The 140,819-nt window shown below is 49.7% G+C and overlaps 5 protein-coding genes across 18 annotated transcripts in view; 3 read left to right on the top strand and 2 right to left on the bottom strand.

Moving 5' to 3' along the window:
• Positions 1-31,171: 31,171 nt before the first annotated feature.
• On the top strand, positions 31,172-98,800 carry Rab37 (RAB37, member RAS oncogene family). Of its 5 annotated transcripts, none has more exons than XM_085696033.2 (10): positions 31,172-31,693; positions 83,003-83,113; positions 93,357-93,467; positions 94,489-94,530; positions 95,033-95,099; positions 95,181-95,233; positions 96,190-96,255; positions 96,825-96,881; positions 96,959-97,035; positions 97,183-98,800. In XM_085696033.2, the coding sequence occupies exons 1-10, from the start codon at positions 31,622-31,624 to the stop codon at positions 97,286-97,288; spliced, it is 762 nt and encodes a 253-aa protein (XP_085552159.1). In that variant the 5' UTR covers positions 31,172-31,621; the 3' UTR covers positions 97,289-98,800. The 5 variants fall into 5 exon arrangements, with proteins under 5 accessions (XP_085552159.1, XP_085552160.1, XP_087765924.1 ...); XM_087909798.1 differs by lacking the exons at positions 31,172-31,693; positions 83,003-83,113 and adding exons at positions 90,542-90,688; positions 95,477-95,593; XM_085696034.2 differs by lacking the exon at positions 93,357-93,467 and having other exon boundaries at positions 31,173-31,693.
• Positions 56,289-72,064, bottom strand: Cd300lf (CD300 molecule like family member f). Of its 2 annotated transcripts, none has more exons than XM_087909797.1 (7): positions 71,661-72,064; positions 65,643-65,981; positions 63,969-64,026; positions 60,379-60,542; positions 58,090-58,112; positions 57,620-57,757; positions 56,289-57,197 (listed from the first exon to the last, which is right to left on the bottom strand). In XM_087909797.1, the coding sequence occupies exons 1-7, from the start codon at positions 71,701-71,703 to the stop codon at positions 57,042-57,044; spliced, it is 921 nt and encodes a 306-aa protein (XP_087765923.1). In that variant the 5' UTR covers positions 71,704-72,064; the 3' UTR covers positions 56,289-57,041. The 2 variants fall into 2 exon arrangements, with proteins under 2 accessions (XP_087765923.1, XP_087765921.1); XM_087909795.1 differs by having other exon boundaries at positions 63,969-64,083; positions 71,661-72,063.
• A 1,108-nt stretch (positions 98,801-99,908) lies between the features above and the next one.
• On the top strand, positions 99,909-117,372 carry Nherf1 (NHERF family PDZ scaffold protein 1). 2 transcript variants are annotated; one of them, XM_087909794.1, is made up of 7 exons: positions 99,909-100,523; positions 112,458-112,619; positions 113,418-113,571; positions 115,186-115,226; positions 116,183-116,272; positions 116,504-116,713; positions 116,950-117,372. In XM_087909794.1, the coding sequence occupies exons 1-6, from the start codon at positions 100,101-100,103 to the stop codon at positions 116,693-116,695; spliced, it is 1,062 nt and encodes a 353-aa protein (XP_087765920.1). In that variant the 5' UTR covers positions 99,909-100,100; the 3' UTR covers positions 116,696-116,713; positions 116,950-117,372. The 2 variants fall into 2 exon arrangements, with proteins under 2 accessions (XP_087765920.1, XP_087765919.1); XM_087909793.1 differs by having other exon boundaries at positions 116,504-117,372.
• A 1,691-nt stretch (positions 117,373-119,063) lies between these two features.
• On the bottom strand, positions 119,064-123,254 carry Nat9 (N-acetyltransferase 9). Of its 8 annotated transcripts, none has more exons than XM_048452062.3 (7): positions 123,189-123,254; positions 122,550-122,635; positions 121,300-121,409; positions 120,672-120,815; positions 119,844-119,903; positions 119,584-119,678; positions 119,064-119,490 (listed from the first exon to the last, which is right to left on the bottom strand). In XM_048452062.3, exons 2-7 carry the CDS (start codon positions 122,624-122,626, stop codon positions 119,254-119,256), a joined length of 723 nt encoding a protein of 240 aa, XP_048308019.3. In that variant the 5' UTR covers positions 122,627-122,635; positions 123,189-123,254; the 3' UTR covers positions 119,064-119,253. The 8 variants fall into 8 exon arrangements, with proteins under 8 accessions (XP_048308019.3, XP_087765926.1, XP_048308020.3 ...); XM_087909800.1 differs by having other exon boundaries at positions 123,144-123,246; XM_048452063.3 differs by having other exon boundaries at positions 123,105-123,229.
• A 94-nt stretch (positions 123,255-123,348) lies between these two features.
• Positions 123,349-140,819, top strand: part of Slc38a12 (solute carrier family 38 member 12) — a 62,277-nt gene continuing 44,806 nt past the window's right edge. Inside the window, exons 1-8 of the mRNA XM_048452055.3 lie at positions 123,349-123,473; positions 124,053-124,164; positions 132,263-132,384; positions 135,832-135,913; positions 136,230-136,326; positions 136,945-137,025; positions 139,945-140,044; positions 140,392-140,500. Coding sequence (XP_048308012.1) covers positions 124,120-124,164; positions 132,263-132,384; positions 135,832-135,913; positions 136,230-136,326; positions 136,945-137,025; positions 139,945-140,044; positions 140,392-140,500 — 636 coding nt within the window. The 5' untranslated portion in view covers positions 123,349-123,473; positions 124,053-124,119. The remainder of the gene's footprint in view (positions 123,474-124,052; positions 124,165-132,262; positions 132,385-135,831; positions 135,914-136,229; positions 136,327-136,944; positions 137,026-139,944; positions 140,045-140,391; positions 140,501-140,819) is intronic.

The following is a 140,819-nucleotide window of genomic DNA, read 5'->3' as shown; positions in this document are numbered from 1 at the left end:
CTTTTCACAGGAGTTAATCCGACCACACTGCCTCCCTGTCTCCACTGAGATTCCCCAGCGTTCAGAGCAGCTGGGATCTATCCGTCCAGTCAGCAGCCCCACTATGTGCCAGTCTCTCTGTGTATGGAGCTGAAGGCGCAGTCTTGCTCTCAAGAGCTACACATACACACACACAACACACACACACACACAACACACACACATACACACACACAACACACACACACAACACACACAACACATACACACATACACACACAAAACACACACACACATACACACACACACAACACACACACACACATACACACACACAACACACACACAACACACACACAACACACACACACACATACACACACACAAAACACACACACCTGTCTTGCCCCTGGACCTCTCTGGGCAACCAGCCTGTCTGGTGGCTTTCCTTGGGTTTTTGATGAGCAGAGATCCCCTGCCCACCTAAGACTGGAGCTGAAACTCTAAACTCCCTTCTGTCTCGCCCTCTCACTCCCTAGCACAGCCCCACCCTCACACACTCGCTCCCCATCCCAGCTCAGGCCTCCCCCCACTAGCCCAGCACCAACCTCCCCACACTGGCCCAGAACCAGCAGCACCACCCTGCTTCTCTCCTCTGTGAACACTGGGGCTGGGCCTCCTGCCAACTGGATGGAATCACTCTTATTTTCTCCCCATTCTGTTACTTCCTCATCTCAGGAGTGGAAGCTACAGCTTCACAGAAACTTGAGGCAGGGAAACGGCAGAAACTTTGTGGTTTTGGGTCTCATAATAATTAACACAGGGCTCCCAGTTTCTAAAGGGTGGCCCGCAGCTTCCCCAAACAGACAAGCCACATTTACATGTATCACTGAGTCGTCAAATGCATGGGGCAAGCAGAATTACCTGCAGTCAGGACTGAAAATTTAACCCTCAGTTTAAAAAGTGCGTGTGTAGTTCTTGCATAGGCCGGAAGAGGGCGTTGATTCCCCCAGAGCTGGGGTTACAGGCGTTTGTGAGCCATTCAACATGGCTACTGGGAACTAAACTCAGGTCCTCTGCAACAGCGGTATGTACTGTTAACCACTGAGCCATCTCTCCACCTCCACACTAGCAAATCTTGGCAACACATTGCTGGCCCGGCCTGTGTAGCAAACACCATTGTTAACTGCACAACCTGTTAATGCGCGTTTTAGTTGGATTGCCACTGTGGGCACAAAGGCGAAGAGAAGGTAGGTGTCAGTGAGCATCCTGGAAGCAATCAGAGAGCCACTCAAATGCATAGTCGAGGAAAACTTAATAAGAGTTAAGGAAAATGAACATGAGACAGAGACACAAAACAGCAGGACTAATGAGAACAGAAAGCCCTTAGCTCTCTAAGAGGAGCTCCACAGGGGCTGAGCAGGGCTTCGTAGTCTCATGGGTCAGGGGTCACAACACAGAGCAGCAGACCAGAGCAGGGACACTCTCAGAAATATTCGGAACAGAGAGGGCAGACCCATGGTCAGCGGAGGGACATGAGGACAGGAGGGAAGCGACTTGCTCTTTGTTCCCCTTTTCCTTCAGGGACCCCTGGGACCCCATCTCCACCCCAGACAACTCCAGCTGGAATGGCTGGCCCGAGGGGAGCCATCAGGAGGATCTCCTGGGTGGGAAGGGTGCTGAGAGAGGACTTTCGAGCCAGAGACACCTCCACGTCAAAGACACCTATACCGAGGCAGGCCACAGAGTCACCTGGTCTATGCCTGGCCTCCAGAGGACACTGCAGACCACAGCATGTCAAATTTCCCCAAGCCCCTGTGCCTCTGACATCTGATCTTCTCTTTCAGGAACCCTGTGGACCGTTTGTTCAGTACAAATAACCCCCGGGGCAGGGTGACTTCAAAAACTACCACTTTCGGCCTCTTAGTCATTTCAGTTTTCGCTTTCCTGGAATTTTTTTTAAACTACTTTTCCATCTGAAATCTATTTTGGGGTTGTTTTCTGTAAATTTCTTCAATAAAGATCTCTTTGGGGTTCTTTACTTTAACCGAGAAAGCTTTCTTCTGGCGCCAGAGTTCATTGGATAACTCGCTGAAGGCCAACAGAGCAGAGCACGTCAAAAGCAGAGCCAATTTAGTGTCTCTTTTTATATCCCTTGCACTTGTCCGTGAAGTACCTTGAGGCCGGACTTTGAGCTCTATAGCTCTGACACAGAAATGTACACAGTCCAGAGGCCTGGAGAGTGTGCCCACTCGGCCATAGACTGTTTGTGGAGTGTGTACTAAGGGAGGCTCGGTACCACGTATGGGGTGCTAAAAAGATGAGCAAGGTAGCCCCCAGCCCCAATGAGACTTGCATGCAGCAAATAGAAACATGCACATCCAACCATAGCACCATGTGACAAGAGCAATGGGGACCAGAGGAGGGGCAGGACCAGCTGGGACTGGAGGATCAGGGAAGGCCTCAGAGAGGAGACCATGATGATTTCCATGTCTGGAAGAGTTTAAGAGCCAGAGTGGACACGTAGAAGAAACCCTCTAATCTCTGGGCCTTGTAGCTCAGTGGATGGAGCATGCCTGCAATCCCAGAACTAGGGAGGCAAAGGCAGGAGGGTTCAGGATTCAAGACCACTCAGGGCCGCAGAGAGAGTTCAATGCCAATCCTAGGCTACCTAGTGAGACCCATTCACAAAAAAACAAGGGAGATGGGCCAGCAGGATGGACCAGTGGGTAAAGGAAGCTGCCACTAAAGCTGACAATCTGAGTTAGATCCTCAGGGCACACATGACAGAAACAGAGAACCAGTTCCTCCATCAGGTTGTCCTCTGACTTCATATGTGTACTATAGTTTGCATTTGCCTGAAGATGAGCGTGTGCATGCACACACGTTCACGCACACACGCACGTGCACACGCTCACACACACACACACACACACACTCAAACTCAGGCACACATGTTTATTTTAAAAAGAAAAAAATTTAAGGGGGGTTAAAAAGCACTGTTTGTCAACACCTAGGAACCATAGCCCTTTCTCCTACAGCATGCCTGTTCCTAGTTAGGGACCTGACTGACCTGGTTTGACTCCAGACAAATACATCACCCAGTCTGATACCCACGATGCTCCAGTACGCTGAAGCGCTATGACCCTGCTCCCCCAGGGTCTGATGCTCTGGATGGTGCTGCCTCCAGGTCCTTCCCAGCCTTCGCGTCTCTAAGCCATCATTGTCGATAAGTCTGTCCCTGCCGTCACTGCCTGACTTGCCCCAGAGGAGCCCAGCCAAAAGTGGCACCGCTGAGATGGCAACGCTTCCTGGCCCTCTGGTTTCTGCATGAGCTGAGGCTGAGGGGTCCAGTCCTCAGACCACCCAAGGCTCCGGTGTCCAGCCCCCAGGCCCACCTTTCTGCAGCCCACCTTGCGCTACACCAGTGAACATCCGTCTGCACCCAAACGTGCTCATTCAATGTAGTGTGTAACATGTGCCCACAAAGCAGACAGGCACACAGACCCGACACACCAATGTACACAGAACTAAGACCAGAACATATTCACCCAACAGGAACACACACACACACATGCACACACACACACACACACACACACACACACACACACCTGATATCCTGATTCAAAACATGTCAGACATGGCATGAATGTATGTGATAGATATCCAAGACATGGTCACATTTGCACCCAATGTGATTGGCCATATTCATTGTCAATGGGATTTTTTAACCACCTAATAGACACCCTGTGGGTGTGTCTGTGAGGGTGTTCCAAGCAATTTAACTAAAGAGAGAAGACCTGCCTTTGAAAGTGGCCAGAACCACCCCAAGAGCTCAGGTTTCAGACCAAATCAAGGAGACAGTGAGCTGAGCACCAGCGTTTGTCTCATGCCGCTTCCTGATTGTGGATCCAATATGGCTGCTCATGCTCTGACCTCCGTTTCCTGCTGTCGTAAACTGAATCCTCTCAAACTAGGAGCCCAAAATAAACTCTTCCCCTCTATTCTTAAGCCTCTTCTGTCAGGTATTTTGCCACCACACTGAGAAAAAGTAACTAACACAGAGCACAGGACACACAGGAACCCAACACACACATATATATAGAAAAAGCACACAGGGCTGGTCAGTTGACTCAGTGGGTAAAGATGCCTGTCACAAAGATGGATGACCTGAGCTCAATCACCAGGATCCACACGGTGGAAGGAGAGAACTGAATCTCGAAAGCTGTGCTCTGACCTACACACACTGTGGCATGTATACTTCCCCCGCTACATAAGCAAATCAAAGTACTAAGATTTTTTTTTATCACAGATGCATAAACATATACACAGAGACTGAAAGCAAATGAGAATTCATCACACACAAACACAGCGGATACACATACATACAAATCTATACACAGACAGGTGTGATGGTGCTCACCTGGAATTCTAGGACTGGGGAGATTAAAGCAGGAAGATCTGGGATAAAGGCCAGTTCAGGCTACACAATAAGATCCTGCCTCAATAATAATAATAATAACACCTTTAATCCCATCACTTGGGAAGCAGAGGCAGGTGGATCTCTGAGTTGAGGCCAGACTAGTCTATGTATTACGTTCCAGGGCAGTCAGACAACATCGTGAGACCTTGTCTCAAACCTCAAATAACAGTAGCAACGATGGTTGTTATAATTATAACAAGGACCCCTGTTCTCTGAGAGACTGCTACTGCAGCTAACGTCTCATCCCGTGCTGACAATCACCGCGAAAGAAGGACCGATTATTATCCCCATTTTGCACAGAGGAAACTGTAGTGTAGCGAGAACAATCGGTCACACCGAAATGAGAGCCAGCATTCAACAGTCGGAGTCCAGTGCTGGTCCCTCCTCTTCCAAACCCCACAGCTTTAGTCGGTTTATTCACAACGTCTGTGACCGAGTGAGGACCGCGAAGCCTGGCGAGCAGACACTCCCACCCCTAACCTCTCTGCAAGGGCTCTGAATTCAGAGTTGTGTCATGGTCTGCCCGTCACGGGTCAGTAGAACAACAGAAAGCAGCCTGACATTTGGAAATCTCAATGAACCACACGGCAATCACTGTCAGGAACCAGCCCACACGTCATTGCACAAGTCCTTCCAGGCCCGGCCTGAAGTTTGGCGCCCACAGAAGTTTCGGTGTGACCTCCTGTGGTGAGGAAGAGGGCTGCGGGTGCAGGGGTTCAGTCAAGCAGAAAGGTACAACCAACAATAAGCCCTGGCCACAGAGCAACCTGGGACCTTCGAGAACCACTAGAGAGGACAGCACAGCATAGCAAAGATCTCACATTCCACCAAATCTATAGGCAAAGCTACACCATGATCAAAGGAACTGTAAAGAGCCCAGGATTCGATTCCAGCATGTTCAGTTGTCAACCAAGACAACAAGGCAGTGAGATGCGTGCGCAAGAGTTCCTGTGCCTAGAGACGGCACCGTTGGCAGAGTGTTTGCTGTGTGAACATGTGCGCCTGAAACTGATCCTCAACAGGCACATAGAAAGCCAGGCGTGGACAAAACTCAAGTCCAAATGGATCAAAGACCTCAACATAAAGCCAGCCACACTGAACCTCATAGAAGAGACAGTAGGAAGTACACTTGAACACATTGGTACAGGAGACCACTTCCTAAATAGAACACCAGCAGCATACACGCTGAGAGAAACAATTAATAAATGGGACCTCCTGAAACTGAAAAGCTTCTGTAAAGCAAAGGACATGGTCAACAAGACAAAACGACAGCCTACAGAATGGGAAAAGATCTTTACTAACCCCACATCAGACAGAGGTCTGATCTCCAAAATATACAAAGAACTCAAAAAAATTGACCATCAAAAGAACAAATAATCCAATTTAAAAAAAAAAGTGGTACAGACCTTAACAGAGAACTCTCAACAGAGGTATCTAAAATGGCTGAAGGGCACTTAAAGAAATGTTCATCATCTTAGTCATCAAAGAAATGCAAATCAAAACAACTGTGAGATTCCATCTTACACCTGTAAGAATGGCCAAGATCAAAAACACTGATGACAACTTATGCTGGAGAGGTTGTGGGCTAAAGGGAACACTTCTACATTGCTGGTGGGAATGCAAGTTGGTACAGCCCCTTTGGATGTCAGTGCGGTGATTTCTCAGAAAATTAGGAAACAACCTACCTTAAAGTCCAGCAATACCACTTTTGGGTATATATCCAAAGGATGCTCAATTGTACCACAAAGATATAAGCTCAACTACGTTCATAGCCCCATTGTGTCATAACCAGAACCTGGAAACAACCTAAATGTCCTTCGACGGAAGAATGGATAAGGAAAATATGGTACATTTGCATGGTGGAGTACTATACAGCAGAAAAAATAATGACAGCTTGAATTTTGCAGGAAAATGGATGGGAGCTAGAAAACATCATTTTGAGAAAACCAGCCTACAAATCACAATCCCAGAGAACCTAGACAACAATGAGGACCCTAAGAGAGAACACATAGATCTAATTTACATTAAGAAGTAGAAAAAGACAAGATCTCCTGAGTGAATTGGGAGCATGGGGACCTTGGGAGAGGGTTGAAAGGGAGGGGAGAGGCAGGGAGGAGAGCAGAGAAAAATGTAGAGCTCAATAAAAATCAATAAAATTTAAAAAAAGAAAGCCAGGCATGGTGGTACACATTTGGAATCCCAGTGTCAAGGAGGCAAAGACGGGATCCCTGGGGCTCCCTGGCCGGCAAGCCTAGCCTAATCGGGGAGCTCCAAGTCTCAAGTCCCAATGAAAGACTGTCTCAAAAACCAAGGTGGACAGTACCAAGAAATCACACCCATACCGTAACCATGGCTGTCCTCTGGTCTCTGCCCGCACATGCACACACACACACACACACACACACACACACACACACACACACACACAAACAAGTGGTTCCCTTAACAAACAAAGCTGAGATCTGGGCACGAAGGCTCACGAGTGAAATTCCAACCCTTGGAAGATGGAGGTGGGCAGGAGAAGCGCATCTCAAGCCATCTTGGGCTACAGTTGTGAAGCTTTGTCCCCAAGTAAACAAATAAGTTGACAAAATGTTGAACCGTAGTGCTGAGGGCTGGTGTGAGACAGCTCAGCACGTAAAGGCACGGGCTTCAAAAGCCTGCAGACCAAAGCTCAAGTCCTGGAACCCATATGAAGATTGAAGACAACCAACTCTGACCTCTACATGCACGCCACTGCCACACCCACCTCCATATCAGGCACATATATAATAACAATAGAGTTTAATGGGCAAAATAGGACATCTGTACTATGTAAATTTTTCATTAGAAGAACAGACAAGAACTACATAGATTACTTAAGAGGCTGCCTGAGCAAGGGGGTCATAATCCTTGGGAAAGACATGGCCGTTCATAAAAGAACTGCCCCACACACACACTTTTTTTTTTATTTTTTGAGAGTAAATTTTATTAAATTATAAAAGTCTCCATTTCCGCCCCTCCTCCCAACACCCCCCCACTCCCCCCACTCCCTCTCCTCCTCCCTCTCCGTCCCCCAGGGCAGTCAGGGTTTCCTGCCCTGTGGGAAGTCCAAGTTCCTCCCCCCTCCCTCCAGGTCCAGGCAGGTGAGTATCCAAACAGACTGGATCCCCAACCCCCACACACACTTAATCAGGGCCATGAAACAGGCCCAGGCTGCAGGAAACCTGCTAGTCTCTCAGACCAGCAGGCGTTTGCTCTCGCTGTTCTGTGGCTGAACTGAGTCTATTCCTTTCTTTTTCTCCTCTGACCTGTTTCTCACAGTACATCCACCCATGCCCACCACATTCATGTTTTTCTCTGGGTAAAACCTGTTAAGTCAGGCAACCCCTTCTTCTTCCTCCCCCCACCCCCGCTGCCTCCTCCTTCTTCTCTCTCTCTCTCTCTCTCTCTCTCTCTCTCTCTCTCTCTCGCTCTCTCTCTGTTTGAGTGAGTATGAATGTCTGTGGGTAGATGCACCCATGTGTGTGCATATGTGTGAAGACCAGAGGTTGATGAGGTTGATGCCCGGTGCCTTCCTCCGTAGTTCTCCACTCGATTTCCTGAGGCAGAGGCTCTCCCTGAACCTGGAGCTTGATGATTCAGCGAATCCAAATAGCCAGCTTTTCCTGGGATTCCTGTGTCTCACCTTCTGAGCACTGGAATTACAGGCTAACCAGGTGGCTCACCCTGTATGTATGTGGCTCCTAGAGATCCGAACTCCTCATGTTTGCACAGAGTCTCATTAGGTTTTTGTTTTGTGTTTTGTTTTTTTGTTTTGTTTTTGAGGCAGGATCTCACTATGTAGCCCTGGATAGCCTGAACCTCACTTTGTTGACCAGGCTAGCCTTTGCCTCCTGGTTAGTTTTTATTGCCAACTGGACACAACTAAGGGTCAGTGAGGAAGAAGAGTCTCAGTTGAGGGACCAGCCAAAGCAGATGGGCCTGCAGCCGTGTCTGTGGCGGGTTGTTATGGTTGTTGACTGGTGTGAGAGGGGCCTCTGATGGGAATATTATTTTCAGGTGTGTTGCTTTTGTTTATGCTGCATGTGTTTAACTCTGTGAAGCTGTGATTCTTTGCCTGTCTCAAACACCTGATGGCCCTAATAAAGAGCTGAACGGCCGATAACAAGGCAGGAGCAAGGATGGGCAGGGCGGACAGGCAGAGAGGATAAATAGAAGGAGAACCATGGAAGAGGAGGAGCAAGGGAACAAGGAGAGGAGGACATCAGGGGCCAGCCACCCAGCTACACAGCAAGCCACGGAGAAAGAAGTAAAGAAGGGTACACAGAAGTAGAGAGAGAAAAAAAGCCCAGAGACAAAGGGTAGTCAGGGTAATTTAAGTTAAGAAAAGCTGGCTAGAAACAAGCCAAGCTAAGGCCGGGCGTTCATAATTAAGAATAAGCTTCCGTGTGTGATTTATTTGGGAGCTGGGTGGTGGGCCCCTCAAAAAGCCAGAAGCGTAAAACAGCGCACAACACTCCACCCCTGGGCAGATGGTCCTGAACTACAGAAGAAGCCAGCAGAGCCAGTAAGCAGCATCCTTCCATGGTTTCTGCTTCAGGTCCTGCCCTGACTACCCTCAGTGATGCTCTGTGACCTGGAAGTGGAAACAAAAATAAAGCCTGTCTTCATCCAGTTGATTTGATCATGGCATTTGTCACAGCAAGGGGAAAGTAAGCTAGACACACTGTAGCTCTTTATCCACTGAGCATCCCCCACCAACCCTTCCTCACAGCAGGGAGAACCATGCCTTATCCTCTGGATAAAACGTTCAAATAGACACGGCAGAGACAGCAAAGCCACGGTGTGTGCTGGGAATCCACAGACCCTCCACGCTTGGCTGGGCTGCACACAAGCCGTCTAAAGCATTCTTGCTCACAAAACTGCTTGCTTTTCTCTTTCCCTCTTATCTCCAGAGATGCTTCCCGCTTTCAGCCCTGTGAGGTGACACCATCAATCACAGTTAATCACCGGATACTGCCCTGCCAGACACAACAGGGTGCATTTTATCAGACTCTTCATTTCGTGCGTTTTAGGTAGATGTAGCAATTCCTGCTTCTGCTCCTACTTGGGAAACAGACTCTCCATTTAGAAAGAGAAAGAGAGGAAAGAGAGAGAGAAGATGAAGGAACTGGGATTAAATGATGGTGAATAAGGGGGCGGGGTGACTGTGTGACAGCGTCTGGATTTCAGAAAGGAAGGAACGCTCCTATCGAAAGGTTCATGAGAAAGCCAGATGCCCGTTCTGAACATCGCTTCACAGAGACAAAATAAGTCACTAGGAGGATGCCTGACAAAGGTCACCTGGGTGGGGCCTGCTGTCTGTTTTGTATTCTCTTGCTGTCTGTGTGACCTAAGCAATAGACTGCCACTTCCTGCTGGATGGGTACTAACATAACGTCACTTTTATTTTTTTCCAGATTCTTTCCTGGTTGTACTTATGCTTAGCCTGTCTCAGAAACAGAAAACGGGTTGGGGAGAGGAGGCTAGAAGGACAGGAGAATAAACGAGAGGTGGAAGAGAAGGAAGAATGGGAGAGAAGGAAGGGAAGGAAGCGGAGGGGACGTATTCATAAGTGAGCATTAGGAGTCTGGCTTCTCAACCTTGGCTTCAGTCTGTGGCCTGCTGTGACCGCTATTCCCCAGGAGGTCCAGTCCCTCAAGTGGATATTCGGGCTATGGGTGGAGGTGTCTGCTACAAAGTTTTTTAAAAAAATCATACAGTTAAAAATCTCACAGGCAGTCAGGTGATGGTGATGCAAACCTTTAGTCCCAGTATTCGGAGGCAGAGGCAGGTGGATCTCTGTGAGTTCAAAGCCAGCCAGAACTACACAGAGAAACCATGTCTCGAACTCCCCCACACAACAAAAAAGAAAGAAAACATCTTCCCATGCGGAAGCTGGAGAGCTGGCTCAGCGGTTAAGAGTGTGTACAGTCCTACAAGGACTCCAGCTCAGTCCCTAGCACCCTTGTCGAGTGACCTATGACAGAAGTCTGGATTGAACATCTGTTCCTAGAACCCATCCTGGCCATGACTGTTTTGTTTGGAGATATCACAAACCCACTTAGGACACACATAAGGAAATGGGGACAAACACTTGAGAGGATGTTGGGTGTCACACATCCTTCATCTGAGACCATCCAAGGATACTACTGAAGCTTGGGGACAATGGGAACCAATCAAAAGACAGCTCCCATCCCTCCCCATCCCTAGGCCTCTCTTGCTTGTGTCCTGTGGCTGTGTTCTCCTCCCTCCACACAGCCTCCTCCAAGGGATAAAAATATAACCACCGACACGGCTCAGATTTCTGTATCTCTGAGAGAGTCCTCTGTTCCTGAGTCTCATTTCAAAGAAAAGTGAAATTCTGGGAAGAACTGAAGTTGGTTTGACAACCATCCCAGGAAAGCCTGGCAGCTAGAGGCTACCCAAGACTAAATGCTTTGCTCATCCTAAGCATTGGGGGCATGGGGGGGAGTTGAGAGGGTTGAAATCATGAAAGTGGCTAAAACCAGCCAGTGAGCATAAGGAAAGAAAAGGAGGGGGGAGAGAAGGCAAAACTCTGCGGGGAAATAAAACGTAAAGAATGGAAATGGGGCACCTTGTAAGGAAAGGGGAAGCGATCAGAACATGACCAAACCAGACTTCCAGAACCACAGGAGCCAAGAAGTCTAGAGCCTGAAGGAGTAGAGCCAGGGAGATATGCAAAGGAGGTCTTGGCATCCCAAGGTTGAAACCATCGAGGATCTATTCAAATGCCATCTTAGTGGAGGGGTGGGGTGGAGGCCAGGGAAATGCAACCGCAGGAAGGGTCAGTAGGCGGAGGTGAAGGAAGAGGGACAGGGGATGTTTCCCTCCGGCAGTACCATGACACTAAGGCCTCAGCATGCAGCCCACCCACGAGTCCATTAAACCACACCAAATGCTCATGTGTATGAATAAGCATAGGCAAGAAGCAGTTTCTACTGATAACGGCTAATTCTTACTGTCTTGATTCACACTGATCTGGCTCAAGGTCACGGTCTCTTCTACTACCAGGCAATCTTGGCATGAGTCCCGAAGCCCTGACTAGGAGGGAGAGAATGAAGAAAGGACAGACACGGGCACATGCAGGAACCCTGCGGTCAGGTGGGGGTGTGGTCACTCTGGTGGAATGGCACCTCTTACTGTGGAATCCAGAACCTCAGCATGTTTATTGTGTACAGAACAGGGGAAGGGGCTAATGGTTCTGCCAGGAGGTCTCTACAGGGGACCAGCATTTGCCGACTTTGAGCCTGGCCCATATAGGGAACAACTTTGCTAATTTCCCATGGGTCTGTGCATGCACATGTCAACAACACACAGGACTTCACTCACCACGGGTTCTTCCACTCGCCACAATCCAGTCTCTTTTTGGGGCACATGTATTTGTATGTGATATTTGCACATGTGTTACACATGTTATACATGTACACCTCTAGTACAGACATGCAGAGGCCAGGGGTCGACACTAGGTGTCTTCCTTGGTCACTCTCCACTTTATCTCCTGAGACACGTTGTGACCATTTTGACATAATCTCGAGTCCCCTGGGAAGAGTCTCAAGAGATTGTCTACATCAGGGTGGCCTGTGGACATGCCATTAGAGATTATCTTGGTCATGTCGAGGTGAGAGAACTTGCCCACTCTGTGTGGCTCCATTCCCTAGGCAGGTGATCCTCAACTACAGAACAGTGGGGAAATCTAGCCGAGCACAAGCAGGCATGCATTCGTCCATCTCCTGCTGCTGATGGATGTGACGTGTCCAGCTCCCTCAAGCAGCTGCTGCTGCCACTTCCCTGCTGTGACAGACCTGGGGCTGTGGGCTAAAATATTCCCTTTCTCCCTAAGTCATTTTGATCTCAAGGTGTTTTATCCCTACAATAGAAAAGGAGATTAATGGTCTCTCCATGGACTCGGAGCTTGTTGATTTGGCCATTCTCATTAGCTAGCTTGCCCTGGGGAGTCACCTGCCTCCACCGCTCCAGTGCTGGGGTTACAAGTGGGTTGTCATGCCCACCCTGGTTTACCTGGATGCTAGGGTTTCTAACTTCAACCTTCAGATTTGCAAGACAAGTGTTTTAGGCACTGGGCCGTCTCCCTGGGTCCCTTTCCTGTTCCTATGATCTTCCTGGGATCCACAGAGTTGAGGGACTGTAAGAGTATAAATAATCCATCAGGCAGTAAGAAAGCAACAAGGGAGCTCATGCCCACAGACCTAGGATCCCCTCCTGTACACAGTCACCCACCTTCTTTCTCCATGACCCCACCAGCTCCGAGGGAAGCTGTGCTTTCCCAACCCAGCACTCATGCGAAGAAAGCAGCAATTCCACACAACCACAAGGGGCAGTTTGCTACTCTCCATCCTGCCTCATGGAGTCTCAACCGCCCCTTCCCTGTGCCTCACACAACACGGAAACTGCAGGGTGGCAATGAGGTTCTGAAATGACGGGGTACCTTAGAGAAACAGTGCGAGACTCAGGAAGACTATTCTGGGCCGGCTTTATTTAGTGTGTCTCACAGTCAACCACTCATTACCTGGCAGCCTACAATGTCACGCTGATAGAGCAGCACTGTAATATAGCCGCGACCCAGCCCTGCGGCCCCAGGAAATGGGCAGTCCATGGGACCAAAGCCCTCTCCGCCAAGCTTGTCTTTAAACTAAACTGTCCTGTATTCAGCCACATCCCCTGCACGGTGGCCTCACCTCCGTTATGGCTGGATGTGACTATGTTACTGATAATCACCTGGCTGTCACAGGCTCTGGCCCTTATCACCTTCCCCCTGGAGAGGACACTAGTTTTTCCTCCCATGCCTACCTTTTAGGGAAGGTGAAATAAGACTTTCCATTTGCTTCTAAAATATCAGATGTAAAGAAACATTGCCTCTGAATTTAAAAACCTTCCACTGTGAAGCATTAACTTGAAGGTAACCATCACTTTCCCCTTCCTTCTTCCTTTCCTCTCCCTTCACCCTCTAGTCCACCCTATGTCCCCTGTTCTGTCAGATAACTAGTTAAATATTAGCAGGCTTGAAGGTCATTGAAGACGGACCTCTTCCCTTGGTACCAGCAGCATGTAAAGCCAGAAGGAAAACCTTCTGGTTACTGGCCTAAAGGTTGGGATCTGAGTTCTGTCTCTGGTCCTAGCTGGGGATGTGGAAGGCCATGAGATTGCTACACAGCTGAAGCTTTCTGGTAAAGACATACCACTGCCCACTCCCAAAAGAGTCCATCACAATGGTCCTCTCCAGCCCTGATCAGGAAAACACCCCTCGGGGAGTGGACTATGCAAGGGACCTTAAGATACTGTGTAAAACCTACCTAAAGATACAGGTTGGCACGCTGGTCCCTTTGTCCTTTGTCTTCCCACACCCTGGGGAGCACTATGCTTTATATTGTAACGCACACTGTGTATCTTTTTCTGAATTCTTCCAGAGATCACAGGATTGGGGAGCTCAGGGGAGGCCAAGATAAGATACCAGGAATAATCTCCCTCTGTAGTTCCTGTCCTTCTGGGACTCAGCTCCTCTTCCTTCTGTGTTCAAAATTGCATGAAGATAACAGAGCCACCTGGAACAAAAACGTAGGGAGTTCTTGGTCTAGAGGGATGGCTCAGTGGTTAAGAGCTCAGACTGCTCTTGCAGAGGTCCTGAGTTCAAGTCCCAGCACTGATGTCAGGCAGCCCACAACTGCCTGTCACTCCAGCTTCAGGGACTCTGACGTCCTCTTCTGACCCCTACAGGGCACTACATGAAGGTGCACAAGCACACACACACACACATACACACACACACACACACGTGTTCACATAATTAAAAATAAAAATATACATTATATATAATATAGTCCATATATGTGATGTGTGTTGTTTGATTGTGACCGGGTCTCTCTCGTATAGCCCAGCTTGGTCTCAGAATCACTATGTATCAAGATTGGCCTTGAACTCTTGATCCTCCTGCCTCTACGTCCCAAAGGCTGAGCTGAGATTGCACGCATGCATCACTCTGCCTGGCTCTTTCCTGTGTTTCTTCTCCTCTCATCCTCTACACAAGGTTTTCGCCCATCCTTCCTCATTTCTTTGCTTTTTTAGGCCACCCAGGAGAATGTCCACTCTTAATACACAGAACAATTACATTATTTAGGACTAAAAGATCATTTAACCATGCCATATATGAGATGGAAGAATTATCAGGTTAGCTGGGACACCGTGCAGCGACAGCCTTCTAACCTAGTGCATTTTAGGCCCCTGGGCCCATTCACTGGCACAGGAAAACAAGCTGTGGTGGGGGACATCCCCCAATGGTAGTGTGTGTAACAAGAGGAGCCAGGTGCAAGGCTGAGGATTCGATCCCAAGCACAATAAATAAATAAATAAATAAATAAATAAATAAATAAATAAATAAATAGATTTGTTTTCCTTTCCTCCAACATTCAATGCTGAAGGGCTCAGCATCTCCACGGACCTCAGGCTTCTTCTGGTCCATGAGCTGTACCCGTCAGCACTAGGTTTCCATCTCAAGGCAAGATGGCTGCTCTAGCTTCCATAGCCACCTGTATATTCCCTCCAGGTGGAGGTTAAAGAGAGGGCTGGCTCCTCTCTTTTTAAGGGCCGACACAACAACTCCCATTGGCCAGAACGTAGTTACGTGACCACACCTCATTGAAAGGGAGGCTGGGAAATGTGGTCTTTACATTCGGATCCGAACACCCAGCTCACACTTGTTACTGTGAAATTACAATGGACAAGTGGCAGCGGTTTCCCTGTTTTATTTTACTGAGATTTATGTTTTCCCTCAAAACAATTAGGGAGCAAAAGCCCCTTGCTACCATTCTTCTCTACTTTTATTTCAAGGTACTGATTGTATTTTAACTAATCATTCAAGGAATCCTGCAAGCAGAATTTATGATCTGATGATAATGGTGACGGTGATGATGTGGTGGTGACGGTGAGGACAATAACAATGGTGGTGATAACGGCGGTGATGGTGGTGGCGATGAAAACCAAAGAGATGGTTAGCATCTCCGCTTCACAGTCTCAGTGACTGTGAAACTATTCTGAGCCTTTTTATTAAGCCATTGTCCTAGTTCCGTTCCGTTGCTGTGACAAATGTTTCCATCAAAAGAAACTTAGGCCAGGGAGGAGTCCATTTGGCTCACAATTTCACCTCACAGTGCGTCATTGAGTGAGGTCAGAGCAAGAGCTCAAGGCAGAAGCCTGAGGCAGGGACCATGGAGGAATACTGGTCCTGGCTCACTCACAGGGGCATGCTTATTGTCTTAGTTGGGGTTTCTATTCTAACAAAAACACCAGGACCAAGAAGCAAGTTGGGGAGGAAAGGGTTTATTTGGCTTACATTTCCACATCACTGTTCATCATCAAAGGAAGTCAGGACAGGAACTCAGGATCCCTGAGACGGGAGCTGATGCAGAGGGAACAGAGGGTCCTGCTTACTGGTTTGCTCCTCATGACTTGTTCAACCTACTTTCTTATAGAACCCAGGGGATGGCACCACTCACAATGAGCTTGGTCCTCCCCCTTTGATCATCAATTGAGAAAATGCCTTACAGCTGGATCTCAAGGAGGTGTTTTCTCAACTGAGGCTCCTTCCTCTCTAATGACTCTAGTTTGTGTCAAGTTGACATACAAAACCAGCCAGTACGCTTCTCTACCTTTCTTATGTGGCCAAGTACTACCTGAGCCCGAAATGCTCGTCTGCAACAATTAACAATCAGGGAAGTCCCAAAGGCCAGCGCAAGCTAGGCGATTCCTCAGTTGAGACTCCACTATTGTGTGACTCGAGGCTGTGTCTAGTTGACAATGACTGCCAAGTAGGTCAGACATGATATTACCACTCATTGCCCTTGCGACAACCCTGGCAGATGGGCGCTATCAATGTGATTATTCTATAGATGAGGTCACAAGGACACAGAAGTCAGTGACACCTCCAAAGGCTCAACTAGAAAAGGCTGGACTCAAACCCAAGCTTAGTGTGTCAGTTATTTTTCTTCTGGCGTGGTAAAACACCCTGACCAAGGCAACCTGCAGAAGGAAGGGCTTGTTTGGGGATAACAGTCCAGCATGGTGGGCAACATGGCAGTAATCAGCAAGCCTATGGCCTGGAGCAGCAGCTGAGCAGCTGCCTCACACTCCTGTGGCCATGGACTCCCCTCCACACGCTCCTGTGGCCATGGCTTCCTCTCCACACGCTCCTGTGGCCATGGTTTCCTCTCCAGCTGCCTCACACTCCTGTAGCTATGGCTTCCTCTCCACATGCTCCTGTGGCTATGGCTTCCTCTCCACATGCTCCTGTGGCCATGGACTCCCCTCCACACACTCCTGTGGCCATGGGTTCCTCTCCACGAGGGACTGTGTGCCCTCAAACTGTAAGCTGTGATAAACTCCTCCTCCTTGGTGCTGCTTCTTCTTAGGCATTTTGTTAGACCCCTGAGTAGAGTAGCTGATGTACCATGTAAACAGATGTTCTTCCTGTGAGGTCATCTAGGCCTCATAGTACATGTATGTATGACAACATGTAAGCTATGGCCATGAAGTAATGCATTTCCACCTCTCCTAAGAAGTCTAGATTCTGTCCTAAATTCCGCTAACCTCACCCCCTCCTGCTTCAGGGAAATCCTCTCTCATTTGTCTTAGGAACATAAAAAGGCCCTTGGGCTGGAGAGATGGCTCAGTGGTTAAGAGCATTGTCTGCTCTTCCAAAGGTCCTGAGTTCAATTCCCAGCAACCACATGGTGGCTCACAACCATCTGTAATGAGATCAGGTGCCCTCTTCTGGCCTTCAGGCATACACTCAGACAGAATTATGTATACATAATAAATAAATAAATATTTTTTAAAGGCCCTTTCAGATCAGCTCTCCAGGACACACTCACTGAAAGGGACAGTGACAGACACCTAAATTTTTCCTCATGCCTGAAGTCCCCCACCCCCACCCCAGAGGTTCATGGCAAGGCAAATTCCCAAGAGATTCTGAGCCAGGAAACCTAAGGAGTCTGTGTTTCCAGAAAGATCCATGTAAGGTCTCTATGGGGAAGTCTAAACCCTCTCTTAGTTAGGATTTCTATTGCTGCGATAAACATCATATCCAAAAGCAACTTGGGGAAGAAAGGATTTATTTCATCTTACAGCTTGTAGCCCATCATCCAGGGCAGCCAGGGCAGGAACTCAAGGCAGGAACCTGGAGGCAGGAACTGATGCAGAGGCCATGGGGGAGTGCTGCTTACCGTCTTGCTCCTCATGGCTTGCTCAGCCAGTTTCCTTATACCATCCGGGATCACTGGCCCAGAAGTGGCCTCAGTGGGTTAGCCCACCCAGGTGCCCCCGACATCAATCATTAATCAAGAAAATGCTCTATAGGTTCAACCTGGTGAGGGTGATTTTTTTTTCAGTTAAGGTTCCCTCCTCCTAAATGACTCTAGCCTGTGTCAGGCTGACACGAAACTAGCCAGCACAGACGCCTGCCTAACCAGACAAATTTGCCATGTGAACTAACTCCTCTCTTTGTCCCCACCCAGTGGTCACTCAGCCTGTAGAAGGAACTCCCACGGTGCCTGACTGTGTCTAATCACATAGTCTATGTCTTGGGCATCTACTTTGAGATGGGCTCCAGGAAAAATTTGTGGCTATCTCACTTTTTAAAAAAGCAATATTACACTTAATTTATATATTTATTTTCTTGTGTGTGTGTGTGTGTGTGTGTGTGTGTGTGTGTGTGTGTACACATGGGAGCATGCATGTCAAGGTATGCATGTGTATATCAGAGGACAACTTGTAGGACTCAGTTTTTCCCCTTCCACCTTGGCAGTCTCAAGGATCAAATTCAATTTACCAATCAGTCTTAGAAACAAGTGCCTTTACCCACTGAGCAATTCCACCAGTCCCTGGTTAATCTCAGTTAATTCACATGTAAGTCTTAACTGCTCAGTACAATTTCTACCCAGCACTGGCCCAGCCCAGAGAGACTTCCAGCAGCAAGCGTAGGCAGCAGTGAGGCTTTGATCTGTGACTCTCACATGCTATCCTTGGTCCCCAAATTCATGCCAGTTGCGAGTTTTAGTAAGAGCACCAATGTAGCATTATAGTGTAGCAGGAGCATCAATGTAGCATTATAGTGTAGCAGGAGCATCAATGTAGTGTTATAGTGTAGCAGGAGCATCAATGTAGCGTTATAGTGTAGCAGGAGCATCAATGTAGCGTTATAGTGTAGGAGGAGCACCAATGTAGCATTATAGTGTAGGAGGAGCACCAATGTAGCATTATACTGTAGCAGGAGCACCAATGTAGCATTATAGTGTAGCAGGAGCATCAATGTAGCATTATAGTGTAGCAGGTTCAATGTATGGCCTTGCATGGTAGTAAGAGCACCTGGGGATTGTAATAAGGAAGAATGAGAGTGGCCCAGCTGAGCTCTTACCCTGTGCTCCATGTTTCTGCTCCTCACTCTTCATAGTGATAACTATGGCTACCCTTTCATTTTTTAAAAAAAATTATTTTATTTTTATCAATTTTTATTCATGCGTATAAGTTTATGTGCAGTCTAGGCATGCAGGTCCCTGCAAGGACAGAAGATGGCGTCAGATCTCCTGGAACTACAGGTGTCTGAACTGCCTGATGTAAAGGCTGGGAACTGAGCCCAGGTTCTCTGCATGAGTTAGAAGTACTCATAATTGACCAAACATTTCCCAGGCCCAATGTAGTGTGTTTTTAAGTATGTGTATGCATACATGTATGTGGTGAGGAGATGGTAGGTGCATGTGAGTTCGGAAGCCTGGAGTTAGAGATGGTTAGGAGCTGCCCAACGCAGGCACTAGGAATTGAGCTCGGGTCTTCTGTAAGAGCAGCAAGGGCTCTTATCTGTTGAGGCCTCTCCCCAGCCTGCAGTTCCTCATTATTACCAGACGGTGGCAGCACTTGCAACTGGCTTTGAATAATGGGCTCTCAGCTGCAGAAACAGAGGAAGTCTCTTACACATGGACAATAGGAAGCACGTGTGTGAAAGCTCACAGTGGCAACAAAGAAAGCCAGGAGCCACCATGTGTCCTCGATGGGAGAATGCGTGAACACCTGTGGTGGCTTTACTCGACACAGCACTAACAAGCAGCCTTCAGGGCAGTAACTGCGGCAGTGTGCTGGAACACAAGACTCCACAGAATGATCTCAAGTCAAAAAACAAAGCAAAACAAAACCAGAGAGGCCAGGCATGGTAGCTAGGCCTGTTATCCCAGTACTCGGGAATCTGAGGTGAGGGGATTGCAATGGAGTTGAGACCAGCCTGGGCTGCTGAGTGAGACCCTGTTTTAACTGAGAAAAGGGAGTGGCAATTAAGAGTGCATACTTACTACTCTGGCAAACAGTTTGGTTCCTAGCATCCTCATCAGGCAGTTCACAAGTGCCGGTAACTCCAGCTCCAGGAGCTCACGCGCCCCTTTCTGGACGTCGAGGGCACTTGCACTCACATGTGCCAGGCACACAGCCCTCCCCAGAAACACATAATAAAAATAGAACTATTTAGTTGGGTAAAATGTTAGCTGGTACACATTTTTAATCCCAGCACTTGGGAGGCAGAGTCAGACAGATCTCTGTGAGTTTGAGGCCTGCCTGGTCTATAGAGCGAGTTCCAGAATAGTCAAGGCTACACAAAGAAACCCTGCCTATAAATAAACAAACAAACAAATAGACAGACAGACGAAGAAAAGTAGCTGGGTGGTGGTACACGCCTTTAATCCCAGCACTCAGGAGGCAGAGGCAGGTGGCTCTCTGTGAGTTTGAGCCCAGCCTGGGCTGCATGGTAAAGTTCCAGGACCATTGGAGCTAAATAGTTAGACCCTTTCCACAAAACAAAAACAAACGAAAAAAAAAAAAGCAAACTCAAGTAAAAATGGCATTTTAGGTTGAGGGGAAGGATGGAAAGGGCACTTTAGGAAACCAATTATATGCAGCAAACCTGTAAGGAAAGCAAGGGAGCTGTGGACGTGGAAGCAGGGTGGTCATTACTCCAGGAGACCAAAGAATGGACAGGGCGTAAGGTTAGAACAGGCTACCACCAAGCTCTTGGCTTCTCATAGGCTTGCCATGCTTGTAATGCATTGAAGTAAAAGAATCAGTAGATGAATGAATGAATGAATGAATGAGTACCCTTATGGGTGAAAGATAAATGTACCGAAATTCAACTAGTACAGCCGTAGTCCAGTCCGCTTTCATCCACCTTGAGTTCCATCCCAAGGAAAAACTAATTGATGAGTGAATGGATGACTCTTTAGGATAGAAGGAGCTCTCCAGTTTCTACGCTCAGCTGCCACCTCAGGGTGGGGACAGAGAGCCTGAAGGACAATTGTACACCTCAGGATTGTACACCTCAGGGGGTGGGGACAGAGATCCTGGAGGTCCTGGGACTACCTTCTGTCACTTTTGGGAAAATGCCTGAAATTAAATCCATGGATCCCTGTAAGCAGGTGGCAGGTTGGATGGGAGAGGTTGCTGGGACAGGATCACAGCCAAGTGAGGTGTGAGTTCAATAAAGAAAAGGCCTCAAAAATGTGGTGCCTCCCTCGAGGAGATGTTCTGCCTTGTGCTCAGACATTTGCTGCTGACTAGGGGCGCGCGGGGGCGGGGGGGCGGGGAGATTATCTGTATCAGCCACAGTCAAGGCTGATGCTTAATGAAGAAATTCCTCCCCAACAGGCAAGGTGCATATTTGAAATCACAGAAAGTGGGAAGCCAGACAACTTCTCTTACTAAAAATGTTTTTATTTTTATTTTTAAAACTTTACTACATTTTTACTTAATTTGGGAGTTGGGGGTGGCATGCCACAGAGCACACGTGAAAGTCAGAGGGCCACTTCCAGGAGTTGGTGGCAAACACTTTCACCTGCTGAGATGTATTTCTGATCCTGATTTATTTTTAATTGACAAATATTAATTGATACATTTACAGAGAGCAATGTGATGTATTGATATTTGTCGTATACGTTGTGAAATTATGAACTCTGCCACCTGGAATTCTTTGTGGCAAGAAGTTTTTGAGGTGTGCTTTATTTTTAATTATGTATATATGTGGTAGGGCGGGTATGTGCACCAGAGTGCAGGTGCCAGAAGATGCCAGAGGCATCAGATCCGCCTGGAACTGGAGTTACAGACGCTGGGAGCTGGGACTGGATGGACTCAAGGCCTTTGTGAGGAGAGTGTGCGCTATTAACTGCTGAACCACCTCTCTAGCCCTAAACGTTCTGACATGGAGCGTTACTGTAAACTTTAGTCGTCATGCAGTGGAATGGATTGTACTCAGGAAATGCGTCCTTGTACCTGGCTCTTTCCTCGCGGTACATTTCTCACGTAGAAGAAAGCCTTCCCCACACAGTGAAGGAATGGAGCAGGAAAGGTGGCTAAAGGCTGGAAGTAAACTTTGACTTTATCTGTTTACCTAGTGTGCTCTGAGGAATCCCCATCTGCCAGGGACAGTGAGTTTATCCGTTCTCAATGTTGAAGTCACTGCTGAAGACAAATGTCCACAAGGAGGCAGCAGTGAGTCACAGAGCGCTTCACACTCTGAAGAGGAACCTCCTTAAATCCAGCTTCTCCACGGGAGCTGAGATGCTAATGATCCTCGAAGGACTACGAGCTCCTAGAGTCCCAGTCATGGAGTTGCATTCATGGTCAGGGTGTTGGAGTACATGCGATTTGTGACGGAGTCATTAGATGCTTCCCGTACCCCTCTGGAGGGCGTGAGTCTTCTTAGCTCTTGAGTCTCTGGACCCCAACCAAGCAGCAGGGAACGATGGAATAAAGACTACCTGTAGGGGGGGGGGATTTTTCCAACCACGAAGCTAAAAGCTCTGGATCAGTTTTCATAGTCTGTACCGGGTGAGATTCGTGATTCTGTTTGAAGAAAATATTAGCAGGATGGTAGAGGGGCTGCTCAGCCCGGGGCCAGCATGTCTGGAGAGCACCTTCATTTTGTCCACCATCTGCATGAACTTGATGGCGCTCACTGTCTCCAAGTTTCACTGTGACAGCTCTGGGCTAGGAATGGTACCCTTTATCAGGTGGTTACTGGGTGAGATGAATTTAGATCAATTAAACAGGCAAAAGAGCCTGACATGGTTCATTCATTATTCATCCTTGATTTTCCCAAAAGCCTGTGCTAAAGGAGGAGGACAAAGGACAACCATGTGGCAGCCTGTGTGCTGGAAAGTTACCCAGGTAGCCTCCCCCACCTCTGCCCCTCCCCCCTCCTCCCTCCCTTTCCCCTTTGAGATAGGGCCTCTCACCATATAGCCTAGGCTGACATTAAACTCATGATCACCCCCACATTACCCCCTAAGTGCCAGGATTACAGATGTGTGCCACATCTGGCTTATTTGGGAGGAAGACAGATGCTGAGTGATCACGTCCTGGGTGATCCATTCTCTGGCTCTCACCTGCCTCCTGGCTCCAGGCAGGGCAAGGTGTTCGCCCCGCCTCCAGACTTCTGGCACGTGCAACCCGTATTGTTCCTTCTGAGTCACAGATGGAGAACACACACAAAGGGCCAGACACCGGGCTAAGTGCTTCTATGCGCCCTCATCTAATTTTCACAACAACCTCGTAAAAGAGCCACGTGACGGCAGCGTGAAAGAGCAGGCCAAGTCTCACAGACATAAATGTCAGGCCAAGGAGGGGACCCCACGCCTGCTGGGTCCAACATTCGAATTGTAGCACTTACACTACACCGGCTCCTTCATGTGCCCAGGTGGCCCTGGTCACGTGGTATGAGTAGCTTGTACCTGTCAGTCACGCGGAGCACAATGCCAGCTTGTCGGAGGCAGGGACTGTGGCTCTTTTGAATATGTACCCAAGCGCTCGCACAGGTCTGGCTAAGGATGCTGGAGAGATGAAGAATGAGCCTCTTGAAGCTCCCAGGAAGGAGACCGCACCATTGTTTTCTCTGGGTCAACATAACCCATCACCTCCATTCCCTCCCAGGGAGGACAGGCTGCGGTGGGGAGGGCTGCCCCCTACAGGGCAGTCCTCACTATCTTGGAACTCAGCCACACCAGGGCAAGCCCTTCCAGAAGGAAGAGACACTGCTGGGACTTTGAGCCCGGAAAGCCATCCCACCTCTCACCTCCCACCTCCCAGCACTCTTCAGCATAAAGCCTGGTGCAGTTTATTGTGGGAGTTTTCCATAAACCTTGCCCATTGGACTCAGCAGTTTGCCAGCCTCACATTTATCAGTATGGTTCAGGCACAATTCCTTAATGGTCCAGAATGCACTTCCGGCTTAATCTCGCCATTAGATCCAGTTTAAAATTTCAAGATCAATGGGGCTGGAGAGACGGCTAAGAGGTTAAGAGCGCTGGCTGCTCTTCCAGAGGTCCTGAGTTCGATTCCCAGCAACCACAGATGGCTCACAGCCATCTGTAGTGAGATCTAGTGCCCTCTTCTGGCCAGCAAGCATACAGACAGACAGAATACTGTATACATAATAAATAAGTACATCTTTTTTAAAAAAATAAATAAAATAAAATTTCAAGATCAAAATAGTATTCTGGTTATGGGTGGGTTCAAATTCCAGCTATCTCTGTAAGCTGTGTGTGTGTGTGTGTGTGTGTGTGCTTGTGCATGTGTCTCTATGTGATTGTGTGTGTATCTCTATGTGTGTCTCTGTGTGTATGTGTCTCTGTATATGTATCTCTGTGTGTGTGATATTCATGTGAACACATTTGTGCGTTTGTGTGTCTGTGGAGGCTGGAGTAGAGCTTGGCTCAAGGAAGTAAATCATCACTTCTCTGATTCTGGAAATCATGGCTGATCCCAAGCTTCTTTCTGCTGTGGGATGATGGTCTTATACCCTGTAAAGTTTTGTCACTTGTACTGGTTTAATAAAATGCTGATTGGCCAGTAACCAGGCAGGAAGTAGAGGCAGGGTGACCAGAACTGGAGAATTCTGGAAAGAGAAAAGAGTCTGCAGAGGAAACAAGATGAGAACACCTCATGATAAAAGGTAACAAGCCATGTGGCTAACACAGACAAGAATTATGGGTTACTGTAAGATATAAGAGTTAATAAGAAGCCTGAGCTAATAGGCCGACCAGTTTATAATTAATGTAAACCTCTGTGTGTTTCTTTGGGACTGAACAAACTGCAGGACCGGGTGGGGCAGAGACCTCTGCCATCACCTTCCCTGTTCTTTGCTTCCTATATATCATAAACTGAGTCCACAATTCCCACCGCCGTGATTCTCTGCCTTCCCACAGCTCCAAGACCAATTAAGTCAAGGACCAAAGATCTCTGAAGCACGGAGCCAAACCAGCTTCCCTCCTTAAGCTGCTGTGGTGGGCATCTTGTCAGGGCACTGCAGAAGTGACCAACACAGACAAGAAAGGGAGCAGGTCCAAGAGACACAGTTTCCAACGTGTGAGAACCTCAGAAAACGATCGCAATCACTAAGAGGCAGTAAATGACTTTTACTCAAGAATTTCCTAGACAGAGGGGCCTCTTGGTTCCTCCTCTGTCAAGAAGCAACTCCAGGGAGAAAGGGCTTGTTGGGATCATGGTTTAAGAGGATACAGTCTACCATAGAGGGAAGGCATGGTGGCATGCGGCTAAATGGGCAGCCAGGACTCCCCATATTCTGGTGAAATAGGAAGCAGAGAGCAGACAGGAAGCAAGGCTGGGCCATAAAATCTTATGGTATGCTTCCAGTGATCTACTTCATCCAGAAAGGGTCCACCTCTTAAAAGTTCCAGAACCTTCCAAAATGGTATCACTACCTAGAAATCAAATATTCAAACATATGAGCCTATGGGGGGGGTGTTTTATCTTCAAACTGAGGAAAAAGCATCTTCAAATTGAAAAGGTCTCCTGTTTACCCAGCACATGAATAAAAAGGCACAGAATCCAATATATAAGTATGAGCTTTCAGAACACTAGGGGATCAAAATTTTAAAAGCACTCCCTGAAGTAAATAATACAATGGGCTGTTTGAACATCTGTCTTTTTGTAGCTCAGTTGCCTACTTCTGCCCTCAGGAGTGTTTTCTATTCTTTTTAACACACTAACTTTATCACTTAAAAAAAAATAAATGTGGGGGTGCTGAAGTGATAGATCAGCCGGAAGAGGACTTGTTGATCTTGCAGAGGTCCAGGGTTCAGTTCCCAGCATAGTCATCATTAACTCTTGTTCCAGGGGATCCAATTCTCTCTTCTGACCCCTGAGGGCACCCAGCATACATGTGGTGCACAGCCGCAAATGGAGGCAAAACATTCATACACATAAAATAAAATAAATAAATTGGAAAAATTTAAGAATAAATGTAGAATCCTGGCACAGCATGAGGATGTTAGGTAAAAGTTAAATACATTCAAATAAAGTGTGGAAATGAATGACAATGTAGCAATATTGGTGCCTTGTCATGAGCAAGGCCTCCCAAGGTGCTAATAATGAGGAACATAGGGTATGGAGGATTAAAACCTCTCTGCAACAACTTTGGAATTCCTCTGCAAATATAAAATAATTCTAAAATCAATGATTTTCCATAATTAGGCCTATTGACAGAAGTTAGGGAAGAAGTGGCAGGGGAAGAGATGAAAGGAAGGATGGGGTGCTAATGTTTCACCTTACACCTTGGAGACTCAAGAAATGTGACTATCAGGGCTGGAGAGATGGCTCAGTGGTTAAGAGCACTGGCTGCTCTTCCAGAGGTCCTGAGTTCAATTCCCAGCAGCCACATGGTGGCTCACAACCATTTGTAATAAGATTTGGTGCCCTTTTCTGGCTTGCAGTCATACATGCAGACATAACACTAAAATAAATAAATAAATCTTTTTAAAAAAAAAGAAATGTGAACTATCATTAAGAAAGCAAAAAATGGGGGAACAATGAGGTGGCTAATGGAGTAAAGTGCTTGCCATCAAGCCCAACAACTTTGGTGCGGGAGGATTGTCTGTAATCTGTAAATCATGTTTTAAATAAAAGCTGGTTGACCAGGCAGGAAGTATAGGTGGGAAAACCAGACAAGAAGTAGAGGTGATGCAATGAGAACAGGAGAATTCTGGGAAGGAGGAAGCGGGATTCCCCCCCCCCCCCCGCATTCTTGCCCAGACAACAGAGAAGCAAGATGTAACCTGCCCCACTGGAAAAGGTACTGAGCCACGTGGCTAACATAGATGAGAATAATGGGTTAATATAAGCTATAAGGGTTAACAAGAAGCCTGAGCTAATGGGCCAATCAGTTTATAATCTTATGGAGTCCTCTCTATGATTTTCTTTGGGGTATGCTGGTTGTGGGGTGCTGGGCAGGACAGATACACCAACAAGCCGGTCCTCATGTTACACAACTTGAGTTCGATCCTGAGAACCCACATGGCAGAAAGAGAACCAGCTCTCAAAAGTTTCCATGTGTGCACCATAGTGAACACACATCTCACACACACACACACACACACACACACTGAGAATAAGATTCTCAGACAGATGTGTGCACACTTAGGAGGACTGAATACAGAAAGAGGACTCAGCACTCCCTCCAAAGTTGAGGACTAAAGGAAAGAACTTTGAGAACAACCACTTGGCACAAACCTATGTGATGTTTGATCTTGGTTGTCAGTTTGACTGCGTCTGGAATCAACTAAAACACAAGCTTTGGGAGACACTCCTGTGAGGAATTTTCTTAACAGCTTGTTTGAAGCAGGACACCCACCCTAAACGTGGGCAGCACCTTCTGCCCAGATAAAAGGACCTAGAAGAAGGAAATTTCACTTTCTGCCTGCTCACCCTCACTCTTGCTGGCGAACCCATCCATCCTATTGCTGCCTCGTTTCTTTCCTATTAGAACCAACATCTTCAGGATTCACATGCAGGCTGCAGACCGGCAGCTCCCCAGAATCCTCCCCGTCTCCAGCACCAGCTGCTGAGACTGCTGAGACAGCCAGCCTCATGGACTGAGCGACCAATGATGCTCAGCCTCTTTGATGGGAGGCAGTCACTGTTGGGTTACCCAGGCAACAGGCTGCGAGGCAATCTAATAAACTCCCTTTAAACAGAAATTCATTCTATCAGCTCTGTTCTTTTAGAGAGCCCTGACTAATACACTTAGTCACATCTGGGAAGAGGGCATCTCAACTGAGGAGTTCTCTCCAACAAATTGACCTCTAGGGCAAGTATGTAGGGGCATTTTCGTTATTGCTGACTGATGTAGGAGGGCCCAGCCCATCATGGGTGATGTCATGTCAGGACAGGTGGTCCTGAGCTATATGAGAAAGGTAACTGAACACACCAAGGGAAGCAAGCTAATAAACACTGCTCTTCCACGGTCTCTGCTCGGGTTCCTGACTTCAGGTTCCTGCCTTGACTTCTCCTAATGATGGAATTGTAATATGAAATAAATACTTTCCTCCCCAAGTTGGGTCATTCCAGAGTGAGGAGGAAAGGGGCAAAGAGAATTGGTGTGGATTTGTGATATGAAATGTACAAAAAATAGTGAGGCCACACCCATAGTCCCAATATTCAAAGGACTGAGGCAGGAGGATCATGAATTGGAGGCCAGCCTAAGCTAATTAGAAAATCCTTGTCTAAAAAGGAAAAAAAAAGGAAAAGAAAGACCCAAATCAAAAAACAAAAATACAAATAAAATGAACAAACCTAAGGCCAGCAAGATAAATCCATGGGTGGGTACAGTGCTTGCTGCTGGAACGGCCTCAACCTCAAAAGGAGAGCAACCCAAATAGAGATCTAGAGAATAGCTTGTCTTTGAAAATTAGCATTTTAATTTTGAAAGTTTCCAAGAAAACTCAAAAGCAGAGGCTGAAGATTGTAAATATTTGCCCCCCCCAGGAACCACCATTCCCAGATGAGCATCAAGAAAAAGTTGGGCAAGCTGAAAATCAATAACATATCTTGGCCCATCAGGGAGTGGGGTTTGCAGGTCAAACTGTTACCCTGGAATCTGCAGAAGACAGTGAACTCAAAAAGCTAGAGCTAAGGTCTGCCTCTACGGAGCAGGAGCCACAGCCTGGTGGGGAATCTTACCTGCTGCAGTTGAGGAAGCCCTAGAGACCGAAGATGGACCGGCGTGAGTGTGGCTGCCACAAGCCAGCAAAGCATGCACACCCACAGACAGAGACTGGATATGGACCGGCGTGAGCATGGCTGCCACAAGCCAGGAATGCACACCCACAGGCTGATTGCACCAAAGGACTACCCCACCGTCTCTGAACTAGCAAGACTCTACTATAACAAAGGTAGGAACAGCTGGAAGGGCTGCACGAGACACAGGCTCCTTCTCTGTGAGGGACTAGGGAAGCCCAAAGTCAGGAGGGGAAAAAATGCTGGAAGGGTTTTAATGTTTCTAGATTTACTTAAGACAGCTTGAAAATGAACACAAGGTCGCTGTTAGTAAAGTAAGCAGCATGCAACAATGTGCGGGTGATACAAGCTGAAACAATGTATGATGGAGGGGCTGGAGAGACAGATGGCTTAATGGTTAAGAGCACTGACAGCTCTTGCAGAGGACCTGGCTCCCTTCCTAGCACCTGTAAATCCAGCTCCAGAGAGTCTGATACCTTCTGGCCTTCATGGGCTCCTGTATACATGTAATTCACACAGACCTATGCCGGCACATGCATTATTTACTATTATTTATTTTGTTTTGTTTTTTTTAAAGATGGATTTCTCTGTATATCCTTGACTGCTCTGGAACTTGCTCTGTAGACCAGGCTGGCCTCGAACTCAAGAGAGGCCTGCCTCTGCCTCCTGAGTGCTGGGATTAAAGGTGTGCGCCACCACTGCCCAGCTACACATAAATTTTTAAAGTACTTTCTAAACGTATAACAGCAGTGATCTTAATGGGCTTGACAGTGGACTGGACATGCCCGAAGAAGGGAACAGTCAGCATGGAGACAATCAGTTGAAAAACCCCACATAAAAACACAGAGGCTCCTGTTGCCTAATGGGTAAGGCGTTGCTCCCCCACCCCACAATGAAAGCACAAAGAGGAAAAGAAAAGTAATAGAAAGCCAAGAACTGTGTGATAATTTCAAAAGCTATAGCACACATGTGACTAGAATGCAGGGAGAATAAAGAGGAAACAAAGCAGAAGAAATCTGGGGAGTCCTGATTACTGAGAAGTCTCCAAAAACAGCTACAGAAACCAAACCACAGATCTTAAATATCAAATAGAATATGTTTTCAATATCAATTTTTAAATATAAAAAAGAGATTTTTTTGTTATTATTATTTTTTGTTATTTTTAGTTACGTGTAAGTATGTATGGATATGTGTGCAATACCCATGGCAGTCAGAAGAGGGCATCAGTTTCCCCCAGAGCTGGAGTCACGGGAGGTTGTGACCTGCCCAGCTTGGGTGCTGGGAATCAAACTATAGTCCTCCAAAAGAGCATTTGCACACTTAATCACCAAGCCATCTCTCTAAGCTCCCAGAATAATTTTTAAACCCTGCATCAAGTAGCATCATTTTCAAAAGGCACCAAAGGACAAAAAGGTCTTGAAAGGCTGGGAGTGGGGTGGGGAAGAAGTAACCTTCACACAGGGACTAAAATAGCTTCAGCAACCATCTCGTCAGAAGGAGTGAGAACAGGAGAGAGAAACACTACATTTTAAATGCTTTTGAGGGTGCTTGTCAATCTAGAGACTATTCAGATTTCCTGAGACAAACACCGGAGGGGTTTATCCTCAGACAGAATGAAACACTAATGATCAAATGTGCTAACAGGGAACCCCGCGGTGTTTAGAGGCCATCACCAGAGCTTGCTATGCCCACCTAGAGAGTATATTACCTGCATTTACTGAGCTATGGGTATATTCCAGGCACTGTTCCAGGCATATGAATTAACTCACTAACTCTTCGGAACTGGGGCTGGAAAGATGGCTCAGCAGTTAAGAATGCTTGCTGCTCTTGCAGAGGACTGGAGTTCGATTCCCACACCCAGCATCTCACAACTGCCTACAAGTCTGGGGGATCGAACACCCTCTTCTGACTTCCATGGGCACCTCCATAATGTGTGCATATTCATACACAGAAGCATGCATATTAATTAAAATAAATATTTTAGAAGGATTTTGTTTTTGAGACTTGATCTCATGTAACGTTGACTCACTATGTAGACCAGGCTAGATTTGAACTCACAGAGCTCTGCCCACCTCTACCCCTGCCTTCTGACTACTGGGTTTAAAGGCATGTGCCACCATGCCCAGCAAAATAAGTCTTTAAAAACATTCATAACAACACATAAGGCAGGCATTAAAATCATCTCTACAGTATTGGGAATTTATTTTTGCAGTACTGGGAATCAGAACTCTGGACCTTGCACACATAAAGCAAGCACCATACCACTGAGCTATAGCTCCAGCTAGCCCCCTGCCCTCTTAGGAAAGATTAAGTTGTTACAACTTAATCCAATGTTACAACTTTTAAAATTGAGGTCAGAATTCTGGGTCCTGTACTCTTACCATCCCATCTCTTCTGAGCCAACTGTTCTTAACTTTGGGGTCGTATTTCTTGAAAGGGTCTGTATGCTTATCTCAAAGACCTCAGCCCCCACTTTTTATCAGTCTCTACCAGCCTCTGACTAGGACCAGTTATTTATCCCCTGAAGGGAACTATCTAGGGACCAAAAGAAAAGCGGCGCCAGCACCGAAGGAGAGGAGAGCTGAGCTGAGCCATTAAGGGAGATGCTGGGTCACGGAGGATGAGGAACCCTGAGCTCTGAACCGCACCGCCGGGAGGACGCAGCAGTGCAGCTGATTCTCCCGAATGCGATGCGCACATATACCTCAGCTAGCCTCAAAATCTTGCGTCGCTCTCGGCATCTTGGAGTCACAAGACAGGTGATCCCGGGCTGCGAGTATCTCAGAACTCTGGTCCCCGATGCACCACGGCGATTCTCCTGCTGAACTCTGAACCTTTGGGATCTAGGAAACCGATCTTTATTCGGTACCCTCTAGGTCGCCATAGGAGCTGTCCAGTGCTGATCACGGATGCGGCCGGGCCCCCGGGGTGCTTGGACCAGAGCCTGCCGCGCCCGGCAGAGCTCCGGGCCGAGCTGCTGGGAGCGCTGACGCAGAGCCCTGGGAGAGCTGGGAGCTGTTGGCTCTGAGCTAGCTGGACATGGATCTGCAGAGACCCGACTCCTACCAAGACGGAGCTGGCCCTCACTTCAGCGAGCATGTCCTACACAAGGTAAAACTCACCCCCGGGGCGCCCACTTCAACGCCGGAAGTTCTCTCTGATCCCCTGACTTTTGCTTTGGGACTTAAACAAGAAACTAGCGAGTATCTGTGATCCTGGGCAAAGCCTTCCTGTGTGATCCTGTTTGATGTTCAAAAGAGAGATAGATACGTGCACACTGAGGGAGGGGACGCCTCCAGAGGCCCCAATTATGGGGTGCTGCATTCACTCGTTCAGTTAACCCTCTCCTCCCCACACACCCATCTCTTTCTTTCTTCTGCCATTTGGCCTGTGCACAGGCATCTGAGTTTTCCCTAAGCCTGGTGGGAGACTGCACTTCTCCCAGCTTGTCTGTCAATCTCCAGCTCCACATAATCTGGGAGCAGTGGTTCAGCTGGTTGAAATATCCGTAGCTGTGATCTGTAGCTGGGCGTGGAGGTGCACACCTGTGATCCTAGTACTTGCAGGAGGCAGATGATACAAGTTCAGAATAGTGAGTTCAAGGCCAACTTGGGCTACATAGGAAGTTCCAGGTCAGTCTTGGCTATGTGATGCCTTCCCCCCAAAGAGGTCTGTAGATGCAAGTCTTGAAATAACCCTATTTGTCCTTCTCTGTTTTAAAAAGGTACAGAGAGGCAAAGTAACTAAAAGCCAAGGATTGTGAGTCCAAGTTGAGTCTTGTGTTCACTGCACCCCTGCAGAACCTCTCAGCAGAGTGCAGTCCCAGGGACCAGCAACGTGAGTGTGCCCTGTGGTCCCAGGGGTCGGCAACGTGACTGTGAACTGGGAGTTCATTAGAAAGTAGCATCTCAGACCTGCTGAATGATTCTGCATGTTAACAAGACCCCAGGGGAGTAAACAGAAGCATCTAAGTTTCAGATGCATGTTTTGTGCCCTGCTGGCTATTTCTGATCCGATTAACAGAAAATCCTCTACTGAGTGGCGCAGGTGTACAGGTTTGAGAAATCTGGGTGCCCTTTTCCTCTGGATCTCCAGAGAAGGAGAAGACTGGAAGTTCTAGAACCTTCAGTTTGATGTAGACCAAAACAAGGACTGTATTCTCAGAGACTGTGATTGTAGTCCACTGTAAAGCATGTGGAAGCAAGGAACCTTACCATCAGGCCAGTGACAAACCCAGCTTGGTGGCAAAACAAATAACTATACAGGTCTCTCTAAAATTTATAAAAGATTTATTTGCTTTTATTTTATGTGTATGGGTGTTTTGCCTACACGCAAATCCATGTGCCATGTGCATGCAGTGCTGGCAGAGACCAGAAGAGGGCGTCAGATACCATGGACCTGGAGTTAAAAGCAGTAGCAAACCATCACATAGGCACTGGAAGCAGGATCAGGGTCCTCTGGAAGAGCAGCCAGTGCTCTTAACCACTGAACCATCTCTCCAGCCCAAGAGTTGCTCTAATTTTAAACTATGTGTGATATAAAGATATAAATATTCATTTTTGAAAGCTTTAAAATAGGGAAGTCAGAGTTTTCAAATCATTGATTAGATGCGGTCTTCCCTGCTTCTCTCATCTACACACAAAAGCCTTCGCTTCCTTTGGGCTTATTGATCACCAGAGGAAGAGCGACCTTATTCTAACAGGTCTCACTCTGCCTGAAAACAAGTGTCCCCTTTCTACGGTGAATACCTGGTCTTCTCAATGTGGTCACTAACATATTGACAGGAGCTCACCTTGAACTCTCCATGGTACTCAATGCAGTGACCTGTGTGTGTGCACTCACGTTTGTGTGTGCGTGTCTGTGTATGTGTGTGCGTGTATGCATGAACATGCGTATGTGTGTGTGCACGTGTGTGTGTGTGTGTGTGAGAAAACCTCTCTTATGGTGCTGACAATCTCCCCTTAGAGTTGTAAAAGGTCTGGGCATTGACACTGGAGCATTATCTTAAAAAAAAAAAAAAAGGCAGTGATGGTGCACACTTTTAATCCCAGCACTTGGGAGGAAAAGGCAGGCAGATCTCTGTGAGTTCAAGGCCAGCCTGGTCTACAGAGTGAGTTCCAGGACTGACTCCATAGCTACACAGAGAAACCCATCTCAAAAAAAAAAAATCTTGCATTATTCTAGAGCCCAAGTAGATTCATTAGACTGTATTAGCCATGAGAGGCAGATCTCCTATACAGCATTAGTGGCTAAGATTTGATGTATGTATATATGATGTGCACCTATATGTTTGAGTACCTGAGCTATGTGTATGGAGACCAGCGGGTGCTGTCAATCGTGTCTCACCTTATTTTTTTGAGACAGTGACTCTCACTGACTCAGGAACTCAGCAGTTGGGGAGATTGGCTGGTCACTGAGCCCTTGGGACCCCCATTTTCACTTCCTTGTGCAGAGTTTGCACCGAGAGACCTCCATGCCTGGCCTTTGATGTGGATGCTTAGGATCTAAACTTAGGTCTTCAGATTTGTGTGGCAAGCATTTTACCCTCTAACCATCTCCCTAACCCTGCTTTATTTTTATTTTTGGGGACAGGGTCTCACTATTTAACCCTAGCTGACCTGGCGCTCACTATATAGACCAGGCTGGCCTCAAACTCACCATTCCAGATCCTGTTTAGTTTTTCAATGTGGATCTCACGTATCCCAGGCTAACCCTAACCTCACGACGTAGCAGAGGCTGACCTTGATCTCCTGATTCAAGTGCTGGGATTCTAGGCACATGACACCACGCCCATTTAGAGGTTTTTGTTTGTTAATTCGGTTGGATGGTTTGGTTTTGTTTTGAATGAAACCTGGGTCCTCTGGAAGAGCAAACAGTGCTCTTCACCATGGGCCATTTCTCCAGGCCCCTTAGTCAGGAGTCTTTAAAATAAACATTTTACAGGAAAATAGTAAAGATCCTGAATCCCAGGTGTGCTCCTCGATGGATTGCCAACGAGGCAGCACCCCTGTGGAGCATCAGCTCCCAGATGAAGAAATAGAACCTCGCCGGTTCCCCAGAAATCCCTCCTTCCTATGCTCTGCCCTCCCACAACATGGTCCTCCTTCTTTATCTCCCAGAGATCAACCGCAGAGAAGTGTCCTCTGATGTTTGGTAGTGACATAAGGCGGTTTAGAAGCCCGCCAGAAAAGAGACACTGTGGCTTGATGGGAAGAGACCCCGGCCTGAGCTCCTTCTGTCTCTAATGTAACTTTCAGCAACATCTGTAAGCCTTACTTATCTTTCCCTTCTTAGTTTTATTTAGTTTTCATTAGAATACAAACACGTGGGTTTGCTGTGACATTTTAATACATGTATATCACTATTCTCTATCCTTACCCCACCCACCCAGCCAGCTTCCTTTTTCTCTAAGCTATGAAATACTATCTGGCTTACTGCTTTTTGAGTGTGGATATCAGACACCAGAATGCTAGGCACAGGTGTAATCTCGGGAATATCGGACGCATCCGATAAATGGCAGCTGCTGTTAACGCACACATCTTAAGCTTCAAAGTAATTTCAGTGAGTACCACATTCGGTTCCCATCTAAAATGGTGCTTTGTGAGAAAGAAGCAGTTTCACACGCCAAAACTCAGAAGCACGCACATACACACACTCTCCAAGGCACAATCCCATGGGAGCATCTCACATGAACCATCCATGCAGAAAATATGACTTCTCTGCCAACCTCCAGTCCAAATTTCCTAATGGGAATGTCTCTTTTCTCAGAGAGGTGGGGCATGAGACGGGCTGAACCCCGTGAAGGTCCACTTCTAGGACTGGGCTTTCCACTTGATCTTCCATCTTGTGAGTGGCGGTCTGACCCAGAGGAGCACAAGACACTCTTAGGAGACACGAGTGTGAGCCTGGTGCTGGGAACCACTGAGAGGCATCGGTTCATCCACGAAATGCTGGTTTTTTTTTAAATAGAGTTGCTATTGTTCTCACACATCTGAATATTTGATGCGGCTCAATAATTTAAAACATATGGACAATGGTGTTGGACGTTCCTCAGAGAACTTTTGGTCCTGTGTGGCAACCAGGTCGATGTCGAGAACCATCCAGGGCAATGATGGCAGGGAGGGCCCCAGAAGCAGCTCTTGGGTTGAAGCCAGTGGTTCCTGCCCTGACCATGAGCTCTCTGTGCAGAAAGGGTGGAACTTTGGGCACAGGGACTTCAGCTTGAGTGAGTGCTTACTCATGCTCAATTTGTCCCAAGAGAGTCAAGCCAAAGCTAGCCTCCTCCCAGCAAGTCAGAAAAACAAGGAGAACAAGAAGACATGGTTGCTCATTCATCTGTCCCAGGCTTGGTCTTTGTTGAATGAAATTAGCAGAGAAATAAGGGCAAAGGGTGCCAGCCATGTCTGAGTTTGCTGCGGTGCCTCCTCAGGCAAATGGTGAAGGGGCCCAGGGACTCTCGGCCACACCCCGTCCTCTCTCACACTTCCACCTGTCACTGTTCTCGCTCTGTGAGAATTACATCCCATAGTAACCCCCGCATCGCATCTACTCATTCATCAAACATATATCGGGCATTCCAAAGTGTGAGGGTCTACACTTTGGGGCACTGCGGAGGACATAGAGAAAATAGTTTCCTCTGTCAACAGGCTTGGGACCTATAAGACACGGGCACAGGGCTTGAATATGGCTCAGCACTTATAGCACTTGCTGTGAAGTGTGAGAACCTGAGTTTGAACCCCAGCATCTATATACAAACAACTGTGCGTGACTGTAATCTCAGCACAGAGGAGGCAGCCATGGGAGGATCCTTGGGACTTACTGGCAGAGGAGTCTAGCCAAATCAGTGTGTTCCAGGTTCAACAACAACAAAACATGGTAGAGGAAGACACTCAACATCAGACCCCAGCATATACACACACATCATCACTCATACCACACGTGCGCGCACGCACACACACACACACACACACACAAAATTTGCTTTAAGGTTGTACATATGGTCTCAAATGCCTTAAAAGACTCAGGAACTGCAGCGGGACCACCCAGTTAGAAATGGTCACTTGTGACATCATTTTGAAATTTTCCCTTTCATTTGACAGCCTCTGATTAAAGTTGACGTCTAAAGCCGGCTGCCGTGGTGCGCATCTGTACACCTAGCACTCGGAAGACTGAGGCAGGGGACTCACTAAGCCAGCGCCAGCCTGGGCTATATGGTGGGTCTCTGTCTCGAACAAACAGAAATCAGCATCTAAGACAGACAGAATCCCAGCCAGTCTTTCCCCTGCCCTGAGCCGTCACTCATAGGACCCAGGGAAAGTTGCTTACAGCAGGACTGCTCTTTCCAGTAACCATCCCCACCCCTAGGCAAAGAGAAACAAACCAGAGGAAGATGGTACCCAGTATTCTGCTTTCCTCTACAGACCCTTTATCCCTCAAAGGCATCTTTGTCAGTTCAACAATGTAAATGGGACACGATGTTGTGGTCAAAGGACCCAAATCCACAGGAAAATGCACGCTCTGTGGGTGAATGAATAGATATTATTTTTGCCTGGAGGGAACAGCTCCACTTCTTGCCAGATTTTCGGCCTAGACTCAAGAACAAGCCAGGAAACCAAGGAAAACCGGCTGCTGGCTATCCAAGGTTTATTTGCTCTATTTCCTCTCTCGTGCGTGCACTCTGAGGGCTCTAGGTAAATAAGGAAGTACAGGTTACGTCACTGGCAATTTGGAGCCATCTGGGGCTCCCTGAGCTGAGGAACTGGCCCTGCCCATTTCCCAGAGCAGGCAGCTGGCCTGGGGAGAGGTGCTGGCTTGTCCCTTGGGATAATTTTAACAGGAAATGATGGTGACCTGGTCCAGCATTAGTGGCTTTCCCAGTGTCCCTGACTTTCATCCTTTGAGAATCCATCCCCTGTAATTTGAAGTCCCCAGGGTATTTTGAGAAATGGCTGAAACTCACCAGTTTGGGATATGTTTTCTCTTGTGAGCTGGTCTGGGGAAAAGACTGTGACTTCCTTCATTTTCAAGGCTGTGGATATGGATGCATACTTACATGTTTGTGCATGTCTGTAGGCATGTATCTGTGTGCACATGGCCTATGTGCATGTGTGTGCATGTGTGTGTCTGCACTCTCGAGAGCCTAGTAGATCCCAGACTTTTTCCATAAAAGACCCTAGGGATGATTCCATATTAAAAGGAAGCTACTCGGGGGAGAAGGTCAGAGGCCTTTGGAAAATCCTGGCCATGCTGGATTCCAGTTGAGTTGAAAGGAAACAAGCAAGGTGAGGGCCAGGCCAGGCAAGTGTTGAGCTAGATCCTTGCAGAGGAGCTAAATTTATCCCAATGTGCTGCTTGCTTCCTTCCTCACCCGCCTCAAGCAAGAGACACAAGTCTCTAGGGATGCAGGTGACTGGAGAGATCATAGCACTGTTGTTAAGTTATGGAGCGCTTGGGGACGTTGGTCCCTGACAGAGGCCAGCGCAGGGCCGTCCTCTCTCCCACCAACCAGAGATCGGCCAGCCGGAGTGAGAGAGCTGCAGGCCAGCAGCCAACAACAGACCTAGAATCTTGGCCTCTAAGTGACCTCACCCATCAGCGCCTGCCCAGCCCCGCCGCCCCTGGAGGCAGTGAGGCCTTCCGTGGTAAATTCAAATCAGCCAGCTGCTGAGCTCTCCCCGTCAATAGCCCCTACTTCTTTCCTGAAACCGACCACACGCCCTCCTCTCTTACGTGAATGTCTAGTTATCAGTAGGTGGATTTACGTAGGATCATAAGGGTGTGATTTAACAATTTGGGCTTCACCAAATACAACTGGTGTGCTTTTAGGTGTCTGAAACCAAGTCTCCATGTGCACACACACACAGAGGCATGCGCATGTGCAAATATGCAAGCATACATACTTGTATACACACCTCTCTCATAAACTATAGACTGTGATAACGAGCGTGTTCTCGAAGTTTCCTGGTTCCGTTTTGGGACTGGGGATATTTGTTGTTTCAAAGGTAAGAGTTTACCTAGGTAGCCCTAGGCGGGCTTCACTATCCTCCTGCCTCAGCTTCTCAAGAACCAGGGCAACAGGTGTGTGTCTGTGGGCCGTTTAAAAGCAGACCTTTCTCTTCCTCTTTCTCCTTGCCTCTCCGTTTAAATTTTGCACCTTGCCATGCCCTAGCAATTCAGGGAGTTTTAAACAAGCAGATCTGTTGGGTCAGAGAAGTGCCCCAGGGGTCGGTGGGGACTAGAGGGCCTCACTGCTCTCAAGAATCCCCCACGCTCACACCCAGAAGTCACACAACTTCTGCAAGGGAATGAAGCTGGGCTGCACTTCGGTATCAGAGAAGCAAAGGGGGCACAGTGGCAGACCTCCATCCATGCATTCTCCCTCCTCCTCGTGGGGTCCCCTTTACTGGTTTGTTCAATTTTGAACTCAGAAGTGTTCAAATCATTTCTGTACTATAGTCAAGAGGGACCCAGCAGAACTATTATTAATAAAATTATTAATAAAAATGATTTTTAAAACACATGGCTCATCTGTGAAGCAATTTACAGTTCACATTTTTTTCTAATCTGTGCTGTGGCACTTTCTTGCCACAAACCTTTTGGGTAGCTGCCATCATTAATTCCATATTATAGCTGGGAAAATGGGGACCAGATGGGAAAAAATAGAGTTCTATGCTGAAGGCCACAGCTGGTGTTGTAGAAACTCTGATAATTACGGCAGACACTTAGATGGCAGGCCCTTCCACAGAGTGGAGATTGCTCTGAGCGTTTATATCTGTGAAGTCATAAAATCTACAGTCACCCTGCTTGATCTCATTTTACAGATATTAAGATGTCTAAGCCTAAATACAAGCAAGAGTGTGGGTGCAGAGGGATATAGCTGGAGGAGGGGCACAAGGGCTTTGTCAAGAAGGTCACCTATTTGCTTTGGGGTATGGGGTATACAATGTGTATTTTTCAGGTCCATAGGGTCCGTTATTGGCTGTTTGTGTGTTTGAGTGTGTAGTGTGTGTGTGTGCAATGTGTATTCATGCTCCCACGTGTGAGTGTGGGTATGCCACGGCACATGGGTAGAGGGCAGAGGACATCCGCTGATGCCTGCCCTCACATTTCGCCTCATTTGAGCCAGGGTCTTTTTGCCGTTCCCACTGCCTACACCAGGAGAGCTCACAGGAATTCTCCTGTCTCTACCTCCAGTCCCACTGTAGAAGTACTGAGATTACAGATGAGTGCTACTGTGTCCAGATTCACATGGGTAGGTCTGGGGATTTGAACTCGGGTTTTGATACTTATTAGGCAAGCTCTCTGCCCACTGAGCCATCTCCATGGCCCCCGTAGAGTTAGCTCTGCTCTGCCTCTCTGGGAAGGTTTGTTTTACTGAGACTATGATTCCTGAATGGTCCAGTAATACCAAACCATATATTCCTGTAATGACAAGCCAGATTATAATCAAGAGATCATTTGCTAAGGGAAAAGGGGCTTGCAGGATTCAGAATATAAAGCTGCCAGTCTGATAAGATATAGCCACTGTTCCTCTATACGAGGCTGGCTTCAATCTATAGTCTCTGTGACCCCTTCGACTTCCTCCCTAACTAACCTCTGCTTCCATCAGCTGTGTCTGAGAGGGACTTTAATCAGACAGGCAATCCAGGCTTCCCACATCTACATCCCCCATCATCCTCTCAGGAACCACTTGCCTCAGAGCCAGAGAACGCCCTGGATATGCCCTGATCGCCAGAGCAGGGGAAGTGGGAGGAAGGAACGCTTCCTTCCAGACATCTCCATCTGTCATACCCAGCCCCTGTCACCTCACTGCTCTGCCTCCCTTTCAGCCAGTGCCAGTGTTAAGGCCTTGGGGACCCAGGGCTTGGGAACCAGGACAGAGAAAAAGAAGAGCTGGTGGGGCCCTTTCCTTAGACCCGCCATGACCGTCACTCCAGATGCCCCCAAGTAGCGTCAACTCTGGTTGGGGATTTTGAAAATCGATTCAACAAATAAATTTGCAGGATCAAGAGCCACCTTCCAGCAATTTTGCAAGTCAGAGAATAGCTCAGAGAGGTGACACAGGTCCCACGGCTTCAGCCCATGTGATACATAGATCCTGGTTCCTGTGACATTCCTCAAGGGCCAAGGGCAGGAGTCTCAGACATTAACTCTTGGGGAAGGCCAAATGTGTGCTGCTCTCTGAAGCTGCCTAGCTCTAGGCCCTGACTAGATGACTAATTCTAGAGACTATAAAACCATAGGTCTGGGCTGACAAGATGGTTCACTGGGTGGAGGTGCTTGCCACCAAGTATGATAACCTGAGTTCAGTTCCAGGACACACATGGCAGAAAAAGAGAACAGGTTCCTGAAAGTTGTCCATGGACGTCCACAGGTGCGATGTGATGTGCTTACGTGCATACACACATATAAATACATAATAAATACATAAATGGAAAATCCCAGGGGTCCAGGATAAGCTCTCACCTCTGAAGATCAGAATGACTCTGAGTCCCCCAGACCAAGTATCCCTTCCAGTTCATATCTTAAAAAAGGGAAAAGTTTTCATCAAGCATCTGAGATATTCCTGGAGCGAAGTTCTGTGTTCTGAGCTTGCTGAGCCAGAGTCCGGCATGCTAAAATGAAGCAGGCACCTCACCCTGAATCCCCAAACATCTAAGCTGAAAGTTCCTGCCAAACTGAAAGATGCCAGGGCCCTGACTCTTCATGACAGCTCAGCCCGAGGACAGAAGCTTGGGCACAATGGAAGCCAAGACCTTGTGAACCCCAGGATCCCATCCTTCAGGCCCTGAATGGGATCTCTTTCAAACAGCATGGTCCAGGACCGCAAACTCACAAGAAACCACCAGGAGGAATCCCCAAGCATCACACCCTATCCACCACTTCCTGCCCTATGTGTGTCCTGTCTTCCCTATCAGGTGCTCTGCCCATGCCCTGGCTCAGACACCCCATCAGGTCCCCTGCTGACCAGAGCACCATCCTCCATCACCACACCCTCCCCTGCAGCTCACTGACACAAAGAGAGAACTACGTGTAAGGTGACATTAAGCCTTTTGTCCCGCCTTGGCCCTTAGCCGACTGTCCGTCCTTGGTCATGCCACTCAAATAGCCCTACAACCATTTGCAGAGCCAGTCTACATCAGTCATCCCGCTGAGTGGGTGCAGTATGGGTGTAATACAGGCTCTCCAGGAGGAACTCTTGAGGTCAGGACCCCTTCTGCTTGCCAATGTGGAACCAGCTCAGACTGGTTTAAGCAAGAAAAGAACCCATCAGCTTCATGCTAGCTTGGCATGAGGCTAGCTTGGCGTTTTCTCTCTCTCTCTCTCTCTCTCTCTCTCTCTCTCTCTCTCTCTCTCTCTCTCTTTCTCCCTCCCTCCCTCCCTCCCTCCCTCTCTCTCTTCCCTCTCCTCTCCTTCCTCTTCCCATCTCTCTCTCCCCCCCTCCTCTTTCCTCTCCTTTCCTTCCTTTTTCTTTTCTTTTTCTTCTTTTGTCTTTTGTTTTCTTTCTTTTCTTTTTTCTTTTTGGTTTTTCGAGACAGGGTATCTCTATGCAGCCCTGGCTGTCCTGGCATTCACTCTGTAGATACCAGGCTGGCCTCAAATTCAAGCCGTGCACCACCACTACCTGACTCCTCCCCCTCTCTTGATGCTATACTATGACTTGCCTTGATTCACAGGTGTGTAGTTCCTCATGAAGTCATAAGATTATCAAAAGCCCCTATACCTTAACTTCACAGCAACTCGATTCAACTGAGACCTGAGGCTCACTGGAGACTGAAATGGCCACATGCTCACCCCTGAACCAGTCATTGTAGAGGTCGAAACAGTCACATGCCCATTACTGAACCAGTCACTGGGGCCAGTAGATAGCACAACTTAAGCACAAGTTATACGCTGCCCTCGCTTTTCACGGAAGCCCTAATGATCAAGAATGGGAGAGGGGCGGCTGCTGTGATTGCATAGGCCTTTAATGCCAGCACTTGGGAGACAGAGCACACAAATTGCTGAGTTCCATGCCAGACTGGTCTACAGAGCGAGCTGCAGACCAGCCAGCACTACACAGTGAGACCTTGCCTCAAAGAGAGGGAGAAGAAAAGAGAATAGGAAAAGGGGGATTTTTGAGAGGGCTCGGCAGCCAAGGGCGAGCCATTTCAAAGCAACAGATGCCCCTGTGGTAATCCTGGGTGAGTCTCAATGCTTTTAAATCTGTAATGAGCAGAAGCTGGAAAAGAAATGAACTCTTTACCATTAAGCCAAGCCTGGGCAGTTGGTGTCCCACATGTGGTAACATTTACCACCGAATAACAGGGCCTGGGTCATTAGTGACCAACCAGTCTTAGGAATGTGCTAGTCTGATCCTATAAATGGAACGGCTCAACCGGGCTGGGAAGGTGGACCTTACCCTCTGGCTTGGAATAGATGTTTCCCTGATGGAAACAGATGGTCCAGCTGCCAAGGAAGAGGTTGGTTTGATGCAGAGGATTAGCACTCAGGAAGTGTAGCCCAGGCAGCAGTGAAGGGACCAAAGAGGGCAGCTTGCCACCACATGAAGCGTGGGAAGTAAGGCCGAGGCCCTGCTAAACAAGACTGGCTTCATGGGCGTGTCATTCGTGCAAACACACAGGGACCTGCCTCTACTTTACAGGGCCTGGGCTCATCTTAATGCTCGGCAGTGGCCATCTTGAAAGCCTCAATAATTTTTACCCAAGGAACCCACTGCAAATGCTACTTCCTACTCCACCCTGCAATGCTATTGCTGTTCCTGCAGGCGTCTGCCTGTGCAGTGAGTCCAGACTGCTCCCGAAGGTGTTTTTCCCCTCTGTTGGCCTCACACCACTCAAGATAAGCCTCGAGTCACTGGGAAGTGGTCATCTTCTGCTTGGGGTCAGACGGCACAGGAGTGGCCAGTTGTCCTCCCCTAGGTATAGCTGTGTCCAGAGGAGTGTTTCCTGGCAAGGGACGGGCTAGCTGCAGAATAGGGCCATGGGCAACAGAAAGTGTGGTGTTGAAGGCAGACGCCTAAAGCGGACAGGTGGCTTGGCTTCACGCAGGTTAAATGGGGTAAGTGGCTGTGACAGGGCTGAGGAAGAAGTCAAAGGCCTCCGTATCTGATTCAGGCATGGCAATGGACTAGCTATATGCTTCGATACGGCTATTAGAGAATAGTGGGGCTGTTAGACTAGAAGGAGCCGTAATCATTGATATAATGCATGCCATTTGGAAAAAGGAAGCAAAGCAAAGGGTTGCCCGCGTCACTGTTGACTTAAAGTATTATACAGCCAGGCGTGATAGTACACTGCCTATAATCGCAGCTCTCAGGAGGTAGAGGCAGGAGAATCATTGCTGCTAGCTCGGGGCCAACCTGGTCTCTGCCAAGAACGTTCCAGGTTAACCAGGACTAAGTAGTGAGACCCTGTCCCCAGAAAATAAATGTATGGAGTTGGAGAAACAGCTCAGCTGTTAAGAGCACATCAGGGTGTTCCAGAGAACCCAAGTTTGATTCTCAGCACCCATGGCAGTTGGGTCACTATAGTAGGAGGTTGCTTGTTTGTTCAGGACCGCCCAGACCTGAAATAACCACACTATATTAATTTAAAAAACTATATTAATTAAAACACTGCTATGGCCAATCACTTAGGCATGTTTCTAGCTAGCTCTTATATCTTAAATTTACCCATTTCTATTATTTTGTATTTTACCATGAGGCTCATGGTTTACCGATAAGATTCTGGGGCTTCTGTTTCCTTCAGTGGCTACACGGTGTCTCTCTGACTCTGCCTTCCTTCTCCCAGCATTCAGTTTAGTTCTCCCCCCCTAGCTCTCCTGCAGAGGGTGGGGAGGTGCACAAACTTTACATCTGCATTTGTAGTACAAGAGACCACGCCCAAGTGGGCTGCTATTTTAAAGGCTATTGGTTGAAGGAGTTCCCACAACAGGTCACTATTGCCTGTGAGTCCAGCTGCAGGGGACAGAACACTCTTTTCGGGCCTCCATGGGCATTTGTACAGGCATACACATACCTACCCAGACACACACAAATACAATTTTAAAATATTTTTTAAAGAAGGGGGGTGTGGGAGGCTCTAAAAAAAAAATCTTACTAGCCTGGCGGTAGTGGCGCATGCCTTTAATCCCAGCACTCAGGAGGCAGAAGCAAGTGGATCTCAGTGAGTTCGAGGCCAGCTTGGTCTACAAAGGGAGTTCCAAGACAGTCAGGACTGTTACACAGAGAAAGCCTGTCTCGAAAAACAAAAACAAAAACAAAAACAAAAAAATCTTACTACTATAAATGAGGAAATGAGATATTTTGAGAGAGGACCTTCATCCAGAGAATTTATTGTAATATATTGCTATAATTGTTCTCTTTTGTTATTTTAACCTCTTACTGTGTTTAATTTATACATTAAGTAGTGTTATTTGCATGAATATATGTATGGACAGAAAAAAACCCAACAACACCATGATTCCCGCAATTGCTGCTTTAGTTCAGGCCGTGTCACGGGTAACCTCTTGGCTAACTCCAGCATCCAGAGCTCCAGAGAGGGCACACTTCACATTGGATAGGATTTTACATATGCCATTGTTTTGGAAAGTTCAGTCCTAAGATCCCGACATCATGGATTCGGTCTGAACACACTTGGTTTGAGTCCTTCCTTCGTGGCTTCTGATTCTGCCTGTTGTTGAAGCTGTAGGAGCTGGAGATGCAGCTACACTTTACCAGATATGGCTCTCCGCATTACAGGCATTTATGCTTGCTGAGGACATCCACAGGAAGGCGAAATGGACAGGTGTCACGCTGAAGGGCTCTTCTGAATTAGACTTCATGTTGACCACACTGAAAGCCATTGTGCTATTGGGGCCAAAGCCAAGGTTCCCTGAGAGACGGTTATGGTTAAGAAGGTGGCTTCACACTCCTCCTTGTTTCTCATAAGGTGGGGGCAGACGGGGTTGGGAGGTGCTCCTTACAACAAAGGGCGCACCAATAATGTGATTTACAATTTGTATTTGCTGCTTAGGACAGTGGGGAGGTCAAAGAAAGATGACTTCAATTTGCATAAGTATTATTTCACACTTTCTGGATGGTTGAAGCACATCAAATTGGAAGGAGGAGGGTTTGCTCAAAATCTAGAGAACCAACTAGATTGTCATTATAATCAGTTCCTCTTGAATTCTGGGGGAACATTTTTCCCATTTTTTGTTTTGCTTTTTTTTGGGGGGGATCCTTTTTAAATGTTTCTATTTACCCCCCCATTTGACATTTTAGTAAGATATTAAATAGCCAGTTATTGAAATTTACTTTTTAGTTTTTGGAGATCTCGTTTCTTTGTGCAGCCTTTGCTGCCCTCGAACTCTCTCTGGGGACCAGGACGGCTTTGAAACTCCCCAAGAGCCGCCTGCCTCTGCCTCCCAAGGGCTGGGATTAAAGGTGCGCGCCACCACCGCCTGGCAAAATTTGAAACTTTTATGTCTGAGGAAAAGTTAAATAAAAATGTACTCAACATCTAATACAAAAAGAAATTCACATATGTGTACGCGTGTGTGCGTGTGCCTGGATCTGTGCTGTCCACCATTACATGCATCTACAGGGTGTTTTGGACACATTGCCCAGGACAAATGGGGGAATTCTAGCCACACCTTTACTGCCAATCAAGCTAGACCCAGATTTCACAGACACCACCTCTGCGACTTGGTGGGGTCGCCGTCACCTTCCTCCCCTCTCCTCGGCGCTAATATCTCCCTGTATCTGATGATGAAATACTTCTCTGCCTTGGCACTTGTCACCATCCAGGCAGTGGGACACTTCTATGAAAGAACACCAGCGCTCTGGGAGCTTCCTCCTTCTGCTTTTGTGACTTAGCATTAGTAAGCAGAGGCTGTGTGAACTCTCAGAATGAGTGCACCACATAAACTTTGCAGCTCCTTCCAGTGACCAGAGGCAGTGGGTACTGGCTCACACCAGAGCTGTGACCTGCTGCTTCTCTGTCACAGAAACGCCCAGAACAGGGGGGTGGAGAGACGGCTCAGCTGGCATAGTGCTTCACACACACACACACACACACAAATGAGGACCTGAGTTCAGATCCCAGCACCTCTGTGAAAAGCCAGGCGTGGTGGCATACCCCTGCCGTCCTAGCACTGGGGAAGCAGAGACATGAGGATCCCTGGGGCTTGTTGTCCTGGTAATCTTGCTGAAACAGGGAGATCCAGGACCATTGAGAGACTCTGCCTTAAAAAATAAGATGGAGAGCCGGGCAGTGGTGGCGCCTGCTTTAATCCCAGCTCTTGGGAGGCAGAGGCAGGCGGATCTCTGTGAGTTCAAGACCAGCCTGGTCTGCAGAGCTAATTCCAGGACAGCTAGTACTGTAACACAGAAAAACCCTGTCTCAAAAAAAAAATTAGATGGAGAGCCATTGAGGAAGACATTGACCTGTCTTCCTCACAAATGAGCTCAAGTACATGCATGCACACACACACACACACACACACACACACACACACACACACACACGAGGTGGGGGGACAGACCCTCAGCATCCTAAAGAGAAGGCAACAGTGTTTTGGGGAACACCAGCAATGAAAGGAGATGGGACTCTTTGCCGAGTTGGTAGGAGCCAATAGCCAGTGTCTGAACACACTCAAGCACAACTAGCCATTGGCTCATGGATTCATGGACAGCAAATGCTATGAAAATGAGAAGGGCCTCTGAGACTGACCCAGTTCATTGCAAAAGTCACCTAATGCAGAATCCTCTGGTGACTTTGCTAATTTACATGAGGCAAGGAGGGCCGGTGCTGGGACCCTCAGGATACCTTTTACAAGCCCATCCCTGCATGGAAGATAAACACGTAACTAATGAATTGTGTGACAGCATTGGTGCTGGTAATGTCCCATTCTCCAGAAGGATGCAGGCATACGGGTGTCTTACTCTGTAATTATAAAAAAAGTAAAATCCCTGTCGTGGCGGCATATGTTTATAATCCCAGCATGGCAAACAGCCTCACCTAATTGGTAAGTTCTAGACCAGAGAAAGATTTTCTGAAAAAACTAATGTGGAATGTGCCTGAAGAAGAGGAGCTGAGGGGACCTCTGACCTCCACATACACGCATCCCCCCCCAAAGAACCCACATACACAAAGCTAGCCGCTAATGATGATGGGACTACAGGTGGCTGGTTTGGGGGACCTGTCCTACTGAAGAAGAGTTTGCTCTGCTCTGAAATTTCTGCCCCATGGGGTTCCCTTAGTCTCTTCTGCATGTCTGACCTCCAGGAACCTCCTCTCCCCCACCTTAGCTCTAAGGCCGTCCCTGCAGAGACATACCATAGCAAGACAAAGAAGCAAGGCCACCCTTCCACGAAGCAAGAACAGCAAACCCTCAGGGTCAGAGAGGGACATGTGAGGATGAGGTCACAAGGAGCCTTGTGTGTTGGCTAAGGGGTATGTGCTGAGTCAAGAGGAGTTGACTGATTGAAGGGCCCTTTTCACAACCGATGGATCATGGGATCCACATGAGTGACATCCTTAGTCAGAACTCAGACACAAAAGGATGCTCTCTGTTAGAGGCTTTCAAGGGGAAGCTAGCCCACACACAAGCTGGGACACAGAAGAAAAGAGAAGCCACATTCAGGGAATGGTGAGGACCAGATCAATGACCACCAATCGCCCATTCATGTGTAAGGCCCAGCCCTTTTCAGAGTAGCAGTGAATGAGTGGGAAATTATGCAAAAACAGATGTCGGCGTAAAAGTACGCTGTTGCTTCTTGGGAAACTGTGTGCAGGTCAGCGGATAACACTGGATGCCGTTCCTCAGGCTCCATCGACCTTGTTTCCCATGTTTAATGTTTGCATGCTGTGCGCATGTTTTTGCATGTGTGCGTGGGTGTACGTGTATGGATGTGGGTGAGGGCGTAGGTGGAAGCCCGAATCTGATACTAGGAACCATTCTCAGTCATCTTGTTTATTAAGGTAGGATCTCTCAGTCAAACCCAGTGGTTGCCAATATGGTTTGTCTGTTAGCTAGCTTGCTCTGGGGCGACCCTGCCTCCACCTTCTGGATGGAAATTAGAAGCCAGCAGCCACCTCCACCTAGTATCAACGTGAGTTTCTGGGCACCCAAACTCCAGCCCTCAAGATTACACACACATGGACAAACTCTAACTACTGGGCCATCTCCCCAGCCCATCTTCCTTTTTCTTTTGAGACAAGGTCTCTGCTAGCCTGGAACTTGCCAAGCAGGCTAAGGCTGGCTAGGCGGTGAGCCTCAGGGGTCTGTCTGACTATCTCTGCCTCCCCAGCAGGAAGATGGCAAGCGCATGTCACTATATTTGGCTTTCTAAGTGGGTTCTGGGGACCAAACTCGGGTCCTCAGACTTACAAGGCAAGTACCAAGCTGCACATTACGCACATCCTCACACCCCCTTAGGAAATAACTTTATTTTGAGACTTGGGGTGCTAAAATGTCCATTCTTTTATGAAAACATAGCAATAACAGTTTTTTGTTTGTTTGTTTGGTTGGTTGGTTGGTTGGTTGGTTGGTTGGTTGGTTGGTTTTTCAAGACAGGGTTTCTCTGTAGCTTTGGACCCTGTCCTGGAACTAGAGACCAGGCTGGCCTCAAACTCACAGAGATCCAGCTGCATCTGCCTCCCGAGTGCTGGGATTAAAGGCGTATGCCACCACTGTTTGGCTAATAACAACTTTCTTAACCAATCCCCTCTTACCCAACTTATCAGCTCAACCAATGCCCTTCAGTTTCTTGGTGAGAGACTGAATCCATGTGGTGTGCTACATGCTCACTGTTGGGGGCGGGGGAATCTTTGCTGGGAGTTTTCTTGCTTTTGCTGTCGGCCAGAGGCACTTGGTTAACCAAAGTCTGCTACTCAGGGACCCACTTTTACACCAGTCATAATTGTGGACGATAATGATATCATTGAATGAATTCTTCCATATACCAATAAATGGAAAGTATAAACAGAAAAGATACGGAGGCAGAGAGGGTGGCTCAGTGGGTGGACATTTGCCACCAAGCTTGAGGACTTGAGCTCAAATGATTCCCAGAGCAAACACAGTAAAAGGAGAGAACAGACTCTCACAGGTTGTCCCCTAACTTAGACACACACCACAAACACACATGCATGCACACATGCACACACAAACACACACACACACACACACACACACACTTAATGTTTGAAAAGACATTAACCACTGGAATAAGAGTGTGAATGGAATGGGACTGTTATTTCCATAAAAGTAAAATTGAATGATTGGGAAAGAATCATATATATATATACATACATACACACACACACACACACACATGCCAGGGCTGGACAGATGGCTCATTGGTTAAGAGCACTGACTGCTAGTCCAGAGGACCCATATTTAATTCCCAGCATCCACATGGCGGCTCCCATTTTTGAAGGATTTGATGCTCTCTTCTGTCCTCTTTGGGCACCAGACAAGCACATAGTACACATGTATCCATGCAGGTACTCATATATGTATATTAAATAAACAAATCTAATACTACCAAATTAAGAATTCATTAGGGTTTAAATATGAAATGTCCTAATAGGCTTATGAACTGGGGATGTGGTTGCCAGCTCACAGGCTTCGGGGAAGTGGCTGAATTCTGAGGGCACTGATCTCATTAACAGAGTCATCCTTGATGGAGTTGTAATATATTGGCATTATTGGGAGGTGGTAAAAAAAGGAGATGTGGGGACCAGCTGGAGGAAGTAGGTCGCTGCAGGGGTGGGGGTGGGGGTGTCCTTAGAGCTGTACCGCACTGCAGCCCCTTCCTGTGTGTCTCCTCTGCTTCCTGACCACGATGATGCCATCTGATCTCCTTCACCAGATTCGAAACCATGAGCTAAAGCAAATCCTCCCTCCCTCGAGGTGCTCTGCTCAGGCATTGGTCGCTGTGACAAGCACAGAAGGGGGAGGGGACTGCACACTAACAGGAGGGAGAGCATGAGAGTGAAGAATTTGGGTCAGATTGCTTCATAAGTAGCTAGCATTTTGCTTCGTGTTAAAGAAACGAGAACACAAGACGACACGATGAACCCCGGGGCCTTTGTCTAAGCTGAGTGAGAAAAAAAGGGGGGGCCTTAATTCTACATGAAAAACAGCAGGAGAGAAACCAGCGGTGGTGGTAGCGCACACCTTTAATCCCAGCACTTGGAAGACAGAGGCAGGTTGATCTCCTGAGTTAGAGGTCAGCCTGGTCTACAGAGTGAGCTCCAGGACAGCCAGGGCTGCACAGAGAAACCCTGTCTCAAAGGAACAAACAAACAAACAAAAAGTCAGGAGAAAGGCTGAAGGGACGGCCCAGCAGTTAGGGGCACTGGCTGCTCTTGCAGAGGACCCAGGATCAGTTCCCAGCACCCACACGGTGGCTCGCAAGCTCCTGTAACTCCAGCTGCAGAGCACCCACCACCCTCTAATGGCCTCTGCAGGTATGTGCACACATGCATATACACAGACATACACATACATGACACATACATGAAATCTTGAAAAATGATTAAAAACAAATCTTGAAAAATGTGTCATCATATTATGACAAGCTAGATGTTTTGAGTCAGAATAAACATTTGAAAAAGTCTGTTTTATGACTCCCTGGTTTAATTAACTTTTAATGCCTTGACCAAAACCAGTTCCAATTTCACTAGACAGAAATGTACACACTGAGAAAATAAAAGGCTGACCACTCTCCTGAGTCTAAAACCTTAGTGATACATGAAATTAATGGATTCTAGCCATCTGATCTTTCTAAGCCTCATGTGTCAAATAAATGTTATTTTCCAAGGTATCAAACTAGGGGCTGGAATTAAAGCCTACTGGTAGAATGTGTGCCTACCATACACAAGGCCCCACATCCAATCCCCAGAACACACAAAAAAATAAATAAATAATTACCCAAAAGCAATGTCCAGCCAAAGTGGACTTCAGCCTTGCTTCAATCCAACATTTATCTTTTCACTTGTTCGTTTGAGACCAGGTTTCTCTATGTAGCCCTGACTGGCCTGAAACTCACTATGTAAACCAGGTTCTCCACAAACTCTCAGAGGCACACTTGCCTCAGCTCCCCAAGTGCTGGGATTAAGGGTGTACACCACTATGCTCAGCTTCAAGCCAACATTTATCCGAATTTCACATTTTTTAACCCCCTCAGATGACTGAAAAAAGTTCTGAAGTCAATGTGAAGCATACAAGTCCCCAAAGGAAACAACCCAACCCTTCCTAATTGTCATAATACTTGTTTATTTTATGTGTCTGTGTGTGCACCTGAGTGTATGTGTGCACACTTGTGCAGGAGCCTACTGAGGTCAGAAGAAGGCACCAAATCCCTTGGGGCTGAAGTTACACGCTGCTGCGAGACTTCCTGTGGGTGTGGGGATCGGACCCCAGGTCTTCTGCAAGAACAGCAAGTATTAATAACCACTGGCCTTCTCTCCACCTCCTCCCAACTTGCATCAAGTGGATCTTTGAATATTAATAATTCAGAAGTCAGAGGAGGGGAGCCCAGCCACTTTGGATGAGGCTATAAATAAACAGGCACTCAGCAAAAGTTGAGCACATCCTGGAGCCCGTTCTAACACAATGTGTTTCCCTGGAACCCTCACTCAGACCCCAGCGGCTTACACCCAAATTCACTGTCTTGTGATGACGGTACCAGTCAGCCACCCATACACTCCTGAGCGAAGCCCTTGAGTCCCAGGATGTGCCTAAGGCAACGCCTCCATACATTGAGAAGTCTGTGAAGGATTTCCCTTCCCAGCCTCAAGTGCGTGCTTGCTCGCTTCCCTTCCCCGACTCTCCTACCTCCCTAGCATCCTCCTCCTACTTTCCCAGCAAATCAAATGGGCAGACACTGCCTCCAGCCATCAAAGAATCTAGGTGCTTCCATCATTACCACAGACAAGAAGCTGCTCCGTCAGCTGTGGAATTATCTGAACCAGTATGTGTCAACTACCTTCAGGGACTCCACAAAATTGTCTTCCGACCTTCACACTGGTGCCATGACACATGTGTGGCCCCTCCATAAGAATCATTCACAAAAATAGTGACAACTTACTATATTTTTAAAGAACATATTGTTTTTAACTGTGAGAGAGAAAGAGAGAGAGAGAGAGAGAGAGAGAGAGAGAGAGAGAGAGAGAGAGAGAGAGAGAGAGAGACTATGTGCACATGAGCATAGTGTCCAAGGGAAACAGAAAAGATTGTTGGCTATCCTGTAGCGGGAGTTGCAGGTGATAAGGGTCCCAAGAACTGGCTTGAGACCTCTAGAAGAACAGTACATGCTCGTAACCATGGAGCCAACTCTATAGTCCCCAGCAACATACTATCTTTTAAAAAAAAGAAAAGAAAGAAAGCAGTCCTTACAAAACTATAAAATTTCTAAAATCACTATAAGATGTGGCGGGGGTTGGGAGAGAGGGTAGCTTCATTACATACTTCTCAAGCATGAACTTTGTAGACATTAGCAATGGGCTGCAATGTCAGAAAGTTTAGGCAGCCATGCAACCGGAAGCTCCCATTTTCAGCCCACAGCCACTGTCCAGATAGAAGAGGACGCTGTAAGGGTCTCCCACCTAGGCAAAATGAGCAACGTTCTAGCCTTCCCTACATTCCTAGACTTGAGTCTTGTTTTATTTTGTTTTGAGACAAGGTCTCACTGTGTAGTTCAGGCTGGCCTATAACTCGCAGAGATTGGGCTGCCTGGGTCCCCCGAGTGCTGGGGTCGAAGGAGTACATCACCACATCTAGCCTTGTTCCTCATTTGCCTCAGAAGTCTCACAGCGATGTGGCTCATGAGGATCTGGGACCGTGTGACACCAAAAAGAATGGGCCCTTTGCTGGGCCGCGTGGACATGTTTGTATGCCCTGCTCAGGGCAGGCTGCTCAAAGGAAACCCCAAGAGAAAAGCTAAGGTGGCACAGAGAGGCCCTGATCTGGGCTTGGAGATGGAACTCTCTCTCTCTCTCTCTCTCTCTCTCTCTCTCTCTCTCTCTCTCTGCTCAGTTCTGAACCGTTCCATCTAAATATCTGGATGTAGGCTAGGCACCTCTTGCTCCACAGATCTCAAAACATCCTGGGTCAAAACACTCCATATGGTCAGCTCAAGAATAGTCAAGTCTGGAGCTAAAGAGTGACTCAGTGATGACTGCCCTTCCAGAGGACCTGGGTTCAATTCCCAGTACCCACATGGGGGCTCACAACCATCTGTAACTCCAATCTCTGGGAATTTTGATGACAATCACTGGACACACAGGTTGCATAGACATACATTCAAACACTCAGACACATCAAACAAAAATAAATAAAATTTTTTAAAAATTGAATAGGCCAGGCAATGGTGGTGCGCACCTTTAATCCCAGCACTCAGGGGCAGAGACAGGCAGATCTCTGTGAGTTCGAGGCTTGCCTAGTCTACAGATTGAGTTCTATTACAGCCAGGACTGTTTCACAGAGAAACCCTGTCTCAAAAAAAAAAAAAAAGTCAAGCTTAGTAGGTGAAGTATTTGTTATTCAAGCTACTAAATTCAATCTCCAAAATCCACATGGTGGAAAGAAAATAAACTGATTCCTGCGTGTTGTCCTCTGACCACCCATTCAAATAAACTAATAAATGTAACTTTAAAAATAGAACAAAATAGGGCTGGAGAGATGGCTCCGCAGTTAAGAGCATTGGCTGCTCTTGCAGAGATCATGAGTCAGCTTCCCAGCAACCACATGGAGGTTCACAACCGTCTAATGGGATCTGATGCTATCTTCTGGCATTCAGGTACACATGCAGATAGAACACTCATACACATAAATAAATAAATCTTAAAAAATAAAACAAAATAAAAAAATTACTCCTTGGATCAGACAGTTTCCCCAGGATGGATCAGAATAGCTCTTTAGAGTGAAGGACGCCCTCTCTGGAGCAGTGAATGAAGGTTCTCTGTACCAGGGTCACCAAGATCACGTACCCAGGTCCACTTCCAGTGTCCACAGCTGTTAATAGTCAGATAACCTCAGGACAGACCAATAACGGCCACAGAGGAAGTAGGTCACTAGTGGGAGGGGCTTCTGAAGTAGGGCCTAGCTAGAGGAAATGGATCACTGCGCATGAGTTTCTTAGCCAGGGCCCATTTCCTGTGTTCTCCCTGATTTTTTGACCATTGATACACTATGAGCAACTGCCCCATCCTCCTGACGCCATGCCTCCCCAGCCCTAATGGCTATCTCCCCTCAAGCTGTAAACCAAAATAAGGCGTTCTTCCCTATTTGGCCCCAGCATTGAGAAATAAAATAGGGCAATGAGACAGAGAGGAACTGGGGAAAAGTGGGGGCTACTGCCCATAAAGGGGGAGGGGGTCAGGATGTTATGATGAAAGGGGGCTATTTAAAAATCTGCAGGAGGAACATTCCAGAAAGAGGAGATAGCAAGAACCAGGCCCTGAGAAAGGCACAGTATTAATTAGTGAGCTTCCCATTGCACTGATAAAATAATTTAGAAGGAAGGTAGAGTTGCTTGTGGTTTTAATCCACAGCTGTCTGGCTCCTTCGCCTTGTGCCTGTCGCCGGACAGAACACCCTGATGGGGTGCACATGGTAGAGAAAAGCGACTCACTTCACAGGGGCTAGGAAACAGAAAGAGAGGAGAGGCCAGGGTTCCCACGGTCCCTTCAAGCGTTGCCTCCCAGTGACGTCACTTCCTCCCACTAAGCCCCGCCTCCTGGGGGGCTGAAGGTCGCATTGACTCCCAGTAGCACCACAGGCTGGGGATCAAGCCTTTAGCACCTAGTCCTTGGGAGACATTTCAGATCCAAACTGTAGCATCTGGTAAGGAAAGAAGAGAGGCTGGAGTGGGTTGGATAGAACAGAATGGCGAAGTGAACGGAGATGGGATTCATGAGGCAAGCAGAGGCCCATGGGTTCCCTGGGGCCTCAAAGGCAGACGAAGGAGTCGTGGAGCTCATAAGGTGGGAGCCATCAGCTCTAAGCTTTGAACAAACTACTCTGGCTACGGGGAAGAAAGCTAACTTGGACAGAGAAGGAAAAGACAATGAGCAGAGATGAGATGGTTGTTTGGAGTCGGCTGCAAGACCATGAAACCAAGGATGTATTCTGAGGAGAGCAATGCTAGAACCCCAGAACAAAGGCACCAAGCCCAATGTCTGTAAATGCTCTCTTCAGTCCTAAGTAGCTGTATGTACACACGCATGTATATGCACATGCATACAAACCCTTTCCTCTGTGTATAAACAGGATAGGTTACTGGCGAAGACTCCTGAAGCCCACTCCAGGTTGAAATCCACCTCACCAGCTTACTAGCCATAAAGCTCGGCACAAAGTCTCTTAGCCTCTCTACACGAGGGGTTCCTCACCTGCAGCATGGGATGACGACCGAAGCACCATTATGAAAGTTCAACACTGTACGTGAAACAGAGAAGGACACCTGCCATTCGACTTCCTGTAGCCTTTGGAACCGTCAACCAGGGGCTTAATTTAACACAATGCGATTTAGTTGGGCCCGGTGGCCCACGCCTTTAATCCCAGCACTTGGGAGGCAGAAGCAGGTGGATCTCTATGGGTTGGAGGCCAACCTGGTCTACATAGTGACTAAAATAGTCTATAAAGTTCCAGGACGGCAAGGGCGATATAGAGAGAGCCTATCTCAAATAAATAAATAAATAAATGGTAAACAAATAAATAAAAAGCAACAAAGTTTATTATTTTACATTTCTGAAAACCAGCAGTACAGGCAATTCCAGACTCAAATTCAGCTCAGGCCTAACTCCTCTTGGAGGTCTAACTCCCATTGGAGGTCTCACCCAAGAGACAATTTGATATTTGCCTTCCTTGGGTCTTTGTTCTTCCTGCATCCCTTGTGTTCTGTTCCTGTCATGAATTTTTTCTTTTCTCTTTCTCACTCTCTCTCTTTTTTTTTCTTGCTCTTTTCCTCCTTAGAGGAACCCTTGTGATCTTATTTTGGGCCTACCTGGATAATATAAAATCATCTCAAAATCCTAACTTAAGCAAAATGCACCTGTGTCTCTCAGTGTATAAGAATTCACAGATTATGGGCATTAGGATGAAAATGTCTTTGGGGGCCATATGATAAACAATAAATAGAGGTTAATTGCTATTATTCCTATTGTTATCACTGTTATGATTTACACAGCATCCCTGCAGCAGCCTCCCCGTGCACCTTCCAAGGTACCTTGACTATAAGAGGAGACAGAGAAAGACACTGGGTTCCCTGGAGTCCCGAGGCTGGGCTCCAGGCTTGAGGTAGAGCTGACTGCCATGAGGGCTGAGTGGGCGGAGCTCACGGCCATGAGGGCTGAATGGGCAGAGCTCAAGCCACCCCTTAGGCCTGGCAAGGAAGCAGGCACGGAGGCAGAAGTGCTGGGACCTGCTCCCAGGCCTTCTTCAGGGACCAAGATCAAGGCATGGCCACAGCCTAGGGCCTCTTGATGCTGCTATATTGTGTGGACTCCTCAAGGCTGGAGCTGGGAAGGCGGGTGACGAGGGAGCCAGTGTTGTTGTAAATGGGCTCCTGACCCAAGGCCACCAGAGACAGAGCTGCGTATGAAATCTCCTCCCTGGGAAAGGGAGCCTGGGATACAGAGGATCACAAGGTCAGAAAGGCTGGGGGTGGGGGGAGCAGTGACCACCCAATGAGACAAGAAAGTCCTCAGAAGAGGTAGGTCAGGGCTCCAGTTTCCCTCCATTCTGTCAGGAACCCCAAATAACCTTCACGCTACACAAGAGAGTCCCACCTCTGCCCCCAGGACATCCACTTCCTACAGGATCCCAAGTCACTTGGCCAGTGTGGCTCTTCCCTGTCTAGTGTTAGGACCACATTAGACAGGCCCAAGTCTGCAGGGTTGAGAGGTGGTGTGGAAACCCTTCTGAAACCTATTAGATCTGCTCAGACCCCACCCTCACCAGCTGTGTCCACATGGGCACAGAGTACACTCTCCAAGGGGGTGGGGCAGTGAGAACCTCACATCTCCGCGGGCCCCATGAAAGACATACCATGGTGACATATTCCACTTCCTCTTGGTGGGCCTCGCCAGAGGAGGCCATGGAGGAACCTTTTTTATGAGAGGAGGGTCTGGGCTGCTGAAGGGACAGGTTTGCATAACAGAGGTCACCCTCCACAGACGGCGACACCTGGGGTTGGGGACACAGGATGTACACATTTGCAGAATCAGCCTGCTGAAACAGGTTTTACTTTTGCAGAGGGACATGGGCCTCTCTGCTTTCCTGTACCCACCCCCTCCTAGCTCCTTATGCTCCCCATCCTCCCCATTATCTACCCAGGCCTCCTCCCTTCTGACTGTTTCTAGGTCCCTCATCCCCCCCCCCCCGCCAGCCTGTAGGGACCAGAAGTCTGTATGTGACTTATCTGATGCATTTGGACATAGAAGCTTCCAGGGGGTAGAAAATAAGGAAAGAGGAAAAGAAGCTGTTGCTCCCTGATGTCTGGACTCTGGGTTGCTTACCTGCTCTGAGTGTGGCCCAGCAGCTAAAAGGAAAAAAAAAATCTGAAATTAGAAAACCTATCCTTGAGACTTGCAAGGCTCGTTTTGTTTTGTTTTGTTTTGTTTTTCCCAAGACAGCTGTCCTGGAAATAGCTCTTGTAGACCAGGCTGGCCTCGAACTGCCAGCCTCTGCCTCCTAAGTGCTGGGATTAAAGGCCTGCGCCACCACTGCCCGGCTATGACTTGCAAGGTTCTTTGCGCAAAGAAGAAAAATAGGGTGGGGCGGGCAGAGCAGGTTGGGGCAGGGCAGAGCACAAGCAAGGACTAGCTCAGAGACAGGAGGTCTGGTTCCAGATTCTGACCCTTTGGGAGGCACACTCTGTGACACTGTTCATCTCAAGCATGAGATGATCATTAGAAAAAGAGACCTTAACCTACCTGTCCCCAACTTCACAGAACTGTGCAAATGGCTGATGGTGTGGCCTTGCCAACTCTCCTAGAGCTGAGATTCTCCCTGCAGGATCCTGGGTTTCATTCGTAACTTTGCTTGTTATCGCCATCATTCTGCCACCTTCAAGGTCACTTCAAGGTCACACCTGTCGTTGCTAGCAACTGGATCATCTGGTCCTTTCTCCCATGACACTTGTCCGTCCCACTACCTTCATCTAATGCTGGATTCTAGTTCATCTTCAGCCAGGCTCTGAGCCACAGGGTGGCTGGGCCTGCCCCTTACAGATGCCTGGCTGTACCTGACAGCTGAGCGTTTTGCCCCCAGCTTGATGCCTGAGCTAAGTCAGCATGGCGTGGACACAGCTTTTGGGGAGAAGTGGGGAAAAGAGAGACTGCTCGATTTTATAAATGTTTTTCAGCCCTTGGCATTTCTCCCTGTCTACATCCCACCCCTTGCTCTTGGAGACAAAAAGAGAAACAAAAGATTACCCCGTTTTTGGTATCAAACGACCTGACGCCTAGGAATAGAGAGAATACTTAAACTTGGGTCTCAGTCAACCTATTTGGGAGCAGAAGGGATGAATAAGACCAGGGTCTTGGGGCCAGCAAGATGACTAAGTGAGGAAAGGTACTTGCCATTGAACCTGACAGTCTGGGTTGAATTCTCAGATCCCATAGAGTAGAGGGAGAAAACCAACTCCCAAAGTTGTCCTCTGATCTCTACATGTGTGCTATGGTATACATATGTGGGTGTATAAATGTACACACACACACATATATACCTACATAGACAATTTAAAATCATTATTATATTATTATTTTATTATTATTTAAAAGAACCTAGTCTAGACAGGCATGATGGTGCACTCCCTTAATCTCAGCACTCACGAGGCAGAGGTTGGTGGATCTCTGTGAATTTAAGGTCAGCCTGGTCTACATAGTAAGCTCCAGGACAGCCTGTGCTACATAGTGAGACCCTGCCTTTTTGCTTGTTTGCTTGCTTGTTTGTTTGTTTGTTGAAACAGGGTTTCACTGTGCAGTTCTGGCACTCATTCTGTCTTGAAACGAACACAAGAACCTAGTCTGTCTTCTGAGAGTGTAAGTCTCCTAGGCTCAGCATGGGGATGGAGTAGGGGAGATGTGAGATGGGGTAGGAGTGGGGGTGGGTGGTCCCTGGGCATTCTGAGAAACTTTCTACAACTTCTTGAGAATGTGGAAGTGAAGCCAGACAGGAAAGGGCTTGGTTGAGGCCAGACCTTGTGATCTGAGAGACCTTGTGATTCTGAGAGAAGGTGGGGGGAGGCTCTTCCTGAAAAGCAGGGGCACCTAGAATGAGTAGGTCAGCCTGAGAAGAGGCTGATGGGCAAGGGACAAGCAGAAGCTGGGATCACATTGATTCTGTTGCCTGGAAACCCATACTTGCGTATGTATGAATAGGGCACACATACACGGATACTGTGTGTGTGTGTGTGTGTGTGTGTGTGTGTGTGTGTGTGTGTGTGTGTCTTTCTTCTCCCATGTGAGCTTGGCACCTCCTTCACAACCACATCTCCCTAGAGTGGACTGCCCTCCTAAAGTCACTGCAACTTCTGCCACCTTGACCCAAACTAGGAAACAGGAAAGAAGGCAGATCAGAGAGGAGCAAGGGTGTGCAGAACAGGAAGCTGACCCAAATCTTCCCAGGGAAGTTCAAGCTTCAGATGGCCTCCAGCCTCTTGGATGGCTAGCTGGTGGTGGCCTTTCTGGCACAGCCTCTCCCAGCCTGCTTGGATAGTCCCTCAGGTCAGCTCTCAGATGGCGGAGCCAGCCATCAGCCCACACCATCCAACCAGCCCCAGCCTCAGAACCAGACACCCTCACCTTTCTTCTGTCTCCTCATCATCCTCCAAGCAAAGAGTGAGGTCACCAGCAGGAGAAGCAACAGCACCGCAGAGATGACCGGAAGGAGCACACTGAGACCCAGAACATTGCCGCCTCCGCGGTCGCTGCTGTTGTCACCGCTGTCACCGCTGTCACCAACAGAACTAGAAGGATCAGGCAGGAGACATAAGTATCCAGGCCTGTGCTTCCCATCCTCTGAACCAAATCCCAACCACCTGGTGGCAGAGGCAAGACCAACACCTTATGGCCTGCAGAACTCTGGTTTCCAGTCAGGGAATTCTCATTCTGGGTTCCTTCAAAGCCTGTGTCTAGAAGCCTCGCAAGAACTGCCCAACCAGAGGCTTGAGTCAGGCTTCCCAGATCCTAGGCAGGCCCTCATTGGTTCATTGGTTTTGTTTTTTATTTTTTTTAAATATTTATTTATTATGTATATCATATTCTGTCTGTGTATGTCTGCAAGCCAGAAGAGGGCACCACACCTCATTACAGATGGTTGTGAGCCACCATGTGGTTGCTGGGAATTGAACTCAGGACCTTTGGAAGAGCAGGCAATGCTCTTAACCATTGAGCCATCTCTCCAGCCCCCTGGTTTTGTTTTTTAAAGACAGAATCTTGGGTAGCCCAGGCTAACCTCAAACTCAATATGTAAATGAGGACAACCTTAAACTCCTGACTTTTCTGCCTCTGCTTCCCAAGTGCTGGAATTACAGGTGCATACCAGCACTTCTTACAGAGAGAGAAATTTGAACACATATAGGGAGAAGCCATATGACAGGGCCAGGAACTGAAGTAACACAGTTACATGTCAGGTACATCCACATTGCTGCCAGTTGGGGCTGGAGAGGTGCTGAGTGGTTAAGAGTTCTTGCTGTCCCTACTTTTCATCCCCAGTACCCGCGCATGGTAGCTCACAACTTTCCAGTTCCAGGAGATCGGAAGCCCTCTTGCGGGCTCCAAACCCGGGTTACCCGTGGGTACCCAGACATAGATGTAGGCAAGTGCTACATCTTTATTTTAGAAAATAAAAATAAATATTTTCTAAAAATATATAAATAAAAAAATCATTGCTGCCAGCCACAGAGGCTAGAAGAAAGTCTTGGGACTGATTCTCCCTTTGGTACCTGTGGCTGGGTTTGAAGATGGGTCTCTAAGTGAGGTCATAGGGATGGGCCTTAATCTAACACCACCAGTATCCTTATAAGAAAAGGCGGGCTGGGGAGATGACTTAGTCAACAAAGTTGTTGATTTACAAGTATGAAGTCCTGAGTTCAACCCCTAGAACCCACATTAAGAAGCCAGACATGGTGATATGCTCCTGCGATTTTGGTGCTGGCAAGTGGAGACAGGAGAAACCCCACCCCCACCCCCAAGCTTCCTGGTCAGCTAGGCTAGACTGCTTGGTGAGTGCCAGCTAATGAGAGACTCTGACTCAAAAATAAAAATTAAAATTAAAAAGACAACACCTCAAGAGCGACACTGCAGGTTGTCTGGACCACACACGTGCCCACGCACACAGGGTAGGGGGGCAATCATCAGTTACTACTAATTAAAAGCCATTTGGAAGGCCATGGGAGTAGCTCTGTAATAAAGCACTTGCCTAGCTGGTGCTGAGGCCCCGAGATCAGTCCTCAACACTGCAAAACAGGAACAAACCAAAGTCTCAAAACAGAGTGCAAAGCAGGGAGAGGAGTGAAGGGGTGCCTTGATAGGGGAGTTTAGCCAATCACATTCTGTCCATGGGGCGTGTTGCCCTAAGGCAAAAATTTACCTATAAACCTGGCAGTGCGCTTCCCCACCCTCTCTCGCTCGGCTCCTGCGTTCTTGGACAGACCGTTGGGACTCTGGTGTAAGTTTTCCTTCTGTTTATTAAAGCTGTATCTTTATATTAAGCTAGTCTGGTTGATCTTTAATTACCGATCGACCGCGCTCCTTCAGTTCCTGATGGAAGAAAGACTGGGGATCTTCCATGAGGCTTTGTGGAAAGGACTGCAATAGGGGCCCTTGGATGATACAAAAGCACAGTCAAGAGCCTGGACAGATGGCTCAGTGGTTAGGAGCACTTACTACTCTAGCAGAAGGCCTGGGTTTGACTCCCAGCACCCACATGGTGGTTCATCACCATCTCTAACTGCAGTTCCTGGGGATCCAACTCCCTCTTCTGGCCTCTGAGGACACCAGGCACACACAGCGGCACACAGACAAAAAAAAGGCAGAAAAAAACCCTCCTATACATAAGATACATTAATTGATTAATTAAAAATAAATAAATGCAAAGTTATGAGAACAAAGAAAGCAAAAACTAGAAACGAGAAGCGGCCTCTCAGATTCAAGAAAGTTCTTTGATTGCAGGGGTCTGGGCAGGTTGCTAAAGAATAAGCCAGGTTCTGGTCTTGTTTTAATAAAAGGGGGGGCAATCAAGATTCACAGAGAAAGCCATCTAGTCTGTTTCCTCTTCTGTCAAATGGATACCTTCGTCGGTATCCATCCCTTTCATGGAGTGATCACAGGCTGGGCCAAAAGTAACTTTAGGCAGGGCTAAGGATATAGTTCAGCAGGAAGAGGTCTTGACTAGCATGCATGAGGCTCTGAACTGAACCACAGGCTTAAGTAGGATGTGGGAACCTGAATCTGTACTCCTAACACTCAAGATAGAGGCAGAAGGACCAGAAGTTCAAGGTCAACCTCAGCTCCACAGTGTATTCAAGGTCAGTCTGGGCTGCAGGAGACTCTGGCGGGGACAGAAAATGAAAGGGAGGGAAGGGGAAAGAAATCCCTTCATAAGCTGCCTCATGGTCTAGAGACATTGAGGACCTACCAACATCACCAATATCACGGTTCTTATTTTAACAGTAATTCGATTATTGTGTGCGTGTGTGTGTGCATGTGCACGTGTGTGTGTGTGTGTGTGTGTGTGTGTGTGTGTGTGTGTGTGTGTGTTGTGCATGATGTCCTCAGAGGCCAAAGAGGGTATTGAATCCCCTGGAACTGGAGTCACAGATGGTTGTGACCAGCATTTGGATGCTGGGAAATCAAACTCAGGTCCTCTTCACTGAGCCATCTCTCCAGCCCCCTTAACATCTATTTGAATAGCTCTAGGGAATCAAATCCTCCACAAGTTCTCCGTGACCTCCTAGAAGTTGGACCAAAAGCCATCCCTGTGGCCTGACAACTCTCTCTCTCTCTCTCTCTCTCTCTCTCTCTCTCTCACACACACACACACACACACACACACACACACACACACACACCAGCTAGCCATGTTGCTCTTGCTGACTTCCTATGAGTATCTCTTTCCCACCAAGCACTACTTCCATGTCCTTAGAACCCAACACAGGCCTACCAGAAAGAAATTAGCTCCCGTTAAAGTAGGATAAAAGAATGAACAAATGAACCAACAAACCTATGAACTACCCTCTGTTCCAGGATGAGGGCTCACTGGGAGCTGAAGGCAAGTTGGGGGGCCAGCATCTTTAACTATACAGAAGGAATCTGAGACTTCAGAAACTCCACCATTAGAAGACTTGGGGCTAATTGGACCATGGAGGACAGCATCTTTCAAACTGGCTTACCTGTCATCAGAGTAGCTGGTCATCATTGAGAACGTGGTGGTGATTGTAGCAACGGTCTCTGTGAACATGGTGGTGGTGAAGGTGATGGGGAGCGTGGTCAATACTGTAGTGGGTGCTTGGCATAAGACAGATTACAATGCTATTCCAATCACCCATCACAGTCTGCTCTTGCTCTGAGCCTGCGAGGGAGTGCGGGCCATCCCAACCAGAGGACTCTGGAGCAGGGCTGTGGCAAGCAGCTATAGCTGAACCACTACTATCCTCTTGACCTCTAAGAGAGCCCAGAGCCTCTGAGGCAGGTAGGACTGGGCACAAGTCCAGGGAGAATGGTGAAACCCTGGAGGGAGCCAGGGAGAGCCTCAGAACAAGAGCAGCTGAAACCCAGCTGAACACCCCAACTGCCTTGACAGTGCCTCAGCCAACACTTCCCCCCAGCTTTATCAGACAAGGACAGGAACAGACAGGGAACTTGAAAAGTGGCTAACATAACCTAGTTTCAAAACTTCTAAGGTCATGATCATACTGCGGGGGTGGGGGAAACAACTAATATTGGGGCTGGAGAGATGGCTCAGCAGTTAAAAGCACACAATGTTCTTGCAGAGGACCCAGGTTCAGTTCCCAGCACCCACATGATGGCTCATCACCATCTGTAACTCCAGTTCTAGGGTGTCTGATGCCCTCCTCTGGCTTCCACAGACACCTGACACACATGTGGTACACATACATGCATGCATGCAGACAAAACACCTGTCTATATACACAAAAGAAGTAAAAATCCTTTGATAGCAAAAAGAAAGTCCTAACAGTCAGAAAGATACTTGGGACAAGTTAAGTTTCAGCAATGGAGATACCCTTTTCCAAGGGTATTATCGAGGTTCAGCAAGATAATGCAAGCTTTGCGCCATACTGAACCTCAGGGAGTCCTGGAGACGGTAGCCCTGCCTTCATCTACCATCTGCACCCTACAAATGCCCTACGACCTGGTGTTAGCAGCCTGTCTGGGGGTGGAAGAGCAGAGCTCAAGAGAGAAACCTCTCCAAGCCGATGCAGGAAGACCTCAGAGCTGACCCCACCCCCACTATCACCATAAGTTTCCGCATTCTGGAAGCACTCACAAAGAATACCGTTAGGCTAAAGGCACAAATGGGCTCCTCGGGAGACTGCAGACATCAGAAAGGCAACTGTGTGCAAAGGCCCTTCTAGACCTTGGAAATTGGATCATCACACCCCAACTAGGCTGGTACGGTTTCCCTCAGGAGTGTGCTCAGGGGGTGAGCACAGCACCAGGTGGTGGCACCCTGAGCTCCTTGGAGAGCCGGGTACCTCCCATGGGACTCCAGGAAAGCGTTGGCCGGAACTGGAACTCCAGGGGCCACAGAAAGTGGTATCTTTGGCCTATGAGCCAGAGCTGGGGACAACCACCCCGCCCTCTCTTGGCCACAGACTAAAGATGGAGCTGTGCAGAGAAGAGGAAGGGAAGCGCCTGGAAGGCTGGGAGTCGGGAGGTGTTTAAGAGAAGCCCTGTCCCAACCCCAAGCAGTCTGTCAGGGGTGTGGGGGACTTCAGGTCTCTACCTCCTGCACAGTGCAACAGCTCATGAGTGACAGCTAATTCCTTTAGGTGGGACCCGAGGGACCAAAAAGGGCATCTGAAGAGATGTACACACACTCTTACCTGGGCCAATGTTCACATTAACTTTAAATTTGCGATCATATCCAGCTTTTTGAATCCCACACCAGTAAACGCCAGCGTCCCTTATCCTCAGCTCCTCCATGGTCACTGTGACGATGAAGTCTGTCTGGTCATCCCTGATGGATACATGGTCCTTCTTCACCAACTGTTCTTTATCCGTTTTAACCAGAATCTCACATGTATCCCAATCAGTTCCTCGGCACCAGTACTTCTTGTAAGTCTTCCAGGAGGAATCATATGAGCACCGCACAGTCAAGGAGCCCTGCTCATTACCGCTCACCATGTTTGGACCTGTGATTGCATCCTGAGCAGTGGAGCAGCCTGGAAAATATAAAACCGTGGACCACTAATCTCCCACTCCAAGAGCATACAGTCCCAGTTCCAAAAGCACGATTAATTGAATAGTGGTCAAGAGAACACCCCTTCTCCAAGACAGGCTGCCTGCTGTCCCTCAACATCCAGCTGAGTCAAGAGGAGCCAGAAAAATTCTTGAACAATTACAGCTCTGAAAAGAAAAAAAAATGGCCAAGCATGGTGGAGCAAGACTTTAATTTCACCACTCAGTTAGCAGAGATAAGTAATGTCCCTGAATTCAAGGCCAACTTGGCCTACAAAGCAAGTTCCAGGACAGCCAGGACTACATAGAGACCCTAGTATGGGCAAAACCCTGGGTTCATCCTGAACATCTGAACATCTGCCCTCCCTGCACCATATAAGATATGTGTGTGTGTACACATACATGCATATATACATGCATATATGTGTGTATGTAAACATGTATATAAACAACATATAACATATAAACAACATCCAGGTGGTACTGCCAAGTATGGTGCTGTTAGGTGTGGTGCTACCAGCTATGATATTGCCAGGTGTGGTGCTGCCAGGTGTGGGGCTGCCAGGTGTGGTATTGCCAGGTATAGTGTTGCCAGATGTGGCACTGCTAGGTGTGGTGCTGCCAGGTGTGGTGTTTCCAGGTGTGGTGTTGCCAGATGTGGTGTTTCCAGGTATGGTGTTACCAGGTGTGGTGTTACCTAGTGTGGTGCTACACACACCTAACCCCAGCAGTCAAGAGGCTGAAGCAGAAAGATCATGAATTTAAAGCTAGCCTGGGCTACATAATGAGATTGAGTCAAAAACCACTTACTATACCACACTTTTTTATACCAAACATGAAAGCATATGCGTGTGCACGTATGGTGTATAGGTGGGGGCACATGTATATTTAAAGCATGAGCCTGAGTTAATGTGCAGACAGCAGAGGAAAGCATGAGTGTCTTGTTTTATCATTCTCTGCCTTATTCTTTTTTAATTGACTTTTATTTTATATGTATGTGTTTTGCCTGCCTCTGTCTGTGTACCACATGAATGCCTGGTGCCTTCAGAGGCCAGGAGAGGGTGTCAGGTCCCCTGGAACTGGAGTTACAGATGGTGTGTGCCATTGTGTGGCTGCTGGGAAATGAGCCCTCTGCAAGAGCAAGTACTCTTAACGGCTCTAACCCCCTGCTTTATTCTTAGAGACAGCCTCTCACTTGTGAGTTCCAGATGGATTTTCCATCTGCCCCTTTGACCTGTGTCCACCCCATGCTGATTCCACACCATCCTGCCTTACAGTGTCACAAGTGAGAGGGGTTTCTTCTGAAGATGCATGTTGTGTTCCTACCTTAGAAAGATTCGGAGGACACTGGAATGTTTCTTTACAAGAATAAGTTTGGGGTGCTAATAAGATGGCTCAGTGGGTAAAGGCACTGTGTTGCCACCAAGCCTGATGACCTGTGTTTATCCCTAGGACCCACATGGTAGAAGGAAGAACAGACTCCTGAAAGTTGTCCTCTGACCTCCACATCCACAACCACTCACACAAATGCCCCCAACACACACGCACACACAACACAACACACACACACAACACACTACACACCACCACCACACACACATAAACACAAATAAATGTAAAAAACAACAAAGACCCATGCTCCAGGCATGGTAATATATGCCTGTAATCTTAGCACTTCTAGAAGCCAGTGTGAACTATGCAGCAAGTTCAAGGCCAGCCTGGACTATGTAGGGAAACCTTGTCTGATAAAAAAGAACACGGGGACTGAGTGTGTAACTTAGTTGTTAGAGTGCTTGCTTGGCATATGTGAGGTCCTGGGTTCAATCCTCCCAGCCTGGGGGAAGGTGTTGGGCTGTTTGTTGGACTGTTGCACATTTAAAGCTGGGATCCGTCTTGTTCTGCCTTTAAAACTGGTACATAGTTCACGCACAGTGACACACCCAGCCCGGTGGTTTTTAGGACCTCCACAGCTTTATAACCATCTCTGTTGTCTACCTCCAGAACTTCTTCTCTTTTTGCAATAATTTATTTAATTGTATTTTATGTGCATTGGTGACATAGGTTGTCAGATTCCCTGGATCTAGACCTGGATCCTCTCTAAGAGCAGTCAGTGCTCTTCTCCCCTGAGTCACCTCCCCAGCCTGAGAATTCCTTTTCTTTTGCCAGTATGAAGACCTGTCTCACACCACTGACAGCTGCATCCCTGGGTGCCTGTCCCGCAGCGCTCTCGCCGCTAACCCTGATCCCCTTCCTGGCCCCACGGACTCACCTATCTGCACATTTCATATAAAACACATCACACAGTGTACAGTGGTAGATGGCTTCTTCTCGCCACATTGCGCATTTGAGGTCCATCCATACCGTAGCCTGTGTCACTAATATTTCAGTCTGGTTTTAACAGGGTAATGTTCTATGGTGTGGGTGTGCCATGTTCACTGAAGCATCAATCAAAATGGATGGGTCAGACATTTAGGTCATTCCTACCTTTTAGGGATTATTAATATTGTTATCATGTCCATTTGGATTCTTAGCTTTTACACGGGTGTGTGTTTGCACTTCATTTTGGTCATGTGACTATACCACAGCTAACATTCTGAAGAGCCATCAAATTGCTTTCCAGAGCCACTGCACATGTCCATCAACTATATATACATCCTCTGCAGTTAATTGTAAGAATCTTGGGAGCTGGAGAGATGACTCGGAGACTAAGAGCACGCATTGCTCTTGCAAAGGACCCAAGTTCAGTTCTGAGCACCCACATCAGGCAGCTCACAACAGCCTGTAACTCCAACACCCTCTTCTGGCCTCCCCTGGCATCTGCACACATGTGCATACTCTCTCTCTTTCACACACACACACACCTCACAGTAAATAAAATCTTTAAAGAAAAGATAATCATCTTAGTTGTTCAGCTCTAGAAAGGCAGACATCGGGAAGAGCAATGTTGAAAACAAGTACTGTAGTGGACACATTCATTCCTGCAGCTACTGCTTGCTGTTTGCCTGAGTTGTACCCACTATGGCTTTAGGGACAAAGGTCTCTGCCCTCTGGGAGCTTCCATTCTACTAAGATGTGGGAGGGAGGCACAGACCATGGCAGGGGTGGGGTGGGTGGCTGGGGAGACAGCACAAGGGACTCGGTTTGTTTGTGTGTGCTTTCCTTTTGAGGCAGAGTCTCAGATATTCAAGTCTTGGACTCTGTAGGTGAGGATGATCTAGAACTCCTTTTGTCTACGCCTCCTGAGTGGAGTGGGCCAAACCCCAGAGGAACAGCAGTTTTAATTAATTTATTTAATTTCCCCAGTGAAAACCACGGTGAGAAATGAAGACAGGAATGAAGTGAGGAGCCTGGGACCACCTAGGGAAGAGCACTCAGAGCAAACAGGACAGAAAACTCTGAGGCCAACAAACCTAGTGTGCTCAAAGCCATGTGGGGAAGGGAGCTGAACCAGGCAAGGATGCAAGGGAGAAAAGGGGGGACCGGGAATGCTATGCAGAAAGGAATCAGATGGTGAGTACCTAGTAAGCCATCTGCAAGGATTTAGGATTTTAATTCAAAGTCGGGGAGGAGGTCATTGGAGATGGACGCCCCAGGTTTGGCCTGAGTACTAAGAAAATATGGAATTGCCAAACACTAAGACAGGAAAGCTCAGGGAAGACAGGGATCTGGGAAGATTTGATCAAGCTGTTTAAAATCTTTCTTTCTTTCTTCCTTTCTTTTCTTCTTTCTCTTTAAGTCGGGGTCTTACTATGCCTGGATTTCTTTCTTTTTTATGTGCATGTGTGTGTGTGTGTGTGTGTGTGTGTGTGTGTTTATGGGTATGTGCATGTGACTGTAAGTTCCCACAGAATCCAAAAAGGGCATCAGATCCCCTGGAGCTGGAGTTACAGGCAATTGTGAGAAACCCAATACTGGGGGCTAGGACTCAAACTTGGCTCCTCTGAAAAAGAAACAAGCCTTCTTAACTGCTGGGCCATCTCTCCAGCCCCCACATTTGAAATGCCAGTGTCTAAATACGAAAGCTGAGTACACGCTTTGCTGTACGATTCTAGAGTCCTGGGAAATGCCTGCACTAGGGGTGTAAAATTGAAAGCCTTCTGTTGATACTACTTCAAACCGAGAGAAACATCCCAACGGCACAGTGGAAACCACCAGAATATAAAACAAGAAAACCCCTTCTGTGGTCTGCATGCACTAGAGCAGCAGATCTCAACCTTCCTAAGACTGCGGACCCTTTAATACAGTTCCTCATGCTGTGGTAACTCCCAACCATAAAATTATTTTTGTTACTACTTCATAACTGTAATGTTGCTCCTCTTATGAATCATGATATGAATACTTTTGGAGATAGAGGTTTTTCAGCAGGGTCAAAACCCACAGGTTGAACAACTGTAAATCTATTTATACTGCAACATTAGCCGCAACAACCAAGCCACGGACCAAAGTCCACTGACAGGTGAATGGATAAATATATACATGATTATGTCGGCAAGAAAATATGTTTAACTGGCGATCAGCATGTTAAAAAGAATAAGCCAGATTCAAAAAGACAACACGTTTCCCCTGGTATGCAAAAATCTAGACTTTTTTTTTTAACAAAATAGACATGAAAGTGGAAGGGGCTGTTTAGAAAGGGAGGGAAATCAGCAGAACTGGAGGAGAAGACAAGAGAAAACTGTGGTCCAAGTACCTGATATACACACATGAAAAAAAAAATGACACGATGAACCCATTATTTTGTGCGATTTATTACAAGATGGACTCTCATGGTACATCCCTAACTAGCCTGGAGTTGGTATGTAGACCAGGCAGGCCTCCAACTCACAGAGATCCATCTGCCTCTGCCTCCCGAGTGCTGGGATTAAGGGCGTGAGCCACCACACCTAGAGCTGTATCACTGTGTTCAATAGAAAATTTTCTTCGTTTGAAATCAAAACTGTAACCATCCACTGAGAGTTTTATCGGATCAAGAGTGATGACGAAGTCTATAACCCCAACACAAGAAAACCACCTTCTGCGACCTAACTCTGTCTGCTACTGTCATTAATCATAATGAAAATCTTTTTGGAGACAGAGGCTGAGGCAGGAGGGTTACTAGTTAAAGGGCCAGCCTTGGCTACATAGAAAGCGGACCCCATTACAAAACACAAGAAATACACCAGAAAGTGGCTGCCAGCCCTCCCTGGGGCTTGTCTCCTGCCTCCTCTTCACCTTTTTCAGGCCTTCCACTGTTTCTGCCGTTTTCTTCCGTCCCAGCTGCCGTCAACCACCCCTCCATCTGTTTTGTATATCAGATCCCTTCTCTCCTTCCCTCAGGCCCCTACTCCCACACTCACTTCTTCCCCACAGCCTTCCCTTGAAGGAGCACGGTCACGAGATGACAGCCCAGCCCCCTCATGGATTCTCCTGAGCAACCGGGGCTCTGCCGTCTTTCCAAGACCAGGGGGGCCCGTTAGGGTGTCAGCCTTAAATATGGTCAACCCCGCATACGCGGTGGTCTGGAACTGCGCCTGGGGCTGAGTTTAAAGGCTCAGTGTTTCTGTCACGATGACCCCACAACAACGGGTCAGTATGTGAATGAGACCTTCTTGCCGGGCTCCCTGGTTCCGGAGAGAAGCGCTTCCTCTAGTTGCTGAAGTATTGGCAGCAATCTGCGCGCTCACCTGAGATCCAGGAGAGGACGAGTACCAGCAGCGCCAGGTGCATCTTCTCACGCCCCTCTGCCTTGGTGGAGCCTGTCTGCGAGGACAGGCTACATGCTCCACTCCTGCGTCTCCTGGGTACTCCGATTTCCCTCACTCACCCTGGCACTTCCTCCTTCAGCCACTTCCCACTGGTGAATAAAACCAAAAGAGGAACGAGGTAGAGCGAGTGAAATGTAATGCAAGAAGTCGGTTTTGAGAAACACCTCCCTGCCCAGAGCCAGAGCGACTTCTCTGAGAAGAGAACCGGGGGTCTCCTGCTCTGTATACACAGATCCCGTGATTCGAGCGCAGAAGACCAGAGACTTAAGGGTAGCCGCAGAGAGATTCTAGAACAGTCAGTCACTGGAATGGAGGAAGTTGAGCAGGTGTCAAAACCCAGCCTCCTCAGTGGTGTTGGGGCACAATTGTAGGTCCAGAATTCAAGGGGCAGAAATGGGGGGAGGAGGAGCTGAAAGTTTGACAAGAACCTTAGCTACATAGTAAGTTGAAGGCTAGCCAGGGCTCTGTAACAGCACCTGTATAAAAAAAGGGAAGAGGGTATTGTTCAGGAGCAGAGCTCCTGCCTAAGGTAAGCAAGGCCCTGAGTTTGGTCCGCAGCACCTCCAACCAACCCCTACAAAATTGCAAAGAGAGGGCCTCAGGTAATTAGGATATATGAACAGGAATCTACCCACCCAGAGTCGTGAAGGGGGGCGGGGTTCTGCTTTGAGAACACTCTGGCCAATCTGCCCCAGCCTACTGGATAATAGATAGGTTAACCCAAATTCCCCAGAACTTTAGTGAACACCCTGTGGCTACCCCACCCCCAAAGAAACCAGTTTGCTATTCATAACTCCTAAGCCTCGCTCCCACACCCTCTTCAAAGTATCCATTTGTCCAAATCCGAAGGGAACAAAGGCCAGCCTTGAGATCTCTCTCACACACACCCCTTTCCAGAAAGCCCTTAGAGAGCAGTCACTTTTGGTAGGTGCCACACACACCCTGTGACACCTTGGCTTCACAATGCCCTCGAGCCCTGGTCAGGCTAGCCAGGTTGGAGGAGGCTTGTGGGAGGGTTGTTTACACTGAAAACTCTAACCGCTGATAAGCCACAGCCTTTCCAGGATGTGGCCAGAGATGGCCACTTACTTTACATGTTCCTAGACCATAAAGCAAAGTCAACATGGGCTCAGTGGCCATTGTTGATGGAACAGGTCTCTGCACAGGGCACTGCTCGGGTATGCTGAGGGAGATGTCCTCCGCAACACGTAGGGGGTGACTTTAAAGGAAGTGATCATCAGACCAGGGGTGCCCTGAAAACCAAAGGGTGGGATCATGGAGGGTCCAGGAGTGACTTTTCCTTTCTTGGGCAGAGGAAGAAAAAACAAACAGCTGTCTGTCAGGAGCCTATGGCCAGACCCTCTGATTCTAGTTCTCTCAGATTGACCCATCCAAGATGGAGGGTAAACCTTTGAATCAAGAACACCAACTTATCCAAGGGGTTGTGAGTGAAGAGGAGAGAGTACCCCTTAAACAAGGACCTCTGTGGATTCTGAGAGAGTCAGGGTATTCAGGAGCCCCATGTCCTCAAAGACCTACTAGAGGTCCAGATCCTGGCTTGGCCATTGATTTCGGCATAACTCAGTTACCTCCCAGGCTGCCATATCCCTACTGGTGAAATGGGGCATTGAAGGTATTCACGGAGGTGCACACCTGAGGATCAGGAATTCAAGGCCAGCCTCAACCACAAGTTCCAGGCTAGACATGAGTTTCTATAGAATGGACAATTGAAGATCTCCCTGCCCTAAAGCACAGTGTTTACAAAAGGTGCATTCAAAAAAAAAAAAGATAAAGCTGGGCAGTGGTGGCGCAGCCTTTAATCCCAGCACTTGGGAGACAGAGACAGGTAGATCTCTGTGAGTTCAAGGCCACCCTGGTCTACAGAGTGAGTTCCAGGACAGCTAGGGCTGTTACACAGAGAAACCCTGTCTCAAAAGCCAAAAAAAGGAAAAAGAAAATTATGTTCACATGTGTGCACACGCAACACCCAAACCCACACATTGTATGTATTATTTCTTGTGGAGGGAGCTATGTATACATTTGTATTGCCTGTATGTGATAGGTAATGTTTTATGTGCACGTGCCTATCTGTGCATATGTGTATGTGCCTATGTGTTCCTGTGCATTTGTGTGCTGTCCATAGTGTTCTTCTGGATATAAGGACACATGTTTGCCCTCTTTATCCTTTCGGACTTGAAAACTACACATGATTTTTTTGGGACTCACCCCATTCCTGTGCGGAAGTGCCCCTGACCAAGAGGGCAGTTCCTTAGTGGTGGAGAGGTTACTTACCATTTGCATAAGGCTCCAAGTCCAGATTGCATCTACTGCACTCTAGAAGTTTCACCAGAAGGTCCTGCAGAGCCAGCCAGCTGGCCCAGTGAGTGAAGGCAATTGCCACCAAGCCCGATGACTTGACTTTAATTCCTAAGACCCACACAGTGGCAGAAGACAGCCTGATTCCTGCAGACTATCTTATGACCGCCACACACACGCTGTGGCGCACACACTGCCCCACTCCCTCCCACAATGCACCAAACAAACAAATAAATAAAAATAACTTTAAAAGGAAAAAGTGTACTTTGGAGACTAATAGCCAAAGGCTAAGCCAGGTGGAGATGCTAGGGAGATAGTTGAGCAGTTAAAACCGCAGACTGCTTTTGCAGAGGACCCAGGTTCAGTTCCCAGCACCTACCTTAGGTAGCTCACAGCTATTTGTAACTACAATTTGAGGTGATCTTACGCCCTCTTCTGGCCATCATGGGCACCTGCACTCACATGCACTACCTATACCCAGGCATAGACACATATACAAAATTAAAAACAGGGTCTTGAGAAATGGTTCAGTAGTCAAAAGAGCATGGTGCTCTTCCAGAAAACCTGAGTTTGGTTCCCAGTGTCCATGTCAAACAGCTCACAACCATCTGTTACTCCAGCTCCAGGGAGTCTGATGCTCTCTACCAGCCTTCACGGGCACGCGCATGTAGCAGTCTCTCTCTCTTTCTCTCTCTTTCTCTCTCTCTCTCTCTCTCTCTCTCTCTCTCTCTCTCTCACACACACACACACACACACACACACACACACACACACACATACACACACGCGCGATAATAATAAATCTTTTTTTAAAAGAACTGTTAGACTTGAAAATAACCCACAGAATTAAGTCTCTCTCAGTGACAAGAAGTGACTGTCAGCCATCCTGTCTCGGACATGTCCCCCGAATGCTGACTCTGCCGCCACAGCTGGGGCTCTTTACCCTCCTGCTTCCCTCCTCAGCTGCAGTTATCAGGGCTTCTAGAGCTTTGTCTTGTAGCCAGTAGAGCGGAATTGTCACACCCCAAACTGGATGGGGCGCATTTCAAGTCCCAAATTTGTTATTCATACTGGAAACCTTTTCCTTCAGGGGGTTCCAGCGTTGACTGCGTCAGCTTCAGGCCTGAAGTGGCTCTGTAGTTATTCTTCCCTCGGATTCACATCTCCTTACCTCAGAGCTTTCCTCTCTAAAGGGAGGGTCTGCTGCCCCTTGAGCCCACGGCAGACTTGTGACCTGTTCTGCCTGCTCTGAATACAGCAAAGAGGGATGTGTGGGGCCCCACTTCTATTAGGGCCCCATATTTCCTCCTGCACTTCCTGATTCTGCCAGGAACCAGCTGGCCTGCCGGGTGGTCACCAGAGACAAAGAGAGAACAGCTGAGCTGCTCTGGCCACCAGCCAGCAGACATTAGACATGTCAGGGAGCCCAGGTGAGGGCAGCATGGTCACCAAGGCCAAGTTCTGACTCAGATTGTGCCCTTGAGTTTGGAGCAATTCTCTGCCACATGATAGTACTGTTAGGGAAAAGCTAACCTGTCCCTGACTCCTCTGCACTCCCATCTGTCTCCCTCACAGCTCTTGCACGTGGCTCCTCCTGCCTCCCTTCCAGCAGCTCCCTCCTCACTGTTTTCTTAATGCTGTTCAGATCTCAGCCAGCCCGGGAACTGTGGAGCTCTTGCGGCTTCTAACTGAAAATAATACCTTTGCCTAGATGACTCACGTTTAAGAGCACAGACTGAGCAACCATCTGTAACTCCAGTTCCAGGAGATTTAATGCCCTCTTCTGGCTTCCACATGCAGGTGCACACATGTGCACATACCCACAAGCAGACACACACATGTGCACATACCCACAAGCAGACACACACATGTGCACATACCCACAAGCAGACACACAAACACGTGTAATTAAAAAATAAAATGAAAACTTGAAAATAGCACATTTGTCTAACGTACTAAAGTAACACACTCATTTTAGGAAATAGAGGCGATGACAGGAAGAAGTTAGTTGCCCCTAATCTCGTCACCAGGAGAGATCATTGTTTGTATTGAGATTAATAGTTCATGCATCTAATGTCTTCCTGCATGGTATGTCCCAGAATTCAGACTAACTGGCTAACTGATGTCTGTTGACAGAGGCTTCTGTCTCATCCAGTTCTGCAGATGTTCAGTCAAAGAAACACACAGAGACCTACATTAATTATAAACTAGTTGGCCTATTAGCTTAGGCTTCTTATCAACTCTTACATCTTAAATTAGCCCATAATTCTTGTCTGTTTAGCCTCATGGCTTGGTATTTTTATCAGTAAGACATTCTTATCTTGCTTCCTCTGTGTCTGGGTGACAATTGCAGACTGAGCATTTCCTCTTCCCAGAATTCTCCTGTTTTGGTCACCCCACTGTTGGAAGGAGGCTGCTTGTTTGTCCTGGCTGCCCAAAACCAAAATAATCACACAGAAACTATATTAATTAAATCACTGCTTGATCCATTAGCTCTAACCTCTTATTGGCTAACTCTTACATATTAATTTAACCCATCTCCATTAATATGTACATGGCCATGTGGCAGTGGCTTACCGGTTAAAGTTCCATCCGGTGCCTGTCTCTGGTATGGCTCCATGGCTTCTCCCTCACTCTGCTTCCTCTCTCCCAGCATTCAGCTTAGTTTTCCCCGCCTACCTAAGTTCTACCCTGCTATAGGTCCAAAACAGCTTCTTTATTAATTAATGATAATCACAGCACACAGAGGGGACTCCCACAACACCCTGCCTATACTTCCTTCCTGGCTACTGGCCAATCAGCATTCTATTAAACCAATGCAACTGACAAATCTTTAGAGGGTGCAAGATCATTGTCCCACAGCAGGTGTAAAGCCCACACCACCCAACATGCTATTGTCCGTCGTGAGAAAAACCGTCCTATGAAAGAAGCACCATCGGAAAGGGAAATGCTAATGTCTGGCTTCAGCAGTCTAAGGCACTGTGAGCTGTGTTGTATAATGGAGAGGGTGCCTGGCCCCGAGATGCTCTGTGGAGCACCCAAGGATTGGTCACAGCCATATGTCTAGTATAATGGAGAGGGTGCCTGGCCCCGAGATGCTCTGTGGAGCACCCAAGGATTGGTCATAGCCATACCTCTGTCCTGCCATGATGGCCTCTTATCCTCTGGAACCACAAGCGCCAATAAACCCTCCCTTCTATAAGTCGTTTTGGTCCAGGCGTTTTCTCACAGCCATAGAAAAGTTGCTAATACACGCAGCAAGTGATTTTGCCCACTGAACCACCTCCGTGGCCCATCTTCTTCATCCCTACATTTCTACTATGCATAGTCTAGAGTTTGTTTCCTTAGTACCTATTTGTTGAGCTATTTGTTCTAACGAGCATTCCCGTGGAACCCCTTCATCACACATACCTCTGTATACTCCTGCAAAGAGAGCCAAAAGAATTTGCATCAGTAATTTTGATACTGCCAATTGCTCTCCAAAAGTCTGGTTGTTCCCACTATGGAAGTCCACTCACTAAACCCAAGCCTGTGTCAACCATTCTCAAGCTACTGGACACGAAGTCATCTGCCAGACTTCTCAGCACTACACAAACAGTACATTAGCTGGCTTTTCATTATTGCGACCAAGCTACCTGAACAACTGAAGGGAAGAAGGAATTATTTGGCTAATGGCTTGGGAGGGTTGAGGTCATGGCCACTTGGTCCCATGTACTTGGGCAGAACACTGAGTCAGTGGGAACATGAAACAGAGGAACTCTGATCACTACATGGCCACCCAGGAAGCAGAATCTGGGGAATACCAGAATCCACCTGGATTTCTCCAAGTTCCCTTCCATTCCATCCAGGTTCTAACCCAGATGGTGTGCCGCCTACATTTGGAATAGGTCTTCCAAGCTCAGTTAATCCTCTCTGGAAATTCCCTCATAGGCACAGCCAGGCATGTCCTTTAGGAGTCCCCGGATGCTTCAGTTCAGTCAAGTTGACAATAAGGATTAAACCTCGTTCAGGAGTTTGTTCTAAGAAACTGGCTTATATGATTCTAGAGTCTGGTTAGTCCAAAGTCCAAAGTAGTGAAAGCCTTCAAAAGTCTGGACATTCTCAGTTGAGTGCTGAGGCTGCAGGTGTTTGTGTGTTTGGTTTTGTTTACTTGTTTGACATGGTCACATTGCAGCCTTACTTGGACTCTGATTCGCTATATGGCTCCAGTCTGGCCTTTGACTTGCAATCCTCCTGTGCCAGCCTTTCAGGGCTGGCATTGGAGGTATGCACCATCCCACCTAGTCCAATAGGCTACAGTCTCAAAGGAAAATCTCTTTTTCCCCAAGAAAACCAGCTTTTCTTTTAAAGTCTTTTAATTACGTAGCTAAAGACCAACCAAAGTATCAGACTTCAAGTCAGCCGCGTCCAAGAGTGAGTCACGTAAGATTCCTCCCCGTGACAAAGAAAAGGGAAAGGCAAGCACTCTGCCACCGAGCCACAGCCCCAACCCCAACCAAATGAAGTAATCTTGATGGCATCTGAACATCTTCTTCTTCTTCTTCTTCTTCTTCTTCTTCTTCTTCTTCTTCTTCTTCTTCTTCTTCTTCTTCTTCTTCTTCTTCTTCTTCTTTGTTTTTGAGACGGGGTTTCTCTGTAGCTTTGGTGCCTGTTCCAGACCTAGCTCTTGTAAACCAGGCTGGCCTCGAACTCCAGAGATCCACTTGCCTCTGCCTCCCAAGTGCTGAGATTAAAGGCATGTGTCACCACCACCCGGTGGCTTCTGAACTTCTTGTCTGGTTAAGGAAATCATTTAAAGCTACTTTAGGAGCACAGAGGGCTGACCACCCATCACCTAGTTTCTCAATATTCCCGTTGAGTGATTTACACATAGGAGAATAACACTCGGTGGTGGTCCAGGGCTCGGCAGGCCTCCACAGCACTGGGGTTTACTGTTGGTCTCCAGCATCAGCAACAAAACTTTGCATTGCCCGCAACAAAAAAAGTGTTGCCCATTTTGTCTCTGATGACTAGTGTCACACGTCTGGAGAGAACGGTCGTTGGTCAAACAGGCTTTGTCACACAAATACCACAGAAACCCTCAGTTCCCCATTTTGTCTTGACTCTCAGGAAGGTAAAACTAAATGTAATGCTTGAACACAGTGACGGCTCTCTGACCTGGGGTTTCCCCCACCCCGCTGCCTCTCTGTCCTGTGCCCTTTCTCAGACATGACCCTTTAAGCACCTTTGGCACGTGTGGGTCTGCTATAAACTACCTCACAATGGTGGAGACACAAAGGTAGATATTAATGAAATGACTTAAGAAAAGCAACCCAGCCAGGTGTGACGATGCACACCTGCCACTCCAGAGCTCAGAGGTGGAGATGGCAGGATCAGGAACCATAAGCCACCTGAGACACAAGCGAAACTTTCTCAAGGCAGAAGAGAAGGAAGAAGAGGGGAGGAAGAATTGACTCAGAGGTTTGGGCCCAACCAGGACTCATTAACTTGTTTTTATTACCTATTGGTAGTATGTATTTGTGAGCATGATGTGTGCGTGTGTGTGTGAGAAAACATGATGTGTGTGTATTAGCATGATGTGTGTGTGTGCACGCGTGTGTGAGAGAGCATGATGTGTGTATGTGTGTGTATTAGCATGATGTGTTTGTGTGTGAGAGAGAGCATGATGTGTGTGTATATGTGTGTGAGCATGATGTGTGTGTGCATGTGTGTGTGAGCACGTGTGTGTGTTGAGGCACACATGTGACTACCAGAGCACAGTGTCAGCTCTCTTTCCACCTGTTCATGACTTCCAAGGATCATCTTGGTTTCTCAGAGTTGCAAGCACTTTACCCACTGAGCCATCTTGCTGGCCCAGCTTCAGCCACTAAAGAAATTTTAAAAATTAATTTTTCTGAAGAAAGAAATCATGGTAAGAACTTCGGACAATAAGGCCAGAGCGATGGCTCAGCTGACAAAGGTGTCTACCGCCAAGCCTGACACCCTGAGTTCAACCCCAGGGAACAGCATGGTGGAAGGAGAGAAGGAATTCACTTGGAGGAAGAAGGAAAGCGATACCTGTCAATTGTTCTGTGCCCTCCACACATAAATGTGTTATAGCATATTTATATTTATAAAAAAATAAATAAATAGATAGATAGATAGATAATAAGGTGTAGTAACCTTTAGTAACCTTTTAATCTAGACAATAGACAGGTCAAAGGGGGTTGTGGCTTTAAAGGAAAGTAGTCAATGAGGCTTGTCATTAACCACTCAAAGTGCTCTATGATTGCCCAGATTAAAAAAAAAAATCTTGACAACCAAACAGGACCAGCACATGTCTGTCCCTCCAGCACTCAGGATGCAGATCCAAGAGAACTCCTAAGAGCTCAAGGCCAGCCTGATTTTTATAATGAGTTCTAGGACACAGCTACATAAGAAGACACTTTAAACACACACACACACACACACACACACACACAAATCTCCCAGCACAACTGTAAATATATTCTTTCTAGAGAGTTTATTTATTTTAGTTTGTGTGTCTGAGTATTTTGACTGCAGGTTTATATGTGCAGCACATTCATGCCTGGTGCCCATGAATATCAGAAAAGGGCATCAGGTCCTCTGGAACTAGAGTTATGAGTGGTTATGAGCTGCCAGGAGGGTTCTGGGAACCAAAACTGGATCCTCTGCAAGAGTGGCAAATGCTCTTAGTAACTGAGCCACGTCTCCAGCTTCTTTGGGGTTTTTTTGTTTTGTTTTGTTTTGTTTTGTTTTGTTTTGTTTCGAGACAGGGTTTCTCTGTAGCTTTGGAGCCTGTTCAGGAACTAGTTGTTGTAGACCAGGCTGGTCTCGAGCTCACAGAGATCCGTCTGCCTCTGCCTTCCAAGTGCTAGGATTAAAGGCGTGCGCCACCACTGCCCGGCTAGTTTCTTGATGGTAAAAAAAGAGCAGGCCCTACCCTAAGCCTGAGTTCCGCTGGGTCTGAAGAGCAGAACTCACACAGTCCACAAGGGTCAAAGTATCACAGTAAGAGAAGCGAGACCCACAGGCTTCTTCACACTGTAAAGGAAAAGGGGGCCCGAGATGAAAGACTGTGTCTGCTGTGTCCTCTAGGAAGTGAACCAGGGCATGCAGGCTCCTCTACACGATTCTCTCTAGGAAGTACATCGTGAAGCCTGGGGAAGTTCAATGCAAGATGCAAATTAACTAAGCCACTGTTCACAAGCAATTAAATAGTGCTCTTCAATCCAGGAGGAAACGAAAGCCCAGTTGAGTCTCATTGGGAGGAAGAGGCTGAAAAGCCCTCGTCAGGAAAGGCCCAAAGTCAACATCACACAGGCAATGCCATGTTCAACCCCTCTGAGACTGATTCCCTCCCATGCCAGTCAGAGCCCCAAAGTGACTGGGGTGCACGGACCTGAGGCGCGGACAGTCTCTGTGTCTTTATGAACGCAGATGAAGGTGGCCTCTCTTAAACCTTCCAGACCTCCAACGACTGTCTTCAGAAACTGGCTACTGTCTGCCTGGAAACCAAGGCCTTTGTCTTCTCACCCACCCTCCCATTCCTGCTCTTCGAGTTGGGTGGGCACAGTCTCATAACTTGTGGGTACTTCTATCAAGTGCTTCATGGTTCCCTTTGGAAACATTTCCTCTAAGTTCCCAGGCTTCGTTCTCACTCCGCTTCCTCTCAGACTGACCTCCCAGGGGAGAGTGACCTTGGCCCTGTTTCCTCTCTCTGGGGGCGCTGTCCTCTCTAAGGGTTTGTTTCAGGGCATGCTGTGGACTATTCCCAAGGCTCCCCCTGAGCATCCTGATCTTGCTTTCCACACCTGGGGCTTTGTGGACAAGCACACGTGGGAGATCCATCACGTTGTCTGGCCTTCCGAGGAGCAGACACCAAAATGAAATGTGGAAGAATTTTATTGAGGGAAACACCTATCCGGCCCATGAGGGAGGAGCCAGGGAAGCCAGAGAAATGTTAGGCTCTGGCAAAGGTCAGAACTCCAGGGGCAGAGGTCCTCAAGCTAAAGTCAGCAGAGTCTGGTATCCCCCAGGAACAGGCCGGACACAGTGTCCTTGCCATATTCTGCCTTGCTTCATAACTGTCCACGGGCCATGCAACCCCGGTGCAAACAGCAATGATGGCCCTCAACGCAGAACAGCAGGCCCATCATGTCAGAGAGGCCTGGGGATTCAGAGAAGCCTGGGGATGGGAGGGGACCTGTATGGCATGTTCTCATGGCCATCTCAGGCGTTCGTGGACTTGGTTTGGGATAGTTTTCCTCTATACCCTGTGCCATTTGTTTGTTTGTTTCATCGAGACAGGGTTTCTCTGTGTAGCCTTGGCTGTCCCGGAACTCGCTCTGTAGACCAGGCTGGCCTGGAACTCACAGAGATCCACAGTCTCCTGAATGCTGGGATTGAAGATGTGCACCACCATCACCTGGCCACACTGAGCCTTTTTCAGTGATTTCAATTTTAAAAAAATCAAGAAGTGCGCATGGGGTGTATACCTCTAGTTCTAAGAGCCTCTGTCTGTACAGTGGGCATGTGTGTGTAAATGAGGGTGGGTCACATGCCACAGTGTGTGTGTAGAGGTCAAAGGGCATCTTGCTAGAGTTTGTCTATCCTTCTATTAGGCAGGTATCAGGGATTGAACTCAGGTTGCTATCAGACTTGATGACAGTCATCTCTGCCTGCTGAGCCATCTCATCAGCCCTGTCTGTGTGCTTTTATATTGGTGTGCATATTTCTATATCTGTGTTTGTGTATTATGTCTGTCTGTCTGTCTATCTATCTCTGTGTACTGATTAGATGTATATGTCTGTATTTTTACATATTTTTTATATATGCTGTTCATGTTTGTGTACTACACGTGTGTGTGCTCAGAAAGAATCCCCTCCTGCAGTCACAACTAACCCACCTGGAGCCCTCACCCCATCTCCGTTGCTGCTTTTCAGACCATCCTGGTTGGCGACAGTGGCGTTGGGAAGACATCTCTACTGGTTCAGTTCGACCAGGGAAAGTTCATCCCTGGCTCCTTCTCAGCCACCGTGGGCATCGGATTCACAGTAAGTACTCACGGGTTCTGCCAGCTCCGGAGCCCCTGTATGTGTGTCAGGGTGCCAGCCAGAAAGAGGTGGGTGCTTATATGAGACCGCGAGAAGAATCCCACTAAACAGACTATGTCCAGAGATGCAGGCAAGTTGATGCAGACTGGACAGGGTTGGGCTTTGGCCCTGGGTGGTGTGGAGGCTCCGTTTTACTCTGAGCCTATAGACCAACAAATCAGGGTATCTGGGTATATGTGCTCAGGTCCACCCGGTGGCTGCAAAGATTCTGGAAGGGCAGGAAATGACAAATGACAGTACAGAATGTGTGTACCTGCTTGGCCACATGGGTTGGGAGTCAGCAGGCTAGGGCTGAGTCTGGTTTGTAGCTCTTGGTCTTTCCAGGGACACAGCACTGGGGTGTGGGTGACTGAGTGAGCACCTAATTAGAAAATGGGGTCCAGCTCCTTCCCCGTCAGCTCTCCACAGTCTAGCAGCCCTGCTTTGCCACACACCTTCACCTCCCTTACCTGACCAGGCCTGCAGGTACTCTCTGATCCCCTTGGATTCTTGGAAAGGCCTTCCAGAAGGTTTTGCCCCTTTCTTATGCTGCTGAGTCTCCAAAATCCTAGTATCTGAGACAGGGAGAGCAGGTGTCATGTCTTGGGCACTGTGGGGGTTTGAAAGCCTCTAGACAGGACTGAAGAGATGGCTCAGCCGTTAAGAGCACTGACTGTTCTTTCAGAGGTCCTGAGTTCAATTCCCAGCAACCACATGGTGGCTCACAGCCATCTGTAATGAGATCTGGTGCCCTCTTCTGGCGAGTAGGCATACATGCAGGCAGAACACTGTATATATAATAAATAAACAAAAATCTTTCAAAAAGAAAAAGGAAACCTCTAGACAAACTAAAGAACAGGGCCTGGGAGGTCACATTTGGGACTAGGACATACCATGCTACACTGGTGAAAAGAGAGGGAAGGAGACCCCAAAATGGGCTTTCCCAAAATGTCAGAGGGAGGAAGACAGGAGTTAGAACTGGACACAGCTGCAGGTGGCTGCCCAGGCGGTGAGCAGGAATGGAGAGCTGCCCAGCCTGTGACTGTCTAAGTGGAAACATCCCCACCCAAGCACTCTCAAAAGTAGGATGTGTTGAGCCCTGGCCATCTCTAAAGGGGAAGGCAGAACAAAGTAGGGTTGCAACCCCTAAGGTCAAGGCTATTTAGACAGCCCCGAAGGCTTCAGATCACCCTGCCTAGAAATAAGGCGGATGTCTCTGTGCTGGGGACAGCCTACTGCAGCCAAGGTCAGACTTCCCTCATGGTTACACCCACATCTTTTCACCTTTCCTTGACCTGACTTGGAAAGCAAAGAGAGTAGGTAATCCTGGGTCTGAAAATTCTGATATGCATCCAAACAAGTCATGGAGATATCATCTCTGAACACGGCAAGAAAACTAAGGCAAATCTATGAGCAAGAAGAAAGAATTTAGTCAGACAGAGAAACCAAGCAGCCCAGCCAGGGTGAGAGACATCCCCTGCTGACCTCCGGATAACCGTTTTTTACATCCTCCCCAGAGGCCAGCACTGGCAGCTTGCGCAAAGCCCGAGTTTGGAGACACTTGGGTCAAGGGCAGGACCTTGAACCACAAACAAGCACAACCGTGTTCCACAGCTGAGACCCAAATCCAGAGAAAGTCCCACTGGTGACAGTGGGTAGGATAACCACATGTGACATGAACCCCATGTGACAGAAACCACATAGAGGAAGTGTGATGGAGTCCAGCCACAGCTCGATTGTGGCAATACCTATTCCCCTTACTACTGTTCTGTTTAGTGCCAGGAACCGTCCACTCCCTCCTGGTCCAGCCCCCTGCCCAAAATAGCTGGATCTTCACACAGCAGCTACTCTCCTACATCCTGCTAGGAAAGGATGCTGAAGGACATTGGGTGTCCTTTAAATACTGGTCCCTAGAGAAACTGGTTATAAAATCCTTGCTTACTGATTTACCACTTAGTGGATGTTTTTAATTATTATTATTTTTTATGTGCATGGCTGTTTTGTGCCTAGTGCCATGGCAACCAGAAGAAGGACCCCCTGAACTGTAGTTCCAGACAGCTGTGGGCTGCCAAGAGGGTTCTGTAAATCGAACCCAGGTCTTCTGAAAGAGCCGACAGAGCTTTCAACCACTGAGCCATCTCAAGTTACAACTGAGAGTTTTTTTTAAGCATATAGAATAATTTGCAAATGCCTTGGGCCTGGGCTTGGATTCCAGGGTAACGATAACTGAAGCAGAAGAGGCCACCAAGCTCTCGCTGGCCCTGCTCAGAAGGATGGATGCAGCCTGGGTAATAAGGGAGGGAAGGGCACACAGAATGGAATTACCTTTACTGAGAAAATTCCAGGTCTATGGCCTTTCAGGGATAGAGCTGACACCTCTCAAATCCTGGTATCCCCCAAATTCTTCATCACAAGCCCCCTCAGGCTGGCTGTAGAGTCCTGCTGCTGGGTTTACTGAAGTCCTGACATCAACAGGATTCACAATGGCGTTAGTCAGACGCTCCGTCTTTTCCAGTGTTCTGATGTAAAACACTAGACTTCTTTTAAATGGTGCCAGGCTCTTTGGGAGCCCTACCTTCGCTAGCCCCTGCTTTGCACAGGCTTTTATAGCCAAACTGCAGGATTTTCAAGACTTTCTGTTCAACTTTTTCCTCTTGAGCCTCACTATAAACCTGGCTACAAGCGGCTGGTGGTAACTATGCCACAGCCTGGATGCTGACGGGCCTTAAAACTCCCACCACTGGGTTAATTCGTCTTCTGCTTTTAAACTCAGCCCTCTACCAAGTCTGAGAACCCAGGAAAAGTGTTAAAAAGTTCTTCGCAACATTGTAACATGAATGGCTCCTAGTCCAATCCACCCTACCCCCCCCCACCAAAAAAAAATCCTCATTCCCATCTGAAACCTGTTGAACACTATCTTTATTGTCCACAATTTTGGTAATCATCACAATCACCTATTGAGGTCAGTTTATAGCACTCTGGAGCCTTTGCTAGCCCAAACTCTTCCAAGCTCCTCCTGTGAACCAGTTCCAAAGACAAAGACCCCCACTCCTGGTACTAATTTAATGCATTAGACCTTTTTATCATTTTAGTTGTAAAAATCTGCCACAAACAACTCCAGGAAAGGTCTGTTTGGGCTCACAATACCATAGCTTCTTTTCGTGGTCCTTGGCTCTGTTGTTTCTGGGCTCATAATGAGACAGAACATCAGAGTTACTCATCTGAGAGAGATCAAATATAACTTTAAAGTATAAACCTGGGACCTACTTTCTCCAGCTAGGACTCAACTCTAAAAACTCTCCCATCTCCCAGAATAACGTCACCGGCAGGAGACCAGGCATTCTCTAAAAAGAAACTTACACAAGGATATTTCGTATTCAAATTGTAAAATATTAACCTTTCCAATCAAGCCCTTCCCCACTGCAGGTCAGATCTTCCTTGTGACATCTTTATTCTTCACGGATTCTCAGTTTTACCTAAACAACATTGCAAAATTTATCTCCACAGCCTTCCTCTGTCTATCTCCGATCATCTCACTATGGCCCGTTAAATCACCTTCATCATCTGGTCCAAGTCGCACACAACTGAGGTTAATAGTTCTCAACCCTCATTTGGTGTGTGTAAAACGCTGCAGAGGCTGTTTGGGTGGGATCAGGATAGGGAAACAGAGTCTGCATTTTGACGTGACCTGGGAGCTGTGCTGAGGGTCATCTATGCGCCACAGTTTGCAAAACCCGAATATCGACCTTTTTACCCCAGCCTCTACCCTAGTCTCCCCTCACATCTGGACCCTACAGTCACTGTGCTATGTGCTTGACAGCCCTGGGGTTCTCTTCAGTCCACCTACATGTCTGGGAGGAACCCTACTGTTCCTCTAAATAGAGGAAGGTGGCTGTGTCACTGGCCCAGCCTCTAGCAGGAAGGCTGCCTGAGTGTGTGAGCTATGACCTGTAACATGATAGGGCAGGGGCTTCTGATTGGAGGGTAATACAGTGTGTCTGTGCATTTCACATCTCGGGGGCACGAGGGTGTTGTGGGCATCTGGTAAGGATGTGAGGTATCTTAGGGTATCTGTTACTATGAAGAGACACCATGACCACGGCAACTCTTATAAAAGGAAAACATTTCATTGAAGAGGCAGTTTATAGCTTCAGAGGTTCAGTCCGTTGTCATCATGGCGTGGAGCATGGCATCATGCAGGCAGACATGGAGAAATCGACACCTTGATCCAAAAGCAACGGGAAGTGAACTGTCTCACTGAGCGTGGCTTAAGCATCTATGAGACCACAAAGCAAGCCCGCCTCCACAACGACACACTTCCTCCAACAAGGCCACACCTCCTAATAGTGACCCCACAACTCCCTTTGGGGGCCATTTTCTTTCAAACCACCACATGAGGTGTGTGGTCAATTTGAGGACACGTGAGCATTGGTGTGTCCTATGTGTTCTTCGTGTGAAGCAATGTATGACTGCGGTGACAGACACGCAACTGCTTAGAGTGGGTGAGGTGTGTCTGCGAGTCGAGCAAGACGGTGTACGCTGGTGCTGTGACCGGAGATAAGTGCTATGATCACATGGTATGTGACATGCCGTATGTGTTTGTGATAGGAAGGTTGTATGTTAAGGGATGATGTGAGTTGTGCATTTGAGGGAAGTCAGTGTCACAGAGTGCGGCCATGGTGTGACGTGAGGTGTGAGCCACTAAAGGAGAGACCCAGGCTGCCGGGGCATGTACACAGTACCTGAGCAGAGGCTGGAAAGCCTCAGTGTTGTGTTCTAGATCATTCCTTCTCCTGAAGGCCACATCTAATGAGCCCTGCCTTTTAGTGAGCCCCTTTTCTACACAGCTCAATTCTACACAGCCATTCCTGCTTCTGACTTTCTTGGAACTGCCCTTGAACACAGCCCAGGATATTAAGTATCCCGGGGACAATGCATGACTTATGCATACTTCACTGCCTGTGTGCTGCAGACCTGGGGACCACAACCCAGAGGTCCCAACCTAGAAAAAGGACTGCACTCTTCCCAGTTCTCCATACGATGGCTTTTATCTCTGCCATCTTTTGAGATACCCGGTGTGCTCTGTGCCAAATCTACCCTGCTAAAAAGAGTGTAACCCATGACCTACTTCCTCCAGCTGAGCCCCAACTCCTGGAGCTTCTACCTCCTCCCAAAATAATACGGAGCCAACAACGCAAACCGAAGTCCAGAACCAAGGTGTCAGTAGGCTCAGGTTAGAATTCTCCCTACTGCTTCCCAGCTTTTGTTAGCCCCAGGCACCCTTCATGTTTCGTCTTCACGACTGTCTTCTCCCCATCTTCACACTGAGTTAGGGGCTTGTCTCAGGGCCTAACCTGTCACTGTGATAAAATATGCTCGACTTATTTATTAAGAAAGGAAGTCTGAGAGTTGGAGAGATGCTCAGCAGTTAAGAGCTGGCACTGGCAGCTCTTCCGGAGGTCTTGAGTTCAATTCCCTGCAACAACACAACGGCTCACAGCCATCTATAATGAGATCTGATGCCCTCTTCTGGCAGGCAGGTTTACATGCAGATACAATACTCATACATAAAATAAATAAAATATATTTAAATATATACAAACACACACATATATGAAGTCTATATATACATACATATACATATATATATATGTATACACACACACACATACATAAAGAAGTCGGGTTATATTCTATCATGGAGGGGAAGCCCAGTAGGAGTTGAGGAGGCAGCTGGTAACATTGCAGCTGCAGACAAAGAGCGGAGAGCAGTGAGTGTTTGAACTCAACTGGCTTCCTCTCTTTTAGGCCGCCCTCCTCTTGGCTGGGTCTTCCCATCCACTGATTAGTTGGCCTAATCAAGATAAATCCCTCACAAGCACGCCCAAAGCTCCATCTCCCAGGGGATTCTGGGGCCTGCCAAGTTGATGGTGGATACTGACCAGCACGGGCCCCTATTCCAGTATGACCCTCTAACGTCCTTGTCACATTTCGGGTACCAGTACCTGAGGCATCAGCATATCTCCTGGGGTACACAATGTCACCCATAACATTAGTTTCCAGGGGAAGCAAGGGCAAGCCAGTTCCCCTCTCCAATTCTCACCTCGACAAGGTCACCTCCATCCATGCTCCGGGCTCTTTTATCAGCTTCCATGAAATAGTTCCTGCTAATGTACACAGTCAGTGCCTGGGTCTATAGTCACCCCCCAAAACAAGTCTTGACCCTGTCCCTCACTGGCCTCACCTGAAAAGTTTAGGGGTCCACTCTCCTTCCTATACTCCTCAGCCAGTCTCTCATCCAGCTTCCTTGAATACAACATTGGGATGAGGGTGATTGACCCACAAGCCACTGAGCTCTGGTATGGGCAATCCCAGATTCTCCATATCCTGTGTCATCTGGAGCTGCCGGGCTCCTGGACTGTTCTGGAAACTGCACCAAACAACCCACAAGTTCATGTAGCACCTACTTGATGGCCAGGGTTGGGTTTCACCTGAATAAGATTGGCCCTACCTTGCCCCCTTGGAAAGAAGGGCTGCAAAAGCTCACCTTTGAGTGTGTTCCCGCGGCGGGACATTAGGGACTTAGGGACTTGGGACTCATTTCTCCCAACAAATCAGGAGAAGAGAGAGATGATATACTACAAAGGGCCCGAAGTGTTAGCACCACCCAGGAGTTCCCCAGATGGCACAGCGCCAGTGCGCTCCAAGGTTGCGTGTCGGTGAACAAAAGTTGACTCAGATGACCTCGATCGGGTGTCCATCAGTAAAAACTGAACTGCCATTCCAGCACTCAGGAAGCAGAGGCAGGCGGATTATCTGTGAGTTCAAGGCCAGCTTGGTCTACAGAGTGAGTTCCAGGACAGCCGGACTATTACACAGAGAAACCCTGTCTCGTAAAACAGAACTAAACAAAACAAGGCAAACAAACAAGAAAAGTAACTGCTTAGGTGTTAGTCTCAAGCAGCTCGCTGTCAAACACAGCTCAGGAGCGGGCCCAGCCTCCTCGCAGGTAAGCTCGGGATCGGCAGCTGGCTGGAGCTCGGGCGCCCCCTGCTGGTCACGCTGCGCAGTCGCAGTAGGAAACTAGGCGCCACACCTTCCGCAGTTAGCTGGATCTCCCGGGTCAGCTGCCTCGATGGCAACCTAATCTCGCCGCTGTGACTTTAGGGACTTGTCCTGTACCTGGACTCATTCGCTGCTGTAAGAGCACTAAAGTAGGCTAAGGTCTCTCAGAAGACCCACCAGTCCCTCGGGCACGCATTCTGCAAGTCCTAAACATCCCTGGCTGGCGTCGTCGAGGGGTGGCGGGGCGGAGGGAGGAGCCTATCAGGGTCCGAACCGGTTGGTGGAAGGGGAGGAAGAGTGGGCGGAGCTTAGTGCAGGGCGGTTCCGCGCTCTCCCTCGCTCGCAGCGAGCCCGACTCACCTCTGACTGTCCGGGGACATGACTGGCACGCCCGAAGCTGCTACCACCCGGGATGGAGAAGCCCCCGAGCGCTCCCCGCCCTGCAGTCCGAACTACGATCTCACGGGCAAGGTGGGTGGGCATTGCGCCCAGTGCTGGGGATCCCCAGGTCGGGCCTGAGGGATATCCCTTCTGGTGTCCTTTGCCATAGGACCCTGCCCTTCCCTGTCTACTCCCCTCTCCAGAAGTGTCTGGATTGAATTCAATCGTTCCCGGGTCAGCTGGGTCTGGGTCTAGAGCATAACCCCTGAGCCCATCTGGGTCTCTGGAGATCTAGGCTGACCTAGGAGGGCGAGGGGCAAGACAGAAGTACTCAGACTCCCCACCCTGTGGACAACAACCCAGTTCTCATTTGCCACACTTTGGAAGTGCTAGGAAATGGGGACTCCCTGAAGACGCAGATGCCTGCAGAGGCATCTCAAGGTTAAAGCCGTTTTTGAGCTAAGCCTCAAAGAGTGACCCCTGTCCCCCATTTTCTATGCTTTGAGCTTCCCCCACTCAGCAGCAAATGCCACCCTTTCTCTCCCCACTGCCTCCAGACCAGCCTCTTCCCAACAGTATGCTAGTGTCTCCCCTACCCACTACGCTGTGTGTAGCCAGCTCACACGACGTCCACTTGGCAATACTTAGAAGCTGAGAAAGGCACAACAGTTAGTGACAGTGGGCCACCCTCCCTCTCCTGATGGCTCTAAAGGCAGCTCTCTGGGGTGCAGCTTCTGCAGGAATGCCCTGTACAAAAGCTGATGGGAGAAGCATGGACACTAGTCTGCCCCCACCTCGCTCGCTCGTCTGTGTCCTTGGAGTAAGCAAGTACAAGGAACCCTAAAAGAGAGATGCTGAGCCAGCCCCGGTGGCAGCTTGCGCTCTTCCTCTGCAGTAGGTCAGAACTAAGTGAGGGTTGTGCTAAGTGGAGCTGAGGCCTGCTCTTGAAGGACACATACCTCCTTCAGCGTCTTGATGCCTCCCCACCCCCAGGTCTCACTCTCACTAGGAGCCTCGGGTCCCCACCCCCAGAGTTTCAGGGGAAGCCAGTCTGCCAGCCTACCCACCCAGAGCCGTTGAGATAGGCGTCCTGTGTGGGCTTGTGGCAGGAAATGGGGCCCTGTGTCTTCAGGGGAGGGGGAGCTGCTGATGGCCGGCCACCAGGCTGATGGGGGGGGGGGGGCGGGGATCTTCCGACCTCCTTGCCCTGCAGACCTGCTGAGCTGTTTACCTAGGAGGTGGCAAGGCTGAGCAGCTGTTTGTGTTTGGTGGATTTGACTGGCTGGGTGACTGGCTGCGTGGTTTGCTCAAGGCAGCAGTGATCTGTAAAGTAAACAGGTAACAGTGCTCGCCCCATCCCCTCTGGGGCTGGAGCCCCGGAGCCATCCGAGTGCCCGGCCAGCAAAGTAGCCAACCCCCACCCTGCCAAGGCTTGACCTAGTCCTGAGTTTGAAGTTGTGTGAAAGGCCCTTGGAGGACCTTAGGAGTTCTTGGGTCTCTGGCATGCAGTACCCACCCCAGGGCCACTCTTCTCTGAGTCCTGAGTGGTTCACATCAACTTTGTTGACCCTAGACATTGACAAAGTCTAGCAAGGCCTCAAAGGAATGTGCCTTCCACGTCCCACCTATTAGGATGGGCAAACTACAGAAGAAGAAAAAAATTAATTTCCCCAAAAGCACACAGTAAGCTTTTAATAGTATAAGAATCCTTTCCACTCAGGCCCACCCCCACCAAAGTCAACTATTAGATCCCACAACCTCGTATCTTTAGAAGGAAAGCTTTTTGGTTCCACCATCAAGTTCAGAGAGCCCAATAATTCTGCCCTTATTAACAGTCTAACCAGGCAATTGGGAACATTCTGGCTTTGAGTCTACACTTCCATTCTCCAAGATGGCTGAGCAAAGAAATTCCCCCCAACACACACACCATCCCTACATTTTCCACCACGGTGAGCCAAAGATGCCAGTTTGCAACCATTCACCCCTCTTAGGAGGTTTCTGCTAAAAACAAAACAAAACAAAACAAAAAAACTCACCAGACTGTCTCCCCAACTCAGAATAAATGTCAACCTTCCCTAATTCTTGCAAGCCTATTGGGAACATAAGCCCTCATTAGACACTTCCAAATTAATGTCTGACCCAAAAGGAAAGTCCAACAATAGTAATTTAAAGACAATGTTCTACCCGTTAAGTCTTTTTAAGTCTTTTTTTTTTAAAGACAGGGTCTCACTATTTAGCCTTGGCTAACCCTCAAACTCACTGGCCTAGAACTCAGATATCTGCCCACCTCTGTCTCTCAAATGCTGGAATGAAGGCACCGCCATGCCCTCCCCATCCATCAAGTAGGCTCCTGGGTGAGAGGTCCTTTTCCCTATGCAGGAGCCCCACCTACCTGTGTACACCTGCGTGTACACTCAGAAGAGCAATGTCTGCACTGCTCAGCAATGGGCAAATGTATGCCCAAGACATAGACCAATGTCTTGGGATCTCGGAGCACGTTTGGAGGTCTCGGCTTGGCTTTGAGGACTTCGGCTAGTACAAGAGGCTCAGAGGGAAAAGCCGGGGGGCGAGGGGGGAGGGCTGAGGCAAGGAGAATGGAGGAGAGGAGAGAAGCAGGGCAAGAGCAAGGGCAGAATCGTTGAAGGCACATGCTCCTCTGTCCGACCTACGTCCTTCTCTGGGACATTCTTCTCTGGAATCCCGGAAGACCTCTTCTCCTCCCCAGCTGCCATTAACTGCCTCTGCCCCCATCTCCTAGGTGATGCTTCTGGGAGACTCGGGCGTCGGCAAAACCTGTTTCCTGATCCAATTCAAAGACGGGGCCTTCCTGTCCGGAGCCTTCATAGCCACCGTCGGCATAGACTTCAGGGTGAGGTGGCTGCAGGCTCCTTCTGCAGCAAGCTCAGGTTCAAGAAGGGTGCCCTCTCCTTGTCTTTGACTCCTGAGGGCACCAGAGGCTTACTGCCTGGGAGGCCCCAGAGGTACTCCCACCAGGACCACGGAGGCGCCAGGTCAAAGGAGTCTGGGTAGGGCTGGCGTCTTGTTCACCTTCTCTGCTCTTGGATAGCATCCCTGAAAAAGTAGTCTCATTTCATGGGGTCTAAGTCCTGAGAACCCCTGGCTCATAGTCATGAGTTGGGCCCCTGTCAATTTCAGTTTTCAAGAAATAATTACCAAGAAGCTGAAGGGCTGGGTTCAAAGATGAAGGTCTCAGGGCTGTTCCCCTCCCGCCGCATCCCTGATGACTCTAAGGTCTCTATCTATCAGCCTATCAGTGTGCAAGCAGGACCACTGGTACTTCACACCTATGGATCCCAGAGGGATAGGATCTAACCCCAGCAGGCAGGCCCACCGGAAGCTTTGCACCTCTCCCAGTGGATGGAGGGCTGAGGTTACATTGAAAGGATTATGGGTAACTGGGGGACAGACGGTCTTGCAGGACAAAGCTCTGAAGGCCTCAGGGTATAGCGGGTGCCTCATCTCTAAAGGTGAACTCTGGGAGACCATGACTGAAGTGGAGAAGGGTCAGATCCTCCCACACAGTCCCTTTGCTGCCTGCTGAGTTCAACAAAGAACTAGGCACGGCTGGAGAGGTGGCTCAGCCAGCGGTTTAAGAACACCTGGGCACTCTTCCAGAGGTCCGGAGTCCCAGCAACCACATGGCTCACAGCGAACTAGGCAGGTTTGAAGGTTCCCCTTGCTCGACTGAGTTATGAGAACAAGGAACAGAGGAATCTTATCCCCGCTGCTCTACCTGGGTGATCTGACTGAAGATGTCTCAGGCTCACCACACCGCCTACAGGCCTGGAGCGAGCCCCAGTACAGGCTGTTGACAGACCTTGGGGGCCAGCCAACATCCCCTCCCCACCCTCTGCCCTTTTCTCTTTCAGAACAAGGTGGTGACAGTGGACGGCGCCAGGGTGAAGCTTCAGGTGAGAGCAGTGCCTGGGAGGGGGGAGGGGCTTGCACTTTGCTTCTCAACCTGAACCACAGGCCTCCTCCAGCCCTGCCCTCAGTCTGGGGTAACTTCCTGTGGGGCCCATGAGAGGAAACTGCTTTTCTTTGTTTGATATCTGTAGAAAAAGCAGGTCCCAGGCACCCTTTCTCCTATCAAAGGCAACTCAAAATGCCCTCAACCAGGCTTAGCCTCCCTCATTGCCCTTCCCCCCTCCAGTTTTCCGAGTCTCTACTGCTCTAAGTACCCCAATCTCTGGGCTGGAGAAGGAAGAGGAAACAGTAGTTAATGGGTTTAAGACCCCAGAAACACCACTGATGTCATCAGATGCATGGGAGCCCTGTGAGATCCCACAGAAAGAAACAGCCTCCCCACTCCACCCCCACCCCCACCCCCACACACAGACACCTCTCACACCACAGCGCGAGCCCTCCAGTCAGCAGCTAGCCCTGCTCCTTCCCACCTCTCTGTCTTCCTAGATCTGGGACACTGCAGGACAGGAACGCTTCCGCAGTGTGACCCACGCGTATTACCGGGATGCTCAGGGTAAGTCTGGGTCCTCTGTTCCCTCCCCACTATGCAGCACTTCTGCTGATGCCCTGATCTCCTCTATCTGTCCCCCTCCAGCCTTGCTCCTGTTGTATGACATCACCAACAAATCTTCTTTTGACAACATCAGGGTAGGTCCTCCCCTCCCAAGGCCCTTCCCCTGCCCCAACAACCCTGCCTGTCACGAGCAGCCAGAATAGAGCCTCTGCAGAGCCAGATTGCTTCAATTCTGTCAAAACAGGTTGACCATAGAACCTGTCATCTCAGCAGTGACTGGGCATTTCATTGCCACGTAGGCATGGGAACCAAGCAGGCTGATGTACCCTGTGTTGATGGTATAGCCCTGTGGTTCATGAGTGTGTTTTATATCAAAGTGTTCAGAACAGTCCCAGCTCCACCCTCCCTGGACGATTATCCACAGGGACCCAGGGGAAAGCCCAAGCAGAAAACTCCACATGCATCCAGGCCAAGTTGCAACTCAAGAAGACAGAGTGAGTGACTGTGTCCTCACAGCTGAACCACCAGAGAGCAGAGGCCATAGCCAGCAAATACAAGCGTGACTCTGGGCCCAATGCTGAAGAGGTTTTATGTGCTTCTAGACCTTGAGGGCTGGTTACTGAAAAGCAAACTGAGGGGCTAAGACAGACAGCTATGAAAGGACAGAAACTGCATGGTACTGCTACTTCCAAGCCTATACTCATGGCAGACATCACTAATCGAGCTCAGTACTTTTTGCAGAAAGGCAATACAAAAATGAAACCCAAGGCCTGTATATGAAAGACAAGTGTTTCTCTACTGTATAACATCCCCAGCCAAGCTTAGCCATCTCCACCTCCACCCCCAGTTCCTGTTTGTGGCTGTTGTGGGATTGTTTTGTTTTGAGGCAGGGTCTAAGTATGGTAGGTAGCTCAGGCTGGCCTCCAACTCTGTGCCCCGGCCTCTGTGCAGGAAGGATAAACTCTGTTGCCATACCTGGCCGATCCCATTGCCTTTGATTACTGAGCCCTTTTGTGGTTTGAGACTCCCAACAGAAGCCCTCTAGGAGAAGAATCCCCTGGTCCTTGGCTCAGCCTCCCTTCTCCCACAGGCCTGGCTCACCGAGATTCACGAGTATGCCCAGAGAGATGTGGTGATCATGCTGCTAGGCAACAAGGTGAGTGGCTCTGTGGCAGAGCCAGTGCACTCTGACCCTTCTCTCCCTCTGCTGCTTCAGCCCCATCCCCACCCAGCCCCACAGCCACCTAAACCCTTCCAACAGGGGACCCTGAGGTCTCCAGTGTGGGAGTCAGACATGTCTTGTGACATCTGCCTGTCCCACCCCAAAATTTTGCTAGTAGCCCCTTCCACCAACAGCCTAAACCGCTGCCAGCGAGCTGCCAGGTGACTCAACTGCCAGCCATCACTAGATCATTATGGACAGGTCAAAGGTCAGGGAATAAGTACAAAATGTTTAACTCTGCTGCTGTCACCCGATGACGTTGGGTCACCACACCCTTTGCTAGTATCACACACCTCCCCTAAGTGCTAAGGGCGTGCGTGGGTACACAGCCTGAGCAATGCAGAAGCAGAAATCCTGGCCCCAGGCCAATCACACCTGCCTGCAGTCCCTCAGGCTACCAGAAGAGGGCGGGCAGTGCTTGCTCCTGGGGCAAAAGATGGGCTTCCTGGGGTCAAGGCTTCCTTTCCCTGGAGTTGATTGACTGACCCACATGGGCTTGACAGGCGGATGTAAGCAGCGAAAGGGTGATCCGTTCTGAGGATGGAGAGACACTAGCCAGGGTAAGTGACTGCCAGTGGGTTTGGGGGAATGGTGAGGGAGGCCATAGCAGGCCCTGAGAACACTCTCTCCCTGGCAGGAGTATGGCGTTCCCTTCATGGAGACCAGTGCCAAGACTGGCATGAATGTGGAGTTGGCTTTTTTGGCAATTGCCAAGTGAGAGCTGAGTGGGGGAGGGGGGGTGCGGGGGAGCCTGGGTTGCGGTGGGAGGCAATCTGGGAAGCCAGTGGGGCGGGGAGGGGGAGTGTTAGGGAATGCCTGGCTTTACATTCCCAGCTCAGCTCATGATTCTTCCTGTTCTAGGGAACTAAAATATCGGGCAGGCAGGCAGCCTGATGAGCCCAGCTTCCAGATCCGAGACTACGTGGAGTCGCAGAAGAAGCGCCCCAGCTGCTGCTCCTTTGTGTGACTCTAACAGCAGACTCTATAAGGGGCTAAGAGGAGGCCCAGAGACCCTTGGAATGCAGTTATTTTAACTGCCAAGCCGACTAGGAGAGAGTTGGGGGTCCAGTAGGCAGCCCTGTCCAGGGAGGTAGCTGCCACCCTAGTTTCTCTAGCTTCCCTGTGTCATGGGAAGGTTAAAATTCCCATACTTTATCTTAATATATATAAACTAATATCAAAAAGGGCACCAGTGTGCCCCCCCCGAAAAAAAAAACAAAATAGGTAGGGACTTGATGGTCCTTTTGCCTTCTGGGACTGGATTCTAAAAGACTGGATCCCCCTCCTATCATGGGCTTTACTGCACCAGCATGGAACCAGGGGACACCAAAGTACTGCTAGGGTGTAGGAACTGGTTGTGATCCTCACTAGGGAGGCTAGGGAGACTTCTCTTCCTCCAACTCCCCAGGGGACACCCTCTCCCAATAGGAAAGGCCTCAGTGCTGGGAGCTAGCCCAATGCCTCAGAAAAGATAAAAGTGGAGATTGGGGTGGGGGGCTGTAAGAAGAATAGCAGTCATGTGGGTGGGGTCTGCTCACAGCTACCTCTGGCCCTCCTCACCCTCCTTCTGGAAGCAAACCCCTTTTTCTCTAGCACACAAGCACAGTGGGGTACCTGAAAACATCACATTCTATCCTCTGGACCTTACATCCCAGGGGACACCCCACCATCCCATGGGAATCTCTCTCATCAGCTTTCTGCCTGGGTTCCTAGACGCCAGAGGTCAGAGCCAGGAAAACACTTCACTTTCCTTCCTTCCCAGACCTGTGACAAGGTGGACAGCACCACAGCTATTTAAGGCAGAGGTAAGAGCCAGATAAAGAATTTGCTGGCTCCTAGAATGGGTGGGAGTCAGAAGTGAACAACCCCACCATTCAATTTTTCTAAGTCCCAGCTCTCTGTCTCCTCCCTGCTCTTTCCTTTAACTTCAGACCAACACTAGGACCAAAACTGTTTTATCTCCACATCCACTAAATCAGGTGAAAGGGTGGGAAGCCTTCTGTTTCTGGGTGAACCAATGTACTATGTTTGTGTGGGAAGGGGAAGGTAGTTTGGTCAAGCTTCGGGTATGGAGACGGGCAGTAAGGAGGTCCTATAGGCTCGAGGCCGTATGTCTCCCAAAGCCCTGACCCTACCCTTAGGACGCTGGAGGTGTGCAGATCCATGACCCATAGGCACCTTTACTGCAGCTCTGTAGGCTGGGCAGTGACTGGGACTCCTATAAAGTGTGCACTGCACATTTCTGAGGTTACTGCATTTGCTTTCAAGGCAGAAATCTTGCTCTCTGAGCAGAGTCAGCACTCTAAACTTGGGTTGATAAGAAAGCCCTCTGTGACCTCTCATGGGCAGATCAAGGAGGAGCCTGGGCTTGCCTCTGCTCTTCTGGGACTTCTAGCAAGTTGCAGGAACTCCAGTCCCGTAGCTCTGGGTCTCCAGCGTTTGTGTTTTTCAGAATTAAATTGCAGTATTTTGGAAAGTACACCCTGATGTTTTTCCTGTTTGTTCCCAGAGGAAAGAGGGATTATGTTGGAGAGGTTGTTACTTGGCATGTTGTGGGAAACTGTTACCCAATGCCCAAATCATTCTCGCCTCATTCTTCGGAGTCCTCATAGGCTCACCTCACCCTTAACTGACTGCCCTCCTCCAGACCAACGCCTCTGCAGGCAAGAGGGAGCTGAAAGGCTTATCTCACAGTCCAAGTCGTTTTCTTTCTCTGTTGAAAAAAGCCAGGTCTCCTTTCCCTCTAGAGTGACTCCTGAGATTGACTACCTAGCTGTCTCTCGCCCCGCCCCCTCTCCCTAGCCAAAGGTTGCTGCCAAAACCAAGCCTTTTATTCATTATTTATTGATCTACCCTCAGGCCGGCCTGTCTTCCTGGTGGGCTATACCGATCCTTGGTCTATCTGCCCCGCCCTACGCGTTCCTAGAAGGGGTCAAAGCCCAAACCTTCTCTGTATGCCAAGTCCTGGGATAGCGCCGTGACTCCACGAGTAGAAACTTTGTTACTTAAACAACCCCGCTCCAGAGTTATTCTGTTACAGTTACCCTGTTACAGTGTTACTGTGTTACAGAAGACATCCGTCCGGTTCTTAGACTGGCCCCGGGGAGGGGGGGTGGGAGGAGTGAGTGGGGGTGTGTGGGATGGTTTCCCCGACAACTGTTGCTTCCCCCTCCCCCCACTTCGAGCCAAGCTGTGCAACAGGCTTTGGTTGACGGCGGTTAAAGCATTGAGGATCCTTTACCCCGAGACTGACTCTTCTAAATCCGCCTCCACGGCGTGGAAACCAGAGTGCAGCCCGCGAGGCCCCTGGGCTCAGTACCTGGAACCCGGCCCCGGTCCCGGCCCCGGCTCCGCCCCATCGACCCAACTCCGCACTTGGTAACAAACACTTCCACTTCCTGGGCTCTCTTTTCTTCTCCCGCTGCGGGGAGCCGCGCCGAGTGCAAGCCACACCCCCACAATTCTGATTGGCCAGATATGTTCACCCCGGCCCAAGAGCTCGAGTTAATGGCTTTTGATTGGTCCACGGTGATTCACACCCACGGCACAGCCCCGCCCCCGGCTTTAGGAGCTGGGGCGGGCTCTGGAACGCTCAGACACCGCGCCGGGCGGGGATTGGCTCCCTCCCTTCCTGTGCGTTCGCTACCGCGGTTCCTGGGACACCTGCTCACTGTCCCCAGTGAGGTGCTCAGCTCCCGACTCGAGCTCCGCTGAGCGGGAAGAAAGGCCGTGCGTCCCCGGCCTTCGACAGGAACCGCGCTGAGCGTTCGCAGGGCAAGATGAGCGTGATCGCGGCAGCCGGGGAGCCTCTGCCCCGGCTCTGCTGCCTGGAGAAGGGTCCGAACGGCTACGGCTTTCACCTGCACGGGGAGAAGGGCAAGGTGGGCCAGTATATCCGACTGGTGGAGCCCGGCTCGCCGGCCGAGAAGTCAGGGCTGCTGGCCGGGGACCGATTGGTGGAGGTGAACGGCGAGAATGTGGAGAAGGAGACACATCAGGAGGTGGTGAGCCGCATCCGCGCGGCGGTCAACTCTGTGCGCCTGCTGGTGGTCGACCCCGCGACGGACGAGCATCTCAAGAAACTGGGCGTTTCGATCCGGGAGGACCTACTGCGCACCCAGAAGTCCGAAGAAGCCGATCAGCCGGTCGCCACTGTCTCACAGGAGACTGGAGAACAGGCCGAAAAGAGCCACCTGGAGCGGGTAAGTGCGAGCTGAACTGGGTATGGGACTGGGATTCCGAAAGAGACTCGGGCGCCCCGGACGTCCAGCACTTTCTGAAACTGGAGCAGCGAGGAGGAAACGGCTTCCGCCCTCTGACCCGAAGCGATCGCTGCTCCTGAGGCTAGCTTCGGACTCCGACCCGCGACCCCGTAGCCTTGTCCGTGTTCGCCTGCACTTTCAGTTCCCTTGAACTTTGGGGAGGTATCGCAAAAGAATTCAGTTCCTTTCTCGGCTCCCATTACTTGAATTCTGTCCCCGATCCCGGACGCCCTGGAGCCTTTTTCTGGGCTGTCCTCATCTGCAGCTAAGCTCAACACTTTCTCTCTCTCTCTCTCTCTCTCTCTCTCTCTCTCTCTCTCTCTCCCCGCTCGCTCTCTCGCTCTCTCTCTCTCTCATTCTGTGTCTGTCTGTCTGTCTGTCTGTCTGTCTGTCTTTCCCCTCTCGTCAGTCCTTGTAGGTGGTAGCTAAAACTCGGTTCCCTAGTTTGTGCTTCATTAACTCGCAACGATTGGACTTCATCCTTCTCAAGTCTAAAGTGACTTCTAAGAAAGAGAGGAAGTCCCTGCGTCTCCGAGCGAGGGGTGGGGGTGGGGTACAGGGAGGAGGCACACAGGCGTCTTGGGGGTGGTGGCTCTGCCACCCTGGAGGATTTATGGTCCTCTGGAATGTGAGGAGTAAGCGCTCCCTAGCTGGTATCTGGGAGCCTGGTGGGAGGACCTTGGAAAAGGAGGAGAAGGAGAAAGATGGTTGGTGGGAGGGAGCAGTCGGAAGGCCAGGCATCGTCCTTCAGAGTCCACGTGGGCAGGTGGTCTCGCCCTTATATTGTCACTGCTCACCCCAGTGTCCTGATAGCAAGCCGGCCGGTTGGATTTGCTCGTGTTTGGTATTTCCCCCAAACAACTCCACTTTGGATCAGCTGCCGGAGGGGCAGCTGGCAAAACAGGAGCTGTTGTGCTGAGCTTCGGATCCCTAGAGAGCCAGGAGGGAGGGAAGCCAGGCTCCGGGCTCAGACTGTGGGAGCAGGATCCCCTCAGTGCGCACTACCTGGTAGCAACATGTGGCAGCGGTATCTATGGAGCCAGGAAGATTCTCCCTCTACAGAGAAAGGGCACTGTTCAGCCTTAAGGTTGAAGGTGGAGCCTGAGAATACCAACTGGTTTGGTGGAAGTGAGGTCACCAGAAGCCCTGTTCTGCCAGAGCTTGGTGCTGGGGATGCCAGGGCCACCAGGTTCCCACTTCCTGCCAGTGCCAGTTGGCATTGGCAAGCAGTAGTAGAGCCCCTGGCAGCAAATTGGAACAGGTGACCTCTGCTCCTAGGCACAAACCCAATTTGAACCTTGTCCCGGGTCCACTGATTCACCATTACCTTCACGTCCACCCCCACCCCCTATTTTTTTCCTTTGGACTTTAGCATCAGGGCAGATAACCAGCGGCCTCCCCTCACCCTCCCGATACACACCGAGTTCCAGTCCTGCTCAGCTCCTCCCCTTGCCCTTTCGGTGGTGGTGCTGGGTGCTGGAGGGCCACGTCGAGAGAGGCTGCTGTGGAAGGTTCTACATCAGACTGTTTTGTATCTAAAATGGCAGTGGGCTGGGGCTTCCTCTTGGAGATCTGTCCTGAGTCAGCATCCCCCGGTGGTAGTAAGACCACCTACATGTGTGTCGATTTTTAAGGCCAGGAGACTCAAAGTAGTGCCATTCTGGAGATACCATCATAGGACTTGGCAATCACTTTCTGAGCTTTGATTTTTTTCCCATGTATAAAATAAGAGCACTGGGCAACATGGTCCGTCTTTCCGGTAGTTATCAGAACAGCAGCCGGTACTCGTACCCTGCTAGATGGTTAAGGTCATCGTTGCCCAAAGCTTGAAAAGTTCAGTCGCTTGAGCTTTGTTGTGCTAAACTTCTCTGTATAGAGCTTCCATATCTTGGTGTGGTAAGCTTGCGGATGGCACTCCCCCATGCCTCATCCAATATTGCAAAATATGCCAGTAAAGGCTGAGGCATCCCTGTCCTCTATGTAGAAGGTGCCCAGCTGAGATTTGACAGTTAGTTTTAGCTGGGGTTTGTTTGCAGAGCGGGAGCTGCTCCGTTAACCTCCTGGGTTCTCATGTGACAGAGAGGTGTCAGCCAGAAGATGCTGTGGTGGAGACTGAGTGGCATCTTGGTGGGCCAAGAGCAAACAGGGCAGGTGAAGAGAGGTGCCTGAAACATTGGCTATCCCCACTGGCCTGCTGAGGCCCAGAGAGGTAGAGGTTTCTTTATTGGAAAAGCAGAGTTTTATTATGTAATTCTGGCTTATCTGTAGACCAGGTTGACCTCAACTCATAGAGGCTCTCATGCCTCTGCCTCCCAGATGCTGGGGTAACAGGTGTATTCCACCACACTGAGCCCCCACCTTGTTTCCAAAGACAGCATCTCACACTAAAGCCTGGGACTTTTAGATTTGTAGGGATTAGTTGATTTGTTTTGAGACAGGACCTCACTACATCACTTTGGCTGGACTTGGAACTCTGTGTAGACTGGCTGGCCTTGAACTCACAGAGATCCTCCTGCCTCCTGAGTGCTGGGATTAAAGGCACACCAGACCAAATTTATGAATCTGGCTAAGCTGGCCACTGAGCCCCAGAGATCCTCCCGCCTCCACCTCCCCAGCAACAGGATTATAAACCTAAACCTCTATTGCTAGCTTTTTTTGGGGGGGGGGGTATCTGGGGATTGAACTCAGGTCCTCATGCTTGTACAGCAAGAACTTTACTGTCTGAGCGACCTCGCCAGCCCTTTGCCTGCTTTCCTGTTACCTATCCCCACCAGACACAGGACAAGGCCTAAATCCTTGAATTTTGGCCTAGAGCAGGGCCTGGGCAGACCTGAGCCAGCTCAGCTGTACTAGCTGACCTGCCTGGAGCCCAGTTTCTTCATCTCCCTAAGCCTTTGTTTCCTATTGTGTAAGTTGGGAATGACGGCAGTGACCTCATGGGGTTATTAGGATTACATAAGGCTGTGTGTAAGTCACCCAATACTGGCAACTAAGCAAGTGCTCAGTAAATGTTGACTGTTGGCATTTGAAGTAATAAATAGTTCATAGCGCTGATTCCTCCCTACCTGAGCAGGTGCAGCTGTGGCCAAGCCCAGTGGTCAGAGTCCTCAAAGATCCCTGTTGTTTAATGTTGATGTGATGAGCTGGGTGTGGTGGCACAGGCCTATAATCCCAGCACACCAAAGGCAAAGGCAGGAGGACTGCTAGCTCAAGGCTAGCCTGGGCTACGGGATGGGATTCTGTATTCATATATTTGTTTATTTATTTTGGTTTTCCCAGACAGTTGCTCTGTGTAACAAAACAGCCTTGACTGTCCTGGAACTTGCTCTGTAGATCAGGCTGGCCTTGAACTCACAGAGACCCACCTGCCTCTGCTTCCCCAGTGCTGGGATCAAAGGTGTGTGCCACCACTGCCCAGCTGCACCAATATTAAACAATAACAATAGCTCTATGTAGTACCGTGGTTCTCTACAATATTGGCCGCCCACTCTCCCCCACTGCTCCGCTCTTTCCCAGCCACACCAAAGATCTGAATCCCCTCAAGCCAGCTATACATCCTTGTGCCTCTGTGTCCACCTCTGATACCTGGCAAGCCCCGGGGCACAGCCTTGGGTTACTCCTATTCCAACCATTGTTAGTTATCCCACCTACACTGCTCTGTATCTGCTACAGGGAGGTGTTCAATACATGGTTGAATTAATGGGTGAATCCATGACAGCTGTAAGGGACCTTTGTCCCAGTTCATCCCAGTCCAGCACACCTGGGCTTGTTTGTGCATCCCATACACCTAGAGATGGAATTCCAAATAGAATCAACCCAGTCCTTCTTGCCTACTAGCAGCTTCCCCTTTGACAGGGAGGCCAAAGGTCTAGGCTTTGGGGTCAGACGCAGTAGTGTTGAGAGTCTCCGCTCTGCTGCTTCCTGGCTCTGGAGCCGTAGTCCCTGCAAGACTTTGCTTCCAGTCAGTGAAATGGGATACCAGTCCCCAGCCTACAGGATTCTTAGAAAGAGCAATCAGATGACAGACCACGGTTGGGAAAGCACTCAGATTCAGCCAGGTTCCTCCTAGCCTTGACCCTGATCATAGAGGCAAGGACAGTGTAGGTACCCCTGGAAGCAGGATAGATGGGCGGGTGCAGTTAGCGGACAGGTTTAATTTGGCCAAGATAGAGCTTCAGAAGGGCAGACTTTGGAAGGACACTGCTGGGTGTTTGGCTTTGAGATGGACAGGTCAAGGCCCAGCGTGGTGGTGTATACCTTTAGTCCCAGCACTCAGGGGAGGAGAGGCAGGTAAGTCTATGAGTTTGAAGCCAGCCAGGGCTATATGGTGAAAGCCTGTCTCACAAAAAGAAAAAGAAATGGATAGGTCATGCCACTTTGGGATCATTTTCTCTGCAGTTTAGCCAGCAGTGGCCCTGCTTCTTAGCCTGGGGCCATCAATCTGTTTGGAATGATTGTCCTAGAAGCAGAAAGGTCTTCCTTCTCAGGAAACCCCAGATTGATGGGGAAGGAACTCCCCACCTATGGAGCCTCTAAAGTGGGGCAATGCCTAGGAGTTTGAAGGCCAAGGAGAAATGTCAAAGTATGTTGGAACTGTGACCTCTTCTCTGGGGAAAAAAAGCTATAGCTGCTGATCACTGGTGTTTATTAATCTGTCCGAAGGTCGAAGGTGAATGTAGGGTGGACCTTTGGAAAAGCAATGTGTTTGATGCATGTGATCACCATCACCCCAGGCAGCCCCCCCCCCCTTTTGAGACAGTGTTTCTCTGTAGCTTTGGAGCCTGTCCTGCTCTTATAGACCAGGCTGGCCTCGAACTCACTGAGATCCGCCTATGTCTGCCACTGGAGTGCTGGGATTAAAGGCGTGCACCGCTGGGCTCCCAGGCAGGTCTTTTATGGGGATGGAGAGATCTGTTGGCCCACCCTACCATGACCCCATTGTGTGTGTGCCTCCCTTTGGCCACACAGTCGGGTTATGTTTCAGGGCCTGGCTCTCCAGATAAATGTGGACCACATCAGGACCCTCACGGTGTCGTAAACTCGGGCTTCTTTGTGCTCAGTGATAGTTTGTCTGGCATACAAAAGGCTACAGGTTCACAGCAACACAGCAACACAGACATAAGATTGGCAGTTCAGGGTGCTTGAACCAGCTTCATGCAGGGGTTGGGTTAACTAAGGTTCGTTCCTGTTGGAGCCAGAGCTTTAAGGCTTTCTATCACCCAGAAAAGCGGAGATGCTTCCTAGTAGCTCAGCCCAAAGGGGGTAGTTCCTATCCCTTCATGGGTAGAAGGGAGCCTGGGAAACAAATCCCAATCCCTACCCACTCCTCCCACCCCTACTTTGCCTTGCTAGTTTCCCTGCAGCGCGGAGACCCCAGGAGGCTGGCTTTGACTGCTGCCTGAGCCTCCCCTCCAGGTAAAACAGCTCGCTCTTCACATCTCCAGCCATGAGGATATTTCTGTCCTGTATCCGAAATAAGGACAAGTGCTGTAGACTCTCTGAGGTCAGGTGACTTCAAAGGCAGCATGGTGACACACAGAGAAAATCGGCCAGATTTAAATCTGATCAGAGACAAAGGCAGCCTCTCCATGTGCTTGTCAGGGCACGGGCCCAATGCCCACCGCAAGTTCAAAGAGTAAAGCCTGTTTGGGGTCGTCCCCTCCCCCCCAGCCCCGCAACATAGCGGCAGAGTGAGGCTGCTGAGCCATGGACCACGTGAAGTGTCCAAGCGGAAGTACGCTGGACATGGGGCCTGGTGCAGGTTGATATTCCTTATCAAACATTCCTGGGACTAGAAATGTTCTGAGTTTTGGATGTTTGCCAACTTTGGAAGAGTTACACAAACCCGAGATATAGAGACCTAGTTCTGTCAAGAGAGTACCTGCCTAGATGCCCTGAGTTCTAGCCACAGTACCACTTAAAATTGGGCATGGTGGCACTCACCTGTGATTCCTAGTCTTCTGGGAAGTCATTCTTGGATATGTAGTGAACTTGAGGCCAGGCCAATGTGGGCCAACCTGGGTTACAGGAGACCCTGTCTGGGGAGCGGGGGCGGGGGGGATTCAGATTTTTGGAGCAATTTGCACTTCAGATTTTAGGTTAGAGATGTTCAACTTGCACAAATTAAAAAGAGGTAAACTCTTTCTTTTATTGTTTGCATTTTGTTTGTTTGTTTGTTGAGACAGAATTTCTCTGTGTATGTAGTCCTGGCTGTCCTGGAACTCACTCTGTAGACGAGACTGGCCTCAGAGATCTGTCTGCCTCTGCCTTCCAAGTGCTGGGGTTAAAGGCGTGCACTGCCACATCCAGCAACTATTTCAAGTTTTTAAACAAATCCAAACTTGAAATGATAATAGACTATTATCTCCTTTTTTGCAAGGGGGTGTATGTACTAAACTCACTATGTAGACCAGGCTGGCCTCCTGCTCACAGAGCCTGTCCTTGCCACCATGCCTGGTTCTTCTGGAAATTCCCCACACCTGGTATGCTTGTACTCTGTCGTGTTCCTCCAGCTCTGAGTTCAAATCCTGCTGTCCCGTTATCAACTTTCTCCCCTCTGTGAAATGTGGGCATATTTCCCTTAAAGAGTCACAGTTGGGGTTTACGTAAGAAAATATATATAAAGCCCTCGGCATTGTGCCTAGTCTGTATTGTACGTTCAATAAACGGTAACTGCTATTTGTTACTTCGGTAATGAGGCCCAGTTTCACAATGAGCTCCTTGATTGTCCTTGCTTAGCCTCTTGGGACAGCCCATAAATCGGCAGCTTCTGAGAGAAGGGTGGGGGCTGGTGATGGTGGACTGCATGCCAGACAGGCAGGAAGGCACCTGGCGACCAGCCTTGGATGGTGTCCAGCTAGGCAGTAGCCCAGGTACCAGCCGGCTCTGTCTCAGGCTTCCCCGGCCTGGAAGAGAACAGAGCCGAACTCCGCTTCCCCATCAGGCTCCCTGTCCAGCACTGAGAGGCGAGGACCTGGCTCAGAGCCTCCTGACTGAGGAGTGCTGATGTCTATGAAACAGTGCCCATTTTAGCTCCCTGGGTTCCTCCCGCTCCTTGACTCCCACAAGGACCACTGTTACCACCACACACACACTAGCAATTGTGACCAGACGTGTTCTTGTACGGATGAAGAGGAAGGGTCCTACCGGGAACTTGATGACATCATCTGAGATGAAGAGGACGGGTCGGTCCCACGGGGAGCTTGAGGTGACATCAGACTTGGTAGTAGCCAAGCCCACATCAGGATGAGCAGAGGACACCGGTAGCCTAAAGGGGCTGAAGTGGCCCAGAGTTCCAAGGCCCTGGTCACTTCTCAGCCTGCCTAAAGGATAGCATCCCATGCTGCCTTAACATGGCAACCCTAGGCAGAATCCAGCCATCTCCATCAAGCTCCCTTGAGGAACAAGGCCAGCTCCAAGCCTCTGTCCCCAAGTCCATGAGGAAGGAAAAAAGCAAAAACCCTAGCTGCTTCCCACAACAAAGCAGAAATGTCACCTGCCCCTCCCACTAAGGTCTCCTCCTTGACCCTCTTATTCCCTCATCTCTATCCGGGTCTACTTCTCCTGTGTGGGACGGCGGGGCCCCAGGCTCATTTCCATAAATAAGAACCCTGGGCTGGGCTGGTGAAGAACAGTCTTAAGAAGGGTTCCCTGGTCACCCTGGGGGGTCTTCCCACCGTCACAGCCTGTCACTGCTGGGGCTGGAGCTGGCTAGTCCTTGGGAAGTAGTAGAAACAGCCCGGCCATTTCTCCTGAGCCCATCACCATGGTATCAGCCAGGGAGGGGCTAGGCCCAAAGGGGCTTTTGTCCCCCAGCTACCCAGCAGAGCTCCCTCAAGGGGGAACAGGGAGCGGCCTTGGGCTTGCTCCCCAGAGACAGCTGTAGGATTAGGGTATCGACTTTCCCTGGCTTTCCAGGTGGCCCGTGGGTGGAGACTATTGAATTCCGTGCCCCCATCCCCTCTCTCCCTGGCCTGCACAGCGTGGGTGGAGATGTTGGCCTGGTTTCTTAGGGTGGGGTTAGGATCCTGGGGCAGAGGGTCAAGGGGCAGTCTGAGACCGGAAGGAGGGTTTGGAGGCAGTGCTCCTGGCCCTCTTGGAAAAACTGAAAGAGAAGCTCAGTTAGTCCAGCCCCATTCAGATCCATTGACACCAGCCGCCCTCTGACACCATTGCCTGGAACCAGTCCCGATTTTTACTTTGGAAGTTTTATATGGAGGCTGGAAGCCCCCACCCCAGGCCCATGTTCCCATGAGGTGCCCCACCCCCCGTGCTGTGTATCCTGGAGTTGGCACAAGTCCCAAGGCTGCTTAGGGTAGAGGGGCGCACACACACCAAGCCCGGGAGAGGACCGAACTTTTCCCTTTTATCTCTTTTCCCAACGGCGGAGTCCAAGCGCTGGTACCTTGCCCCTCCCCCATCCCGACTTGGCTCTAGGCCTGGGAACCAGAGGCCTGCCCCCAGGGGACTCCTCTAAGCTCCACCCAAGCTGGGATGGGCTGACTCAGCAGCTGCAGTGACAGCTCTTGGGGACTGGAAGGGAACCGGCTAGTTTCTCTGAAAGTTTAAAGCACTCCACTCCCCAGCTTGTGAAAGAAGAGACCTAGACCAGTGGTCCTCAACCTTCCTAACGCCGGAACCCTTTCATGCAGTTCCTCGTGTCGCGGTGACCACCAGCCATATATTTTTTTCGTTGCTACCTTATAACTGTAATTTTGCTACTGTTATAAATCATAATGCAACTATCTGATATGCAGTGTATCTAATGTATGACCTCTGTGTAAGGGTCGTTCGATGCTCCTCCAAGGAGTCTCGACCCACAGGTTGAGAACCACTGCTCTAGAAACTTCTGAAAGGGACCTATTAGCACGGAAGGTCTGTGAGTACTGCATGGAGGGGTCTTTCTGGAGGTAGAGTAGAGGCTGCCTTTCCCCTTTTGCAGGGTCCTCTAAGTCTTCTTGGTCCTCATGTTGCCTGAAGGTTGCAAAGTCGACCTTTGAACTCTGACACATGTCACTAGAAGGGATGCTGAGGTGACATTTGCTAAGGTGGAGTAGGGAAAACCCTAAGCAGGGACTTGGAACTGGAAGGCAAAGACACCTAACCCAGCCCTGCCCACGACTAGGGAGCCACCTCTCCTGAACCCTCAGCCTGGCTCTAGCCACAGTGCCAGCCCAGGCATGCTCACAGCCCCGTCACCCAGGTCAGGATTTATCCTTCCACTCGGGCTGGGGCTCTGGCTGCCAGAGGCGTGGAGCTCCCGGAAGGAAGCCTGTGGTTTCACTAGCTCCCAGACACCTGGTTAGTGTGCGAAGAGCCCCCACCGTCTGCCCTTCACTAGGCTTCACTCCGGGCTGCCTAGTAGCTGGACCCAAGCTGATGTGGTGGGAGGAAGGTCCCCAGTCAGACTGAGTGGGCTCAACTTCTCTGAGTCGCAATTTCCCTGTCTCGGAAACAGCTAACAGCCAGACTGCTGTGGGGAGGGGGGGTGGGGAGGAACGAGAGGCAAACTGAGATTCCGCAAACTGAGGGCCGCGGGAGGTGTGTGGCTGAAGCCGAAAGCTGAGCCTGTCCTGGTGGCAGCAACTCGTCAGACCTGTTCAGCTCACCTAGGCAGCCTGGGGGAGGGCCCATGGCAGCTTTGTGGAGGGATTAGCTGGAAGGAGGAGAATCCTCACTCCCGGAACTACGTGGTGCTGGGGGCTGAGGCAGGGGCTCCGTCACAGTGGGGTAAGGGACTGAATAGGCTGAGGGAAGGAGGGGCCTCTTGTGGTCCCCTCTTTTTGCTGCTGCTAGGGTTGTCTTTGCTGTTTGAAGTGAGGGGTCCCTAGGATCTGGGTCGGTCACTAGGGAAAATGCCAACTGTCACCTCCTCTGTCTTCTGGACTCTGCACACCAACATCCTGAACACAAAGCCTGCCCAAGCATTCGTTCTTTTCCATCTTTAAAATCTGCCGTGTGTGTGTGTGTGTGTGTGTGTGTGTGTGTGTGTGTGTGTGTGTGTATGCTGTGTGGGGGTGGGCGTACCATGGTCATCGGACAACCTGTGGGAGTCACTTCTCCCTTTCTACCTTGTGTGTCCTGGAGATCAAACTCACTGGGTTAAGGTGCTTGCTTCTTCCACCAAGTGAAGGAAGGGATGGGTTCTTAATGCAGATAAGGTGGGACTGGAGGCCTGTAAGCCCCTTTCCCCACCCCCACCTCGTTTTAGTCCTTCCCGCCTGTCCCCTCCCTTGCCTTTTGTACCCCAAGCTGAGGATTTGGGTTTCAGAGCAACCTGGCCACCACCCTCCCTGACCCAGTATCCTAGAGTTACGTGACTGTTCTTACTAGCAAGAACAATGGTGGAGTCCGGTATGCGTGGGGGCTTAGTAAGAACAATGGTAACATCCAGATCTGCGCAGGGACTTGGAGTTCCAAAGTACTGCTTTATACGGTGTCTTTATGTCTTTGGGCCTCAACAACACCCGGAGAGGCAGGTAGCAATAAACACCCTCTATAAAGGAAGACCCCGAGGCTCAGAAATGGAAATGATTCGCCCCAAGTCACAAGTTAGTAGGAGAATCTTGTTGCCCCACAGGGTGGGTGGCAACCCAGGGTTAGTCAGCTTGCCAGTGGCCAACAGGCTGCTCCCAGGCTTGGAGCTGGGATCAGGGTAGTGCTTGGGAAGGGCTCACAAAGCCTCCAGCTTCTGTAGGCTCATGTCCATAGTCTGTCCATCTGTCAGTCTGTGTCGTGTGGGCATCAAGGCTGTTGCTTCAGAGCTCAGCTGCCAGAGAGGATGGAAGATGTTGAAACTGTTGACAGCTGAGTGGCAGGGTGCACGGAAGGTACCTGCCTGTGTCTTTTGGGGAGGGGGGTTAGTGAGATGGCTCAGGACATCAAGGCAAATTTACCACCAAGTCTGCCCCCCCATGGTGAAAGGAGAGAACCAAGCCAACTCTCACAAGTTGTCCTTTGACCCCACATGTGGACTGTAGTGTACACATGCTCTCTCACACACACACAAAATAAATAATATTAAAAGTAACAGGCTGGGTGGTGGTGGTGCACGCCTTTAATCGCAGCACTCAGAAGGCAGAGACAGGCAGATCTCAGAGTTAGAGGACAGCTAGGGCTACACAGAGAAACTCTGTCTCCAAAACAAACAAACAAATCAAAAAGTAACAGGCCCTGCTTTCCAGGCCACAGTCTTTGACAACATTGGCCCTGCCCTGCTTTTCATGGTCTCCTCCCCATATATAAGTCCTTGGGAATTATTGAGAGTCACACACTCACACACACACACACCCTATATCCTTGGCAGGACCTAGAGCTGGGGACAGTCCCATCTACCCCAGGATCTACTGCCTGCCACCTGTGGGGTTTCAGGTTATCAGGGTCACATTTGGCTGGGCCATTTGGCTCACTGGGGTCAAAAAGGGAACCCACTAGAGATACAGATCTTTACTGTAAACAGGTTGGCCAGCTTTCAGTAAACAGCTATCCTTGCCTTCACAACAGACAACAGAGAAGAGATACAGGGACCAGTGCTCCCCCCCCCACACACACACACACAGGAGCCTCAAGTATCCAGCCAGACCTCCATGGGCCAGATGAGCCGTGGGTGGAGAAGGGTAATTCCAAAACAGCCTGTGAGTAATGGCAAAGAGGGAAATTAGCCCCAGGCAGGGACAGCGGCTTTCCCCAGAGCTGCTCAGTTCGCTACAGTGCTAAGTGTGCACCCACATCTGAGCCCTGGCCAGATTCCTTGCACTGCTCTGAGGGCTCCAATCACCACTGGATTATCCCAAATCCTTCGAGTCAGGGAGCTGAAGAAGGCAGTGTTGGGATATTGTGCAATGACGTGAGTGAGTGCTTCCTACATCCCCGCAGCGTGAGCTCCGGCCTCGGCTCTGTACCATGAAGAAAGGCCCCAATGGCTATGGCTTCAATCTGCACAGTGACAAGTCCAAGCCAGGCCAGTTCATCCGAGCGGTGGACCCAGACTCTCCAGCAGAGGCCTCCGGACTCCGGGCCCAGGACCGCATTGTGGAGGTAATGCCCTTTACAATGCTCTCTGTACCTTCGCGGGCTCTTCCTTCCTAATCTTTGGTGCTTTGGGGCAGCCTTATGCCATCTGTGGTTTGATTAACCCATGGCTTATGGCCAACTCAGAGGTGCTGGATGGCGGGCAGCTACACAGGTAGAGCGGAGGAATGGGAAGGAAGGATGTTAAGCGGTAGGTGGGAGTGCCATACCAGCAGACTGGATGGTTTCTTTTCCCCTCGCTCGGACTCTGCTTTGCAAAATACACACCCTATGCCCATGATTTACCTGCCAAAATCCAGGTAGATGCCAGAGACCACATGCATGGCCTTCCTGATGCCTGGGCAGTCCGGCCAGGCATGAGGATGGATCCTACGGCCTCTCCTGAGTTCAGCTTTGAGACACTCTGTTCTTCGGCTGTGCTCACCAGAGAGGAAATGTGAACTAAATGCTTGGGCTGCTCCCAGAATCACAGTGTGAGAACCTTAGAGCCACAGAGCAGCTCCTCCAAGACTTCTCACTTTACACGTGAGAAAACCAAGGCCCAGAGAGGGAGGTCGGAGGAGAGACCGGCCCAGGCTCCCAGGCCTCCCCTCACTCCAGCTGTGTTTGTATAGTCTCTGGGTATTTTCTTTGGCTCTTCCCATTTGTCTTGCTTCCCAGCTGACTGTCAGAGAAGCCCTGGATGGCTGGGTTCGGGGCTGAGCACTTGAGGAAATGCAGCATTCCCAGGAGGGACTTCCTCCACCTGCCCTCCCCAGCGCTGAGACCCGTGTGGGTCATCCCCGTCCCTGCCTTGCCTCACAGGTCAATGGTGTCTGCATGGAGGGCAAGCAGCATGGGGACGTGGTGTCTGCCATCAAGGCTGGAGGGGACGAGGCCAAGCTGCTGGTGGTGGACAGGGAAACCGACGAGTTCTTCAAGAAGTGCAAAGTGATCCCATCACAGGCACACCTGGATGGTGAGTGCACAGCTGGGTGCCCCCAGCCAGGGGTGTGGCCAAGTGCCTAAGGCTTCTTGGATTGCAAGGGAGAGTCTACAGCGTGGGTTGGTGGAGAGTAGAAGCAGGGATGGGCCATGAGTGTCTGAAGGGGGTTAGGTTACAGCCCTTAACTGTCATGAAGGAGGGGAATGAGGTTCGATCAGTACCAAGGCCTGGCCTGAGCCTCTCCCTAGTCCAGGGAGTTCTCAGGCGATTCCTCTGAGAGGAAAGAGTTAACTCCGGGGAAGGCCTCCAGCCTTTGCCAGGCAGACCAGAGTCCAGTGACAGGGGCCCCAGTGCTCCCCTCCTCCCTTCTGTCAAGTTGCCTTGGAAACTGGGGCTTGCTGGCTCTAGAGAGTAGTGGGTCCCCTTCAGTCCCGGGGCCCCAGCTCTCCCCTTCCCCCTCCCCCACTCTCATCCTGCCAAGCCTGGCATCTCCTCCTGTTCAAGTCAAGCCAAAGTGAGTAAGGCCGCCACACCAGGCAGGAGCCCCCCACCCCCACCCCTTAGTCCGGACTTTCTCTCTGGGAAGATGGCTCCAGAAGGGTAATCTGGTATCCTGTGCTGAAAAGTAAACCTCCCTGGACTTTGCAGTGGGTGGGGCCCCCTGAGCATCGGGACTACAGTAGAAGGCCAGGGTCCACATAACTCAGATCTCCAAGAGGAGCGACACAGTGGGCAGGATACAAAGGATCACATGTATCATAACTAATATACAGGGACACCCCACCCATCCTGACTGCTTCATGGAGGTGGAACAGCCTTCCCCCTTCACAGGCCATATGGGAGGCGACCTTAGGCCTGGCTTTCTCTGTTGCTGGCCTCGCCTGACTGCCCAGGGCACTGTCCTTGAACCTTCTTGTCCCCTCACCTCCAGGTGACAGATACTTGGCATTGTTCTCTCTCCAAGGCAGCAGGTCCCGGCTATATAATCTGAGGTGTGGCCATAAACCTGTCAGACCTGGGCTGTGTGGATGTGGAGGCTAGAGGACAGCCTGGGAGAGTCAGCTCTCCCACTATCTGGGTCTTGGAGATCCAGCTCAGGTCATGAGGCCAGCACTGAGCCGTCTCTCTGGCCACAGGGGACCTGTTTTTGATTGGCTACCCTTGAACTCCATACCATCGTAACTCTCCAGCAAGCCTGGCATCTTGGCCTGGGTCAGAAAGGCAGCTCAGTGGTAGTGAGCACTGTTAGCAGATGGAGGGCTGTTTGCCTAGCACTGCACACTGCACGCAGGACTCCTTATAGGAGCTGTCTTGTCCATCACTGGTTGCCACTCAGTATCAAGCAGCACTCCAGCACGACCCTCCCCTGCACCCCCCCGAAAGTCCCCCCAGTTTGCCAAATGAGACATTATGAAAATACATTTTATTGAAAATTCCAAGTACCACACTGTAGTGGGGTCTTGTTTTCTGAGATTGTCAAACAATCTTTCTGGGCACTGGGTCATCAAAATGTCAAATGTACATACAGTGGGTTGCAGCCTTTGCCCTGCAGTACGGGGTCTGGTGAGCTGCCAAGGCATGGCTCTGCATCCTCTGCTCTCCTCCCCCAGAGATTCTGGACTAACCTTTGCTGTCTCCCTCACCTAGGACCCTTGCCTGAGCCCTTCACCAACGGAGAGGTACAGAAGGTAAGGGGTCCCCTACCCACTCCTGTGGGGACAGGGCAAGTGGTGGCATGGCTCGGGCTGACACATCAGGGCCCAGTTCCAGTGTCTTCCTGAGCGCTAAGCCATAGGACCGCCAGAGTACCCCCACCTCCTGTCAGGGGTGAGGCTGCCACTTGGGAAAGGCTTGCCTGGGCCCCTCTGTAGCCCCCACCTCTAACTCCCACCATACAGAAGAGGCCATTCTTCCCCCCAAGAACAGAGCCTCAGTGTCTGGACGCTGGTCCTGCCGCTTCCAGTCTGAGCTGGAAGAACAAAGTCCCTCCTCCTCGGGCAGAAGGGGGGGGGGGGTGAGGCTGGGAGCCAGCCGAGGCCATGGAAGGACCCAGGAAGGGGCTGAGTGCCAGGCTCACACCCCGCCAAAACCTCTACTCTGGCATGGGCTGTCTCAGAATCAGACCACAGAGCCTGGAGTTGGCAAGATCTGTTTGAAGGCTTCCTCTACAGAGACCTAATGGAGGCAATCATCAGACATGATCCCCACCTTCTGCCACCCCATCCCTGGTTCTATAATGTTCCATCATCTTATTCCTTAAAGACCTAGTTGGCTACTTTGGGGTTAAGGCCTGGAAAAGACTACCAGAGGTTAAGGGGCCATATACGTTCCTCATGCCAAACAGGAGGACCTTGGTGGTCCTGTGTTCCCAGAAGCCCCTCTTGGGTTGCTGATTCAAAAAGTGAGTCAGTACTCAAAAGTGTTGGGGAGGATGAGAGATTCTGCAATTCCCTGCCCCCTGCTCAGGTGATGGATGGAACCAGGCTGCCCCAATCCTTTTAGGAATGTAGTAATATAAATCTGGGATTTGGATGGATGGCCAAGCCTGAGCAAGGACCCTGCTCTAATGAGGCCTCCAGCTTCTCCCTCCAGGAGTTTCCTTCCCCATCTCCTGCCCACCCATACTTTTTCCTCTCTGTGCCAGGAGAGCAGCCGTGAAGGCCCAGCAGAGGCAGCTTCAGAGAGCCCCAGGCCAGCCCTGGCAAGATCTGCCTCCAGTGATACCAGTGAGGAGGTACGCAGGCCCCATGGGGGCTGGTGACTGAGTTCCTTACGGGAAGCCATTTCCAGGCGGCTCTGGTTCCTGGCACACTAGCCTGTCTTTGAGGTCACATGGGGAGGTGCGGTTTGTTCTTGTCAGTGACCTGGCTACCCTGGTCATAGCCCCAAGGGATCTCCACCTCTCTGAGGCCAAGGGCTGAGGAGCCCTCAGGGATGGACACTGACTCTCTCCTCCTCTTCACAGCTAAATTCCCAAGACAGCCCCAAGAGACAGGAGTCCACAGAGCCCTCATGTACCTCCTCCTCCTATGACCCCATCTTGGACTTCAACATCTCCCTGGCTGTGGCTAAAGAGAGGGCCCACCAGAAGCGCAGTAGCAAGCGGGCCCCGCAGATGGACTGGAGCAAGAAAAATGAACTGTTCAGCAACCTCTGAGCACCCGACCAGCCGCTGGTCAGTGCTGGACGGTGGAGCCACCCACCCACCTGACCTAGCCTCCCCCTCCTCCCCAGTCACCCACCAATCAACATTCAAATCAACATCAGCACCCCGACCCCTTCCTGGCAAATTTGATTGTCTTAGGAATTGTCCTTCCCTCACCTTAGGGAAGGGGAATGTTTCTGTCCCGTCCCCATACTTATCCCTGAGGGGCTTCATCCTACCAAGAGTCCCCTCACCTGTCTGCCTAGGACATCACTGGGACCCACACCAAGCAAGGACCTTTGGACCAGACAAGAAGTTCTCCCTCAACTACATGTGATGACCAAGTCCAGGGCTCACCAGGGACTGACTGTAGCGGCCATTGCTTATAATGGACAGGGTGCCTGAGGTCCTCAGAGCTATGGCTTGGGCTTCTTTGGTCCATTTGATTTTTTTTTTTTAAAGAGTGTAGCATTGCAGAATTTAGAGGGGTTCTTGTTTTCATGATTCTTGTGATTTTCCCGGTTGTTTGTACCCAGAGCATGGCAATGGCTTCACCCTTAAACTTTTTCTACTCTCACTCTGAAAGACCTGGGCAGCACGGGGAAACCCAGGCTGCCTCTGCCTGTCCTGAGCCAGGTGCCACCACTGTAAGGAAATGCCTTCAGAAATTCACTGGTTCCTTTAAACCACCTGAGCCTCTGAGTCGTCTTTGGTGCTTCGCCTCATACCCTCAGGTCTAAGAGAGTGGGCAAAGACTGGCGCTCCCAGGGGGCTGGCCTCTGGCTGGGAGGTGGGACACTCCTGGAGGAGCATGCCTGGGTTTGCAGCTATTCGGAGCCCACAGGGCCCTCCAGCTCTGTGCTTAGCTCCATGTCAGTGTTCCCTGGTACATGGGACAACGGGAGTGCTTGTGGGGACTGTGGCAAGAGGAAGCTGGGAGGGCTCTGAGGCTCCTCTGTCCAGTGCTACAAGTGAAACCTCACTACAGAGCTGGGTTCAGGACGTGGGGAGGACTTTCCTCCCTACCCCCCCCCCAGGAGTGCAGGATTTTCAGCAGTCTGAGGCTGCCACAGACACCCCTTATCTGCCCAGTGGCCTGATGGGAAAGCAGATATCCAGCACAGGAGAAAACTAGTCCACTTAGCCGCAGGGCACGTTGTGTGGTAAGGCGGGATGGAAGGGACTTTGCAAAGGGAATATACTGCCTTTGCCAGGAGGCCCAGAACGCTCAGGCTCCCCACCGGACCACGTCCTAGGACAGGTGTTCAAAAATGAAGGGGAGTGTGGCCCCAGCTACTTCCCGCTCACCTAATCTACAGAAAGGCCACTCAGAACAGGTTGCTGGGCTGAAAGGAACAAGTAAAAAAAAAAATAACAGTTCCAGGAGAGAAGGCCTGGAGCCCTCTGGGTTGGGAGAAGGGCCATGCACTATCTGGCTGTCTTGGCTTTAGGGTCTGGATTCCACCAGCCTTAAGAAAAGTCATCCAAAGCCCTTATCACAGTACCTATCACCTCCTGCTGGCCTGCTCGGCTGGGCCTGGCCTCCCTCATCCACCCACGCTTCTACCCTTTGGCCCCAGGTGGAGGTCCCCAGGCTGGTATAACAGGGCTTGGAAGCACTCCTCCCTACCTCACCTGCTGGGTGGAGAAGCTGTGGGGGACCTTTAGCTCTGAGCTGGACCAGAACTGGCCAAGGTCTGGAGCAGAGTCCAAAGGGAGCCAATAGCAAATTTCACTTCAAATTCAGGCATTCTGGATTGCAGTTTTTCCCTGTGCAATCTGGAGTAAGACGCCAAGACCAGGGGCTGGGAGGTCTTGGCAATAACTTTATCCAGAACCATCTCTCACACAAATGCACTTCTAACCTGTCAGAGCTGTTTTGAAAATATGCCTGGCCTTTCTTGATGACTACCTCAGATAACGGCAGGGTATGGGACAGTCAGAAGTAAAAGGCTTGGGATGGGGGCGCAACACAACACCATCCAGCACACTCTAACTTCGCCAGTATCCTGGCCGTCCCGAAACTATGCCTCTGCTGCCCCCTAGTGGCCAGATTGGACGCAACTGCCCAAAAGCGGGCAATGAACAGCAGGGAAGGGGGAGAGCCTGATGCTGCAGGAGGGGGGTCTCACCTGTAGCAGGCTCCAAGGTTCTCTGGCAGGGATGCTCCTCAGATACAAGGAGCTGCACGCGTCAGTCATTCTTCCCTCAGACCTGTCTGACTCCAAAAAGCTGAAAGCAGAGCCAAAGCCACCAGGCAGGAGCCAGCCCACGCCGTCACAGGTCACCACCTATCCTTCCACCGTCAAGTCCACTATTTGGTCACTCTGGCCTGCAGAGGACAGCCTTCTCCGTGAGGACAATGAATGAAGGACCGAGGGAAGCTGCCTAAATATGTTTTACTCAGCAAGGGCCCCGGGGAAAGGCTGGCTTTCCAGCCTCCAGTTCCCACCTCCACCCCAGTCTCGACGGATGCCAGCCATCTGTTAAGTGCAACCAGAGTCAGCTCGTGGTTGGGAGTAGGAAGGAGTCTTCTTGGCCACTGCCAGCCAGAGGAGGCCACGGCAGGCTTAGGAGGGCCTGGAGCAGACTGGGGACACTGGACATTTATCTCCCGTGCAGCTGTCTGGCCTGGGGAGTGGACAGTTCCAGTTCTGCTCACACAGGGTGGCAGTCACGGGCTCTGCCAACCCAGCTCTGTAGGGCTTCTCCTCCATGTGGCTGGTCTGCTCCAGAAGCCACTGCCGCTCTGCCTCGCTCACTGCCAGTCTGAGAGTCACCTCCTGGAAGACACTGCTCACAGCCACCTGCAGGAGCCGGGAGAGCAGACCTAGCGTCACAGCCGTGTTCCTGGCGTCAACAGCTCTACCTCCCTAGGCCGCTCCTCTGGGTAGCCTTACCTGCTTAAAATGAAGCTTCTGGAACATCCGGATGCTAGGCTCATTTTCTTGCCCAATTTTGGCCTCAAACTTGGTGAGACCTAGCTTCGTCACGCCTCCAGAGTTATCAGAGAGAGGGGGGCACACAGTAGAATAAAACCTCCACTCCACTAGTCTCCCTGTCCCCGCCTGCAGTAGAGGTGCCTGCCGTCTGCCTCCTCCCTCATGCCTGAAGAAGGCTCAGCTGAGGCCTACCACGTGCTCAGCTCTGTCTGTCTTACCATAGGACATCATCAGGAGAGACGCCTCGGTGCCAAGGCCCTGGCCTCTGCAGCTGGGCTCTAGGAGAAAGCACACTGTGCTAGGACCGGGGACCAGGCTCCAGTATCCCTGACAGGCAACAGCTCACTGGTCTACCCACGGAAAAGAAAGGTACAGGCACGTGAAAGAAGGCACGAGGCTCCTAGCAGTCTGAACCCCCTGTCCCCTTCGCCAGGGAGCTCCTGGGAGAAGCAGAAGGGCCTCCTCCACAGCATGGCAGAGCATCTGAATCACTTCTTTTTGGAGGATCCCCTCCTAAGCATGGAACAAATGGAGCCTGAAGACTAGAAACTCAAGGGTGAAGGGCCTGGAGGGGCGGGGGGAGACAGCTCAATAGTAAAGTGTTTGCAAGGAAGACCAGAGTTTGATTTCCCAGATTCCGTGTAAAAAAGCCAGGTGTGGTGGCTGGCCAGTACCGGGGACAGTCAACCAGTCTAGCCTACTTGGCAAGCTCCAGGATGAAGAGAAACCCTGTCTCAAACACACACACATACACACTCACACACACACACACACACACACACACACACACCCCACAACACAAACAAAGCCTAAAAAGATGGCATTGAGGAACAAAAGCCAAGACTGGATGCATGTGTGCACACACAGGTTAAAGTCACGCCAAGGGATGTGGAAGAAAATATGAACCCCAGGGTTAGTCGTCATGCTGGGTGGGAGACAAGGGAGCAAGCTGCCACAGTCAAGAGCTAGCTGACCACAGCTGACTGAACTACCCCTGGGCACCCACTAAGCTCTCTGAAGTTCTGCCTGGGCCAGGTAGGACAAACCTGCAATCATGACCTCGATCTCCCCCAGGGTGGGGTCTTCTAGGTCTGTGAGGAAGAGGTTCACATCTCCCACCATGCAGCTCTCTTCAGGGGGGCGAGGTTGGGCCTGCCACTTTGCTGCATCCAGTACAATGAAGGTGCACTCTGAGGGTGGACACAACCATTAGGGTCTGCAGTCTTCAAAGGGAAAAGGTGAGGATAGTGTTCCCACCCAAGCCAGAGAACAGCAGGCGAAAAGGGGCCGGCGCCTTGTAGAGTTCCAGGTCCGCCTTTGATCTGAAGTGGGGAAACAGTCTTCCCCAAGAGGCATCTGTACTCAAAGGAACAAGGGACCCAAAGAGTAGGACCTGCACCAGGTTTGCAAAGGACATGAGGGCAGGGCCTAGATTAATGGCTAGAAATCAAATTGCTTTATTCTCTCTAAATCCCTCCAAGCCCAGTGCCTGCTCAGGAAAGAGGACAATACAGCCAGTCACAGGGGCCACTTCAAGTGGTTCAAGCATAAGCAACCTCCAAATGTTTTACCACAGTTTAGTGACACCCCGAGAGGGGCAGTAGCTGAGAGGTGAGAAAGGACAGGAAAGTGGAGGCTGCCTGGGAGGGTGGGGCGGGGAGGGGCGCTTCTCACTGTCTTCATCTTCGCGCCAGCTGCCCTGCATCGCATACTCCTGCTCTAGGGTCAGCGGCTCTGAGGCTGTCAGGTGCCGCAGCTCCTCCGACTTCATCCACTCGTGGTACCTGCGGATGCGGGGAGTCGGGGGAAGACTTGGTCTTAGACGGGTGGATCAACAGCATGGATTTCGCTGGGTGCAGAGGGACAGGCCTGGATGCCCAGCACCTGGGAGGGGGAAGAGGGAGGATCAGGAGTTTGAGGCCAGCCTGAGTGACAGGAGACCCTCTCTTGAGAGAACAAGCATGCAAGCTCTGTTTGCAGAGAGGACTCAGAGTCAGCCTGTCAGCACCACAATTCCAAATTGCTCTAAAGTACGAGTGTAAACACAGACACGAATCCCAACACACAGTACGGGTTCATGGTTTCTAAGATGAAGAGGAAGACAGGGATGAAGGCCCCACAGCACTGTCAGAAGACTCGAGGAGAAGGCTGTGGTCAGTCAGAAAAGGCAGATCTTTCCCTCAAGCTGCAGTAGAGAGGGGCAGCCTTTCCACCCAAGAAAGCTGTGTCCAGCTTTCCACCCAGGCCGTGTGAAGCCAAACATTCCTCCAATTCCTGAGGATAAGGATATGCCAAGCCAACCTCAGCAAAGACAGTTGGGCAGACCTCCAGGGACCTCCCCAAAGCAAAACTACTGGTAGAGGATGGGAGCATCCGCTCCACTGCCAGTTTCTCAATCTACCAGGCATTTGCTGATGAAGCCCACCCACAGGGAGTCCCTGCCACTCACTTCTGGCCTTTTAAACAGTAGCTATCAAGATCATACAACATTCAACATCTGGAGCAAGCACATGGAAGTGCCATCAGTAACCGAGAACGAGGGACGTCTTTGTTCTTTGCTACACACATTTAGATGATGTAATTCCTAATTAAAAAGCCAAAAGGGAAGCTGAGAGGTGAAAAGGGGAAACGGGAAGCAAGTTCTCCACTTCAGCATTATCCTTCCTGGATGTAATTTTATCCCCTTTGGAGACACAGTCTCACTGTGAAGCCCTGGCTGACCTGGGAAACTTACTATGTAACCCAGGCTGGCCTCAATCTCACAGAGATCCACCTGCCTCTACCTCCTGAGTGTTGTGCAGCCCCGCTCAAGTAATGCTCCCTAGGACAAAACCGGCTCCGAGATTAGGAGTGAAGAAGGCCTTTTCACTGGGCCGATCCCCACAGTCCCCCCACGCAGCAACAACTGCTCCCAGCTGGGTTACCTAGGCACATGCTCAGAGGTGTAGGGTACCAGGACCACCTTCTTGCCCAGCAGCACAGTGTTCTGATTCAGCCTCATTGTAGCTGCCTACAGGTGAGAGAGTTAAAGACTTCAGAGCCCCAAGTGTTTTTCCACGTAGGGTGGAAACTCAGGCTTTTCCTGTACGGGTGGGGCTATTTTAACACGGGGGCGTCCTGCCTTTCCCCCACAAATATTTGAAAGAAGAGATTCCAAAACTCTTGCCAGATAAAGAACCGAAATAGCCAACAATTCTTGGTTCTCATCTCGGGGGCCAAGCTTTGGCTGCGGTCTCTATTCCCAAGAACTTGGATCTATCAAACCCGAACGCCAAATAACTAGGATTCACACGCGAAGAGCCCCAGTCCGGGGAGTCCACCCTCAAACGACTTGTCAACCCCTCTTTAAACCTGTTTCCAACCTTCCTTCCAGCGTCCACGCCACCCGGCTCTGGCCCTCCCCTCTTTCTGGTCCCCCACGCCCCACTCGAAGTTCTCAAGCCTCAGCGCTTTGCGTCCCACGACAGTGGTTCCTTGACCCTCTAACCGCCGTAGTCTGCAAATTGCCAAGCTCACACCCATCCCCCGCCGAGGAAGGCGTCCTCAACAACAGGCGTCAGCACCTCGGCCAGACAGCCAGGCTTTCCGCATGCGCGGGTGCGCGCACCCTCCACTTCCGCCACGCAGACGGCAGCCGCGGGGCCCAATCCCGGCCACGCCCCCGCGAGGCGTCCAATCAGAACACGGTGCCCCTCTCGACGCGCTCTCCTGGAAGGTGGGCTGGGGAGCATGCGCATGCGCGCTGCGGGCCCTGGTGCGGGACAGCTGGTGCCGGACAGCTGGTGCCGGGTGGCAGCTGAAGAACTGGAGGCGGTGGCCACTGTGGCCCGGAGCTAGCTGTGCTGCAGGTCTGGGACGAGTGGGAGGGTAGGATACGGTGGAGATAGGTGTGAATTTTGGAGTCTCACCAGGAGTGGAGGAGAGGGAGAGGCTCAGAGCCGGGATCTTGAGAAGGGAGGGAGGCTTAAGGGTGGGGAACCCTAAGGTAGGGCGGAAGACAGGTGAAGCAGCGGGAAACCCCATTTAAAAGAAGCTCTGGGGGAAGGAGTTAGGATAGCGGGGCGACCTAGGAAAACCCTGGCTGTCTGCTGTAGGCCGAGAGGCAGACAGCTGTGCTGGCTGTCCTGTGTAGAAGTGAGCTCACAGATACTGGAATGAAGTGGATATAAGCACCCTTAGGTTAAAGGAGGGCTTTGACGGCGAGTGCAGGTACTTGGAGTGAGAACGGCATCCAGGAATGGAAAAGTGCCGTGCATAGCAACAGTCAAGTTAGAAGGCACTGTCCAGGGAGCTGCGTCCCACCAAGGCTGTTTCATGACAGACACTGAGGTCAAAGTGTCCGAGATCAGAGGGCTGGAGGTGAAAGAGGCAGACCCCAAGTCCCATCCCTGTCCGTCAGAAAATTAAAGTCTACTCTTTCGTCTTAGGAGCCGCAGCAGCTGCTGGCCTTGTACGAAGCAGCCTCTTCCGCCAACCCTTCCTCATTTTCTGGAGATGGCGGGTGAAATCACAGAGACCGGGGCGCTCTATTCTCCTTATGTGAGTTTTCCTCTGTCAATGTGTTCTGCTCACCGTCATGCTCCTGGTGTCTAGAGAAATCCACAGACTGGGCGGCGGGGGCGCACACCTTTAATCCAGCACTCGGGAGGCAGAGGCAGGCGGAACTCTGTGAGTTCGAGGCCAGCATGGTTTACAGTACAAGTTCCAAGATGGGCTCCAAAGCTACACAGAGAAACCGTATATCAAAAACAAAACAAAAGGGGGAAAAAAAAGAAGCCCACTGTTCTGGTGATTGCCCTTGTTTAAGTAGACCCTGGTGAAAAATGAAATTGAAACTTCACATGGCTGGAGACAGGGTCCAACTGTCTCAGCTCAGACTATAAATATCAGGCTCATTCCCCTTCCATTTATTTGTTATTTTTAAAAGTTTTTATTTCTAATGACGCGCCTGTATGTGGCTGTGGGCACGCCTGCAAATCCCAGAAGAGGGCACCGGATGCCCTGGAGGTGGAGATGCAGGTGGTTGTAAGCTGCCCGGTGAGGGTGCTGGGAACTGAACTCAAGGCCCCTGCAGGAGCAGCAGGTGTTCTTAAGTGCTGTGTGCTGTTTTATCAGCCCTAGTTCCCTTTTTCGATGCCTCCCATAGAGTGTCAAGCCAAACACAACTAACTTCTTAGTCTCCCATGATGTCTGTCTCGGGGCTTCTACAGGTTGTCCACAATTCTGCCGTTCAGAAGGGCAGTCCCTGACAGCTGTGGTCTTGGAGTTTCGTCCACCTCAGGAGTCTTCGACCTCTTTCGTCTTTAGCTGGATTTTAAATTGCATAACTTTTATAGCCGTGGATGTCGAAAGAGATGAACTGCGGAGACTTCTAGTTGCCGTTTGGTAGAGGCTGCAATTATGACAATTAGACGGATTGATTTCTCTCTGTCTTGAGTCTGTGCCCCCTTCCCCCCCACACACTCAGTTTATCTTCTCTGCGTAATAGCCAGTCGATCGCGGTTATTACGGCATGGGGCCTTCACTGCGTACGTAGCTGGGGGTGATCGTGTGAATAACCAGGATTGACTCACAGTCCTACCAGCTCTCCCCATGAAAAGTGGCTCTTCTCCACGGAGCCTTCCTTCTAGAACTTTCCCAGCTTCAACAGCTGCTCTGCCGTTCACACACAGCCACAAAGTCTCCCCCTTCACCTCTGCAGTTGACCAGGGAAGGTCTCTCTCGAATGTCGGCATGGAAGGGACAGTGAGCCTCCTGTTTGTGCGGTCATGTGCTAGTTGCAAGTCTCCTGTCCGCAGTAAGATGCCTGCCCGATCCCTAAAAGTTGCTGCGGTTTCTGCTTCTTACAATAACTGCGAACTGAGAGACCAGGAAGTGAGTCATTGCTGTGGCTGAGTTTTAGGAGGAAAGCAGTTTATGGCCCCATTTCTTGTGTGTGGGTTTTATTTAATCCAGGGGCTTTGCGGTTGCCATAAACAAGTGCTGGGTTTGTTGTTGTTGTTGTTGTTTTATTTCTTGTTTTTTATCTTAACAGTGAAGAGAGATGTGGGGGCAAGATGGGCGATGATGGTGATGGCTTAGCCAGGAGGTGGTGTCAGGGTTATGAGGACAGCAGCCGCCTTCCTGTGGGTCTTTATTTTTCTTTTAAAGATTTACTTATTTATTTATTTATTTATTTATTTTGATTTTCGAGACAGGGTTTCTCAGTAGTTTTTGGTGCCTGTCCTGGAACTAGCTCTTGTAGACCAGGCTATCCTCGAACTCACAGAGATCCGCCTACCTCTGCCTCCCGAGTGCTGGGATTAAAGGCCTGCGCCACCACTGCCCGGCCTGAAGATTTATTTTTTAATGTGTGTGAATGTCTGGGCTGTATATATAGATCACACGCATGCAGTGCCCACAAAGACTGGAAGAGAACATCAGGGAACCCCTTCCCCCCCGGGAACTGGAGCTATGTCTGGGTTTTGTTTTGTTGTTGTTGTTTGTTTTGTTTTGCTTTTGCTTTTTTCGAGACAGGGTTTCTCTGTAGCTTTGGAGCCTGTCCTGGAACTAGCTCTTATAGACCAGGCTGGTCTCAAACTCACAGAGATCCGCCTGCCTCTGCCTCCCGAGTGCCGGCATTAAAGGCGTTCGACACCACCACCCGGCTCTATGTCTGTTTTTAAGCCACCCTGTGCTATGAATTGAACTAGGGTCCTCTCTGAGAGCAACAAGTGCTCTTTATCACTGAGCCATCTCTCCAGATGCTGAGAGTTCATTTTTTAAATTAGTTTTCTGAGAATTTTGTATAATGTGTTTTGAACATATTGACCTCCTCCCCTAGCTCCCCCCAGATCCGCCCCACTTCCCCACCCACTCAACTTTGTGTCCTTTTTGAAACAAAACCAAAACAAAAATCCATCAAGTTCAGCTCGTGCTACCAATATATTCTGGGACACATGGCCTCCTACTGAGCATGGGTCACTTGCCAGGAGCTACTCTGCTCCTGTCCCACTAGCTTTTAGTTGCCAGTGGTTCCTTGGCTTCACAACCTCCTTCCCCCTCCGTGCTGGGATTTGCTCAGGTCTTGTACATGCTGTGACTACCACTGTGAATTCATGAGCTGTTTCCCTGAAGTCACCCAGCCTCTGACTCATATTCCTTCCCCCTTCCACCACCTTGTCCACTTTACCTTAGGGCTTCTTTGTCCACCATCCTAGAATAAGGTTGTGTGTGTGTGTGTGTGTGTGTGTGTGTGTGTGTGTTGATGGGTTATTGATTTTTTTTTTAATGTATACAATGTTTTGCCTGCAGGCCAGAAGAGGGCACCAGATCTCACTCTAGATGGTTGTGAGCCACCATGTGATTACTGGGAACTGAACTCAGTACCTCTGGAAAGGGAGCCTCTTAACTTGCTCTTAACTGCTGAGCCATGTCTCCAGCCCTGGTTATTGTTTTTAAGTTTTATGTTTCGGGGTATTTTGCTTGCATGTATGTCTGTGCACCATGAGACCAGTGCCCACAGAGTCCAGAAAAGGACATGAGATCCCCTAGAGCTACCGTGTGGGAGCTGGGAATTGAACCTGGATTATCAGAAAGAGCAGCCTAGTGGTCTTGACCACCGAGCCATCTCTGCAGGTGCACACCACCGCTACCCCTGCCACTGCCGATGCCATCTCCCTCCCCCTCCCTCCTCCTGCCCTGTCTCTCTGGGCTTATTCTTACCATTTGAAACCCTGCTGTGTGTGTGTCTGTGTGGGGTTTGTGAAAATGGGTACAGGGCTCACGGAGACAAGAAGAGGGTGTTGGATCCTCTGAAGTGATGCTTGTGAGATGCCTGACATGGGTGGGGGTCCAAACGCTGATGCTCTGCGGGAGTAGTAAGTGCTCTTAACCTAGAGCTCCCTATTCAGCTAGGCTGGCTGGACAGCCAACCCCAAGGGTCCTCCTGTGTCCCTACTGGGACAACAAGTACATGCTCCCATCCTAGGTTTGAGTATTTGTTATTCTGAGACAGTCTTACTGCATAATGGCTAGCCTGGAACTCACTATTTAGACCAGGCTGGTCTCAAACTCATAGATATCCACTTGCCTCTTCCTCTGCACCCTGCTGAGCCCCAGGTTTTCGTGTGTGTGCTCAGGATTGAGCTCAGGTCCTTGTGTTTGCACGACAAGCACTTTGCTGACTGTGCCTTCTCCCCGGCCCTACAGTCTTAAATCCTGGTCAGGCTCACACACACACCATGGCTGCCTTCTGATCCCTTTGGTTGGCACCAGAGGGGCTCTTCGGGAGATGGTGCTTGGTGTCATCGGTGTCTTCTGGATGGAAGAGAGGCAGATAGGACACCGTATGAGGGTATGGGGCTGCTGGGGCTGTGCCTCCCCCAGTTCAGCCACAGGGGAGTCGGGTGAACCTGCATATGTAAGCTTATCCAAGGAGAGCACAACAGGGTCTTACTCCTCCACTCTCTGCCACCCCTCCAATGAGGTTGCTTTCCCCACTGTCATGTGACCTCTTTTTCCCTTTCCACAGCTTCTTTTGACCTGGCCTGTGGCTGAGTTGAGAATGACTTCCTTTTGTCTGTTCCTCATGACTGGCATTCACTGAGTACCTTTCCCAAATGTAAAGAGGATTTAATATGTTACCAGACTTCTGAGAGAGATGGCTCAGCGGTTAAGAGTACTACCTGCTCTTCCAAAGGTCCTGAGTTCAGTTCCCAGCAACCACATGGTGGCTCACAGCCGTCTATAATGAGATCTAGTGCGCTCTTGAAGAAGAGACCTGGTCAGTCGTCCTCATAAACTTAGACCATGAAACTCAATATGAACAAGTTCAATAGAACTGCCATATATGGGTTAATCAAGCATGCCTTAGCATTGCCAGAGCATAAATTTCAAAATTTCAATTTTTAGACTTCTGAGGCCCACCAATGGCAAAGAAGTCCTGCCTTGCCCTGCATGGCTCTCTGAGCTCCCAGCAGACAGTGTTTACTCTGGACCTAAAAATAGCAACAAAGCAAGACAACTTCTGTCTGTTCCCTAGTTTATTCTTTTAATTAAAAATTTTGTGCATTTTCCCTGAATGTTCGTCTTATGATTTTACTTCCTACAGAAGCCAGAAAAAGGTATTAGATCCCCAGAACTGAATTTATAGATGATTGTGAGCCACCATGTAGTGCTGGGAATCTAAACCTTGTCCTCTGGAAAAACAGTCAGTTCTCTTAACCACTGAGCCATCTCTCTAACCGTACAAGTGCTTCTTAGTTTTTTTTGTTTTTTTGTTTTGTTTTGTTTTTCAAGACAGGGTTTCTCTGTGTAGCCTTGGCTGTCCTGGAACTCGCTCTGTAGACCAGGCTAGTCTCAAACTTAGAGATCTACCTGCGTCTGCCTCCCGGGTGCTGGGATTATAGGAGCCCAGCTTCTACAAATGCATCTTAGACTACTTAATTCTCCCATAAAGTTTTTGCCTAGTGTCACTTTCTTAAAACCCTTTGCCTTCTTAGTTCCACCATGAGAGCCTCACCCAGACTGTTTTCATAAAGTCCTTACTCCTGCTTAGTGCTTCTTGTAATAGTGGTAGGCGGAGAGCAAAGGGTGACATTAGGGGTCAGCTGGGATCTGTTGTTAGTGCCCTGTTACAGGGGGTCGGGGGGGCGGGCACCAGAGATGACCACTCAGACACGGTGTATAGCCAATTGAACGTTTTTATTCCAGCCAGCTGGGACCAAACCCAAGTGTTGGGGGTGGTAGGGGATTTTAGGTGTGGCCCCGTGTCCAGAACATGGGGTTTTTAAGGGCAGGCCCTCATGCACACATCACTCAGTGGGGGTGGGGGATGATGGGGGGTATTCACAGCATTAGCAGTTTGAAGCAAGCAGTTTTAACAGACTCTAAGATAAGCCGTTATCTGGAAGAGGTTCCCCACAAGCAAGCAGGTTTAACAAAGGCTAAGATAAGTTAGTTAGGGCGTCCTGACCTTTGGTTCCTAGAACAGAGTTGGGTGGTTTTCCACAGGATTCTCCACCAAAGAGATAAGATTCTAGATAAACCACCTCAGCAAGAATCCATGGAAGCAGCTGCACCGTCTTGCCCCATCACACCTGCTTAAACCCTCAAGCCGTGGCACCCCCATCACTTCCGTGAGGAAGGACACTTCTGTGTCCTCAGGGCTTGGTTCACTGTATGGCCTTCAGAAAGCCCAACAGACACCTGTTGGATTCCAGCTCCTGCAGTGGCCTTCCCATTCACACAAACATCTGTAAGACTGCTATGTTAGGTTCCAGCTGCTGCAATTCCTGCAGCGGCCTTCCCATTCACACAAACATCTGTAAGACTGCTATGTTAGGTTCCAGCTGCTGCAATTCCTGCAGTGGCCTTCCCCTTCACACAAACATCTGTAAGACTGCCATGTTAGGTTCCAGCTGCCGCAGTTCCTGCACTGGCCTCCCTCTCGCACAGATCTGGGCATTGTGAACCCCTCGCTAACAGACTTCTAAGTGCCAGGGTCTCAACCTAAGGACATGAGTTGCTTCAAAACTGGAAGTATGGATGACCACACCTCCCCACCCCTTTTTCTGTTCCCAGCATGGCAGTCAGAGAGCCTGGTTGCAGGCTACACCAGGAAGCTATTTCCATCGTAAAAACTGTAAGACACCCCCACTTGTGCCACGGGGGCCCTGATTGTTCTCTTCAGAGCCCTCACTGTGCTATTGTTTGTTTGTCTGTCCATGGCATTAAGACTCAAAAGTCCTTACCCCACTGTCTGTCTCAGTGTCCCTTTGAACCTCACATTTGAGGCCCTTCAGCCCCTCCACCTCTCCTGCTGTAGACTTTTGTACCTGGAAGTCCCTTCCCTTGACCTGTTTGTTTCTTTTGTAGTCTGTTTCATTTCCTTGTGAAGGAGAGAGGCACACGGGGGTAGGGGGTGCACATGACACAGTGCCTGTATGGAGGTAGGAGGACAGCCCTGGGGGGTCGTTCTCTCCACCGTTACCCAGGTCTGTCCAGGGGATCAAACTGAGGGTACCACCTTTCTCATGCACGCTCGTACCTGCTGAGCCATCTCATCGGCTTGTGGTTTTCTTCTTTCTTTCTTTTCTTTTTTTTCCGTAGCTCACTGTGAAACCTAGGCTGGCCAGACCCGTGTCCTCCTCCCTTAGGCTCCCAATTCTGGGATTACAAGAGCGGGGGTCCCCAGAGCCAGCTGAGTACCACTTATTTAAAGGGCTTTACATCACCCCGTAACAGCTGTGATTCCTCTCTTCATTTCAGCATCATCGCTGTCACCATCCTCATTGTCTCTCCCTGGGTCTTGATAGATGGCGTTGTCAGGCAAAGAGGTGTGTCTGTCTAGGGCCATTGAATCCCCTCCAAGTACAGGATCAGGCCCGCTGGAGGCTCAGTAATGGTTGAATGGGATGAGTGGACTGAGCTAGCCAGGTACACGGTGGCTTCAATTTGATGTAATTGACCCCAACCAAGGTAAAAATGTGTTTGCTGTAGGTGCAATCATTTGTAAAAAGTCTGACTTACAATTCAGAAGGCCAGAGGCGCACTGTCATGCCCCAGATAACCTGACCTGGGTCTGGTGATGCCTTTTTTTTTTAAGATTTATTTATTTATTATGTATATAACATTCTGCCTCCATGTATGCCCACACATCAGAAGAGGGCACCAGATCTCATTACAGATGGCTGTGAGCCACCATGTGGTTTCTGGGAATTGAACTCAGGACCTCTGGAAGAGCTGCTGGTGCTCTTAACCACTGAGCCATCTCTCCAGCCCCTGGTGGTGTCTTTTGAGCTAAATTTTGTAGCACATGAATCATGTGTCAGTATTTTACATTTTTACTTATTGATATAGTGAGTATGTGTGTGCATGTGCATACGCTCACATGGGTGGCAGCTAGGGGGCAACTTGTGGAAGTCAGTTCTTACCTACTGTGTGGGTCCTGGGGATTGAACTCAGGTCATCAGGCTTGGCAGAAAGCACCTTTGCCCTCTGAGCCATCTCTCTGTCCTTGAATAGGGATTCAAAGTTTCACTGTTGTTTTACATCCTGAACTTGGTAGTCAACTGTGGTGATACATAGTTATGATCCCAAGGCTCGGAAGGCTGAGACAGAAAGATTGCCTGAGTTTAAGGCTGGTCTGGGCTACACAGCACTAGACCAGACAGGACTATGTAACAAGACTTTGTCTCAAACAAAACAACAGCACAGTCCTGCCATTGGTATAGGGAGAAGGATGCAGTCCAGCGGTGTGTGGATGTTGCTGCCCAGTGGGCAGTGATGAGGCCTGGTGCAGAGGAGGAGGGAGTCCGGGGATTGGCCCTCTCTGGGAGGTTCTGGAGGTCGGTGTCCTACCTGTGGTGTCTGTCTTCAGGAAGCCCAGCCAGGCTGAGCAGAGCACAAGTGGCCATGACATTGCTTTGGATAGTCGGAAACAGACTTAAATTGACAGGAATGGAGGTCTCAGGACTGTCATTCTCTGGCGTCCATGCCAATGCTTGGTTTCCCAACACCTAGCTACAGAGCTGGCTCCTTAGGACTCAGGTGCCGTCCCTCCCGTCTCCTTGGTGAATCTCTGCAGTTGTAATGTCACCCAAAGCTGTCTTTAGGCTAATTAATCCCGACTGAATTTTGCTCTTGTTGGTTCCAGGTCGGACTGGTGTACATGTTTAACCTTATTGTGGGCACAGGCGCGCTCACCATGCCCAAGGCCTTTGCCACTGCCGGGTGGCTCGTCAGCCTCATCCTGCTGGTATTCCTGGGCTTCATGAGGTAAGAGCTGTGGGGGTGGAGGGTGAACTGCCATGTCCTTGGGCAGGGGACAGAACTGGAGAGCTCTTGACAGTAGGAAGATTGCTGTTTCCCGTATGTGTAGGGAAGCAGGTCCTAAGCTAGTTGGCCCAGAGTAAGGAAGATGGATCCAAGGGTCACCCGGGCCTTGAGCCAGGACACCAGTGAGGCCTTGGTCTGTCTCAGAGGTGCTGACCAGCCAGTCCTGGCTGACTCAGCTTCCCTGCTCTGAGTTTTATCTCTTTAACCATCAGTCCTTGCTCTCTGAGAAAACAGCAGCTAACCACTAAAGAGGAGTTTAGCAGACCTGAAGGCTGCCTGGGGAATTAGTTTGCAGTTCAGGATTTGCTTAAAATAATTCACCAGGTAAATGAAAAGCACCCAGGCACACACATATACACATGTGTACACACACAGACACACACACACATACATGTACACCTACACACAGGTATATGTGCATGCACATACACACATACATACAGGGGCAATCAGTTTTTTATGCACATACACACATACACACATACAGGGGCAATCAGTTTTTTAAGTATCTGCCTTGATTCCGGCCCACCTACCCAGGCCTCCAGGAACACTTGCTTTGTCAACCAGATGTTAGAGGGGTCAGCAGCTGGCGCCTCAGAGCAGACAGAGCCTCCTCTTAGGGATTCCAGTATCACTCAGAAGTCCCATCACAGTGGGACTTTAGGGGCAAGTCCACCCCTGTCCACCAGGTGGGAATCCATGTTAAAGACCTGGGAGTGGGGGCTGGAGAGATGACTCAGCAGTTTAGAGCACTTGTTGCTCTTGCTGAGACCTGGTTTGGTTCCCAGCATCTGCAAAGTGGCTGACAACCTCTGCAGTTTCAGCGGGGGGGTCCGATGCTCTCACTTCCACGGGCAATGCAGTGCACATGCGTACATGCAGGCAAAAATAAATAAGTAAATAAAAATAAAGATTGAAATAAATCTTAAAAACAGAAGGAAGCCAGGCAGGTGTGCACACCTGTAATCCCAGCACTTGGGGGAAGGCACAGCTGCAGGACAATCAGTAGGTCATCCTCAACTACAGAGCAAATACTGCCACCACCACCCCCAGAAAATGGGAGGGGAACGTGTAGACACCTCTAAAGAGCACCTCACCTGAGAGACAGCTCTTCTTGTACATCATCCTCAGTTTGGTACTCTGCCCGTGTAGACTTGACCACATCAGGGGTGGGGACGGAGTAGGGAAAGTCACCCATAAATTGTAGAGCAAGTTGATAAGAGAAAAGGATAAAGCATAGCCGGAGGGGGGCTAGGGAGGTGGAGAGACCGGATTCAAGGAGGGCCAAGGGTGTTTGAGGTTTGAGGGGAAGGGCACCCTAGAAAGAATGAAACAAAGATAAAAGCTGAAGTAAACAGACCCAGAAGAGGCTCCTGGGAGGGGGTCACACCCAAGGTTTGGGGTTTCTTTGTGCTCTTATTTTAGGAAACCTTGGGGTGAACCTCAGAGTACTGTTGGCTAATTACATACTTCGTACTCTGGTGACCAAGAGCTCTCAGGGTCCTTGTCCTTATGTCACTGTGTCCCCTTTAAAGGTCCTTCAGAACAGGCATCTGATAGGGAAGTGGTTGTTGGAGGCCTGCAGTAGGGGCTGCCATACCCCTCCCCCCCCCCCCCCGCTAAGCCATTTATGTTTGAGTATGATCAATGAGTTGGCTTTGTGCAGCCATAAGAAGCTTTCTTATGCCTTAATTAAGATTGATTTCAGTTTGCTTCCAATAAGACATGGAAATGCGGAGTCCGCAGAAGATTCAGTTAGGCAAGATAATGAGAGCCCTTTCTGGGGCTTCTTCAGGCTTGGCCTCCCCACCTCGCCTCCCTTATCCTCTGGTGAAGGGATGATGCAGGCTTAGCTCTGAGCAGCTCAGCGGGTCCTTTCCCACCTGACTGCACGGCTGAGCATTTACTGTTGGCTGATGTCAGTGTTGGAGGGTGTGGGGACACGGCTGTGCTGGCCTCAAACACGGGGAAACAGGTGTTGCCCAAGTAGATTTGTGCCCAGGGTTGCAGCAGCTGAAGGCTGCACCCTGTATCGCCTGCGAATGGGAGCACAGTACCTTCTGACTGCCCGATAGGCTCTGGGCTGTGTCTGGTGCCATTTCCCAGCTTCCATTTAGAGAAGCAGGAAAACAAGCTTATTTAAAGATGAGTCAGATTATTTAGGAAATGAAAGTGCTGTCAGAGGAAGGGGTTGATTCTAGAGTCCAGGTGCAGCTTCAGCCAGCCATCCCCACGGCCCTCACATTAATAGGAAGATGGCCCATGCTCTGTGTTTGGCAAGCAGGGAAGGTTGCCTGCTGTCCTTCCAGAAGGTCTAAGAGGCCCCCTTGTGAGTCAACCTGCCACCTCAGAAGACCGCTAGTGTTCGCCCCAACAGGCCCTTTTCTGGGAGTAGTGCTGCTTTGCCCACATCACCCCCACCCCGGCAGTCTTAGTTGGGGTTGCTATTGCTGTGATGAAACACTATGATCAAAGCAGGTTGGGAACAAAAGGGTTTATTTGCTTACACTTCCACACCATAGTCCATCACTGAAGGATGTTAGGGCAGGAACCTGGAAGCAGGAGCTGAAGCAGAGGCCTTGGATGGGAGCTGCTTACTGGCTTGCTCCCCATGACTTGCTCAGCCTGCTGCTTTCTTGTAAAACCAGCCCAAGGATGGCATCACCCTCAACGGGCTGAATCCTCTTCATCAGTCACTAATTAAATGCCCTAGAGGGGGGCTGGAGAGATGGCTCAGAGGTTAAGAGCACTGGCTGTTCGCCCAGAGGACCTGGGTTCAATTCCTAGCACACACATGGCAGCTCACAACTGTCTGTAACTCCAGTCCCAGGGGATCTGGCACCCTCATGTAGACATGTAGGCAAAACACCAATACACATAAAATAAAAAATAATTCTTCTGGAGGCATTTTCTCATTGAGGTTTCCTCCCTTCGGTCAACCGTAGCTGGTGTCAAGTTAACCCAAAACTAGCTGGCATACCTTCCACCGGCTCCTTTCATGCCTTTCTCCCATGCGTTGGAGATCGGTTCTGATGTCGGTGATGACTTTAAGTAAAAACGAATCACTCAGTGTGCACAATGACGCTTTAGTTTCTCTTTTATGTTTATTTAGTGTGTGTGAGCGTGCATGTTCCTGTAGGAAAGGGTTTTCTCCTTCCATCAGGTGGGCCCCTGTGATCCACTGGGCTGTCAAGCTTGGCGGCTAACACCCTTGCCCACCGAGCCATCTCACTGGCCCAGAACCATGCATTGTGGCTAGGGAGTACCATTTCAGGATTTCTGTAGGGAACAGCTCTCAGAGGAGAGAGTGCTGCAGATTTGTTGCCTGGGCCAGATTGTATTTCCTGCGACCTTCTCTATGTCGCTAACACGTGGCTTCCTCCTCAGCTTTGTGACAACCACCTTTGTGATGGAGGCCATGGCTGCAGCCAACGCCCAGCTCCGCTGGAAGAGGATGGAGATCCACAAGGTGTGTGCATTGCCCTCATCCTCGGGTGGTGCCTCTAAGGCAGTCTCGGCAGGCTTCTCTCCAGGGCCACAGCTAAGTAGATAAAACCCAAGGGGCACACCCAGTAACTGCTGTCTCAGCACTGCAACCTCAGTCCCCAACACAGTCACCTGGAGTTCACCGTCATTCTGAACCTTTGTCCCAGAGGCTCTGCTCTCTCCACCTTCTGAAGAGAGTGAGCCGAGGAAGGGCCCCTGTTGACTGGGGTTTCTAGCACTGTGCACTCATCTCTGTCCATGTCTCTTCCTCCCCTCCTCTCCATTCTCCTGTCTCCCAGGAAGAGGAAGAAGAAGACTCCTCCACGGCCTCAGACAGTGACATCCTCACCCAAGACAACTATGAGCGGGCAGAGAAACGGCCCATCCTGTCTGTGCGTAAGTCTTGGGCCGCTGGGCAAGCTTCACACCTCCCCCTAGTCCACAGGGCTCCCTGTCTCTGTAGAGAGGTTCCTGGGGAGTTTCCGGGCCGGCATCCTCTCAGGTGTCAGTTTAGAAGGGCTGTGGGGTTCAGTACACAGAACACAGGCCCGGGGGTGCTGGACATGGGCCTGGCCTCCGCTGGCTCTGCCTCCTCTGTGTAGTTTGGCCATTACCTGAACTGTATGCCTCAGTTTCCCACCCTTCTACTGTTGCTGAAATATGATCTGCCTGCATTCACGTACCTCTCCGGATTCATCCTCGCTCACACGTATACCCTTTCCTCACTGCCTCGTCCCTGAGCTCTGAGCTTCATCCCCAGCACCACACACACAAATAATTAAATAAATAAAAAGACTTCAAACGCTTGAAGCAAAAAATGTTAGAATATTAGAACAGCATGGGAAATGCAGGTCAGCAGAGGAGAGCTGGGGACCCAGCAGTGAGGGAGAAAAAGTTTGAAGAGTTGGAGAAGCTTGGAGACTTACTTGTTCTAGAGAATTTCCAGAGTTTAAGCAGCCCCTTTCAGGGCTTTTCTGGTGAACAACCACATCCCTGTCTGTTCTGGCCCTACAGAGAGACGCTCATCAGCCAACCTTTTTGAAATCACAGACCGGGTGGAAATGGGGCAGATGGCTTCCATGTTCTTCAATAAAGGTAACGGTCACTCAGGGATGGTGCGTGGGACAGGGGCACATTCGACCTTTGCTGAGCTCCTGGCCTTGGTCATGGGCTTCCGTGTTGAAGGGTAGGGCACATGGGTAGCAGAACACAGGAGGAGCTGTCCAGCTGCAAGGCCTGACCTGCTTTCCGTTGTCTTCCTGGGGTCCTCGCTGTCCCCTGGCCTGAAGAGTAAGGGCTATCCATCCAACTAGTACAGGTCCTAGGTCACTTTCCAGAAAAGAAGCCATAGTATTTGCTACACATCCCTGTCCCTGTCAGCCAGCAGAGGGCACTAGGAGCCCATACCAGTTTTACCCAGAGATCCAGCACTGGAGAACTGAGACAACATGCTCCTTCCGGGCTCTGCCTGTTCCTGGCTGGCATTTGCTGCAACCTGCAGGTATCCACCTGACTCCAGAATCTGCATCTGTCAATCCTTTTCTGCCTCTGTGGTAAATCTTTTTTTTTTTTTTTTTTTTGAAAATGGGCTGTTTTCGGAGTTTAATATTTAGTGCCTACACCTAACCTGTGCCTCCTTTCTCGGGTATGGAGCACAGCCTCTAAGCTATCTTAGAAGATACTTCTGCCCCTTTGTCAAAGCCTCCCCATTTGCCAAGTGGGGCATCTTTGCCAGTTCCTTCTGGTCTTGAGTGTGGCTCTGGAGAGAGAGGAGGATTGCAGAAATAGGAATCTTCGTGATTGGGACTAAACCCCAAGCACTCAGTTTGTCCTCAAAGTGCAAATTGGTGACTGGTCCAGGATGGGCGCAAGCTGGCTGGGCCAGCCTGGTAGGGGGACTGCCACGGTTCATCAAAGTCCACTTGGCTGGTTCAAGCCCACTTCTGTGCCTTTCCTTTGTTCTGTTTCTGTCACTCACCGTCCACTAAGGGAGAGTGCCTGAGCGTGTGTGTGTGTGTGTGTGTTGTGTGTGTGTGTGTGTGTGTCCCCTCCTGCAGCCATTCGGAGATCTCCTCCAGACTCAAGTTTGAAAAGCGAGTGTACTTCAGTGGGCTAGCACACTGCTCGTCAGTGTGTTCTGTACCTGCCCCGATTCCTCTTTTTATTTGTGTGTATGCATGTGTAGCTGAGTGTGTGTGCACATGTATGCATGTGTGGAGGGGCCAGAGGCTGACATCAGGTGTCTCCCTCCCTCTCTTTCCTCCTTAAATTTTAGACAGGGTCTCACATTGAACCTGTGAGCCTGGAGCTCACCTGTTCATCTAGGCTGACTGACCAGTGGGCTTAGCAACCCTCCTGCCTCCTTATCCTCAGCGCTAGGGTGATAGGAGCATGTCTGGCTTTTTTCTGGGGTGCTGGAGATCTGAACTCAGGTCCCCATGCTCCTGCCCTGATTTCTTTAAGGTTTCGATACACTAGTGGTTTGTTTCGTCTTGTTTGCCCATGTCTCGTATGAAGTAGCACGTGAGTATGGGAGCAGCCCCAGCTGTTGAAGAGTCTCCCCAGTACCTCCTGCAGGACTTCTCAGGCTTGGCACCCGTGACTTGGGGCTGATCACCCTTTGTTGTGGTGCCTGTCCTGAGCATTGTAGGATGCTGAGGCAGCGTTTCTGGCCTCTAGTTCCAGCATGGCTTCTTGGATGTTACTGTCAAAGCTCCTCAGACACTGTCACATGCCCTCTGTGAGGAGTGGGCTGCAGAGGGCTCCCCCCTCAGCTGTGTTTAGTAGCTCAGACCAGGTTGTTCTTATCACCTTCGGCAGAGCTGCACCCTCCACAAAAGGTTCCCCAGGGTTTCACGCTCATTTCTTGTAATTAGAAATGCCAGGCCCAGACATTAATGTCCTCTCAGGAAGTTCATTGATCCTCCGACTTTGTGTCTGGTAATGAAATTTTATTGATCAAGGAGGGCTGATGGCAGTTCATAAACAGCCGATACTGTAGCTTTCGGCAGTGGCCGAGAGGGTCTGGGAGGAGGTGATGCCTTCTCACAGGGACCACCGGCATTGGAGAGGAAAGGCAGGCTGAGTGGGATGTACCTAGAGCCTGGGGTCATGAATGACAGACAGCCCCGGGGGCCTCAAGCCATGTTGGGGTCAATTCTAACATGTCAGGTAAGGGTATGACGCCTGTTATGTTTAAAATGGGTACTGTGCCTATGCCCTTATGGGTGTGTGTGTGTGTGTGTGTGTGTGTGTGTGTGTGTGTGTGTGTTTTCCTGGCCATTTTGGTCAGGATTCTGAGGCGCAGAGTCCTCACATAGCCCAGGACTGACATGTCCCAGGCTTTCCCCAGGGGACCTGTGGACTGTCCTGAGCCACCAGGATTAGAAGAGAACTGTCACTTCATTTTTCTTCCTGTCCTCAGAGAAGTCAGCTGCTTCAGACTGGTGATACCGGGAACTTGAATACTTAGTCTAAATGCAAGCGTGGAGCCAGGAGTCTGGGCCATGAGCCTCAGGTGCCAGTGCCTGAGCTTCTTCAGGGCATCAGCCTGGATCTTTAGACCCAAATCCATTTCCCTTTCTACATTTTTATGTATTTATTTTGTTTGGTGGGGGGGCTGTGTGTAGGGCACAGGACAACCTGCTGAGATTGGCTCTTCCCTTCCACCATGTGCCCTCCAGGATGAAACTCAGACCCTCAGGTGTGGTGGCAAGCAAGTGCCCCCCGAGCCGGCTCTTTCACCTTGCCAGTGTAGATTTGAGTTCTCTCTCTGATCTCCAGGCCATGCCGAGCTCTCTCAGGCACCAGTCCCAAACTGATGCATCTCCTGCCAACCTCACAGTGTAGCCAGCTAGAATAAGAAACAGGAATTTGGGGTCATTTTTTCTACCTTCTGTAGAAGGCGTATGGCCTGAAGAACTGAGGGCAGCGGAAGCAGCAGACTCAGCCGTCAGAAAAGAACGCAAATGTGTCTGTCTCTGGCTCCCTGACCTGTGGCTTTGTTACTTTCAGTGGGGGTCAACTTGTTCTATTTCTGCATCATTATTTACCTGTACGGAGACCTTGCCATCTACGCTGCAGCTGTGCCCTTGTCCCTCATGCAGGTGACCTGGTGAGTAGCCCCCTCTTTTCCACACTGTTACTGACCCATAGGCCTCCTCCACCAGCAGGGCAAAGGGTCTTCCGTCAAAGCCATAAACAAACCTGTCATCCCTTCTCCACACATCAGAGGTCAGCTGTGTCCTCTGTCCTCACCAGGCATGTTCTATATCACACTGTCCCCTTTCCTGTCCATCAAGAGGGTAACTTGGATCCCTGGGCCTCAAGGTCATGGTGCTGCATGAACGAACAAGCGTGGCTTATCCTAAGTGGTGGTTTATGAAAAGTGCAGGCCCGCACTCTCTTCCTAGCCAAGCAGGGGCTTGTGCTAAGCCCAGGTCTGTCGATTGCTCTCTTTAGCAGTGTGTCTGGAAACGACTCCTGTGGCGTGGACACAGACACCAAATACAATGACACTGATCTGTGCTGGGGGCCCCTGCGCCGTGTGGATGCCTACCGGATCTATCTGGTGAGTGTCCTCTCCCGACCTGGGGCACACCAGGCCAGTGTGAGTGGCAGAAGTGTCTGAAACATCTTCCTTTTCTGTCTCAGCCCGTTCTACAGAGAGGAGTCCTGCACACTGCCACACTCCGGCTCCAGAGTGAGGTCTTAGCATCAGGGTCAAATCTGGCTTGCAATGGGCCTCTAGGTCCAGGCCAGCAGATTGCTGTGGACTAGTATAGTTTGAGGGGTACCTGCAAGGTCTTGTGTTCCAGAGACTTTCTGGGTGCTGGCCTCACTCCAGGCCAGCAAGGTGCACACAGCAGGTTCTGGGTCTTGTGAACAGA

This window comes from Myodes glareolus, chromosome 9 (assembly GCF_982192425.1).
Source record: "Myodes glareolus chromosome 9, mMyoGla1.1, whole genome shotgun sequence".
NCBI lineage: Eukaryota > Metazoa > Chordata > Mammalia > Rodentia > Cricetidae > Myodes > Myodes glareolus.
The sequence above is the reverse complement of the archived record's forward strand: the minus strand, read 5'-3'. Positions and strand labels throughout refer to the sequence as shown.

Bases quoted from the DNA above. Each gene is read 5' to 3' on its own strand.
- Cd300lf (XM_087909795.1), bottom strand. From the start codon at position 71,703: ATGCACCTGGCGCTGCTGGTACTCGTCCTCTCCTGGATCTCAG. The intron at 60,543-63,968 runs GTAAGCCAGTTT...TGATCCTTCTAG, and splicing joins ACCAGCTACTCTGATGACAG to TTCTGTTGGTGACAGCGGTG. The intron at 57,198-57,619 runs GTATGTCTTTCA...TCTGTATCCCAG, and splicing joins AAGTGGAATATGTCACCATG to GCTCCCTTTCCCAGGGAGGA.
- Rab37 (XM_087909798.1), top strand. From the start codon at position 90,596: ATGACTGGCACGCCCGAAGCTGCTACCACCCGGGATGGAGAAGCCCCC. The intron at 95,100-95,180 runs GTAAGTCTGGGT...GTCCCCCTCCAG, and splicing joins GTATTACCGGGATGCTCAGG to CCTTGCTCCTGTTGTATGAC. The intron at 97,036-97,182 runs GTGAGAGCTGAG...TTCCTGTTCTAG, and splicing joins GCTTTTTTGGCAATTGCCAA to GGAACTAAAATATCGGGCAG.
- Nherf1 (XM_087909794.1), top strand. From the start codon at position 100,101: ATGAGCGTGATCGCGGCAGCCGGGGAGCCTCTGCCCCGGCTCTGCTGC. The intron at 113,572-115,185 runs GTGAGTGCACAG...TCCCTCACCTAG, and splicing joins ATCACAGGCACACCTGGATG to GACCCTTGCCTGAGCCCTTC. The intron at 116,273-116,503 runs GTACGCAGGCCC...TCCTCTTCACAG, and splicing joins CCAGTGATACCAGTGAGGAG to CTAAATTCCCAAGACAGCCC.
- Nat9 (XM_048452062.3), bottom strand. From the start codon at position 122,626: ATGAGGCTGAATCAGAACACTGTGCTGCTGGGCAAGAAGGTGGTCCTG. The intron at 121,410-122,549 runs GTAACCCAGCTG...CCGCATCCGCAG, and splicing joins ACCTCTGAGCATGTGCCTAG to GTACCACGAGTGGATGAAGT. The intron at 119,904-120,671 runs GTTTGTCCTACC...GCTTTCTCCTAG, and splicing joins GATCGAGGTCATGATTGCAG to AGCCCAGCTGCAGAGGCCAG.